This window comes from Anguilla anguilla, chromosome 16 (genome assembly GCF_013347855.1).
Source record: "Anguilla anguilla isolate fAngAng1 chromosome 16, fAngAng1.pri, whole genome shotgun sequence".
In the NCBI taxonomy this organism is placed as follows: domain Eukaryota; kingdom Metazoa; phylum Chordata; class Actinopteri; order Anguilliformes; family Anguillidae; genus Anguilla; species Anguilla anguilla.
The window spans coordinates 1,222,879-1,350,501 of NC_049216.1; the positions used below are offsets into that span (position 1 = coordinate 1,222,879).

Here is a 127,623-nt window from a genome sequence, read left to right on the forward strand (position 1 = left end):
ATGAGCATCTTCAGTGCGTCGACCAGTGAATTTCTTTGAAATTGCACCTCCATCCTCAAGATAAATGGAATTTAATGAAACCATTATGTACCGTGGCAGGAGCTGGAAATGGCCAAAATTATCAGAGTATTTTTTGACAACTATCAAATCTCTGAGTTTGTTGGAATACTGTAAACATGAAGATGCATTCTGCCACCTGGTGGCCTTGTGATACTACTGCAAGTGACTGAACTCCAAGGTTGAGTTTCAAGGCAGAAGTTGACAGGTTCTCAAGAGTTCACTGAACTGAAAAAAAAGTAGAGAATCATCAATGCTATGCCTCACCTTGTGTGCAAAATGCAGTGGGTCCATCTTGTTTTTGGAATCCTTGAGTATAAATGACAGCACTGTTCTCTCCAAAAAAACTACTGCAAGTGATGTCAGAGTGATCATGTTGGATTTTTAACATGATTGGACAGTACTATGCTTTAGAAGTATGTGGTCGCAGTGTAACATCAATCAATGAAAAAGCACCGATAGACTATGTGTAATCCCATCTATATATAAACTGTTCTTGATTGTTAAAACATCATCTGGATCATTTGTGAAACAGCAATTTACAGCCATACTGTATGTCCTGCAATGCTTAAAACATGAGAACAACTGTGTGCAACATGAGGTGTACAAATGACAGATGAACACATTAAGGACTGCAGTACTTTAAGGCACTGGCAGATCAGTTTAAATCTTAATGTTGCAAAGTTTAAAAGTCTGGTTTGGCAGGGCATTTTTTGAACATATTTCCAGGAAACATTTAAAGTAGGCACACAAGGTAGACAGGAAAATACCAGGTCAGACAACAGTTTCCCACAGTTACAGGTTTTATTACAAGCAGCACCAGAGAGGTACACATGCCACAGCTTGCAGAGGAATTCTCAGAATTCTCAGAAGTTTGCTAATGCCATACACCAGTTCTTTTATTAACAGGAGCTTGTCTGAGTAAATGTTTCCCTGTTGCAATTACATCAAACACCCATGTGATGGAGACAGAACCATGACATTTCCTTATGTTTAATCTTGATGCTTTGCTTTAAAACAAAATTCACCTTTGTTATGATAACAAGCCTACACATTAAAAGCTAATTTTAACATTTACCACATTTCAGCTTGTGCGCATATATATTTTTCATGCCGGGGAAGACCTTTCATAAGAGGCTCTGACATGCAGTCATACGAGTGCCCAAGGGGGGTCGCCAGAGAGCGATGAAACGCAGATCCCTGTTTGACTGAACCCTCCCGTACCCTGGGCAACACAAGCACCAATCGTGCATCGCCCTGTGGAGCTACCGGCCACAGTCAGCACTGGCACGGTCTGGATTCGACCCGAGGCTGTGAGGTTCATCCATGCACCTCAGGGTGGTGCTTTAACCGAATGAGCTATCCAGCAGCCCCAAGCCTAATTTCAATAAAATTACAATTTATCAGCATCCATAAGAAATGCAGATTACCATACAATGTGCCAAATAATCACTGCATTGATAGGAACCACTCAAAGCAGGTACATGAGGTAGACAGGAAATCATCAGGTCAGACAACATTTTCCCATTGTAACAGACTTTAGTACAACATGCACCAGGGAAATACCCACTACACAGAATGCAGTGGCATTCTCCAAAGACTCACTAAGTTGTCTCAGCCTTGATAGTAGTTTCCAAGCATCACACCTCATAAGGTCACATCTCACAAGCATGGAGGCTCTGTCTGTGGTCACACACGCATGTTACATCAGTAATTAGGCCTCTCAGCACGCAACACAACAGCACAGTATAGTGCCTGGGACGGGGGCGGTATATCCCCATGGTGGGTGCCAAAGCTTTTCGGGTCCTCTCAGGAGTGCTGTCGGTACGGTCCTGAGCTGCATTTCATCCTCCCCATAGCTCTCCATCGCTCCTCTCCCTCATCGTCACGGTAACTGGGAATGTGGAGACTGGGACAAGGCCACAGGCCTAGGCAGAATTGGCCAAGAGTGCATACAGAAATATAGAAACATACACTTCCCTTCACTACCTTAAGCCTCCAAGCAGCTGTACACTGCAGAACACAGTCTGAAGTGCATTAATCACTGCAGGTTTCCCACTGAATCTACAGGAACTGAGGCGGAGCAGTGAAAGAATGGGCAGTGATTCACTATGTGCAATCATATAGACATGGAAACTGTTTTTGATCAATAAAACATTGTCTGGATTATTTGTAAAACATTTTGGTTTAAAGTCACATCTACTGCAATTATTAAGACATGAGAACTCCTGTGGAGTTCTAGAAAAGACTGTTGAAAAAATAGTATTTTAGTTACTTTAAACAGCCACTAGATGGTAATGGAAGTTCAGTTTCACTCTGAGCTATTGTCTCATGGGCGCTTGCTAGTTTGAACCATAATCTCATGTTTCTGGCAAAATAAGAGAATCTGTGTAACAAGTACATTAAGCAGCAATAATAATTTTGCAGAGTTCTGAGAGATAGCCTTCTAATAGCTTGTCACTAGATGGATTACAGAAGCTTTCTCTGGTCAGCATGAAGTTTGGCTTTTTGCGCATTACTGTTGCACTATGAGTGTCATCAAATTGTTGTTGCAGAAATCATAAATGATTCCATGTTTTCACTTGTGAGCAAGAACATGGACACTGATGTTTCTTAATCTGAAGGGAAACTTTATGTTGTGTAAAATTAGAGATTCCGTGTTGGCTTTTAAACATCTGTAGACAAAATTGTGTAATTATTTCTTTATTAGGAGTATATGGACACAGTGACCCAGTACCCAGAGGAAACCAGCACAAGCACAGGAACTTGCTAGCTCCATGCAGAGAGGACGCAAACCGGGACTCTAACTCTGCTTTTTTTATCGTCACATAGATTGTTTTGCCGTGTGTGATTTCACGATTACACTTTTTGCCCAAAAACTGAATTAAAGAGCATCAGTGCTCTTATTTCTCTCTAGGGAGCTACACATAAACACTAATGTGGGTAAAACCAGACCCAAAGCCAAGCCTCACTGGGGGCTTCAGTCGTTGCAGCCGGGAGAATAGAAGCTAGATGAGAAGGGGTGTTTGGAGGAATAGGAATCTGCAGCTATGATCGCAATAACGCTTAATTTAGTGAAATAAAACAGATAATAAAATGTCGCCTGAGGAGTAGACGAGGAGTAATATGTTTTTTTTTAATTCCCCATTTGGGACCAAAAACAAACAAAAAAAAAACACCCCTTTCAAATAACTTTTAAACATTTTAACGTTTATTTTAGCATTTATTTGGTATTTCATGATAATTTCACCTATTTGGATATGACAGAAGTCACAGGCCTGTCGGCTATATTATGACATCTGCTACTGTAACAAAAACAGACCGAACATTTTAACTGTGTGGTTTGTGAAGTCCAAATGTTATTTTTGCTCTGTATTCACACAGTTTGGATTAAGACAAATTAACTTGATGTCTGCCATGTTAAAGTCGGTGGTCGGTAGTTAATTCACGTATGGAGCTTTATAGCTGGTCTTCTATCATTTGAAACGAGACATTAGCTCCTGTATACAAGAGCATGCTAAAAAGATGCTTAAAGGATATTCATTTGCATATTTGCTACCCAACTCTGACTAGTTTCAATTCATGAAGACCTAGTGGCCATGTCCTTACCAATTAATTATGTTCTATTGAATTTGCACAAGTTTCAAGGATAATAAATGCAACTACTTTAATAGTAGCAAGAACTGAAAAGAACTGTGGTTATAGTTGCATTAAGACGCCGTTTCTTGTGTGAACCACAAGGTAGCAGCATGTAGCTGTGCATGTAGGTCTACTTAAAATCACGAAAGCGTCTGATTTCAAAGCCACCATGTCAAAGCAAATTTACGTTTTGCCTGAGTTGGATTGAAGTTGAAATTGAAATACAACAACTTAGAAACGGAAAACACATGATACAATGACTTTTTTTATTTTTAGATAAAATTGGGCTACTTAAGAAAAAATAATGATCTACTTTCATGAATTATTCATTTGGGTCGTTTTTGGATGTTTTCCCAGATTTCTCACGAGCATGTTCGTGTATGTTAGAGGGGTTGTTTATGGGTAAATGTGCGGTCGAAACACTGACTGGAAGCACGGGTAGTTAACGTTGCCAAATGTTTTAAAATTTTACATGAAACGCAATAACAGGGATATCAGTCGGCTATAAATTGTCACTAGCATATCGTATACGCCTACTAGCAAAATACATGCTTCCAAGATACTGACTTTATAGGGGTCACAATGATTGGCACTCTTAAAGATTGTTAAAAATAAAATCTAACAGAGTGAAGTTTACTCCAGCATGTATATAAGACATTAAGCTGAGCTCAGGCCTAAGGAACTGTGTTGTCCTCTACCATGGCTTGCTGTTTCACTGGAGTATAAAACTGAGGCAACACGCTTATAAAATCCGTTTTTCATCAAAAGCAACAAACTCACAAATGAACAAAAAAAAAATGGTGGTTGACCTTCAAAAATAAGGAAATGGGTCAAAAACTAAACAAAGAAATATACGACTTACTACTGTGAGACCAAATATGAATAATTTCAAAACCCCTGGAGTAGTGTTAAACCTGCCCAGTAGATGGCGCTAGTGATCTTAGCCAATGCACAGTGAGGTAGATGGGTCAGGGAGCAAAGAAATATCCAGTGGCCACAGTTGGAGAATTACAGAACTTGGTTGCATCGGGGGGTCACCAAGTTTCTATTAATTGCTACATTAGATGCTCCAAAATTAGATGCTACCTCCATGCCAAAAGGCTATGTAGAATGGCTTCAGGAAAATGGTTTTACTGGGAGTAATTGACAGTTTCAAGAATCTAAATAGTCTCCTTTGTCTCATCTACTGTGGTCCTGAGAGATGACATTTGAGCTCTTTGGACAAGCATAGCTGTTCATTTGTGGCCTTTCTGTTAGCTTGAACTAGTCTGCCCATTCTCCTCTGATCTCTCATTAACAAGGTGTTTTTTGTTTATCTCACCATTCTCTGTAAACTCTAGAGGCTGTACTGCATGAAAATCCCAGGAGGGCAGCTGTTTCTGTGATGCTGGAACCACCACATCTGGCACCATCCATCTGGCACAGTCAAAGTCGCTTAGATCACACATCTTGCCCATTCTAATAGGTAAGGAGCTGGCCTTTTAACCTATAAATCACAGGTTCGAGTCCCAGGTAGGACACTGCCATACTGCATTACTTCAGTATATATCCAGCTGTATGGATGTAATGTAAAAAAATATGTGACAATAAAGTTGTGTAAGTCGCTCTGGATAGGAGAGTTTGCGAAATGCCTATAATGTAATGTAATGTCTATATTGAGTTACAGCCACATAATGTATGGTTTGGAGTAGCCTATTTGCATTAATGAGGGGGTATTCCGAATAAATGTGCCGGTAAATCACACAAAGGATATAGGTTTGGTGTTAGTTAGAGTCTTTATTGTCCCCATGGGGCAGTTTGTACTGCAGCATAGTATATAATAAATAGCAATAACGATATTTATGACAACAGATAAACATTAAAATCACTGCAAAACGTATCACTATAACTTATTAAGAAAGCCAGTGACACCTGGGATAAAAGAATGTTTAATCTTGTTTGTTTTTAACATAGGGATCCTATTTTAAAATAGGGAGCCTACACCGATCAGCCCAACATTAAACCACCTGCCTAATATTGTGTAGGTCCCTCTCGTGCCGCCAAACCATTTTACAATGTTGGCCAGTCTACTCTTGCGCTTAAGATTTAGGTTACCAAACCAGCAGATCATATTAAAGGTTAAAAGACATTCAATAAAAGACTTATTAAAGATAGTCATCAGCATCGTGTCCACCTTGAAACTTCGGAGTAATAACTAGTAAATGGGGAGAGGAGGTGCTTATGCAACATTGAACAGGTCATTGAAATAAAGGGTTATTGTTGTATGTATACATATAACAATTTTCTCTCATCCTTCTGGGACAAAGACATTCATGTTTGTCCTCTGTGGAGGATGTAACATTTCTAGTTATATCTTCAAGCCTTCATGATAGCTTAATTGTCTCTTTGTCTATAATACATAATGGTCTTTAAATGTCATAAATTTGGATGTGAGATTACATGTTCTTGGACCTGGTGGTCTTTCCAATTATTTTAGAGTTAAAATTAGTTTTTTTTTCATTTTAATTTTAGTAATATTAAGTAAAACTGCACTTAGAAAGCATTATTCCTAACTGATTGTTTTTATTTTTTTTATATTTGCATTTTTATACATTTGTATTGCTATATATATTATAACACAAAAAATATAGAAAAAATGTAATTTTTTATTGTAATTTTCGCCTGGGTCTCAGGAGGACAACGCTTAGTTGCTGATATCATTTTAAAATGATCCCAAACTGCAGACCGCTCTCTGTTCCTGGCTGGTTCCATCTCTGCACAATGTCTCGGATTCTTAAAGCAGTCACTGTGACTCACTAGTTCACGACTGACACAAACTGCTTGCTCTACCCACGAAACCTGCGCCAAAGCTTTGCTTCGGTACACACAACCAAAGAGGTCATATGGTTGTGTGTACCGAATGAAGCTTCGGACGTCATTGATCACGTGTTTATGGCAGAAACTAATCAAGCCTCGGCACACTGTTTCTAGTGCGCTCTGCTGTTTTTCTGGACACACGCTCGCAAGCTTCATATCAAGGGTAACATCACTCCTTTTGAGATGTCTGTATAGTACATGTTCAGGGCCCATTTAAATTCTGCATTACTTCCGTCAAAACCACGCTATATTGTGTGTGTGTGTGTTTCTGTGTGTCCAAGCGAGTGCTCAGTGTGTGCTCATGTTGTGTGTTTGCAGGCTAATTTGGGTTGGAAGCCACTTGTGGTCCAGTCTGGACTGATGTGTTCCTGTCTCCTTAGATAGGGGGCGCTGTTTCTAAAATGAATCTCTCAGAGGAGCCGAAGACCAAAGGAGGAACCCTCAGCAGTGAGAGGAAGAGGTATAAATGCATGAATCAGATATTTAATGTGATATGAGTTAGAGCTGCAGTAAGAGGATGAGTTTAACTGGAAGCTCTGTCTCCATGTGCTGTGAGTTAGAAGATTATTCAACTTGTAATAGCTTTGTAACACTGAGCTACTGTACACTAACATTACACTCGATAGCAGTCTCAAATTCTGGACATTACACCCAACTAAAGAAAGGCTTTGATTCCACATGTCTTAGCTTGAAAACGTTTTAATTGTCGCTAGCTAGTGGTAGGCATCCTTGCCGATCCAGCACGTTCTGCAAAAAGTTATTTTGTTCAGAGACAATGGGCAATGCAGTTATTAACTGCACTGGTTACTGTAATACTGGAGTGCCTGTGGGCTCCAGAATTAAAACCCATTTCTTGTAGGTCTCTTCATTTTTGGGAAAAGAAAAGAATGTATTGCTTTCTCCACATCAAGAGAAGGGGGCAGTGCTTAGGCATTTTCAATTTAGCTTGCCTAGCGTGCACACAGGTAGCAAGAGCATTATTTACACATTATATGTAGAACAATTTCACTGGACTTAAGGGTTTTGTTACATAACTAACACCCAATGAACCCTGCCCATTGAAAACCTGGCATTTAGCCAAGGAGGAGAGCAAGCCAATTTTGGCACAGGCTTTTATTTGTTTTTTATATTTTTGTTTTTTGCAATAATCATTTGAAAGTATTTCTGGGCCATTCGTGAGTGTAAAACAGTAATAAAATGACACATCATCAAATAATTCAGATTGTTGTGCAGATAACTAAAAGCAGTGAAATGTTGCAATGGATTTTCCAAGACATCCCAAAACCTCTCCAAATTGCACATTTTAGATAACGTTTTGAACAGGTTATCTACACTACAAAAGAAGTTTTCTGCTCTCAAAATTACATATTTTGAATAAATAACAGAGGTGAATCAGTTCTAACATGTTTTTGGGAGTTAATTTCTTACAGCAGTTAACATTATACTGAATGTTGAAATACAAATGTTACAGTAGCTGGAAAGAATTAGCAGAAATTATAACAGAAAATGAATATTAGTTTGAGTTGAACTTGCTTTGCTGCTGCTGCCATTACTCACTTTGCTAGAGATTTCATCCATTAGATGCTTTGCAAAAGAAAGAGACGGTCTGTATCTGTTGCTGCTGCTGTGGCTGATTGCAATGTCAGCTGCATGTGTGTTGTTCACATTCCGAACATTCCACTAGTGTTAATCAATGGGAAATTTTCTTGGTAAACATGAATAAAATATGAATAAAAAATGGAAAGAAAAATGGTAAATATCTCAAAAATATTTGCACTACTGTCAAGAAAAGCACAAGAAACTAGGTGAAGCTACAAGATAAAAAAAATATAGGTCTTGCTGGAAAAGTGTAGGAGTAGCATACAGGATGTTGACTTGATGTGGAATAAGAAGAAATAAGAAGGAGAACACTAAATTCACTTCAGTAAACTTACATGCCCACCAGTGGGGCTCTCACATGGTCTAGACTCTAGAGCACACTCTCCAAACCAGTCGGAACTTTCTAAATATGGAAATAACGCCTCTAATTGAGATTTGCTTTTTCGAGCTCTTCAATTACTTTTATCACAGTGCAAGAACCTTTTCTTCGATCCACCATAATTATGAATTCATTTCATAGTACAATGCTAAGCTGTTTTGAGAGCAAGCTCGCTTCAGTCTGCATGCACTCTCTGCTTGTCAGCACAATCTGCATTACGCACAGGGAGTGGAGGCAGATACACACTTAGGTTACTAGCAAATGGCTGGACCCACAGACAGCAATGAGGGCTCATTTGACAGATGACAGTCTTGTTTAATTCATTCTGTAACTTGATTGACTTTAAAGTAAACCTATCGTTGTTCAGATAACCAAATGCCTACTGAACAAAATATTATATGTAAAGACAGCATCGGGTGATCAGATATGCCGGCCAAGTTTCAGGTGGATGATTGACTGATTGAGTTGAAAATGATGCCTGAGCTGGCTAAGAGTCTTAGCTAGAATATGAGCAAGGGCATTTGGGATTACAGAAACTCTTACATTGACAAAAGAGCCATAAAGATGCAAGTATTGGATATACCAAAAGTGACTGCAGAGTAAGTACATTACATAAGGAATTTAATACGTTTTTCTGAATGATTGTTTTGGTGATCTGAGGTGCTGTTCTGACAGCTTAAATGGAATATATTTTTTATGCAAAAATAACAAAGGCAAAGTAACTATGGAAAGTATAAAAAACATGTTTTATGATGTGGGTTAGTGTGCAATAAGTGATTGGGGGATGGGGAGGCTCCTTTCATTTTACTGACATTTATCGCCATTAGCGCTGATAAGGGAACGAGTGGTGTTGTTGGCCAAAAAGGAGGCTGTTGCAGCCTTTGAGCTTGAATTTGTGACGTCTTTATAGCCCCTTTTTAATAAAATTGCAAATCTTTACTTTATCCCCATTCTGTGGGCGCTGCTGCCCATACCACTAGGGGGCAGGAGGGAAATATACCTTTCAATGTTAATGTCACCTTTCAGGTGTAGGTGGGTGTATTATATCACATTCAGGTGTATGTGATTTTATTATGCCATCGCCAGATGTGCAGTGACAGAGCTGTGGTAAGAAGATGAATTTAACTGGAATCTCTGTCTCTATGTTTTGTTCACAGGGTCCTAGTAGAAAGAGCAGGGTCACCTGTACCCAGCTGTGTGTCTCTGAAGAGTGATCGTTCAATGGAACCTCCACTCAATTTCAGAGGAGAGTTCACAGGTGATCAAAGGTAATTAAATAGACTTAAATTGACACTATTTAACCCGTTAACCCCAAGCATTTAAAAAGGCAATTTCCACCTGGTTTGCACTACTCTTAAATGTCCAGGAAACTAGAGTTTTGTTATATTCCCCAGAAGTGACGACAGATTTTCTTCTTAATGCTTCTTTCACGTTTCTAACCGAATTAGAACCATTGAATTGTAATAGACATGGTTAGATTATTGCGAGCTGTTTAGCAGACATGGGCAGGTTGGGTGTGTATCCTGCACTCATTAACATTCATACCTGTAAGACACATCATACAGTATGTAAACCGTTTCTCATCGCTAGCTAGATCAGAGCTGGTTAGAGCAGATTGTCCCATGCAGTACCCAACAAAATGAAAGAAAGCAACATAAACTAGGCGCTCCCATTGTATAATTAAACCTGAAGATTATTCAACTTGTAATAGCATTGTAACACTGAGCTACTGTACACTAACATCACATTCTATAGCAGTCTCAAACTCTGGACATTACACCCAACGAAAGAAAGGCTTTGATTCCACATGTCTTAGCTTGAAAACGTTTTAATTGTCGCTAGCTAGTGGTAGGCATCCCTGCCGATCCAGCACGTTCTGCAAAAAGTTATTTTGTTCAGAAACAATGGGCAATGCAGTTATTAACTGCACTGGTTACTGTAATACTGGAGTGCCTGTGGGCTCCAGAATTAAAACCCATTTCTTGTAGGTCTCTTCATTTTTGGGAAAAGAAAAGTGTCAGGGTTCTGTGTCTTCCCCGTGTTGTTTCTCTGTTGGGCCGCCAGATGGCGGCACCTCAGTTTTGTGTTCTGTTAATTTTTTTATTGGTTCTCGTTATACAATTATTAGTTGCGTTTTGTCTCATGTTCCCCTCCCTCTCTGTGGCTTGATTGCTCATTGTGCCCTCCTGTGTCTCGTCTGCGTCGCTCCTATTTAAGTCTCCCTCTCCCTCACTCAGGCGCTGGATCCTTTTGTTTCTGTACCCTTTGTTTCTGTACCAGTTTGTGGTTTGTTTCCGGTTTGCTACCTGCCTGCCTTGCCTGTTTGTTTCTATACGTTTTTTGCCTACCTGTTGCCTGTTGCTTGTTGCCCGCTCTGTTCTCTCTGTTTTTGGATTTTGGGATTTTTTGTTTTCCCGCAATTTTTTTGGTTTTTCCCTTTGTTTGTTATTAGCGCCCTGCGAGGCTTTCTGTTCCCTTTGTTCCCCGTGCTTTGTATTAAAGTCTTTTGGTTTTCCCCATTTCTGGACTTTTGGGTTTTCACTCTGCGTTTGGGTCCACTCCCGCACCCCCTGCCTGACAAAAAGAATGTATTGCTTTCTCCACATCAAGAGAAGGGGGCAGTGCTTAGGCATTTTCAATTTAGCTTGCCTAGCGTGCACACAGGTAGCAAGAGCATTATTTACACATTATATGTAGAACAATTTCACTGGACTTAAGGGTTTTGTTACATAACTAACACCCAATGAACCCTGCCCATTGAAAACCTGGCATTTAGCCAAGGAGGAGAGCAAGCCAATTTTGGCACAGGCTTTTATTTGTTTTTTATATTTTTGTTTTTTGCAATAATCATTTGAAAGTATTTCTGGGCCATTCGTGAGTGTAAAACAGTAATAAAATGTCACATCAGCAAATAATTCAGATTGTTGTGCAGATAACTAAAAGCAGTGAAATGTTGCAATGGATTTTCCAAGACATCCCAAAACCTCTCCAAATTGCACATTTTAGATAACGTTTTGAACAGGTTATCTACACTACAAAAGAAGTTTTCTGCTCTCAAAATTACATATTTTGAATAAATAACAGAGGTGAATCAGTTCTAACATGTTTTTGGGAGTTAATTTCTTACAGCAGTTAACATTATACTGAATGTTGAAATACAAATGTTACAGTAGCTGGAAAGAATTAGCAGAAATTATAACAGAAAATGAATATTAGTTTGAGTTGAACTTGCTTTGCTGCTGCTGCCGTTACTCACTTTGCTAGAGATTTCATCCATTAGATGCTTTGCAAAAGAAAGAGACGGTCTGTATCTGTTGCTGCTGCTGTGGCTGATTGCAATGTCAGCTGCATGTGTGTTGTTCACATTCCGAACATTCCACTAGTGTTAATTAATGGGAAAATTTCTTGGTAAACATGAATAAAATATGAATAAAAAATTGAAAGAAAAATGGTAAATATCTCAAAAATATTTGCACTACTGTCAAGAAAAGCACAAGAAACTAGGTGAAGCTACAAGATAAAAAAAATATAGGTCTTGCTGGAAAAGTGTAGGAGTAGCATACAGGATGTTGACTTGATGTGGAATAAGAAGAAATAAGAAGGAGAACACTAAATTCACTTCAGTAAACTTACATGCCCACCAGTGGGGCTCTCAGAGCACACTCTCCAAACCAGTCGGAACTTTCTAAATATGGAAATAACGCCTCTAATTGAGATTTGCTTTTTCGAGCTCTTCAATTACTTTTATCACAGTGCAAGAACCTTTTCTTCGATCCACCATAATTATGAATTCATTTCATAGTACAATGCTAAGCTGTTTTGAGAGCAAGCTCGCTTCAGTCTGCATGCACTCTCTGCTTGTCAGCACAATCTGCATTACGCACAGGGAGTGGAGGCAGATACACACTTAGGTTACTAGCAAATGGCTGGACCCACAGACAGCAATGAGGGCTCATTTGACAGATGACAGTCTTGTTTAATTCATTCTGTAACTTGATTGACTTTAAAGTAAACCTATCGTTGTTCAGATAACCAAATGCCTACTGAACAAAATATTATATGTAAAGACAGCATCGGGTGATCAGATATGCCAAAAAAATATTTATGCAAAAATAACAAAGGCAAAGTAACTATGGAAAGTATAAAAAACATGTTTTATGATGTGGGTTAGTGTGCAATAAGTGATTGGGGGATGGGGAGGCTCCTTTTATTTTACTGACATTTATCGCCATTAGCGCTGATAAGGGAACGAGTGGTGTTGTTGGCCAAAAAGGAGGCTGTTGCAGCCGTTGAGCTTGAATTTGTGACGTCTTTATAGCCCTTTTTTAATAAATTGCAAATCTTTACTTTATCCCCATTCTGTGGGCGCTGCTGCCCATACCACTAGGGGGCAGGAGGGAAATATACCTTTCAATGTCACTGTCACCTTTCAGGTGTAGGTGGGTGTATTATATCACATTCAGGTGTATGTGATTTTATTATGCCATCGCCAGATGTGCAGTGACAGAGCTGTGGTAAGAAGATGAATTTAACTGGAATCTCTGTCTCTATGTTTTGTTCACAGGGTCCTAGTAGAAAGAGCAGGGTCACCTGTACCCAGCTGTGTGTCTCTGAAGAGTGATCGTTCAATGGAACCTCCACTCAATTTCAGAGGAGAGTTCACAGGTGATCAAAGGTAATTAAATAGACTTAAATTGACACTATTTAACCCCTTAACCCCAAGCATTTAAAAAGGCAATTTCCACCTGGTCTGCAGTGCTCTTAAAGGTCCAGGAAACTAGTCTGTGTTTATATTCCCCAGAAGTGACGACAGATTTTCTTCTTAATGCTTCTTTCACGTTTCTAACCAAATTTGAACCATTGAATTGTAATAGACACGGTTCGATTATTGCGAGCTGTTTAGCAGACATGGGCAGGTTGGGTGTGTATCCTGTGCTCCTTAACATTCATACCTGTAAGACACATCATACAGTATGTAAACCGTTTCTCATCGCTAGCTAGATCATTACATTACATTACAGGCATTTAGCAGACGCTCTTATCCAGAGCGACGTACACAACTTTTACATAGCATTTTACATTGTATCCATTTATACAGCTGGATATATACTGAAGCAATTCCGGTTAAATACCTTGCTCAAGGGTACGATGGCAGTGTCCTTACCCGGGAATCGAACCTGCGACCTTTCGGTTACAAGCCCAGTTCCTTACCCACTGTGCTACGCTGCCGCCCCATAATAGCATAGTAACACTGAGCTACTGTACACTAACATTATATTCTATAGCAGTCTCAAACTCTGGACATTACACCAAACGAAAGAAAGGCTTTGATTCCACATGTCTTAGCTTGAAAACGTTTTAATTGTCGCTAGCTAATGGTAGGCATCCTTACCGATCCAGCACGTTCTGCGAAAAGTTATTTTGTTCAGACACAATGGGCAATGCAGATATTAACTGCCCTGGTTACTGTAATACTGGAGTGCCTGTGGGCTCCAGAATTAAACAGACAGATTTCATAAACAACTTCACATGTCCACACAATAAAGCCCCAAACTAAGGGGATTTTGCGTTTTCTCCTTTTTCTTCTTCTTATCTTTCTTCTTCTTCTTCTCATTCTTATTTTTCCTGCCGCCTATCCCACAAAAAAAATGTCTCCGCATTGGACATTTTACCGACACCAGCCAAATCTTCACCTACACGACCCAATCAAAAACGCGCCTACACACGCAAAATACCCATACCTTTTTACTCTGAAACATTTCCAGTTTAAATAGCTAATTTGCCTGTGGCCTAGTCGGCAAGGTTACAGTCTTGGGAACATGGGGTAGTTGGTTCAGGCCCAGCTAGGAACATGAGGCTATCTTGCCTCACCGAAATTAAATAAGATGTATTTCAAAGCAATGCTACCCAATATTTCCTCGATTCTTTCAAGGCAAGGTGAGGCAAGATAGCCTATATTGTTTGTGGTACCATAACTTGGCGTCATTTTGATATCAATACTTTTAATGGCACGCCTGGATTTTGGCAGTCTGAATGAATGAGTTATAGACGGTGTATGTCTTGTACGTGTGAGTAACTTGGCATTTTTGTACGTTGAAAACATGTTTTTTTATGAGATATGTTTTGCTCCAAAAAGGTGGTTTATTTTACTCCTGTTATTATCAGATGTTGCCAGTTTATGTAGGCTTCGTGCCTTATCTATGACACAAGAGGACTAGGAAGAATGCAGCAAACTCCACGCTCTCAGAACCACATATACACACGTATACACATACGCAGATCTGCACAACCATCACACACACACAATGGCCTTATGCCTGACATCCAATCAGCTAATCTCAAATCAGCCTTCTCGAGAACAATGCTCATCAACGTGCCACAAGACACTTGATAGCACAAAAATGCTCCTCAACGTGCCACAAGGCACTTGATAGCACAAACCCAGGAATGACACCGCTGTGTCACACTAGCTTTTCAAAACACAGTGATATTCACAACATGTCCTGTCCATGCTGTTCCTTTACAAAATGATTTAGGAGTCACCTCTAAAATTGGTTCAAGGATTATCGACTCTAGTGAGCGTGGCCAGTTTAATAAAAATTATACTCACCCTCTCGTTGATGCTCATTGAACCAGTTCAGAAGATATTTCCAAATCCCATCCTCATCCCCAAACTGTTAGGACCTAGCTTCTTCTCATGGAATCAAAGTCAGGACGATGCAACAAACACTTTACTGAAGAAAGCAAAAGTTTATTTTAATCACACTGGCCAGCGGGAATGTCACTGAAACACAACACAAGTTTGCGGTACAGCAACCCGCCCCACACTGGTCTTATGGTCTGGTTTAAATACCCTCTGGGGCCTTGACTGGCTACGCATGTCCATCCTATCTGCAAGGAATCTCTTTGTTCCCTAATGGCATCTGTTTTGTCCCTAAACAACCTATTCCCTTAATGTTGCCTGATACCATATGGCATCACTACTTGCAGAGAAGAGAAACACTACGAACCCATCACCCCTCCTATCATAAACGTATCAGAAGTATAAGACCTTTAAAATTTGGGGAGAAATTCCAATCCAAATTTTCATTTTTTCTATTAATTTGTATTGGATTACATAGAAGGTTTGTAGTGGGATTGTTCAAATATGGTACAGTGAAATTTCACGAAAATGGGTAGGACATAGAGCAGGACCCCATCTGTTATGAGCATGTGTCAAAACTTTGAGACCTTATAAATTTGGGGAGAAATGCCTATTTTAATTTTTTTCAATTAGCCACTATTGGATTACATAGTTTGGAGTGGGATTATTTGAAAACGCTTCAGGAATATTTCACCAAAATCAGGTCACTACTACTTCAGGACCTCTTCTGTCATAATTAAGTGTCAAAAGTTTGAGACCTTTAAATTTTGAGGAGAATTTGCCATGCCTTATGATCATTTTTCAATAGGATTTTATTACTGTATTTGTTTATATAGACAGTTTGGAGTTTTATTTGCGTACGGTGCAGTGATATTTCATCCACACCATTTCACATGTACATTAGTTCCTGTTCTCTCATACATACAGTACGTGATGCAATGGTGAGACCATTAGATTTTGAGGAGAAAACAAAATGCATGACACTTATCTGATCTTTCCATATTACAGCTTTAAAAAGACATGTGAGAACAGAACATAATTTAAAAAAATAATTTCACATTACCACCATTGTTCAATTTCTCTCGAGCCGTAGCTCACTTTTAGAAGCACATTATAACCTTTGCAAACATGTAAGGAAGACTGTGAAAACATTCAATCATATAACACAACCGATTTACGGTGGACTGGAATTTTCGAATCGGGAGCTAACTTCAGTGTTGTTTTCTTGTAGTTCTCTTCATTTTTGGGAAAAGAAAAAAGTATATTGCTTTCTCTGCATCCGGAGAAGGGTCAATGCTTAGGCATTTTCAATTTAGCTTGCCTCACCTGCACAAAAGTGGCAAGAGCATTATTTACATAGGTCACACGCCATGATCACCCTGTTAGGGACAGAAGAGCTGGACACAGGGAGATGCGGGAATTTCAGATAACTCCAGAGTTTTATTTTCAATAGTGAGAGAGAGCATATTCAAACACGAACATGAAAAAACCTTCGCCCGTCACCCTCACGTGATCTGGACAAAAACAATAAACTAAAATAACAAAGACAAAATAAATGAAATTATACGAGCGCTTTTCAGCCTTTTCTCTGGTCTGTACGTGCTCTCTCTCACCGTCGTGGGGGATCCCGGTCTCAGACGCCTACTGTGGAAAGAAGCACACTTCTAAATCCTGGATTGATTCGTAACATCATCCAGGTGTGTGTCTGCTTAACCAGTAGGCGTGGTCCTCTAATTGCCCTGAATTCCTCCCGCAAACTGAGCCCTGCCACATCATATTTCATGTAGAAAGACTTTCTTGTTGAAAATGGCACCTGACCTAGCTAGCAGTCTTGAATATGAGCCGAGGCATTTTGGATTACAGAAACTCTTACATACAGTTCAGGCCAAAGGTTTACATACACCTAGGCTAAAGACATTCAAACTCTATTTTTCACAGCTGCACACATTTCATGTTACCATACACTTCCCATGTTAAGTCAATTAGGGAATCTACTTTATTTCCATAAGAGGTCATTTCAGAATAATAGCTAAGAGACAGATTTATTTCAGATTTTATGTACTATATCAGATTTTCAGTGGGTCAAATATATTACATACACTTTGTTAGTATTTGGTGGCATTGCCTTTTAATTGCTTAACTTGAATCAAACGCTTGGGGTAGCCTACCACAAGCTTCTCACAATACTTTGCTGGAATTTTTGCCCATTCCTCCTGACAGAACTGGTGTAACTCAGTCAGGTTTGTGGGCCTCCTTGCTCGGACACGCTTTTTCAGTTCAGTCCACAAATTTTCTATGGGATTCAGGTCAGGACTTTGTGATGGCCACTCCAATACTTTCACTTTGTTGTCTTTAAGCCATTTTGTTACAACTTTGGAGGTATGCTTAGGATCATTGTCCTGCTGGAAGACCCAGTTGCGACCAAGTCTGAACTTTCTAGCTGATGTCTTGAGGTGTTGCTTCAGTATTTCTAGATAATCCTCCTTCCTCGTGTTGCCATCTATTTTCTGAAGTGCACCAGTCCCTTTTCCAGCAAAACAAGATGACTAGGAGGAATGGCAGTGTCATGTTGTGGGGGTGTTTTGGTATACCTGTTTTCATGCAAAGAAAAAAAAGTTTTATGATGTGGGTTATTGTGCAACAGGTGATTAGGGGATGGGGAGGTTCCTTTTATTTTACTGACATTTATTGCCGAATTTGTGACGTATTTGTAGCCCCTTTTTTAATAAATTGCTCATCTTCACTTTATCCCCATTCTGTGGGCGCTGCTGCCCATACCACTAGGGGGCAGGAGGGGATCTTACACTGCAATGTCATTGTCACCTTTCAGGTGTAGGTGGGTGTATTATATCACATTCAGGTGTATGTGGGGTTTATGTCATCATGCAGTAAGAAGATGAATTTAACTGGAAACTCTTTCTCCATGTGCTGTGAGTTAGAGCTGCAGTAAGAGCATGAATTTACCCAGAAATTCAGTTTCCATGTTTTGTTCACAGGATACGGCAGTCACAGGAGCCTAGCTCTTCAGAAGAGAACGAGTTCAGAGAAACTATCTTCCTCAAAAGAGGTGTGTGATCTGCATTTTTCTTCATTGTATTCAATTTGTTATTATGTGTTTTCTTCATACAGCAAGTTTCATTTGATGATATGAGACATATATCATGTACAATGCAGAGGTAATGCTTTTAGGTTCCAAGTATTGCACTTAGCCTGAATAACATACCGTGCCTTTTCCAAAGATTACTGTTGTCAGACATCTAATTCAAGATTTGGCCGTTTTCAGCCATTGGAAGTTCCCAAGCGCTCGGCCAGCATAGCCTGTCTATCTGTGATACAGAGCAGGGGGGCAGGGGGCAGCCATTGGAGGTGTGAATATGTGTGTGTGAGTGTAGGTCTGCATGTGTGTGTGTGTGTCTCAGAGTGGTAGTAAACAACCAAACTATAGAGGCTGCGTGAAATGCTTCCAGAGAAAATACTCTACACTACATGGCCAAAAGTATGTGGACACCTGACATCCAACATCTCATCCAAAAGTATGGCCATTAATATGGAGTTGGTCCACTCTTTGCTGCTGTAACAATCTCCACTCTTCTGGGAAGGCTTTATACTAGATGTTGGAGCATTGCTGTAGGAATTTGCTTCCATTCAGCCAGGAGGGTAGTGAGGTTGGGCACTGATTGGGCGATTAGGCCTGGCTTTCCAATTGATCCCAAAGGTGTTGGATGTGGTAGAGGTCTGGGCTCTATACAGGTCAGTCAAGTTCTTACTCACCGTTCTGGACAAAACCATTTCAGTATGGACCTCACTGTGTACCTGGGGGCATTGTCATGCTTAAACAGAAAAAGGCCTGTCAAAAACACGTGACACAAAAGGCAAGGATCCCAGCTTGTTTAGTTGAGTTTTTATTTAAATTACTATGATAGAGCACACAGTACTTCATGTGTTTGTTTCACACTGATACAGCACACCTATACATGTGTTTATTTCACAATGATACAGCACACCTCTACATGTGTTTATTTCACACTGATGCAGCACACCTCTTCATGTGTTTGTTTCAGTCTCTCCTGTGCACTCTGATGAAGCTGAAGAAGGATGAGAAGTTGAAACTGTTTCAGAGCCATCTGAGTCAGGATTGCCCAGAATGCTTAAAGAGTCTGTCTGAAGATCCTTCTGAGCTGGATAAGTTTAGGAAGATGAAGGAATTGTTCAAGAGTCATAAAATTGATGAAGAATGCACTGAGAGAGAGCAAGAGGATTCTAAGGCCCTGTACATAGTTGAGAAGATGCTGGAGACCTGTGGCAGTGAGAGGTCTCTGAAGATCACACTCCACATCCTGAGGAACATGAAGCAGAAGGATCTCGTCGACTCACTGGAGAGAGATGAGCAGCTCAGTAAGAGTTTTCTCTCATTGGTTCTGTGTCTCCATTAGAATGCTGAAATGAATTTAGCAAACAAATCTGACAGTGATTAATGTTCTGATTAATAGCATTCACACTTATGTATAGAAAACCAACATGTGCACAAAGCCATTTAAATAAAAATACAGCCTGGAGCAGTGATTATGGGGACAGGCATATGAACAAGATGAAATGTGCCTGAAGGGGATTTAACACCAGGAGCGCCAGACCATTCCACAGGATTGAAATCGCTTAAGCCTGGGTCACATGACACATGAGACTTAAAACGGGAAATGTCTGAATTGTTTGCTAGATGGCGCTTATTAGACACGAGCTGACAAAGGTTGCCAGCCCATTGTCCAAATTAAATATTTATGAAATATAAAAGCTATGCTTTAGTTATGGCTTGGCATTCTAGCCAACACATTGTTACAAACTAAATGTGTTTGGAATAAATTGATCGGCTAAACGCCAAATTTGAAGACTTTATGAAGTGAATGATTCATGAAAAGCTAACAATGAACAGATAGTAGGGAGGTCAAACCTGTTTGGCGATCTTTCTTCATGCATAATGTCATAAATGCTAAGGCATAATCAAATAACAACATATACATTGCTAATTTGCCAGAACTGTTGTTTCCTATAATACAATTTTAAAAATTAGCCGATTCCCTCTACATGTAATCACTGTGGTTGGAGGGAAACGCATCACCTGTGTGACTTTTAGGGTCGAGTTTTCTGTTTTCTAAAAATATATGTAAAAATATTGTTGTTCAAACCAGTTTTCCCGGTGACCTAGCCACCAGAAAACATGTACACTGGCGATTCAAAATCCAAAGACGGTCGCATGTCTCCTTTTCATCGTAATTACAAAAAACACCCATTTGTAAAACTAAAATACTTTATACCACACTGTAGATAAGACCTTGGCAAAGAAATACATGTAAGGATCTTGTTGTTCAAACAAGTTTTCCCGGTTACTTAGCCACCAGAAATAATAGTTACAAAAACGGGATGTATGAAAAAACAAAACCTCGCAACACTGGTGATATTTTAACACAAATGTTTTTCACGAATGTTCGGTTCATATTAGTTTGCACTTAGTGCACATTCATTCTGTCACATTTCACTCAATGAAATGCAGTACATGCAAGTAAAAAATGGGACCGTTTTGGGGGAAGGGGGCTGTGCTTCCAGTGTCTTGAGCAATATGCAAATTATATTGTGACAATCAGCAATCAGCAATCAGTAATCTAATCAGCAGTGCCAATAACAACAGCATTCTCAGTTGCAGGCTGAAGTTCATAATAAAAATCATGCACTAAAAGATGAAGACAGAAAAATATGCTTTTATGCTCCCTACGAAACAAAGTAGAAAAAGTGGGATTTCAAAACTGAATACAGTACAATATATCGCTTCAGCACACACAGAAATTAACATTGAGATAGCAACAAAGTAAAAAGACGAGACACGTGTCTTCAGTAATTTGCTTTATTATATCAAAACCACTAGCATACGGCACATTGTCAGGAAATTGAAACAATTTTGAAAATATTACGATAGCTAAATATATAGCTAGCAAGCTGAATTATTTAGAATCGCCCCTCACCCCTCCCTGTGCCCCAGAATACAGAATTGTCTTTGTTCCTCTCCATGACACCAGTGAAGGCGATTGGAGACTTCACTTCAATAGGCCTTACTGAAATTTTCAACTGCGTCAGCATTCAAAGCAGAGCTTGGGTTGCACTTTAGTACATTTGCCACAGACAAGTCATTTACACTTGTCACAGATGTCACAGGTTTTGTTCTCTCCACATCTGGATACCTGGCAGCATTTTCTTTTCAGTGACCGCTCTCGCTGCGGTGTGTTAGGGGCTTGTGGACTGCACAGTGGCGTTAGGACGGTACGCCACAGAGTTTGGAAGCCTAGAGTCGCCTTTGCTGCCATGTGACTTGCACGCAACTCCTTAGCCAACTCAAGAATACATCTTCTAAATTGTTTTGTCCATGCACTGTGTGTACAAAACATGGGCACTTATAGCAGCCAGATCTAAAATTTTGTAAAAAAAATGGCAACTGGCCAACGACAACTGCCCCCCTTGACCGAATACAGCTGTGCCATCTGGTCTAAAACATCCACTCACATTTTTGTTGCGTTATAATGGGCGATTGTTTCTGTCAGTTTTTTTGGATCACTGTCGATCGATACTGTTTTGTGCATAGTGCCCAAGATGCATACATTTTTAATTTGAATTAATACCAAAAGTAATTTGAATAGACATTATTATAACAGCCCACCCGTGCCATTATAGTTTCAGGTGTGAGGGGCGTGGTGTGGTGCGTGAAAAGCCAATTCTTTGATAGGGTGTAACATCGATAACATGTTACATGAATAATCTTTTTGATTAAAACTTTGATAATTATGTAGCCTATATTGTCTCAAATAGCCTAAATGTGAATACTCTGCATAAAATAAAATAAATCAAGTTACACATAATAGCGACATCTGCAAGGTGTAGGATATTTGTTTCCATTGTGTGGTATTTTAACATGGATGCATTTCATTTTAACCCTTATATAAATTTTTCCACTTAATAACTATGTAGGACTATGGTTTCAGAACACAAGTGAAATGCATAGGCATAAACAAATGATAACGAAACGATTGCAATATTTAAAATATTTTTAAAAGGAATATAAATAATGATAGAATTTATTCCTGGTTCTTTGACGTGGTTTTTGCTTGGGCTGTCAATCTTATGATAGTGTAAGAAAACTGCTCATCACAATGGTGGTATGCTGAACATTAGAAACATTAGTGGTAGCGACATGTTTCTCTGATTGGTAACTGTAAAAGTATTGCTGAAATTGGAATAGTAATTATGTGGACAATTCGTTTCATAAACTCCATAAACTCTATCAATGGTTGCGTGGGCATGGCAAAGCGCACAGACGCCTATATTACCACAAAACGCATCCTGATGGTTTATACATGTGTTGTTGCATCTACGTAGACAGCGTGAACAGTCTTCTACCACAGTTCCTAACGTGCAAGGCTCTTATTTTTTTTTTAATATGAAACAAGGTTCGGACCTATTATGACTAGAAATAAAACAAGTAAAATTGACTTTTTTACTACTTAGTAAAAGGCCTACTTATGATAATAGCTTCAGCAAAACTACCAGCTATTCACGCACGATCGTTCACGCTCATCCATGGAATCGGCCCTCATCCCTCCCCCCTCCCCCAGCCCCAGCCCCAGAATACAGAATTCTTCAGCTGCCTTTAGCGAAACCAGAGCTGATAGTTTTTCTCTATGGCTCTGAGCCAAACTTTCAGCAGGTGTGAATGTTCCACTTCGCAGAGGGACGTGACTTTGTTCCTATCCACGACACCAGTGAAGGCGATTGGAGACTTCACTTCAGTAGGCCTAACTTATATTTTCAAAACCTACATTTTCAACTGTGAAAATAATATTTAGAAATTTCCATTCAATCTATTCCTCAAGACGCCGTCTCATCTATACACGCATGCACGAATGTGTGCTTTCGTTTCTAAGTAAGTGAAAAATTACGCTCAGCATAAGTGAAGAATGCTCTCATGGAGCATTCACACGTGCCATGCTTCACTAAAGCAGCTGAAGTTTTCTGTGTTCTCGGGTGGGGGAGGGGTGAGCGCTGAATGTCTTACCCATACAGTTCAGTGGTCTTACCCTTAGATTGACATGTGAATGTCCCACTTGAGAATGGTGCACTTATGCCACGGCGTGTGAATGGTTGATAGTTGATATCTCTCCAGGGAGAGATAAAATGTTCTATTAGTCCAGCACATAATACTATTATTATTATTATTATTATTATTATTATAAATATTATTATCAACTGTAAGTTATCATATCATTATTATCAAGTGTAATATTACTCGTTACTCGCTTCAAAAGTAATAAAAGTACTTTATTTAGCCGTAATTCGTTACGCTACAAAGTATACCTTGTATTACTTTTTGTTACACAGCAATCTCTCTCTCTCTCTCTTGCTTATACTTTAGTTTTTTTCCATTTAGCTTATACTGTTTTATCCAGTCTCGACAGAATAATAGCATACACCGCACGAACACATCACAAGACACTTCGCATTTGAGAAATCTTTTTTGATTGTATGTAATAGTGACATTTATTTTTCTCCCAAGTAGCCTAAAGGTTAATACTATGTCAAAAATGTGTATGCTGTTTATTCTAAGCAACTGCAAAGCCTAGCATAACCGGACATCGTGTTACCACTCACGTGCGACTCACACACAGGCTGTGATGGATGTTTTTTTCCAAAACCTTTAGTCTTTGAAATGAATGTCCCCTCCTTTCTGGTCCCTCAAGAGCAAAATGTGTCACAACTTCACATGTTTACCTCACAGAAAATAGGATATAATACAGCTATAATTTTGAGTATATTTTGAAAAGTACGTTCACTATAATCTGTAATTTGGCACATGGCAAATTTACGCCAGTCTCTATACGACTGGGCGCAAGGCTCAACAATATCAATGAGCGAGGCATGAAAGTCCACTGATAACAAGTGCACTAAATAAACGTGATCCCTCTGGGAAAAATCCATAGGAAATTTGCCGAGGGAACCCATGGCGGAAGAAACGTCCGGGTTGGCCTCCAAAAAGACATCTTCACTGTAACACTCTATGAATAAACAAATTACCAGCCAAAACAATAGCTATTGCGGATTTGCTCTTGTTTTACTTATGTTTTAGATTTCGTTTTTGGGCGCACGGTGGTGCAGTGGGTAGCACCGTCGCCTCACAGCAAGAAGGTCGTGGGTTCGAATCTCGGCTTGGGGCCTTTCTTCGTGGAGTTTGCATGTTCTCCCCGTGTCCGCGTGGGTTTCCTCCGGGTACTCTGGTTTCCTCCCACAGTCCAAAGACATGCAAGTAGGCCAATTGGAGACTCTAAATTGCCCAATAGGTATAAGTGTGTGAGTGAATGGTGTGCGTGCCCTGCGATAAATTGGAAGCCTGTCTAGGGCGTATTCCTGCCTCTCGCCCAATGCACACTGGGATAGGCTCCAACCCCCCCTGCAACCCTGCTCAGGATAAGCGGGTATAGATAATGGATGGATGGAAAACCTTGCATTTGAAGGCAGATCAATTTTATTTTAACCCTTATTAAAAAATTTCCAGTTGCATAATAACTGTAAAAATAAGTAAATAAATGAAATAAAATGATTTTAGAACATAAGGGAAAGGCAGAGGCATAAACAAATGATCACAAAACGAACGCAATATAAAAATATTTTTGAAGAGAACATAAAAAATAATATAATTTATTCTTCAAAATAAACATAAACTAATATTTCTAATAACAAAATGCAATAAATAAAATATTTGTATAAACAAAAATGCAACGGTGTGTCCACTGTGATGAAAAGTGAATCCTTGCGCCTCCTGGTGTGTGGTGGAGGAGAACTGACTTGTTAGTCTGAAGATGGCCGAAATGTAACAACACTGTTATAACAGACATGGAGGTGAAATAAGGTGTTTTTAACATTTTCCAAACATTAATTTTACATTCCTGCAATGCTGGAATGTAGAGAACAAATATCTAGGAAAAGTCAGTGAATGCAGATGCTGTAGCTTGTTAGTAACTAAATGAAAAAAATCCTAAACTCGGATATATCTCAGTATCTCGGCGCTTCTAGTGTTAAAGCAGGAACCTTGTGCTCAAAAGCTGGTGATTAAACCACTGTCCCATCAGACAGACTGCCCTGAGTTTGTATCCAGGGCTAAAGAGCACTGAGGATAGCAATATTAGATTTTAAAATCACAGTGTGATATTTGAAGAAAGTATTTACCACAGCAGTACGTCCACAATGTAAATCTGAGAAATGAAATGTAAATGGGCAATTGAAATGTTTATCATATTTTAAACATAATTATTTCTCATATTTCCTCTCTTCAGATGAATCCATAAAAAGAGCCCAGCAGGCACTGAAAACTCATCTGAAGCAGAAGTTTGAGTGCATATTTGAAGGTTTAGCAAAACAGGACCACCCAACCCTCCTGAATGAGATCTATACAGAGCTCTACATCACAGAGGGGGGAAGTGGGGAGGTCAATAATGAACACGAGGTCAGACAGATTGAGACAGCATCCAAGAGACAAACCACACAGGAGACTGCAATCCTCTGCAATGACATCTTTAAGCCTTTACCTGGACAAAAGAAAACCATCAGAACTGTGCTTACAAAGGGCATCGCTGGCATTGGGAAAACCGTCTCTGTGCAGAAGTTCATTCTGGACTGGGCAGAAGGAAAAGCCAATCAGGACATCGATTTCATCTTCACTCTTCCTTTCCGAGATCTGAATTTGAAGAAGGAAAAAGCATTTAGTCTAATGCAACTTCTGCAGCACTACTTTCCACAATTGAAAGAGATCAAAAGTATTGAAGGTGATGAAGTAAAAGTGGTGTTTATCTTTGATGGTCTGGATGAGTGTCAACTTCCTCTAGATTTACAAAGCAATGAGATCTGCTGTGATATAACAGAGTCATCATCAGTGGATGTGCTGCTGACCAACCTCATTACGGGGAATCTGCTTCCCACTGCTCTCCTCTGGATCACCTCCCGACCAGCAGCAGCCAATCAGATCCCTCCTGAGTGCGTCCACCAAGTGACAGAGGTACAAGGGTTCAATGACCCACAGAAGGAGGAGTACTTCAGGAAGAGAATCAGAGATCAGAACCAGGCCAGCAGAATTATCTCACACATAAAGTCATCCAGGAGTCTCTACATCATGTGTCACATACCAGTCTTCTGCTGCATTTCTGCTACTGTTCTGGAGGAAATTTTGGGTAAAACAGAGAGTGGAGATCTTCCCAAAACACTGACTGAAATGTACACACACTTCCTTCTCATTCAGACTAATGTGAAGAATCAGAAGTATCATGGCACTGATGAGACAGACCCAAAGAAGATGTCAGCATCAGATACAGAAATCATCCTGAAACTGGGGCAGCTGGCTTTTCTACAGCTGGAAAAGGGCAATCTGATATTCTATGAAGAGGACCTGAGAGAGAGTGGCATTGATGTCAGTGAAGCTTCAGTGTACTCTGGGGTGTGCACAGAGATCTTTAAAGAGGAGTGTGGGTTTTATCAGGAGAAGATCTACTGCTTTGTGCATCTGAGCATTCAGGAGTATCTGTCTGCCTTGTTTGTGTTTCATTCATGTGTAAATGAGAACAGAAATGTACTCAGAGCAGAAGAATCAAAACCTCACAGTGACAGAGTTCAGCTGTCTGAGTTACACAGGAGTGCAGTGGATCAGGCCTTAGAGAGTAAGAATGGACACCTGGACCTTTTCCTCCGATTCCTTCTTGGCCTCTCTCTGGAGTCCATTCAGAAGCTCTCAGGGGGACTACTGACACAAACAGGAAGCAGATCTGATGGAGGAAGACACAAACCAAACTCTTTCTTTCAAAGACTATGGACATGGATAGGAACCACATCACCTGTACCAGATCCATGGACACAGACAGAAAGCAGATCACAGAGCATTAATAAAACAGCCCAGTACATTAAGGAGAGGATCAGAAATGAGTCTTCAGCAGAGAGGACCATCAATCTGTTCCACTGTCTCAATGAACTGAATGACAACTCTCTAGTGAAGGAAATCCAGAATTCCCTGAGATCAGGAAAACTTTCTGATAAAAAGCTGGAACCAGACCAGTGTTCAGCTCTGGCCTTTGTGTTACTGATGTCAGAGGAGATCCTGGATGAGTTTGACTTGAAGACCTACAACACATCAGCAGCAGGTCATCAGAGACTGCTACCAGTAATCAGGAACTGCAGGAAGGCCAAGTAAGTATTATGTCATTAATAATGTAGATGATTGACAGCATATTTTCCCACTTTCTATTTCTAGTGAGAATAAAGATTTCCGGGTAAGAGAAAATTTGGTTAAAAAAAGATTACTGAATCAGAAGTTTTAACTTGTGCCCTCATTTAATGTCTTATATCCAGAACATAAGCAGCATCAAATGCAAAACCTCAGCACTTACCATATATTTTATTTACTATTACTATTTACTGATTTAATACATTTACTAATTATTTGCAAGGATAGCAATTGTGAAATAAATAAGGAGTTCATTGATATGCAGAGTAATCTGATGGATCAACCTTTGTCAGAACATACAATTCAAGCAGATTAAAATGAAGAGATGCTATATTAAGTTACAGTATTAAGAAAAGGGGCCCTATTTTGGTCACAGCATAGGCACAAACACAGTTGGAATTGCTAGTGTCATATTTTTCACTTTCACCATGGTTGTTAGTTTTACGGGCTGTGGTTAATCTGCTTGTGTCAACATGGGTTTGTTGGTGCAATCAGGGATGTGTCAATAGAAACTTTCACTATGTGAGTTTGGTGTTGAATAATGCATTTGCAATCAAACCAACCCATACCAGGTTTTAACTTGTGCTATTTTGGCATTATAACTGTGCCACACATGTGAATCCATATACACATAACACAGATAAAATAAATATTTTGTTTATTTCAGTTTAACTGTTTGAAAGGAAAGTCATTCAGTCCAATGCTGGCTATTTAGGCAGTGGAGTTAACTGTGTAAGCTACTTGAATGAGGTAGGAGGGAGACCGGCTTTACACCCCTCAGATAGTGTTTACAATGAGCCCCGAACGCACTGGAAACTTGCTTTTAATCATGTGTTTGGCTGGGCTAGGTCAATGATAGAGTGGACCTTTGGAATGTTGAAAATGCATTTTTAGAATGTTGGATGGACTGGGTGGTACATTACTGTACAGCCCTCAGAAAGTGCATTCTTTGTGGTGTGCTGTGTTCTACACTACATAGCCATATGCCATGGATATGACATAGACCTCACAGAGGACACATTACAGGACTTTCATACAGAGAGAAGCAGAGCAGCATGTGACAATCGCTACGGAGATTTCAGAGCACAGGGTGCACGAGAGAGCAGGGACTGGTTGGCTGTGGAGCCGTTTCACTAGTGAGTGTTCATTCATCTTATCAAGTGCATGTCTGAAGTGAATGACACTTAGTTGAAGTAAATAATTTTTTTGTTTATTTTAAATAGTGATATGAAACAAAATTTGACAGCAAAGAAACAAAAAAGTAAATCCAGACAAAATGCTTCTTTCCTGTCCTCTGGTGCACAAGCGCGATGCCTGCCTAGCTGAAACAGTAGCGGCAGCAGCAGGATGGAGAGGCTGACTGGAGGCTGTCTCTGCCAGCTGCCTCCTGCTCCTGGCCAGACTGGGAATATTCTCCCTGCGGAACTGTTCATGGGAACAGAACCGTTTATTATGCCTCTTAGCACTGGCATATGAACAGAAAATACACTTTCGTTTAAATATTAACAAAATAATTAACCAAAACTATTCAGTTTCATCTTCATTGCTTTGTATAGGTCCTCATAACGGTTGTAATAGTTCATAGTGTTGGGCAGAGAAATTTTTACCCTTAGAATAACCAGCACGATGAGGTACATTCATGTAAGAAATAGGACTTTTCTGCAGAAAGAGTCTGGAACCTATACACAACAAGTCCTGCATGCATGGCATCATAGCCGGTTTCTCCCTGGCAGGATGGCAGGGGGGAGGATAAGGAGGAAGGCCAAGCCCACCAGTTTGGACTTATAGAAATCCATTAGATACAGAGAGAAAGAAAAAAAAGACATGCACATAGACACACACACACACACACACACGTACATGCAATATTTCTAAATTCTTGTCCTTGGGAGGTTCGGTGCCTGGAGACGGAGGGGCCCTGCTGCCTAAGAAGGCCTAAGAATTTAGTGTTGTACAGAATTCTAGTTATGCTAGAGAAAACTCTCCTCCCTTCAGTAGAGATGATCACAACACGCTTGCTCTTCAGCCATGGTGACATTAGCATTTGGCTGTGTTTCCTACAGGGACAGAAATGGGGTGATCTGATTGGCAATAATGAAACCAAACCCAACCACACCCACAGAACCATTTATTCTTATTGAACCTCTTTTATAACTGTGCCACAGTTGCGCTAGCGCCTGGAGTCAAGAAAGGACTGAAATACCCAAATTCACCAGCACCTTGCATTGCTGCTAGTGTTTGACAGTTGTGCCTTGACTGAGAAAATAGGGTCCAATTAAATATAAAATTGAATAACACAGGCTCAAGTACACAAACAAAAACAAAATCAGACAATCCTGGAAATTAAGTAAAAGATAATCATGAAAGAAACAAATGAAAGGCAAAACAAAACCAAGGCTTGTCTCTCCCACATTAAAACTGATCAAAGCCAAAGACACAGCTGAGAAGAAAGACAAAGCTGAGAGAAGACCAAAGGCTCATGTTTGCTTCAAAAGCAGGGCCGGCATAAACGCTCTATGCGGTTGTTTAGGGCCACAACCGCCAGGGAGGCCACACGACCACGAGGGGGGCCACACGATCCAATGTTTATCTAAGGTAACTAACACGTTATTCATCCGTTATCGCAGAACTATGGGTATAAATTTTAAATGGAATGGCAACAGAACATTTCATAGCAATGTAATTTAGGATTTTACCAAGCGACCCCCCCCCCCCCCCCACTGGACAGAATCCAACAGCACCCCCCCCCCCCCCCCCCCCCCCCAACTCGACAGCATCCAACAGCACGACCTGTCCAGGGTGTATTCCTGCCTCTCGCCTTGTGACCCTGACCAGGATAAGCGGGTATAGATAATGGATGGATGGACTTCCACAAACGAGAACAAGAGTCATGCAGCGATTGATTCCAACTTCAGACTCTTGTTCACTGACTTCAGTTCCTAGTGAATGAGTGAGTCATGCAGCAACTGATTCCAACTTCAGACTCTTGTTCACTGACTTCAGTTCCTAGTGAACGAGTGAGTCATGCAGTGACTGATTCTGACTTCAGCGGGATTGTTGATCTTACTTGCCTGGGCTATATTTGGAACTGTGTTGACTAACTGCGTTGTGTCAGTTTCCTGCATCATACACTGTTCATCAAGCTAGCTGCACCAATGTCAAAACAATGTTGACCTCTCGAATTATCCACAAAGTTGTGATGAGTTCTTATAGCCTAACATATTATGTTTGAATAAGGGAAATGACTGCAGTTTCTTTGCTTGAATTGAAACTGAACCTAGTTTACATCTCTGCCTCAGTGTTGCCTGAATCAGTTACTCCTAAAAACATTCCTCAAAATCTTCAATCAACTCCCATTCAAATTCCGCACAAATGTTCCCCCATATCTCATTTAAAATCTCCCTATCTGTCATTGACTTCCATACATCTTTACTGTGAAACTTCCCCCATGAATGTTCAAATCCCCTACATACATTTAGGGGAACGTCTGGCAACCCCACTCTGCGATGTGTGATCTTCTTTGTGAAATAATATACTGATGGCCTCTTTTGTTCATGGTTTTTTACATCATTCAAACAAGAGATTTGGCTACCCAAAGCTTATAGCGTTTCTCAGATGTAAGTGGGCTGACCAGCTAGTTTAAGGCAATTTCTTTTAATTCTGTAGGTCTATTTATTATTCAGGCTAAGTTTGTCATTGCAATACAAAGGCTTTAGGGGTAGGAGGACACGTAGAGCTGCGGTGACTAGTCTGAAACTCGTTCCAGTTCCGGACCCAGACCCGGACCCGAATCAGAATGTCCAGTTCGGTCCAGTCCTCAACGACAGGTCCAGTTCCTTCCTGGATTAGGTCCCCACCGCTTTAAATTTCAAATAATCCCTCTCTGAACTGTGTAATTCTGAGGAGAAATTTCAGTACAAAATATAACTTTTTTCAATCAGTGTTACCATATTGGGCGGCCCAATTGGGCTCCTTTTGATTACGGTGGGCGGGTAAAAATAGCGTTCGGCTGGTTGATGAAATTTGGGCTGCTTTTGTCAAAATTAGGCAGGTTTTAGAAAATATTGTGAAAACAATTTTACGAAAGTAGCAGCACAGAAAATACCAGTACTGTTTCTCTGCTGGTTGATTTAATTTGCGGTATTAGGGGAATTTGTCCGCACTCGCCAGCACCCCTTCCCCCCCCCCCCCCCCCGGTCGACCGCAGCCCACCCTAATACAGCAGCCTAAAACCAGCCGGTGTTATGATCTGGGCTGGTTTTCACTGAATTGGGCAGGTTTTACGTTGTGATTGGGCTGGAAACTGTCAATCTGATCTGGCAACACTGTTTTCAATTGGCCTCCATTGGATTACATCGAAGGTTTGAAGTGCGATTATTCAAAAATTCTGCAGTAAAATTTCACAGAAATGGGGTAGAACGTACATAAGGATCCCTTCTGTCATAAACAAGTGTTTTAATTCTAAGGAGAAGTCAAATCCAAAAATTCTATTTTTTATATTAGCCTGTATTGGGCTACTTGGAAGGTTAGAAGTGGGATTATTCAAACGAACCTATTTAAGGTGGACCAGACATTTTGAATCGGGAGTCAACTTCAGCATGGTAGGTTACCAATAGCATACCAGGCTACTTAGCTAGCGAGGTGTAGAACTCATAGAGAGCTTTTTTCCCAAGCTCTTACTATTGTAACTGATTATGACTATAGCTGAAAAAATGTATGCTCCATCAAAGTAATTATCCTCTAATTCAAAAATGCATTTCTTATGATTATGTGACTGATTGATTTGCCCATGAATCTGAGCAGGAGCACCTGAAGAATGCTCACCAAACAGGAAAATGTTGCATGGAGTACAACACACACCTGAAGCCCCAACTTTCATTCTAGAGCATTTTAATCCCTGTGAACTTTTTATCTTTGGATTCCAACAGTATGTGGAGTGTGAAATATGTGAGTAGAGGAAAGATTCAGGTCCCTCACTGTAGGCTTACCTGCTATAAACACTCATTCATGGTGATGACAATTTAGCTTCTTAGTGCTAAAAGATGATGTGTGTTGTTGGCTTTATGGGTGTTGCAATATGTCTTCACTGCTATAATTCTTTTTTTTAATGTTAATTAATTATTCATTTATTAATTATTTTTCAATTGGCCCACCAACTCCCCCAGTTGATGGAGGACAAGTTTATTTATACAGTTACATAGTGGCAACAGTTTTCGCCCCAGGAGGCTGGAATTTGGCATCTGGAGGTTGGCCATGACCAAAGATAGAGCTGAGTAACTTTTCAGGCTGATTGACCAAGAGGGGGCGTGGTGATGGGCGTGGCCTATCACAAAAAGGTGCATAGCTCCCGAATGGATTCACAGATTTGCACAAGATTTTGTGGAAAAGTTGGTCATGAGCCAAAGAAGAGCTCATCAACTGTTCATGCCAATTGGCAAAAGGGGGCATGGCAGCAGGAGTGGCCTATCACAAAAAGGTGCATAAAATCTACACGGATTCACCTAACATGGCAAAACTTGGTGGAAAATTTACGTAACACCATAAAACTTCAAGGAAAAGTTTATCATGAACTGCTGTCTAACTTGTGCATGTACCATCTGACGGTCTGCAAAGCTGTGCCCAACCTCTAGCAGCCACACATTTTGAGGCTGAAATTGGGCATGGAGGTCACGTGTTTGGGGGAGGGTGTGTGCGTGGATGCATGCACGCAGACGCGTCATACCCATTCAACCTGGGGGGGGGCACGTGCCCCCCCAGATTTTTGATATCTGGATTTTTTATATTTTTATTTAATTTCATTACTATTATTTTTTTATAATATGTAGTTATGATCATTTTATATTACGAGTCAAATGTATTCTTCTGATTATGTCATAGATCATACCTCAAAAAGTCACACACCCCCTTTCACTATGGTATTGGTTTCTCCAAAAGTTGCAGGATGAAATCGATTCGCAACAGCAGGTACGCACGCACACAGACAACACTCTGTTGCGCATCAGTGCTGGAGGAGATGTAGGCTACAGCTTAACGGTGTGTTTCTGAAGTGGTTAGTAGAGCATCAATCCCTTTTTTAAACGTGTGAAAATGAAATGCAATGAGTTATACGCACTTAATTGCATTTGAGAAATACAGGCATAGTTTGCTTTGCATGATTTGCTTGCTAGTACCAGCTAAAGTTAGTAGCCATCCCTCAATCCGGTTGTTTAGCCTTCTGGCTCGCTAGCTAGTCGTGATTTGTGATAGCATAGCATGCTATTTAGTATTGGTAAAGGAGATCTGTGTGAATCTTATCAAGATGCATAGGAAAATCTCGTCATTCTTTAAAAAAAAACGACAGAAAGCCCCAGCCCTGTCCTCAGTCAGGAGGTTGATAGTGCAAGAGGTAGTTTATCTTAGGTGAGATTTATAGTGATAGGCTATTTTTCCTTCATGGAAATGTATGCAGATTTAATTGTGTGTAGGTGTGGTTACAGGTTATATGTACTTAGGCTAGTGGTGATGATGGATCTTTCAAGGAGGCTGAGCAGTTTGGAAAATAAGTTACTACTGCTCAGTCTGAGCTTTTATTGGCAATGGAGCAGACACTGCTATGTGATGTCAGCACAGTCTCATCTGTACTCATGCTGCTTCCTATGCATTGTGTTTGAAAATACAGCTATTACCATGTTGGCAGGTTCCTTTCATCTGTGGCTTTATTATCTATGTTCTCTAAATGAATTTGCATTGTGGATATAGTCTTTTTATGTGAATTTATGCCCCTTAATTTTTGGGTGAAGCAGACCAGATTTAGCTCTTTTTCAGGAAAGGTGGCAGCAGTGTAGAAGTGAGTGAATAAGTGAGTGTCATTTTCAATAACCATAACAGCACAAATAATTGAAATCTCTAAATAAATATACAATATTTACCCTAATATAAAGTGGGAGATTACCGAGCTACAAAAACTGATTTAGTGAAGTTTTAAAATAATCCCCCCAAAGTCTTTGAATGTATATGTGAGGGCGGGGAAGGGTGAAGACCAGACGCGACCAAACAGGGGATCTATAAGTTACCAAAGGGCACTCCAGTAACCACTGAGTCTCGTGAGAGACGAAATAAGGGGGTGCTATACTCCTAGGGGACGTATCCCAAATAATGAATAATAAACCCCTAAACGGGTAACTGAGGAAGAAGGAGTATATAAGGAAAATAAAGGAATAGGGAAATGAGAAATGAAAAATAAACAACTTCGAACCGAAGCTGAGAAAAAGTGTCTTTTCAAAAACAAACCGAAGAAGTTCTGAGGCCAACTAAAACCAGGGGGGAAACCTGGTTAGTAAAGGGCAGAAAGGTTTGTGCCCCAACGGTGACACAATAACCCCTTAAAACCGCCGGCCTCAGAATCTGGACCTATACCGTCCTAATACCTTTTTCCAAAAAACAAACAAACTGAAGTCAGAATTCTTTTTTAAATCTCTTTGTTCTTAAATTCCTTATACCTTGCTCAGGAATACGACAGGGAACTGGCTAGAGCAAAACACGTTACACTCAAGCACCGTTCCACTGCCTACTGACGCTTTAAATACCCAGCCACAGGTGTGGCTGGTAATCAGCGGAAGGTGTGAGCAACCCACAGGTGAAACCGATCAGAGGTAACCCTGCAGGAATGCATGGAATGTTCAAGCAGGAACAATCCTCCCACAGGAACCAAAAATAACGATTAGCCGAGTGGCTAATCTGCAAGCTCGAACTAATCGTCCCCACACACCAAAATAACGATTAGCCGAGTGGCTAATCGGAATGCTAACCACTGAGCCGGTGCAGGCACAGAAAAATGATCTACCTGCACAGAAACCGTGACAGTACCCCCCCTCTAAGGACCGGCCCCAGACGGGCCCTCGGACCCACGAGAGCGGAAATCCCGGATCAGTTCAGGATCCAATATGTCCCTAGAGGGAACCCAACAACGCTCCTCCGGACCATAACCCTCCCAGTCAATGAGAAATTGTACCCTACGGCCCACGCGCCTCTCGGCCAGAATGCGACGCACCGTATAAACTGGTTCCCCATCCACGAGTCTAGGCGGAGGTGGGGGTTTGTCCACAGGAGCCAACGCGCTTACTAGAACTGGCTTAAGACGAGAGACATGAAAGGTAGGATGAATTCTCATGGACCGGGGCAGCTGTAGGCGAACCGTGACCGGGTTAATTCTCCGAAGGATCTTAAATGGACCAATGAAACGAGGAGCGAGTTTACGAGACTCCACTCGTAGAGGGAGATCACGAGTAGAAAGCCAGACACGCTGACCCACCCGATAGGAGGGCGCCGGTCTGCGGTGTCTATCGGCAAGCCTCTTTTGACTGGCTGACGAGCGTAGAAGTGAAGTACGAACTCTCCTCCAAGTGGACCGACACCGCTTGACAAATGTCTCTGCGGAGGGCACCTCGATGTTCTTCTCCAATTCTGGGAAGAGTGGAGGTTGATAACCACATTGGGCCTCAAACGGTGAGGTGCCCGTCGACGCGTTACGTAGCGTATTGTGCGCGTACTCTGCCCACACGAGTTGACGGCTCCAGGAGGTAGGATTGGAAGAGACCAGACAGCGGAGAGTGTTTTCCAACGTCTGATTTGTGCGTTCCGTCTGTCCATTGGTCTCCGGGTGAAACCCTGAAGAGAGACTGACCGACGCCCCCAGAAGCGAACAGAATGCTCGCCAAAAACGTGCGGTAAACTGCGGGCCACGATCCGATACTACGTCTTGAGGTAATCCGTGTAATCGGAAGACGTGGTTAATAACTAACCGGGCGGTCTCCAAAGCCGACGGAAGTTTAGGCAACGCTATAAAATGAGCCGCCTTCGAGAATCTATCCACGACGACTAAGATGGCAGTGTTGCCATCAGAGGGTGGCAGCCCAGTGATAAAGTCCAGCGCTATGTGACTCCAAGGGCGACTAGGAACGGGCAAGGGACGTAAAAGACCCGACGGTGGAATGCGAGAACCCTTGTTCCGAGCGCAAACCGAGCAGGCCGAAACATACTCCCGCACATCCCTCTCCATGCCAGGCCACCAAAATCGCCGGGATAAAAAATCCTTGAATCTGTGGACACCCGGATGACAAGTCAGATGCGTGGAATGTCCCCAACGCAACACCTGGGCGCGTACCCTAGCAGGGACAAAGAGACAGTTAGGAGGACCTCCACCCGGATCCGGCTCAGACCTTTGAGCCTTCCGGACCACTGACTCAATCCTCCACATAGCAGGAGCTACAATCAGAGTGGAGGGAACAATGGGTTCTGGGGAGCGATTGTCATCTGATTGGTCATAGATTCTAGACAGGGCGTCAGGTTTGATATTTTTTGAACCCGGACGATAAGTAAGGATAAAATTAAATCGGGCAAAAAACAGAGACCAGCGACCCTGCCGTGAATTCCGTCTCTTAGCGCTCTGAATAAACTCTAGGTTTTTATGATCTGTCCAGACCGTGAAAGGATGTTCCGCCCCCTCCAGCCAATGCCGCCACTCCTCCAGAGCCAGCTTGACTGCCAAAAGTTCACGATCCCCGACGTCATAATTCCTCTCCGCTGGGGAAAGGGACCGCGAGAAATATGCACACGGGTGCACCTTGTTATCTAAAGGGGACCGTTGAGATAAAATGGCTCCCGCGCCAAGCTCAGAGGCATCCACCTCCACCACGAAAGGAAGTGCCGGGTTAGGCGTGATGAGAATGGGCTCAGAACAGAACATAGACTTTAAAACCCGGAAAGCCGCGTCGGCTTTGGGTGTCCAAGCAAAATGAACACTGGCCTCCTTCTTGGTCAGCACAGTGATCGGTGCGGCTACTGCACTAAAATTGCGAATGAAACGCCTGTAAAAGTTGGCGAATCCCAAAAACCGCTGCACCTGTTTAACCGATGTGGGTGGGGGCCAATTCTTAACCGCAGAGATTTTATCAGGATCCATTTTAATAGTACCCTCAGAAATGATAAACCCCAAAAAAGAGACAGATTTTGCATGGAATAGGCATTTCTCTGCCTTCACGAACAGTTTAGCCTCCAAAAGGCATTTCAAAACCTGCCTGACATGACTGACATGCTCAGCAGGAGTGTTGGAAAAGATTAAAATGTCATCTAAATAGACGAACACAAATCTCTCCAACATCTCCCTAAGAACGTCATTGACTAAGGCCTGAAATACCGCCGGGGCGTTTGTGAGGCCGAATGGCATGACTAAGTATTCAAAATGCCCGTTATGCGTGTTAAATGCCGTTTTCCACTCGTCTCCCTCTCTTATTCGCACTAAATTATAGGCATTCCGAAGGTCAAGCTTGGTGAATATAGTCGCCCCCTGGAGACGTTCAAAAGCCGAATTCATAAGGGGTAAGGGGTAGCGGTTCTTGACCGTGATATTATTAAGCCCTCTGTAATCTATACAGGGTCGCAGACTCCCGTCCTTTTTCTTAACAAAAAAAAAACCTGCCCCCGCCGGCGAAGTGGAGGGTCGAATAAAACCATTGGCCAGGGACTCTTGAATATATTCCCTCATAGCCTCGCTCTCGGGAAGAGATAAAGAATATAAGGAACCCCTTGGTGGGACCGAACCAGGAAACAATTCGATAGCGCAATCATACGTTCTGTGCGGAGGTAAAATCGTGGCCTCTTGCTTACTAAACACCTGCGCAAGATCTACATAATCGTTGGGGACATTGACTGGTAATGGAATAGTGACCGTACCCACTGTAACCAGATCCTCCATACTGGCGGAATAAGGATATTCCATTTCATCAGCCGTATCTTGTTCGCTATGGCTTTTAAAAGAACACCCCTCACCCGAGAATTCCTCTGTGGCGTAATCGCAAGGAGAGAAAGAGTCAAAACACGGATCCCAGACTAGGCTCTCCTCCCTACCTGAAGAGGGTGATGCCGCAAACTGACTGATGGGAGTAACGGTCTCCTCATCACAGTAATCAAAATTGGGCTGGGAGCTAGAACCAACCCCAGGAGCCTGCGTAGTCTCCTGCTGACAGTGAGACACGCATTCCAAACCCCACTGAAGGATGGCCTCCCCAGTCCCACCCCAGTTGATGTAAGGTCTATGCCTAACCAACCAGGAATGCCCCAACACAAGGGGAAAGGTAGGCGATTCCACCAAAAAAAATCTGATACGCTCCACATGTTCCCCAAAAGGAACGCGCATCCGAATAAAAGCGGTGGTTCTTTCCACTAGGCCTGTGCCTAAGGGACGACCATCAAGCGCAGTAATCACCCGAGGTTGTGGCAATAGACGCACAGGTAATCCGCGTTTCTTTGCCCATTTTGTGTCCATAAAACAATCCACTGCGCCTGAATCTAAAAATGCGTTAGTGTTAATGATCTGTTTATTCCAGGAGAGTTCAACGGGGATACAGGTGCGAAAGACTGATAACTCACGTCTCGCCAGTGGCTTACGCTTCACCGACGAGACTGATCTTTTGCTGCTAGCACTGGACAACTCTTTATGCGGTGCCCTATCTGTTTGCAATAGTTGCATCTCTTGTTTCTTGATCGAAAATCAGCATCCCTGCGAACGTCCACACTGTCCACCTGCATAGGTTCTGACCTGATTCCTGAGTCTTGGGAACGAGTGGAGAAAATGGGCGTACCCAAGAGAGGTGCGATGTAAGGGGTCGTTCGACCTCTCCTTTCATCCTTCTCTCTCTCTCGTTCCCTAACCCGGTGATCAATGCGGATAGCTCTCGCAACCAATGCCTCGAAAGTAGCGGGTGGCTCACTCGCAGCCAGTGCATCCCTGACCGGATCTGACAGGGCGTTGGTGAATAGTGTCATAAGCGGTAGTTCGGGCCAGCCTGATTCGCCGGCTAACGATCGGAATGCTATAGAGAATTCTGCAACACTATTCCTTCCCTGCCGAAGACGGGTTAACCTAGTGGCCGCCTCGCTGCCCGTAACATCGTGGTCAAACACCCTTTCCATCTCCTCAATGAGGCGGTCTGAACTTGTCATTATGGGCGAGTTTGAATGAAAAAGTGGGTCAGCCCAGGCCAGGGCTTGGCCCTTAAGGAGACTAACAATAAACGCCACCCTTGATTCGTCCGTAGCATATCGTGAAGGGTGAGCTCGAAACTGTATAAAACATTGTGTTATGAACCCCCGGCATTTGCCGGATTCACCTTCGAACGGAGCAGGGAGCTGAAGTTTAGGTTCCTGATTACTAGAGAGTGCTGGTGTGTATGTCTGGGGAGGAAAGGATTGTGCTTGAGTACTGGGAGCGCGAGCATCGAGTCTCCGAAGAAACTCAGTTTGGAAACGCCTTGTCTCCTCGCGTTCAAGATGTCGCTCCTCCTCTACCCGGACCCGGTGTTCCTCGAAACCTCGCCTAAACTCCTCGGAAGCCACCTGCTGGCGACCCATAATCTCTAGCAGGCCGGTCAGTGTAGCTTCCTGGCGGCGTGACGCCTCCTCTTGTAGGGCCAAACGCTCGCACAGCTCTGCCTGTTGTGTAGTGGTGTTCACTTGTTGACTGTGCAACATTTGTAGCCCCTCTGTATGGGCCGTCAGGACGGCTTGTTGAGCCGTAACTGCCTGATCCAGGCCGATGGTCGCTGGTACTTCCATTTGGCTTGAGTGTTCTGTGAGGGCGGGGAAGGGTGAAGACCAGACGCGACCAAACAGGGGATCTATAAGTTACCAAAGGGCACTCCAGTAACCACTGAGTCTCGTGAGAGACGAAATAAGGGGGTGCTATACTCCTAGGGGACGTATCCCAAATAATGAATAATAAACCCCTAAACGGGTAACTGAGGAAGAAGGAGTATATAAGGAAAATAAAGGAATAGGGAAATGAGAAATGAAAAATAAACAACTTCGAACCGAAGCTGAGAAAAAGAAAATGTCTTTTCAAAAACAAACCGAAGAAGTTCTGAGGCCAACTAAAACCAGGGGGGAAACCTGGTTAGTAAAGGGCAGAAAGGTTTGTGCCCCAACGGTGACACAATAACCCCTTAAAACCGCCGGCCTCAGAATCTGGACCTATACCGTCCTAATACCTTTTTCCAAAAAACAAACAAACTGAAGTCAGAATTCTTTTTTAAATCTCTTTGTTCTTAAATTCCTTATACCTTGCTCAGGAATACGACAGGGAACTGGCTAGAGCAAAACACATTACACTCAAGCACCGTTCCACTGCCTACTGACGCTTTAAATACCCAGCCACAGGTGTGGCTGGTAATCAGCGGAAGGTGTGAGCAACCCACAGGTGAAACCGATCAGAGGTAACCCTGCAGGAATGCATGGAATGTTCAAGCAGGAACAATCCTCCCACAGGAACCAAAAATAACGATTAGCCGAGTGGCTAATCTGCAAGCTCGAACTAATCGTCCCCACACACCAAAATAACGATTAGCCGAGTGGCTAATCGGAATGCTAACCACTGAGCCGGTGCAGGCACAGAAAAATGATCTACCTGCACAGAAACCGTGACAGTATATGTCAAATTCTTTTTCTGGGGAAGGACCCCCATGCCCCCTGCTCTAATTGTGCCCCTCCAGAATTCTGCATGACGCCCCTGCATGCACGCATGGATGCATGCGCGTGTGCGGTCACAGCTATTGCGGATTCACACTTGTTACCTTAAATAAGATATGGCCCTGCATTCAAATCTGAAATTGATTTGTATTTGCCAGGAAAAAAGCTGAAATTCCCTTTTTTACATGAGGCTGCAGCCATCTTGGAACAAGATAGTTTGTGACATCATTGGCATTAGTCTCGGCTGCTCAGTTCCTATTGGTAGATGGCTGACTTTCAGTGGGCTCAGCGATGAATCAGGAGGAAAGAAACTAAACAAAAAATGCATAGAGAGTCCTTCTGTATTGGCCCAGGGTGCTCAAATGAGTATTACTACACAATACCTATCATTTTCATGAACTGCCTCTGACGAGACTGCAACCGCTGAGCTGCTGGCTGCTCAGAAATGCTCCACCTGTGGGACGGGGCGACGGGTCTGCAGTGATAATTTGTTTTTCAGACCACAAACCGACTGAAGCCAGACGCTGTGGTTGGGCGGGAGGGCAAAATTAGCAATGAATTTATCTACAGTATATCAGATATCAAGTGTTTATATTATGGCCTCAGAGAGAGAAACAGTGAACTGGATACAATATTGGCTTGAAGAATGCTGCCTACCCTCCCCCTAACCCTAACCCTAACCCTAACCCTAACCCCCTGCCTACCCTCCACGAACATTAAAGGAAACGTCCTTTACGCCACTCTGATACCCTTATCTAGGCAGGCGATCTATGGGTCCCACCTCCTGCAGATTTTGTCTCAGGAGAGACAAACCAGAAGACAGAGCTATTTACAAGGCCAGAGGCCCAGTGTGGCTACAGAATGAACAAAGATCCGGTTCTGTTTGATCTTCAGTTTAAATGCAATCTGTGACATTTTATTGAAATTGTTGACTGAAAACCTTATGTTTATGTTAGGAGCACAAATTAACTTCCATGCTTTTCATTGGTATTCAATAACTTAACGGAATTACCTCCTAATATATTCACGTTTGTTCTTGTTAGAAAGGAACTAAATTCCTGAATGTGGCAAACACGCCTGCCACAGGCCACCGAAGTGGCTTTCCTTGGGGCCCTCCAGCACAGAGACACAGGGAGATGATGTTCAAACAGTCCAGATTTATTTCACGAGGGTTTGGCAAGATGGTATAGCCAAATGAGCAGATGTTAAACCCTGTCATGACAGAGAGCTCCCTGGTGTGGGTGGGGATAGCAGATTTAACCTGTGCACAGTGATTACCTCACTACGCACAGGTGCAGCCACTCCTGTTCCTGGGTCCAATTAGCCTGGCCAATTATCTAATTCTTAACCAATTATCCAATTGGCCAGGTCTAATTAGCTTGACCCAGGGCAGGTGTGGCTGCTTAAACCAGCCATCCCCACACCACACTGAATATTTTGGTAATAGTATGGTTCTTAGCCATGCTTTCAACAACATAAGGTCACTTTAATGAATAAGTACACTGTCAGCTTTTAGATAGGGCAGTCCTCTTCATAAATGAGCACGCCCCCCTCCTACACCTGAGCGTGGCATTGCCCAAGCAGGGCAAACATGCTCAAGCCATGTTGCGTCAAGTGTTTATGATGGCCTCAGGAAAAAGTTGTGTTGTGTTGCAGTTGGTCTTTATTTTGGTGGTGGTTTCTTGGTTGTGCGTTTTAGTTCATTTCTTTTGTTCCCATGGCACTGGAAGAGGGGAATACTTTGATAAGGTCTGGCTCTTCAGTCTTTTCTGGTAATCTAAATTTAGCATCTTGTTTGATATCTTCTGTTTTGTTTTGTAACTTAGAAGTAGACCTGATACAGAGTTTGTTTTGGTTTGTCAGTTGAATCCACCAGGTTACTGTTGACTGACCTATCAATGATTGAATTCATAATAGTCATTTTCAATAATACTTGTTAAATTAAATCACGTAAAATATATTTTATATGTAGGTTAAGTGAGGGGCTTTAGCACGCAATACCACTTGTGTTCAGTATTCAGAGTGCTGAACATTTTAACAAGGGCATTGACCAAAGCACTGGATTCAGAAAATAAACATATTTTTACTTAATTGTTGCTTGCCCGACAGTGCCTCCTGGAGTTTTAAATACACTGCTGTCTGAGCTTTAATCTCAATATAAACTGCCGCTGGGTCCATACAGCCTGCTCACTACTTATTCCTGTATAATTTAATGTATAAACACAATGTGCAGATGTTCCCCTGTCATACAGTCCTGCACTGCTGCCCTACTCTCCCAGGGAGTATTGGGGCTCCCCCACTCCCTGCCCACTGACCCTTAGCAGTGTGCGGCACCAGGGGGTCCTGAGACGGCCTCAGCACAGGGGCTCAGCTCTGATCCCTTAGCCCATAGTGATGGATGACAAAGTGATTTTACATTAGTGCAACCTCATATTTGTACCCCAGTGAAACAGGAAATGGTGAAAGGCAGCAAACAGTTCTGGGGGACTGAGATCAATTTTTTAAAATCAAATTTCATTAGATGCCACTTTTTTTGGTTTTATTTTAAATATTCTTTCAGGGTGCCAATAATTTTGACCCCTATGTTTTTGAGAAAAATACTATTTTCGTAAGTTTTTTATAAGAATTATGTTTTATTAAAGTGAAAGTAAGCAGTTTCTACAAATTTTTGAGCAGAAAATTAAAATCATTTTGTTTAAATGTTTCTTTTATACAATCATTTATGCTCATTTTAATGAAGAGTGCCAATAATTCTTCATTACTTGAATGTATGAACTCTTCTTTGCAGACTGAACAGCTGTAACCTGACAGAGAAGTCCTGTGATATTGTGGCCTCTGCTCTCCAGTCATCAAACTCACCCCTGAGATATCTGGAGCTCAGCTACAATAACCTGGGAGATTCAGGAGTGGAGCTGCTCTGTGCTGGACTGATGAGTCCAAACTGTAAACTGCAGAGACTGGGGTGAGTAGTGCTGTGTACTGTGTGACATTAACTAAATAGAATTACTGATTATGGAAATCTAAGGGTTTGAATTTTGTCACAGGGAAGACTGATTTCCTGACTCCATTCATTTTCAGAGCCTGTATCCTAAATGTTTGTGTGAATGTGAGTTTGCATATAAGATTATTGACTGGGGTGTGCTATGAAATGATGGGCAGCTTGAACCTGTGTCCTGGAGAGAGAGACTAGCTACTGCTGCCAGGCATTCATCTAAGTGTTCTCTGACATTAAGATCTTCAATCCTGGGAGGTAAATGTCCTGCTTATCCAGGAATCTAAAACCAACAACTATCCCTGGGATTAACCTAATTAAGATTTACCCCATTTGGGTAGCGAGACTATATAAACATCACAAGGCATGACTTCTGTATTATTCTATTAAATAACATTTGACTAACCCTTGCAGCTATCCATGAAGAGCTGCATATCCTGCTAGTGAATCCAACAATATGCCCAGTGAGTACCTCAGTAAGGGTGTTACCCCAAAACTTTAAGTTACCATTGCTACCCAGGTTCTCCAAAACACAGAGTAGAGAGATCCACGTATGGGGAATGACATCCGGTCATCCAATTGCACCAAGTGTGGCTCTGACAGCCAGTAGCGCATTCAGTGCTACAGGAGACTACTGCCCTCCTGGAAGAACATATGGGACACTGCAGTGCTACAACTCTTCATATTCACTTCTCATGCGCGGCAAGCAGGGCAGTCTTGGTGGATCTCTCCACCGGGGTTACAACAGTAACCTAAAGTTCTCTTTCATAATCTCGTGTTTGAGATACAGCTATGGGGAGATACGGACACCCCAGGGGGGGTGTTATCCTCTTTGAATCATATGCCATAACAAGAGTTCCACAAGCCAATGGGACAGCCACTGCTTAGAGATGCTTTTCCTTTGCAGGCAGGGGCCCAGGTGACTAAGAGCTGGTCGCTCTTTCTAAAAGCCTTAGTCTTTGTCATATACGTGTGGAGAACACACACAGGACACAGCATATGCAGCCTGTGCTGCTCTTCAGAGGAGAAAGGTGGTGGGTGAAAAGCAGAAAGCTCCAACACTTCACATGTGAAAGCTGGAAAGCTTTTAGGCATAAAGGCTGGATTGGGTTTAGGAAAAACCGTATCCATCTTAGGGGAGAATATTGTGCACAAGAGTTGCACTGAGAGTGCATGGAGGTCACTGACTCACTTATCTGAGGCTAGTGCAAGCATCAACGCTGTCTGGAGAGACAACAATTTGAATCTAATTTATAAGCTCAAGCGGTCTTCCAGACCGAGCCTTCAGCACCTGTGATAAATCTCAAGCTTTTTAGCAAGAGGCAGAGAACAGTGAGCCCCCTTCATGAACCTGTGAATGAGGGGGTGCTGCCCCACTGCATAGTCTCTGAAACCAATATGACAAGCAGTGATATCTGCCAGGTAGACCTTAATGGTAGGAAGGAAGGATTTCTCTTTATCCATAAGGTTCTGTGAAAAGCACAGCACGTCAGAAACAGAGCACTGGTAAGGCACTGACTGACGAGAGGCACACCATCATTCTAACACCTGACACCTGTCATAAAGTGGCCTGGTAGAGGGCGCTCTCATGCTCTGGATGGTTGCAGCCATGCGAGGGGGAAGCCCGAATGTGTTGAGGTTATGCCTTTCACGGGCCAAGCCCATAGAGCTACTCGCTCAGGGCAGGGGTGGTGTATTTCCCCGTTCACCTGAGACAGGAGGTCCGTGCATAGCGGGAGCGCGCATGGCTGTACATAAAGGAGAGGGATAATCTCTGCCAGCCACGGTGATTTCTGACACCTGTGTGCAATTAGGATCAGTGTGAAGCTCTGCTCTCACACTGGCTGGAGTGGGAGAGATGAGAACGAGGGGGGAAAACGCCTCTGAAGTGATCTACAGCTGCACGGCCAAATCTCTGCCATAGCATTTCCTCAATCTGGAGATGGAGACACCATTCCCTGCACAGTGGGTTTCCCCTGACAGCAGATTCACACCTGTGTTCTGAATACCTGGAACGTGGGTCACGCGTAACCACAGAAAGTGACGGCTGCTCCAGACCAACAGTCTGTGGGCTAGACCATGGAGCTAGAGGGAGCGCATGCCACCTTGGTGATTGACATATGCTACCGCAATCATTATCGTTGCGTACGAGCACATGATGTCCCCTTAGACTGGGAAGAAAATATCTGAGAATTATTCATATAGTTAGTAGCTCCAGATAATTGATGTAAGCTGAGCACAGCTGGGTTGCCCCCGTCCCATTCACCATGTGACCCTCCTGAGTGCCCTTCCCCCCTCCCCCCCAGAGAGGGATGCATCTGTCCTCACGTCTTTCCACATGAGAATGATCCTGAGAGGGGTTCCCTGAGTGTACAGTAAAAGTCTGTGTTTTCCCAGTGACGCAGAGCTGCATAGCGCTTGTGTGATGCTGTGAGACTGCGATGGAGATCACGCAGGGGGCTGAGGTGGAGGGATGAAATCCACCCCATAGCGGTGAAACCACACTGTACGCGGTAACGCCAGGCAGCGACACCGCCTCCATTCATTTAAATGAGAGGTGGCGGCACATCAGCAAGGCAGTGGGAGAGATGACCTAAGTTTAACATCAAACCCCAGGTGGCACAACTACGCGTTGTGGTAACCAATCAGATTTGACCTAAAAATAAGCCAAGTAAATTGTCCCCCTTTTTCATAATTTAGTTCCATATTCTATAGTTCCACAATGGAGGTCTCCCTTTAATTGTCGTAAATTCTGCACTGCCCTCCTGCAGAGACGCTGACCAGAGGAACGCAGCGTGGAGGAAAGTCTCTGAAGTTGTCGGTGGCTCTGCTGTGTAGACAGTCATTAGTCTATGTACAGTGTAAATTTCACAGAAGATGCAATGCTGCTGACGAGCTAATGGCTAGTCGATATCAGATAAGCTAATGAAGTTTGTCTGCATGAATGCCAATGTATGTATATTCTACCAAAAACGTCTGTTTATTGGTATTTTAGTTAATAAACAAACAGTAATCACTGTATACAAATTATCTCATAAAAAACACGTTTTCAATGTACAAAAATGCCAAGTTACTCACACATACAAGACATACCCCGTCTATAAATCATTCATTCAGACTGACAAAATCCAGGCCTGCGAGTAAAAGTATTGACATCAAAATGACGCCAAGTTACGGTACTACAAACAATATCTTGCCTCACCGAAATTAAATAAGATGTATTCCAAAGCAATGCTACCCAATATTTCCTCAATTATTTCAAGTTTTTCAAGTGTGTTTTGTAATCTTACCATTTTACAATATCATGCAAACTTCGTGTCAGATCAAAGTGTCAAATAGTTCGAATTGCCTCATGGAACACATTGAAATTCATGTAGAAAACTGCTGGTGAGTAACTACAGGAAGCATATTTATCCAGAAAACATATGCTTATACTTGCTTCTGAACTGAATTTCAGTAAATGTACAAGTTATTGTATATTTGCTACATACAAGAAGTACTGCATGTAAAATGCATATTGTACATACATACATAGAGAACTTCTTTATCCCCATGGGGACATTTCCCTGGCAGCATGTTACATTCACATTTACGAACACACACTTATACCAAGAAACATACTATCATTCACGCAACAGAAAGGCTGGGCAGCGAAATACATACATACCAATACAAATTGGACATATACACGCCTATTCAGTCAATCTTGACTGTGAGAAAGCCATCCACACATGTTTGGCCTGTCCATGTACTGCATGCTTCTACACACAGGGCCAAGTGACTTGAAAGAATTGAGGAAATATTGGGAAGCATTGTTTTGGAATACATCTTATGTAATTTCGGTGAGGCAAGATAGCCTATATTGTTTGTAGTACCGTAACTTGGCGTCATTTTGATATCAATACTTTTAGTCGCAGGCCTGGATTTTGTCAGTCTGAATGAATGAGTTATAGACGGGGTATGTCTTGTATGTGTGAGTAACCTGGCATTTTTGTACGTTGAAAACTTGTTTTTGATGAGATATAACAGACGGTATAAAGTATTAGCCATAACAGACGGTATAAAGTATTAGCCATTAACGTGGAGTGTTATGTAACGTGAAATCTATTGCACTGATGTGCTTTTCTCATGTTCAGTACTGGTAGTTATAATTATGAGTGAGTCATGATTTTAAATGTAATGTTTTAATGGGGAGTTGCAGAACGTACATATGTAATAATTGTTTGTATGTGGCTAGATAGAGAACAGGGCGAGGTGACATGATTGTAGAAACGTGGCGTTTGCTGATAAGAAGGTTTTGTACGGTAGCCAAGTGAAGAAATATAGTAAGTAGAAATGGCACAGTGGTGAACTGGTGTAACTTTTTAATGAAAGGAATACATTTGCCATCATGAAATGCATATGGGTGGCCGTGAGTGTGTTTTGTTAAAGCAAATATAAGCGTAAGAAAACGTTAGTGTAAAAGAGGAAATTATCTGCCTGAGGGCGAGGCGGGATTCAGTCCTTCAACCGGAGGTTTACCAGTCTGTGACTTTGTTAGTGCAGCACCATGACATAGCTATGCAATGCGTGAAATATCGTTAGCAAACCTGTCCGTGGTTTTAAAGAAGAACACAGGCCATTAGGCACAGAAGAGCTCCCGTTGAATCCATATGGCTTTGCAATATTGTAGGCGGTTAATAACTGAACGTGCAGACGGTACGTCATAATGTAGTGTAAACGTTCGGTGAACAGCGGGTAGATACGGTGCAAAAGCAATAATTGAGAAGTAGTAGACAATTAGTAGTGAGGGTAAAAGCAGGTTAAAGAAACATGTCCCTAGCTGGACTTGAACTTTCAACCCCATGTTTCCAAGACTGTAACCTTGCCCACTAGGCCACAGCAGACTAGCTGTTTGAACTGGAAATGTTTCAGAATAAAAAGGTATGGGTATTTTGCGTGCGTATGCAAGTTTTTGATTGGGTTTTGGCTGGTGTCGGTAAAATATCCAATGGGGAGACATGTTGTTAGTGGGATTGACGACAGGAAAAATAAGAAGAAGAAGAAGAAGAATGAGAAGAAGAAGGAGAAAACGCAAAATCCCCTTAGTTTGGACATGTGAAGTTGTTTATGAATTCTGTCTGTTGAAATTGGGTGAGAATGTACAGAATGTAATGTTTTTAAGGGGTTGAGTGTCTGTGGCTGTTGTGGTTTTTTCTGTGGGAAATCCTGAAAAGTGCCAAACTCTCGGTGCTGTATAGGTATGGGGCATGCTGTAACTTGGCGGGATGGCATACCTGCCATCCCAATATAAAATATTGCAAAAAACAATGCAAAGTTTTCATACACATAGGATAGGCATAGTACACATACAGTATACAGTGTAAATATCAACCAAGGTACGAAGCTGATTTACGTGGTGATTATTGACATCGTATATTAGGTATAGCCTAGTTATTGTAGTTAAGAAATTAAGAGGGTGTTTATTGCCTGGCCTCTACATAATCAATAAAGGGTTGCCAAGTCATGGAAGTTCTCAATGGAACCTCGTAGGGTGGAATCTGAGTATTTCCAGTTTAAGGTGTTACTTTACATCTTAAACAACGCAGTGTGAGTGGGAGGCTGTGTCTGTTTCCAGTTCAGTAGAATTAATCTGCATGCCAGAAGGGTTATGAACCTTACCACAGTGGAATTGAGTCCTCTAAGAGGACTATCCTCTCCTGGCACCCCAAATACTGCCAATACTGGACCAGGTTCTATCATGTGCCCTAGGATATCAGACAGAGTTTTTAAAATAGAATTCCAAAAATTGGATAGTTTTGGGCACAGCCAGAACATGTGCCCCAACGAGGCAGGAAATACAACGCAACGGTCACACAAAGGATCTATATTAGGATACATTTTAGAAAGCTTGACCTTTGAAAGATGATGACGATGCAACACCCTGAACTGAACAAGACCATGCCTGGTACATATAGATGCTGTGTGCACATCCTCCAGTGCCTCTATCCATTGCTCCCCCATTAAGCTAATGCCTAAGTCCTCCTCCCAAGCGGATTTCAGAAAATCTAGGGGTATATCTAATTGTTCAGACATAGGGTTATAGATATAAGATATTACCCCCCCTAGATGAAGGATCAACAGAAAACAAGGATTCCATCTGGGTGTTATTAGGTGCATTAGGAAAGGTAGTTGTATTCGATCTAATATAGTTGCGAATTTGTAGAAATCGAAAGAAATGGGTTTGAGGCAGATTGAATTTACTGCGTAGTAATTCAAAAGAAGTAAACATGCCATATATATTTATATTATATATTGCAAACCATTTTATTCTACAAATAAAATAAAATAAATGATAGCAGCACAAATGTTTTACCAAAGAAACTGGTGATTTGAACAAGAACATTTAACGGATAACAATGAAGCACATCCTGATCTAGTTTTGAGAGAAACGTAGACTAAGTGAAATCAAGGTGACCATAAAACTAATAATATATTAGTTGCTTGTTGTTTGTGATCATTTCTACCAGCCACCTAGCTAGCTAACCAGATCTAAATTTGATGACATTAGCTGGCTAATCCAATTCAGATAATGATAAAAAACAATACTCCTACTTCTATTTATAAAGTGCTCTCCCTCCAAAAATTTGAAAACAAGCAGGAATAGATCCTATTTGATGTTAAATTTAAATAACAAAATGAATAAGGGAGCCTAGCCTATCATAATAATTCAAATACAATATCTTACATTTTCAGCATTACATTTTTACATTACATTTATTTGTACCTGACCGAAACTCTAGTACCTACCACCATCCCCACCAGACCAACCCCCCCCTCTACAGGGTTTGTGTGCACTGCATGGTAATTATCCTGACATTAAATAAGGGGTATTGTACTACTGGTGTGCCCTAATAATTGAAGCTATAATTCCTGTATGTGTTGCATACTCCTCCTGCAAGGGTTTACAGAGATGGTCCTTCTAAGGACTGTTTTATACTTCTGTGTAGCCTGCATTGTTTGCTTGATTTGCATTGCGTGTGACATTTGCAAATGGGCAGAGCATTTATATGGCATGTTGTACAGGTACAGGTTGTGATTTTCCACCCACTTACAGATATCTTTCATCTCCTTTAATAAACTTTTATCACATCCATACTGTATGCTACAGGAACGAGGCACAGACGAGGCAGACAGTGCTGGCAACATGCCTGTAGAGGACTTTTATTGTTCATAACAAGAGAAATCACCGCGCTCACCCGTTTTAATTTGTTTGATGCGTAGAAACCGAAGAAATATCATCAATTGAAAAGAAATTGGTTCGCACTCAAAAAAATGGCTACAAAGCTTCAAAAAAATGTAATTATTCATTTTTTATTAGTTTTCTTTAATGCAGATTCATGCACAAACGTTTTGGCGCGTTGCCTTCTTCAGTGTGCAGGTACAATGATTAAGACATTCCACCTTCTTATAAACAGGTAACAGTTGCCTTTCGTTAGGGCTGCTGGCCAATTATTATGAGACAATTATTTATTAAGGCTGCTAGACAATCATAGTGAGACAATAGATTAATTGGTAAATTGGTTAACAAGAGCAATCTTAGAATTTAAATATCTCTCTGTGAATCACCCTACCATACCTGTACTATATGCATTGCCTAAGATTCATAAATCCCTTGAAGATCCTCCTTTGAGGCCTATAGTATCAGGCACCGGCTCTCTTACTGAGAACATTTCTCGGTTTGTGGACTTTCATGTTTACCCCATAGTTAAGCTATTACCATCATACTTGAAAGACACCACAGATTTTTTAGTGAATTTACAAGCATTGTCAAACATAGATGTAGGTGACTTTTTAGTTACATTAGATGTTGGTTCTCTATACACCTCCATACCTACGAATCCTGGCCTGGAGGCTCTGAGATTCTTTCTTTCCAATCATGAAGGTAGTGTGCCTACTGAGTTTATTATCAGTCTCACTCAATTATTTTCTCTTTGATAAAGATTACTACTTGCAAACACATGGCACTGCCATGGGGACTCCATTAGGCCCCCAACTATGCTAATCTGTTCATGGGAAAATTTGAACTTGATTATATTTATGAGAACAATCCTTACATTGTTCTATTAAAGCTCTATTAAATACTGGACAAGGTATATTGATGATTGTTTTATGATATGGAATGATTCAGAAATGAAGCTGATGGAATGTATTAATTACATTAATTCAAAACTACCATCTATTTCCTTTTGAGTTGAGAAGAGCCCAAAAGCTATTCACTTCTTAGACGTCTTGGTCACTAAATAAGGCAATTCCCTTAGTACTACGGTATATAGAAAGCCCACTGACATACAATTTTGTCAGCTGACAGTTATCACCCATTACCATTAAAGAAAGGGTTACCTGTGAGTCAGTTGCATAGGCTTCGCCGGAACTGTGACACTGAAGAAGAATACGACAAACGTTCAATGTTTTTAAACGTTTTCGCTCAAGAGGATACTCTGAAGTATGGCTTAATGACACTAAACAAAAGGTCAAAGGTCTCAATAGAAATGACCTGCTAAATAAAACACAGAGTAAGCAAAAAAAAGACATTCTCTGTTAACTATGTTCTGACTTACAATGACTGTTCTAATAAAATTAGATCTATCGTAAACAAGCACTGGCATATTTTGTCCTCAGACACTTCCTTAAATCAAGCCTTTCAGAGCCCCGCTCTATTTACTTATAAAAGAGCAAGAAATTTGGCTAATATGCTAGTGAAGTCAGATGTAGTTAAAGAGAAAAAACAAGCTTTTATAACTGGTTGTTTCCCTTGCAGGAGCTGTGCATCTTGTAGTAATATGATGAAAGGACATCATTTTGTGTGTCTCCAAACATCCAGATCTTATCAAATTAAATCTTGTATCACTTGCAGTACAAAAGGTGTAATCTGCATGTTGAAGTGTCCCTGCCCCAAGGTGTATATAGGTGAAACTACACGTGCTTTAAAACAACGACTTGGGGAACATAAATCCTCTATAAGAAGATGTAATATCACCTCATCAGTGGCAAGGCACTTTATAGAACAGGAACACTCTATTAAAGACCTTCAATGTATGGGTATAGAAAAGGTAACGCCAGCCCGCAGGGGAGGTGACTTTGAGAAAAAACTACTCCAAAGAGAGGCCTTCTGGATATAATCTCAAACCGCTCAAATCTGTGTCACCAGGGGGCCTGAATGAGGAGCTGGACCTTATTCCTTTTCTTTAGATTTCTGTGTATGGCCTTTATGCCTGCTTTTTTGTTGATTTCGATTTTACAGTGTATAACCTGAATGCATTTGTGATTGAGGGGCGTGACTGGGCTCACGAGTGGCCACATGGATTTATGAACGGCTTAGCCTGATGTCTTCTATTGTGGCCACTTGTGGATACATTCACCCCTCTACTATTCTCCTTGATTGCCCCTGTTAACCAATTTACCAATTTATCTAATTGTCTCACTATGATTGTCTAGCAGCCTTAATAAATAATTGTCTCATAATAATTGGCCAGCAGCCCTAATGAAAGGCAGCTGTTACCTATTTATAAGAAGGTGGAATGTCTTAATCATTGTACCTGCACACTGAAGAAGGCAACATGCCAAAACGTTTGTGCATGAATCTGCATTAAAGAAAACTAATAAAAAATAAATAATGACGTTTTTTTGAAGCTTTGTAGCCATTTTTTTGAGTGAGGACATTCATTGTGACAGTCACAATATCACAATGAATGAAGACAGGGGAAAAGTGAAACACAAAGCAAGATCAGGCTACTCAAATGTTGGGGAAAGCAAAAGTGCTAGGGAAGTGCAGGTGGGTCCAAAATTCAGGCCACAAGGAGGGGCACGTCCGAGTCTGCCACAAAAAAAAAAAAAACGGGCATCAGGGACTCTGTTAGTCACTCAGTGAGGGGAAAGCCAGTACACCCCTGGAATGAGACCATGAGGCCTATATAGGGCCAGCAGCTACTCAGGCAAAGGGGAAAGTGGTGTGGAAAAAGTACTGGTATGCTGCCGGTGGCCTGACTGTATCTCAGGTCCAGGTCTGAGTGCGGAGTGGAGATGCTGAAACTCGGCGCTGTCCATGGGGCGGCAGGCTGGGCCGGTGAGACACAGGCGAAGTGGAGCTGAGTGGCGGCTGATGGCAGGGAGGGGCGGGGCTCCAGAGGCCCACACCACAATACATATATATGAGCATGTGCATTACTTCCTGTTTCTACAGTGAATCTGCCTTTAGCTGTGTGTTAGCTTGCAGTGCTGTGGGAAGTTTGCCACAGAAAACTAAAAGGAAATGAGCAAATTCACTGTCCACACATGAAAAATGTGTGTTGTCTTTACTTTTGGTGGTGGCCAAACATCCTACAGCGCTGAAAACTAACTCACTGTCCACTCTGAAAGGTGGCAGCTGCACGTCTAGTATGGGATGGGAGGGTTAAGCCCAGAGAAAAGATCATAGAAAAGGTAAATGAGCCCATTGCCCCAATTCAGAGAACTTACAGTAAAAGAAAAGGGGACATTTGGATCAGAATTACATCTATAGAACTGTCAGAGTTCAGTCCAGCAGGATGTTTAATTTTCAGGATTGTGGTGTTTCTGAAAGGATTGTGAATAAAATGGTATTTTATTCTGCTGGTAAAGCCGGGCATTAACTCACCGGCATGGTATGTGTGTACATCTTGGTGGGAGAGTGTCCATCTGAACAACATGTGAGCTGCTGTTTAGATGCAGTGTTACATTGTTTAGCTTAGTCACTTTTCTGTGGTTCCAGTCCCAAGTCATAGCCTGGATATTATACCTTTGTAAGCAGTCATGCTGTGTGGAATAGTCTGATTCAGAGATCAATATTCTGGCTCTAGCTCCTATCATCTAAAGAATAAGATCATTTACAGGAGTATTTCTTAGATAAGTATTGTAATAATCTTCAAATGCCCCCACTTATAACATTTTTTGTGCAGTTTATATTACTCCACAAGGGCTACCAAACATGTTCATAAGGGGTTTTAAAAGAAAAAAATGACCTAATACATCAGGCTTTTATTTTCATTATTATTATCATTGTTACAATAATAATTAAATGTAACGCAATCATTAACTTATTATATTCGCAAAAGCGTGCGAAAATAAAATGAATGGATGGATAAAGACATACAGAACATAGGTGCAATGTGTGGAAGTTTCAAAAGACACCACATTTTTAAAAATCTAGCGCCTACCAGCAATAAAAGTTAGTGGCAGTAATCAGTTGTGCTGTTCTCATACAGCCACTAGATGGTGATGCAGTGTAATTCCAGTTGATGCCGTAGTTGCATTGCTGTAAAATCGTGCCAGAAGAACTGTAGCACAGCTCGTACACGGCTCCGGCACTGCTTCAGCTGTTAGCAGGTACAATATCGCAGGTCTGACCAATAATATCATGACTGGTTAGATAAAACCTTCATGTTATTTTATATACTGGTGTATATATTTAAGTTGTCTGTGACAGTTAGCTGCTTAGTTCCTCACTGGCTCCGCTAGCTAGGTTGGGTCATGAAGTAACGTTAAGGTAGGTTGGGCTGGCTAGCTAGCTAACTCGTGCCTGTGAGTCAACGCGAAAGCTGAACTTAGAACAACGGCAACAAGTGTCAACTTGAGGGTCATGTTGTTTGATGTAAATGGTAAACAAATGATATTTGCAAAGTGTTAATAGTTATTATCAAATAATTGTGTTATGTAACTGTAGTTCTGTATTTTCAAAGAATGAACTAGCTGAGGTAACAGTAAACAGCTCAGAGCGAGCTGGCATCGCCATGGTAACCAACCGACCCTCCTAACGGCCACGTTTTTAACAGCGTTGTCATGGTTACCGTCACGTTACTTTGGCGAGAGGTAAATAAGGAAGAGCGCAATTTTGTATTGAATGCGGTTTCATTTCACCTTGCTGAATATTTTAAAATTAATGTCAAAAACCCTAACAGACTATATTTTGTTAAACTTAAATTGTTTGATAACTTGATGGTTACAAGATTAGGAAGAAAATATTGTCATGATGACAGTAATGTATTTAGCTAATGGGTTATACGAGTACATTACCAGTTATATTTATCTATTCATAGTGATGAATATTCAGCGTCTTTGAAATGTATAGATGTTTATGAACTGAAGAACATGTCAGGTGAGGTAAAGTGCACCACAAAAATGCTGTTTTTTGTGTTTGCAGATGAAATTAATATGTCTGCAAATCAGATAAGTTCATCACATGGAAAGGAATATTAGAGCCCAGTAATTGCCTTAGACTATTGTGGATTAGTCAGAATACTTAATATAAACTTAATTTACACACTCCCCTCCCTGTTTTTGTGTGTACATCTCAGGAATGCATAGGTACATATGTATCAACTGTCAAGGTGAACAATGTCACAAAGAATTTGTGCGTGTGTTTGTGTGCGTGCGTGCGTGGTCTCTCCACAGGCTGGGTTGGTGTAGTCTCACAGAGGGCTGCTGTGATGTTCTGGCCTCAGTCCTGCATTCTCCTCACTCAGAGCTGAGAGATCTGGAGCTCAGAGACAACGAGCTGCAGGATTCAGGAGTGAGAGCGCTCTCTGCTGGACTGGAGGACCCACACTGTAAACTGTATAGAATGGGGTGAGTACAAACACAAACATTACATTACAGGCATTTAGCAGACGCTCTTATCCAGAGCGACTTACACAACTTTTTTTTTTTGTTTTTTTTTTTACATAGCATTTTACATTGTATCCATTTATACAGCTGGATATATACTGAAGCAATGCAGGTTAAGTACCTTGCTCAAGGGTACAACGGCAGTGTCCTTACCCGGGAATCGAACCTGCGACCTTTCGGTTACAAGCCCAGTTCCTTACCCACTGTGCTACACTCCGTCCTATACAAACCCCTTCAATAAATTAGGGCTACAATGTGACTAAATACAACACTGATGTCAATGTTTCTAATGTGAAAACAGACACTCCACAGAACTGAAACAGCATGTTCCTGTTCTTCCTCTTGGTAGAATTCGACTACACAAATGAATGAAGAAAATGAATTAGTCCTGTTTACTGAACTGTAATGGGGTGTAAACTCAAATGTGTTTGATAATGACTCATTCCACATTCATGTTATTTTAGTTTAACACACACAGCCCTGTTAGTTTATATTATGTTACATTACATTTATTTGCCAGACGCTTTTATCAAAAGTGATGTACAATAAGTGCATACAAAAGGTAATTGGAACAACTACAAAACACAGGTCCGATAAGGTACAATACTTTGCACAGTCATTCATAGCCATGAACATGTTAAGTCCAGTTCACACAGTGAACGTTACTCTGACCTAACCTATGCTAAGTCAAACTAGGAGGCATTACAAGCAACATCTAGACAATGATACAAAGCACAATAAGTGCTGGATGGTTAATTTATATTAATTTGTGTAAGGTGAGTAACACACTGCTATGTGTCTAACACACACAGCCCTGTTAGTTTATATTAATGTGTGTTAGGTGTGTAACACACTGCTATGTGTTTGGCACACACAGGCCTGTTAGTTTATATTAATGTGCTGTAAGGTGTGTAACACACTGCTGTGTTTGACACACACAGCCCTGTTAGTTTATATTAATGTGTGTAAGGTGTGTAACACACTGCTATGTGTTTGACACACACAGCCCTGTTAGTTTATATTAATGTGTGTAAGGTGTGTAACACACTGCTATGTGTTTGACACACGCAGCCCTGTTACTTTATATTAATGTGTGTAAGGTGTGTAACACCCTGCTATGTGTCTAATACTCACAGCCCTGTTAGTTTATATTAATGTGTGTAAGGTGTGTAACACCCTGCTATGTGTCTAATACTCACAGCCCTGTTAGTTTATATTAATGTGTGTAAGGTGTGTAACACACTGCTATATGTCTAACACACCAGCTCTGTTAGTTTATATTAATGTGTGTAAGGTGTGTAACACACTGCTATGTGTTTGACACACAGCCCTGTTAATTTATATTATTTTGTGTAAGGCGAGTAACACACTGCTATGTGTCTAACACACACAACCCTGTTAGTTTATATTAATGTGTGTAAGATGTGTAAAACACTGCTATGTGTTTGACAAACGCAGCTCTGTTAGTTTATATTAAGGTGTGTAACACACTGCTATGTGTTTGACACACGCAGCACTGTTAGTTTATATTAATGTGTGTAAGATGTGTAACACACTACTATGTGTTTGACACACACAGCCCTGTTAGTTTATATTAATGTGTTTAAAGTGTGTAACACACTGCTATGTGTTTGACACACGCAGCCCTGTTAGTTTATATTAATGTGTGTAAGGTGTGTAACACACTGCTATGTGTTTGACAAACGCAGCTCTGTTAGTTTATATTAAGGTGTGTAACACACTGCTATGTGTTTGACACACGCAGCCCTGTTAGTTTATATTAATGTGTGTAAGGTGTGTAACACACTACTATGTGTTTGACACACACAGCCTTGTTAGTTTATATTAATGTGTTTAAGGTGTGTAACACACTGCTATGTGTTTGACACACACAACCCTGTTAGTTTATATTAATGTTTGTAAGGTGAGTAACGCACTGCTATGTGTTTGACGCACACAGTCCTGTTAGTTTATATTATTGTGTGTAAGGTGTGTAACACACTGCTATGTGTTTGACACACACAGCCCTGTTAGTTTATATTAATGTGTGTAAGGTGTGTAACACACTGCTATGTGTCTAACACACACATCCCTGTTAGTTTATATTAATGTGTGTAAGGTGTGTAACACACTGCTATGTGTTTGACACACACAGCCCTGTTAGTTTATATTAATGTGTGTAAGGTGTGTAACACACTGCTATGTGTTTGACACACACAGCCCTGTTAGTTTATATTAATCTCATATAAAACACGTTTTCAACGTACAAAAATGCCAAGTTACTCAAAAGTATTGATATCAAAATGACGCCAAGTTACGGTACTACAAACAATATAGGCTATCTTGCCTCACCGAAATGACATAAGATGTATTTCAAAGCAATGCTACCCGATATTTCCTCAATTCTTTCAAGTCACTTGGCCCTGTGTTTTGTAACCTTACCATTTAACAATATCATGCATTTGTGTCAGATGAAAGAGTCAAATATTTTGAATTGTCTCATGGAACACATTGAAATTAATGTACAAAATTTCTGCTGAGTAACTACAGGAAGCATATTTCTCCAGAAAACATGTTTGTACTTGCTTCTGAACTGAATTTGAGTACATGTGCAAGTTATTGTATATTTGCTACGTACAAGAAATACTGCATGTAAAATACATATTGTACATACATACATAGAGAACTTCTTTATTCCCATGGGGACATTTCCCTCGCAGCATGTTACATTCACATTTACGAATGCACACTTATACCAAGAAACATACTATCATTCACGCAACAGAAAGGCTGGGCAGCGAAATACGTACATACCAATACAAATTGGACATATACACGCCTATTCAATCAATCTTGACTGTGAGAGAGCCATCCACACATATGTTTAGCCTGTCCATGTACTGCATGCTTATACACACAGGGCCAAGTGACTTGAAATAATTGAGGAAATATTGGGTAGCATTGCTTTGAAATACATCTTATGTCATTTCGGTGAGGCAAGATAGCCTATATTGTTTGTAGTACCGTAACTTGGCGTCATTTTGATATCAATACTTTTGAGTAACTTGGCATTTTTGTACGTTGAAAACGTGTTTTTTATGAGATATAATTTCTTTTTGCAAAACGTTTTATTATGAGAGTGAGAAATGCGAAGTGACCCTGTAAGAAACAGTTGTGGATTATGGCTATCCTTGTGTGAATTTGTACAGTCTGATGAGCGTGTACTGTTTAGCAGTTTCGGTTTACTATATATGTAAAACAGTGGCTGTGACAAAGAGTGCGGTGGCGTATAAGTGTAAAACGTATCAGAAACGCATATGAAATATGGCCAGTGTATGTACTCACGGATTTGACGTCCATCCAACGAGCCTTGACTGACAAAAGAATCAGCAAGCCCGTAGAATTATAACTCCCTAGGTCGCAACTTGTGTAGCCTTCTGTCCTGCTCCGTTGTCTGTTATTTCGTGGAGATGCACTTTTAGTGTCTGTAAGGTTTGTAAGGCATTTTGATAGGCTTATCTGCAGGTAGGAATCCTCTTCGCTGTTTTGCTAAACTAGAACCGGAAAACATGATAGTGGAGAATAGGAGCAGATGCATATGTCCCAGCAGGCTTTGCATATGAGAAAATAACAACAGTGTGAGAGAAATTAGGATGAAATTATGAAATTGCGTAGTTGAAACAATATGTTTTTAGCAGAATGGGCATGTAGGTGAAGGTTGACATGATCACGGAGTATAGTGCGAAGTAAATGGAGTGACCATGAGCGAGCTTATATTCCTTATCGAACGGTATATATAACAGTCGCTATAAAGCACTAGCTGTTAAAGTGGAGGGTTAAGTAACGTGTGAAATCTATTGCACTGCTGTGTTTTTTTCATGTTCAGTACTAGGAGTCATAATTATGAGTGAATCATGTTTTTAAATGTAATGTTTTAATGGGGAGTTGCAGAATGTACATACGTAGTAATTGTTTGTATGTGGGTTGATAGAGAACAGGGCGAGGTAACATGAATGTAGAAATGTGGCGTTTGCTGATAAGAAGGTTTTGTACAGTAGCCAAGTGAAGAAATGTAGTTAGTAGAAATGGCACAGCTGTGAACTGGTGTAACTTTTTAATAAAAGGAATACATTTGCCGTCTTGAAATGCATATGGGTGGCCGTGAGTGAGTTTTGGTAAAGAAAATATGAAAGCGTAAGAAAACCTTAGTGTAAAAGAGGGAATTATCTGCCTGAGGGCGAGGCGGTATTCAATCCTTCAACCGGAGGTTTACCAGTCTGTGACTTTGTTAGTGCAGCACCATGACATAGCTATGCAATGCGTGAAATATCATTACCAACCCTGTCCGTGGTTTTAAAGAACACAGGTCAGTAAGCACAGAAGAGCTCCCGTTGAATCCATATGGCTTTGCAATATTGTAGCCGGTTAATAACTGAACGTGCAGACGGTACGTCATAATTCAGTGTATAGGCTACGTTCGGTGAACGGCGGGTAGATATGGTGCAAAAGCAATAATTGAGAAGTAGTAGACAACTATTAGTGAGGGTAAAAGCAGGTTAAAGAAACGCGTTCCTATCTGGGCTTCAACCTCGGACCCTGTGTTTCCAAAACTGTAACCTTACCCACTAGGCCACAGGCGGACTAGCTGTTTGTACTGAAAATGTTTCAGAGTAAAAAGGTATGGGTATTTTGCGTGTGTATGCGAGTTTTTCATTGGGTCGTGTAGGTGAAGATTTGGCAGGTGTTGGTAAAATGTCCAATGGGGAGACATGTTATTAGTGGGATAGGCGGCAGGAAAAATAAGAATGAGAAGAAGAATGAAAAGAAGAAGAAGAAGAAGAAGAAAGAGAAGAAGAAGGAGAAAACGCAAAATCCCCTTTGTTTGGGACTTTATTGTGTGGACATGTGAAGTTGTTTATGAAATCTGTCTGTTGAAATGGGGTCAGAATGTACAGAATTGAATGTTTTTAAGGGCTGAGTGTCTGTGGCTGTTGTGGTTATTTCTATGGGGAACCCTGAAAAGTGCCAAACTCTCGGTGCTGTATAGGTATGGGGCATACCCCCGCCAAGGCGTAACTTGGCGGGATGGCATACCTGCCATCCCAATGTGTGTAAGGTGTGTAACACACTGCTATGTGTTTGACACACACAGCTCTGTTAGTTTATATTAATGTGTGTATGGTGTGTAACACATTGCTTTGTGTTTGACACACAGAGCCCTGTTAATTTATATTATTTTGTGTAAGGTGAGTAACACACTGCTATGTGTTTGACACGCAGCCCTGTTAGTTTATATTAATGTGTGTAAGGTGTGTAACACACTGCAATGTGTCTAATACTCACAGCCCTGTTAGTTTATATTAATGTGTGTAAGGTGTGTAACACACTGCTTTGTGTTTGACACACTCAGCCCTTTTTGTTTATATTAATGTGTGTGAGGTGAGTAACACACTGCTATGTGTCTAACACACGCAACCCTGTCAGTTTATATTAATGCGTGTAAGGTGTGTAACACACAACTATGTGTTTGACACACACAGCTCTGTTAGTTTATATTAATGTGTGTAAGTTGAGTAACACACTGCTATATGTCTAACACACACAACCCTGTTAGTTTATATTAATGTGTGTAAGGTGTGTGTTTGTCCTTCAGGCTGTCAGGCTGTAGAGTCACACAGAGAGGCTGTGATTCTCTGGCTTCAGCTCTGTGTTCAAACCCCTCACACCTGAGAGAGCTGGACTTGAGATACAATCACCCAGGAGACTCAGGAGTGAGAGCGCTGTCTGCTGCTAAACTGGACACACTCACACTGCTGTAAGTACAGAGAGGTTCCGCACTGCACCTCACACAGACACACACACCCACACACACACACAAACGGAGTGGGGGGGGGGGGGGCATGGAGGGCACTGTTCACACCAGCATTACTCAAGAGGGTTTGGGATCTCCTGTGGAGGGTGCTGCAGGGGATCACTGCAGTAAATAAGATGTGGTTATTGTAGTTAGGGGTTTAATCAGGGACACAGTGATGGTGGAGTTTCAGTATTACAAAGCAATGCAGAACCTGAGTGTGTTTCAGAGTGTGTGTGTTATAAGGGTGTTTTATGTTCAGTGGAGGGAGGGGAGATATTTTTACACATGGAATAGGGTGAGGGAGTGGAATAAGTTTCCTTTGTGACAGATTTGTGTGTTTTTCATATGATTGTGGTTTTGTGTTTTATTGTGTCTTTGTTTTTATTTATGTGATGTCATTGGTGTGTTGAGAGTGGAAATAAAGGATGGTTAAAATTCTAAATTCTGTTCTGCTGTTCTTACAGTGTGGACCATGGAGGAGAGAACAGGACCAAACCAGGACCCAGGAAATGTGAGTGTGTATCGACACAGAACACTTCCCATAGATACACACTCTGCTGTGCATGTGTGTGTGTGAGTGAGAGAGATTTCTCTCTTACACACATAAACACACAAACAGAAACACACATGTACACAAACACACACACACAGGTACTATCACAGCTCTTTCTCTCTCACACACATAAAGAGGTGCATATTAATAATGATAATTAATCTCATTAATGTCTCTGGTGTGCAGACGGCTGTCAGCTCACACTGGATCCAAACACAGCAAACAGAGGGCTGTCTCTGTCTGAGGGGAACAGGAGGGTGACACACACACCGGGGAGGGAGCAGCCATATCCTGATCATCCTGAGAGATTTGAGCACTGGCGCCAGGTTGTGTGCAGAGAGAGTGTGTGTGAGCGCTGTTACTGGGAGGCTGAGTTCAGTATGTCTGAGAGGGGATGGGTTGATATAGCAGTGACAGATAAAGGAATCAGCAGGAAAGGACTGGATTCTGATTCTGGGTTTGGATGGGATAAAAACTCCTGGAGCCTGAAGTGCATTAAATACAGTTACTTTGATAAACTCATATACTCTGTCTGTCACAATAACAACCAAACAGACATACCTGCCCCCCCCTCCCCCTACCGCAGAGCAGGAGTGTGTGATGATGTTGGTAGAGGAGTGTGTGTGTACAGGGTAGGAGTGTGTGTGGACCGTCCGGCCGGCACTCTGTCCTTCTACAGCGTCTCTGACTCTGACACACTGACCCTCCTGCACAGATTCCACACACACTTCACTCCACACACACCCCTCTGTGCTGGATTTAGAGTGTGTAAATCCTCAGTGTCCCTCTGCTAACTGGAGTAGAGACACCCACACATTCACACACACACATTCACACACACACACACACACACGTGCGCACACACAAACATGCACACACACACACGCACGAGTGCGCACACAAACATGCACATGCACACACACACACGCATACACACACACACGTGCGCATACACACTCGCATGCATGCACGCACACACACACACACACTCACGTACACACACACACACACCACATTCACATACCCACTCACACACACACACACCACACACACTCAGCACACTCAGATACACATACACACAAACTCACACACACACACTCAGATACACATAGACACACACACCCACACCTACACACACACATCCACACACACATACTCTCACACACACCCTTTCTCTCTCACACTCATGTACACGCACTCACAAATACACACGCTGATGTACACTCATGCACACGCACTCACACACCTATGCACACACACACTCGGGCTCACACACTCACACACTTACACACACATACACACTTTCTCACACCAAATCACTCACACCCCCAATCACACACATGCACATACACACCTACACACGGACACACACAATCTCTCGCACACACAAACACACACATTCACCAGTGCACTCTCACTCTCACACACACATGCATGCATACGTACACACGCTCATAACCGTGTGCACACACACACACTCTATCTCTCTCTCATGCTCAGTCACTCACACACACACACTCTCTCTCTCACACACACACTCACATCCACACACATTCACACAAACGCACGCACACACACACAATCCATGCACTCACGCACACACACATACATGCGTGCAGAGACACAAACACGTGTCAACACACACACTCCTCAGTGTCCCTCTGCTAACTGGAGTAGAGACACACACACATGTGCGCATACAAATTCAGATTTCAAATTCAAAATGCTTTATTGGCATGAAATACATTTGTACTTATTGCCAAAGCGTACACACACAAACAGGAATAGGAATACAAACAACAGTGAAATACAAACAACATTGTGATACAACATTGAAATACAAACAACAGCATACACACTCGAACGCATGCACACACACACACACACACATATATATACACACACTCATATTACACATACACACACACTCAATCACACACTCACACACATATATAAACACAAACACTCATATACACCTAGACCCTCACACACCCACACCTACACACACACGCACACACACACTCACATATATACACACACACTCATATACACACACACACTTATATACACACACACTCATATACACATACACACACACACTCAATCACACACTCACATATATATATATATATATATATATATATATATATACACACACACTCATAGGCACCTAGACCCACACACACGCACTCACATACCTACACACACTCTCGCACACTCAGTCACACACACACACACCCTCTCTCTCACATACACTCCATCACACACATACATACTCTCACACACACCCTTTCTCTCTCAGTCATGCACACGTACTCACAAATACACACACTCATGTTTACTCATGCACACGCACTCACACACCTACACACGCACACTCTCTCACACCCAGTCACTCACACACACCTACACACGGACACACACTATCTCACGCACACACACACGCGGAAACATACACACGCTCATACCCATATGCACACACACACACTCTTTCTCTCACCTACACACTCACATACAATATACAGACACACACATTCGCAAACGCATGCGCACACACACACACACACACTCATGCACTCACGCACAAACACAAACATGTGTCAACACACACACATTCTCATTCCCATACGCACACACACACATGTATACACACACATTCTATTACCTATACGCACACACACACACATACTCATGCACTCACACATGCACACACATGCATACACTTACATGCGTGCACACACCATATACACGTGTACACAAACATTCTCATACCCATACATACACACACACACACATGTATAAACACACACATTCACAAAGGCACTCTCACACACAAGCACATACACATGCATACACTCATTCTCTTGTACGCGCACACACTCAAATACACAGTCTCACACACATTCACACAAACGCACGCACACACACTTTCTCTTACCCATACACACACGCACCAGTGTGCACACATACTCATGCACTCAATCATACTCTCACACATGCACACACACATACATGCGTGCACACACACACACACACACACACACACACATTCTCTTACCCATTCACACACGCAACCCGGGCATACACACACACACGCATACTCACGCACTCACACACATGTTCACATCAACAGTCACTCCCACAAACGTACGCATGCACACACACAGAAACACACTCTCACCCAATCACACACATGCACACACGTCAACACACTTGCAACCTTCCTTGACCAATGCCTTACCACTGCAATTTCAGCTGTGCCCAATATTAACCTCAGTACAGCTTAAACCCTGTACAAAAGAGTATGATCTTTTAGCAGGTTCAGGTTAAGCACTCGCTATTTAAATATAACTTTATTTTTTTACATTTTAATACATTTATATTTCAAATGTTCAAGGTGTGTTTATGTACTTTTGATTATTAAAACATTCATATAACATAAGTGTATAAATAATGGCAAAAGATGGCAGAGTAAAATGTTTTTGAAGTAATAATTCTGTCTCATGTATCTGCATCTTTGTATAAAAGAAGCCAGTGGCAAACTCCTCCACTTAAATGTGCATTTTACTAGTTTTTACAGTTGCTTTCATTCATTTTCACAAGAGTTCCAATGTGCAGATTTCTGTGGGCAAATGCAGCTGATAGGGAGAATGCAGAATGATCACTGCAGTGTACTTATTTATTTTCTGTAAACAATGATGAGTTCAGTTTCCTTATTTATTGGGTCAGGAGTGTTTTTTGTTTTTTTTTAATCTGTTGCATTAATTTTCTGTATTTTCAGAAAAAAATCTTCAATGATTAAATCTGAATTATAAAAAAATATCAGATGTGTTGGTGTTATGATTTATTATTGTGTGATGTATTGAACTCCTGTGACACAGTAGTACTTATTTCATATTCTGTATGGGGTAATGTTTGTGCTCAATATGAGCATGGGGCTAAAATCTGCACAGTTGAAGCAATGGCATTCATCTGCAGTAGTGAAATAAAATCCATTATAAGAAAAGTTAGTGTAGTGTAGTGTCTGATGAATGCTTGCTTCTGTTACTGTAGTGTAACCACAACTCAATACATTGAGGGAGAGAAGGGGGGGGAGAGAAGAAGAGTTGCGTGTTGTCTGCATATCAGTGATAGGAGAAGCCATGTGAATTAATAACTGAACTAAGAGATTTGGTGTAAATGGAGAACAGCAGAGGAGCCAGTACAGATCACTGTGGTACTCCTGTAATAAGGAGAAGCAGAGGCAGACCCCATCCAGGTGAGATAGGGTGGTCCCAGAAATGCCCATCTCAGCCAAGGTGGAGAGGAGTTGTTTTGGTTGACTGTATAAAAAGTTCTAGTAGGATCAGGACAGAAGAGAGGCCTGAGGCTCTTGCAGTAGCGAGTGCCTCCATCACAGCCAGGAGCGCAGTCTCTGTTGAGTGCCTGGATCGGAAGCCAGAATGGAGAGGGTCTAGTGGGTTGTTTTGATGGAGAAAAGAGGTTAGTTGTTTAAGCACTGCTCGCTTAAGGGGTTTGGACAAAAAATGTAGAAGTGATACAGGTCAATAGTTCATTACATCAGAGGGGTCTGAGGTGGGTTTCTTGAGGAATGGGGTAACACGAGCCATCTTAAAATTGGAGGGAACATGACCAAAGGCAAGGAAGGTATTAACAATACTGACAGTGGAAAACATGCTGTTTCATTGGCTATTTTCTTAAACTACTGGAAACCTGTTTGATAATAAATGGGCCCACAAACCATTCACTCACATACTCATACCTTCGAGTCTTCATTTAGCCTACCTGCATGTTTTTGGACTGTGGGAGGAAATCCACGTGGACACGAGGAGAACATGCAAACTCTACAGAAAAAAAAGTCCCAGGCCGGATTCAAACCCAGGACCTTCTTGTTGTGAGGTGACAGTGCTACCCACTGGACCACCGTGTTGCCCCCGGAGAGGGTTTATGACACAAGAAAATGCCATCATAAGCGGTCATGGGTAAAATGTTTTTCCAGTCTACCTGCTGGCGGCTGTGGAATGGTATTCATCACTAGCTTGAAGCCAAAACATTTCACCATGTCAGTTTGACATTGTTCAACATAATTTTACAGTTCCTAACATACAACACAGGGTTGCAGCACAGTAATTCTTTGAACATCACGTTTTATATGATTTTCTTTGAACTGGGTTTTGTTTATTTGTTTATCTTATTTCAGTGTCTTACACCCTTTTAGGGTGCCCAGCCCATGTGAGCTTACAAGACACTACTTGTTATATACATGTGATCAAATACATGGGAGTGCAGATTTATCAAAGAGCACAATTACGGTACGTGCCATTTATGAACAAACAGGTTACCAGTAGTTTAAGAAAATAGCCAATTAAACAGTGTTTTCCACCATCAGTGTAATAAATGCCATCACAAAATGCTTGGCTGATTCATTTTAAAACCATTAAAAAATGTATGCATGTCTTATAAAACACACAAAGCAATTTGTGAAAATATTACAAACAGATATAATTTGAAAACTCACCAGAGGACTAAGAAATTGTCATTGTTATCTTTTCATTGAACATCTTTGCATCTTCTCTAGACACGTTAGTTTACGAATCTGTTTATTTAATTCTGTGGGAGTTACAGTGACTCACCAAGGTCAAGGTCAAATCTAAAGTTCAGCTTTTCCATTAGCAGTGAGAAGTATGGTGTTGCTCTTTCCTCTATTGCAGCATTTCCAGTTTAGAGTACAGTAAGCAAACATAAAGGAAAGAGATTCAGCATCAGGCTATGGCTGAAGAGAGAGAGAGTCAAATTTTACTGCAATACTGATTGTTTTATTGTTACCTACCCTTAAGACTTTTGGTGAAGGGACTTGTCCTTGTCCAGTCAATATATTGCCATTTATAAAAGAACATTTCATGTTCACAATCCTTCTCATCACTGTTTAGATCTAGTGTAACAACTAGCTCTGGCTTGTCCTCAGCATTCTTTATAACATGTCTCTTATACATCCGGGCTGCTGTTTTCAGCTCCGGCCCTGTCTTCCTTTCTGAAAACATCAACAAATATTAACAATGAAAACACATTTCATCAAAGAGACTGCTTTATGCTGAAATCAGGGAGAAGATGAAACTCATGACACCACCTGTCATTGGTTTGGCTCTGAAAATGTGCAAAAGAATGCAGAGAATGGTGCTGCTGTGTGATGAGGCTCGGATGGAGACACCTTCAATGGCCGGCTCTGCTGATGGGCAGTGACTGGCTGAGGAGCCACTAGGCCCTGATGTTGAGGCCCTGTCCTGCCCTTCAGCGTGGCTCTCTGACCCTGCTGCTGCTCTTCCTTCCTGTCTTACACTGCCACTGTCATCAGACCTCACTCTGTCTCTCTCATACAACCCAATGTGCCCAATGACAGCACACTAAAGGCTCTGACATATTCACAAGACGTGGACATTTCAGGTTCACTTGTGTTAAATTTGAACACCGTTCCAAGCTATTATTCCTCCTGTGTATGTCAGAGGTATGCAGACTCTCAAAGTTAAATATATTGTATTTTGCAAATTAAAAAGGGAAACCATGTGATTAATTAATGATTATTTATTCCTTTTAAAATAGAATAGCCGTCAAAAACATTAGAGCAGTATCAAGGGCCACTTACTTTTCACATGCTTCAACCTGTATTACTTGTAATACTGCTGGTCTTGTATTTCTGACAGGCAGCATTTCTGAGTCCAGTAAAAGTGTTCTGTCAGTATTCCAGATGATATAGACACTCTCAAGACTCATCATGAAAATTAAAATAATAAGAACAATTAAAAAAAATACTTGTGCATGGAAAACCTTAGGGAGGGAGGAAGGAAAAGGAGAAGGTGATGACACACATATAGATCGAAGGATATTTTTTTTTAGGGTAACCAACAATATTAATAAGAGTATTTGGAAGAGATAGATATGATAAATATGGCAAATGTGTATTACAAAGCCTACATCACCTTAATTTTAAGTACAGTTTTTAAAAGCACCTAATAGAACAGGTATTACGGTATAAACGTTTATCAACCTTCTAATCTATATCCTTCTGGAGCGGCCTTATGTACAGAAAACTCACCAATCATGACACTTGCTTGAGAGGTACTCAGGGGAATAGCCTTCATTTGGACTTCATCTGTGAAATTTAGAAGATGATCTGAAAACTCCTGCAGAGTGCAGTATTGGTCTGAAACAAAGACAAGAGACAATATCATGAGCAATCTTAATTTTTGATTTGGAGGCGGGTAATAAAATTGACATTGAATGTATATTTTTTAATATTCCTGTTTCTATTTCATCACTCAGCTACATTAATGTATGGCAAGTTAAACAGTGTGTGTAAGGTTAAGGGAGAATTTAAAAAGCAATGATAAAAGCTGAAAATACCAGCAACGTAGATTTACAGTATTTGTGCACCCTCATTGGTGCTAAAGAAGGGCAAGTGCGTATATGGGGGGAAAATTTAAATTCTAATGTAGAATTACACAGACATTTTACATATTGCATGTTCATTTGAATTTTGCCTGCAACATGCTTCCATAGTGAGTGTGCACTATACACTAGCTTCTTCATTGGACTCAGAAAGAACAAAGAAAAAGAGGCACACTGAATCCTGCGCGAATAACAGAAGTTGCATGACTGACTGTTTCCAGAAATATTCCGGCATGTGACCCGACAACCAAGCTTATGAACATCATCTGAAGAATAGCTTGGTGGGAGGTTTATTTATCTACGAAAAACGGCCATGTCCACTTGCATTGGATAGGAAGGGGGAATGCTGGAACATCTCTGGACTAATGATTTACATGCTGAAGGGCAAGAAGCACAAAAGGGTGAAAAGAAAAGCAAGGACCTGCAAAGTACACAAATAATGTACTATCAGAGCGGGGCAAATCAGGGACAAAGAGGAAGAGGGAAAAGTCAAAATGGAGGGCAGAGACGACAGGGTACCCCAAACGCAGTGATCTGTTATGAGTGTTATGACTCACCATAACTTTCTGACCCAGCCTATGCTTACTGTGTGAACTGGACTTAACGTGTTCATGACTATGAATGACTGTTACATAATGACTATTGTACCTTATCAGAGTGCCACCGACCAGGACACATTGCGAGAAACTGCCCGAATAAACTAGAATCTGGACAATGGTCAACGCCATCACCCCAAGATGTCATGGTGACACAACCTGGGGGGCCAGAGCCATGTCACACATAGGAAAAGGCGGAGGTTGAAGAAGATCACACAGCACACATACATACTCATGTGAGCATGGGAACCGCTTCTCACATAAACCAACTAGGTTGCATTGTATGGCATTACATTCTGACACAGGCAGAGATCCAGCATTCGAGAAGGCTTGGGATAGCCCTCTTGTAAAGAAGCCACTGAGGGAGTAAGTGGTTTGCATGTGTCACTGGTATCAGCTGAAATTATTGCTGCTGCAACTGAGGCACTTAGCTTGCGTTAGCCTCGTAGCCTTTTCCCCTCTGACTGTTCATGTATCGCATGCAGTGCACTCGATTCTTCTGCAGGCACAAACTGCACATCTCACCCCCGCACGCACCTTACATTACAGCAATGTTTTGACTAATGTGCCTCAAGCCACTTTGAAACGTTGTTCTGTCCTTAACCCTGCCACTCTGCTCCCCACAGCTGACGATGGTGAACCTCATTCCTGTGAGGCTCTGATTGATGCTTACACTAAGCCCCATCTTCACCTTTCTGATGTGCCCTTGCCTAATTCTGACTTGATCCTTTTTTTTAGCTCATTGCGATCCCACCACGGGATCCCCCTTGTTTCCTATCCTGTATTTATTTATTTCTCCACAACAGAGAGCGCTCATTTATCCTCTCACCTCTCCGCACAGGCTGTGGAACTCTTTGCTCCCTCCTGAGCTTGCCTTATGGCAGAAGGAAAATCCCTCACTGTATACACTGATTCTGGCGACCCTTTAGGTGTGTGTCATTATTTTGGAGTGTCATGACTCTTAGGCAGCAGTGTAATTTTCTTACTTCCACAGGAAAACTCATCGCTCACGAGTTAGTCTGAAACCTGCTCTCAGCCCTTCTGAAACCCTCTTTGATTACAAATGTCAGGCTCACACCTCCTCCACTGATTTCGTTTCCCTAGGTAATGCTCGTGCTGATCCTAACTTCTTAATCCTCCCCTGTGTTGGTAATGTCCTTGGCGCCTGTAAATGATCTTAACCTTTTCTCAGTACAGGATATACAGGTTTTCTAGTCCTCTGCGGACCCCTGTGAAATCTGGACGTGGGCCTACCATTGCTCAAAGACTCCTTCTGGTTTATGTACTGATTCACAACAGCGCCCCGCTCTGCCAAGGTCAGCTTTTCCCTTTCTGGCGTAACTGTCACATTCCTCCCATCATGTGTCAAAAAAGGGGGATGGATTGACTACATGAACCGTTATTATTATGCTCCCAGATTTTTGACTTATGCACAAAATTTACGTGAAAAATACATTATACGTCTCACCAACAATGTTGGAAGAGGGACAGTAATCTGCTCACCTGAAGGACCAGAAGGACCCTTTGTTCATTTAATGATGGATTTTATTGAATTAACTCCATGCCAAAGTTACAAATATTATCTTGTTGTTGTAGATATGTTCTCCAAATGGGTTGAATGTTGTCCTTGTAAACAGGCTACTGTCATTGCTGAGAGACATTATTCCTAGATGGGGACTTCCATCTAAACTGTCTAGTGATAATAGGACTCACTTGTTAATATGGTAGTTCAGCATCTGTCTGCAGATCGATGTGTGGACTGGGGGGTGGGCATGGACTGGGGGACGGGCATTGGCTGGGGGGCGGGCATTGACTGGGGGCGGGCATTGACTGGGGGGTGAGTATTGACTGGGGGGCGGGCATCGGCTGGTGGGTGGGCATTGACTGGGGGGTGGGCATTGGCTGGTGGGGGGGAATTAATTGGGGGGGCGGGTATTGACTGGAGGGGTGGACATTGACTTGGGTGGCGGGCATTGGCTGGTGGGTGGGCATTGATTGGGGGGGCGGGCATTGGCTGGAGGGGTGGACATTGACTTGGGGGCGGGCATTGACTGAGGCATGAGCATTGACTGCTGGGTGGGCATTGAATGGGGGGGGGCATTTACTGGTGGGGCGGGAATTGACTGGAGGGGTGGACATTGACTGGAAGGGTGGACATTGGCTGGTGGGCGGGCATTGGCTGGGGGGCGGGCATTGACTGCTGGGTGGGCATTGAATGGGGGGGGCATTTACTGGTGGGGCGGGCATTGACTGGAGGGGTGGGAATTGACTGGAGGGGTGGGCATTGATTGGGGAGGGGGGCATTTACTGGTGGGGCGGAAATTGACTGGAGGGGTGGACATTGACTGGTGGGCGGGCATTGGCTGGGGGGCGGGCACTGGCAGAATGCAGGTAGGGTTGGCGGTTTGTGTGACGCGTGCCCGTCTGTCCATCCTGCTGGTTCACAGGTCTCTGCTCCAGCAGCTTCAGAAGCTCCAGGTTCTGGTGGCTGGGAAGGTGCCTCAGTTGTGTAAGATGGCCTCCATTCAGACTGGTACCTGTCTGATGGTAAGCAGCCATCCAGAGCTTTCTGCTGTGTGCAATGAGACAGACTTGCAAACACACATACACACACTGATGCACATCCTCTCTGTATACATGTGCAAATACCCGCATACACACACCCACACACTGATGCACATCCTCTCTCTCTCACATATACACACACATATCACACATATACATTTGCAAAAAGTCACATCTAAAACTTTTGATACAGGGCCAACTCATCAAACTCAGATGTGAAATAAAATATTAGTGGGCTCATTATTTCCATTTTACTTGGCAGTCAGCATGAGGACATGCTGTGACTGTGTACTGCGTACTGTGGCCATGGGAACAGTGCCATCTATAGGCTGTCCTGTAATATGCCTTCAGCCTGAATCTCCCTGTATATGTTCATCCCTGCCAGGTGGTGACACTGTGTTTCTTGCTGGTGCTGGGCTCCATTATGCCCTGTCTGCCCGAGTTCTCCTCTGTGACCCACACAGTGAAATCCTCCTCACTCCTGTCGGCTGAAGTCTACACCGCCACTCAAAGTGCGTCTGTGCTTCACGGCTCACAGCCCACAGGGCCTGCATTCTGTCTCCAACAGTGGGCCCATTGGCATGTGTCTGGCTGAATCAGGCCCTGCCTGTCTGGCTGAATCAGGCCCTGCATGTCTGGCTGAATCAGGCCCTGCGTGTCTGGCTGAATCAGACCCTACATGTCTGGCTGAATCAGGCCCTGCCTGTCTGTCTGAATCAGACCCTGCCTGTCTGGCTGAATCAGACCCTACATGTCTGGCTGAATCAGACCCTGCCTGTCTGGCTGAATCAGACCCTACATGTCTGGCTGAATCAGGCCCTGCGTGTCTGGCTGAATCAGGCCCTGCTTGTTTGGCTGAATCAGGTGCTGCGTGCCTGGCTGAATCAGGTGCTGCATGTCTGGCTGAATCAGGCCCTGCGTGTCTGGCTGAATCAGGCCCTGTGTGTCTGGCTGAATCAGGCCCTGGACCATTTTTCATATTCATGTGTTTGAAATATGTATTTACATATATCCATTTGGCATAATTCTCTGTGCCACCTGCAAGGCAAGATATAACTCCATCAATTTGATTACATTTATAGGTACATGGACTGTAGGGAATGGCATGGTTTGATTATAGTTATAGGTACATGGACTGAAGGGGTTGGCATGGTTTGATTATAGTTATAGGTACATGGACTGTAGGGATTGGCATGGTTTGATTATAGTTATAGGCACATGGACTGAGGGGGTTGGCATGGTTTGATTACAGTTATAGGCACATGGACTGTAGGGATTGGCATGGTTTGATTATAGTTATAGGGCACATGGACTGTAGGGATTGGCATGGGTTTGAGCACTACTATAATTTACTGCTGTGGCCATTAGCAGTCGTGTTTATCCAGAGTGAGAGTTGGGTGTAGTAGTTCCCTAGAGGGGGATGTTAATCCCAAGAAAGGCAGTAAGTGTAGGAAGTGTACAGTGGAATGCAAAGGCGTTCACCCCCAGCCATGTTGTTTAAACAATCAAATTCATTATAGAGAAGCCAATAGAGCCCTTTGCCAACAGTATATTATAGTGAAACTGTACAAAGTGGGCAGCCTCAGAGTGTATGACTGAACTAACACAGGAAGTGTTGTGATAATCAATTGAAGCTTTTGGGATATATTCCTGCTTCGTATTTCCCTAGAGGTTCCATTTGTGTCCAAGACTGTGTTGGTCATAATGGTTGAACTTTTTCAGATTAAAAAAAGGTTTTAAGGTATTAAGGTTCTCTGTCCAATAAATTCAACATTATTGATGTACATTCCCCCCAGTAGCCTAATGCAGCTATCGTCGCTAAGAATGAGAGTCCATTCCAATGTCATTCACATTTAGAGTTTTTTACATGCGGAAATGAAAATGACTGAGCTGCATTTAACTCCCCCTGTTGATGATGTTTTGTCACTGCAGGTCGCTCTCGTACCCTCCTCTTCTACAACGAGGGCTCCCGGCTTGAGGAGAGCTATGGAAAGTTCCTGAAGGTGGAGGATGACAGCAACCTCTCGGAGGGCCAGCCGGACCAGGACACCCCATCGGAACACGAAGCCGGAAAGTACCTGAGCCGGACCCATGCAGATTCCCAGGACTACAACCAGACTGGAGTGGAGCTCCCGCACGAGAAGGAACAGTATCACAAGAGGTGAGGCCAGGGCCCATATTCATGAAGCATCTGAGTGCTGATCTAGGATTAGCTTTGGCCTGTCCTTATCCTGACCCTGTGCATTATGCCTTAAAAGGCTGAACTGATCCAAGATTAGGGTCAGATTATGAGGTGCTGATCTCAGAAGAGGAGGTGCTGATCTCAGAGCAGGAGATGCGGATCTCAGAATAGGAAGTGCTGATCTCAGAGCAGGAGATGCAGATCTCAGAATAGGAGGTGCTGATCTCAGAGTAGGAAACGCTGATCTCAGAGTAGGAGGTGCAGATCTCAGAGTAGGAAACGCTGATCTCAGAGTAGGAGGTGCTGATCTGAGAGTAGGAAGTGCTGATCTCAGAGTTGGAGGTGCGGATTTCAAAGTAGGAGGTGCTTATCTCAAAGTAGGAGGTGCTGATCTCAATGGAGGAGGTGCTGATCTCAGAGTAGGAGGTGCTGATCTCAAAGTTGGAGGTGCTGATCTCAGAGTAGGAGGGGCTGATCTCAGCGTAGGAGGTACTGATCTCAGAGTTGGAGGTGCGGATTTCAAAGTAGGAGGTGCTGATCGCAGAGTAGGAGGTGCGGATTTCAGAGTAGGAGGTGCTGATCTCAAAGTAGGAGGTGCTGATCTCAAAGTAGGAGGTACTGATCTCAGAGTTGGAGGTGCGGATTTCAAAGTAGGAGGTGCTGATCGCAGAGTAGGAGGTGCGGATTTCAGAGTAGGAGGTGCTGATCTCAAAGTAGGAAGTGCAGATGTGCTGATCTCAAAGTAGGAGGTGTTGATCGTAGAGTAGGAGGTGCTGATCTCAGAGTAGGAGGTGTTGATCGTAGAGTAGGAGGTGCTGATATCAGAGTAGGAAGTGCGGATGTGCTGATCTCAAAGTAAGAGGTGTTGATCGCAGAGTAGGAGGTGCTGATCTCAGAGTAGGAGGTGCTGATATCAGAGTAGGAGGTGCTGATATAAGAGTAGGAGGTGCTGATCTCAGAGTAGGAGGTGCTGATCTCAGAAATGAGGAATGAAGAAATTGGATGCTCTGATCCATAGTAACTTTTTTTTCTTTTTAAACAGGGAAATAAGACTCTTGCTCTGACAAAGATCTTTGACTGAAAGCTCAGCAGTAGTACTTTCAATAAACAATACACATAAAATTTGCAATGGAGAAAATGTATGGATGTTGTTTTTCATTTTAAACATATTCTTTTTACTGCACTTTTCCTGAACTTCTGTGAGTGTGCAGTTTGGCCTCTGTATATTTAAATAGGGAAACTGGACTATCAAGCTGACATCCCAAAAAATACTCTTTTCATTTGCATAATTGCATCAGTTCCAAAAAGTGCTCAAGTGCAAAACAGAAGTGAAAAGAGAGGCCGGGTGCCCTACCTCAGACATGAGACGGCGTGCAGGTTCTGCTTTTCACAGCCAGTCTTACCTTTTCGAACTGACGGACCCATTGTAACCCGGTGCTTATATTAGTGCGGGTTGAAGTCCTCTTTTTCTACAGAGTTTTAAATAATTTTCCCTTGTTGTCCTCCACTGTGACCTAATCCTAACCCTCACAATCACATTGTCCGTTCAGGAGAGCGCAGACCAGCGTTTGCTTTTCTCCAAACCTCACCATGACAGGCAGATGCTTCTCATCACACTGCAGGTTACAAGCGGGGCTCTAAACAGGCATGATCCAGAGGAACATGTGCCAGGTTAAAACTTGCAGGGCCCCGGTCGACCAGCAGAGGTCAGTGGCGAACAATCAGATGCTTTAATCCCAGCCAGCTGAAGCCTCCCATCTCTGTACTGACATGATCCAGATTCGATACCAGAATGCAGGACCCATCCACACACAGGAAGAGTTCCTTAACAGATAACACACCATGGGGCCCATCTACACACTGGAACAGAGCCTTAACAGATACCAGACCATGGGGCCCATCCACACACTGGAACAAAGCCTTAACAGATACCATATAATGGGGCCCATCAACACACTGGAATAGGACGTAAATAGATACCAGACCATGGGGCCCATCCGCACACTGGAACAGAGCCTTAACAGATACCATACAATGGGGCCCATCAACACACTGGAATAGGACGTAAATAGATACCAGACCATGGGGCCCATCCGCACACTGGAACACAGCCTTAACAGATACCAGACTGTAGAGCCTATCCACACACTGGATTCATTGGGTACTGAAACGTGGTACCACTATAACACCGGTTCCAATACGCTCAGTACTTACTGGACCGAATCTCAACACAGATTTGAGTGCCTCATTTTGGTGCCGCACTCCTTCACTAGCTAACGTTACACTTGCTCTGATGACTCGGTCAGTGACTGCAGATACCGTTAGCAAGCAGGCTAAAGTTAAACTCAAAGTTTAACCCAAAGCCCAAAGTTTAGCACGAATGGGAGGTTTCATTCAGCCAGGATTATGTGCCTCGTTGTGCACTAGCGCCCTCCGCTGGTCGATCAGGAGCCCGCGGTCCGCCTGTTGAGCTGCAGTGTGATAAGAAGCGGGGGCTGGCACCACGTGCTTCAGAGGAGGGGGGGCACATGCTCGTCTGCGCTCTGCTGAATCCACTGTGGCAGTGAGCTGAGACGAATACATTTCGGCTTTCTCAACTGGGGGAAAAAGCATAAAAAACTAAAATAACAGTTTGATTTGCCAACATGTTTAACCAGTAAAGTGGCCTTTTAAACCCCACAGTATTACCCTTAGAAATACATCAGGATGGGAGATCTGAGTCAAAGCTGAGAGGCAGCTGTTGGTGCTCCAGCCCGGAGGGTGGTCTTACAGGCGTCACTGTTGGGTCGCACCCTGGCTAACGGGCCGTTTCTCCGCTCTTCCACAGAGAGGGGAGTCCTGACGGTGGCGCAGAGTTCTTCTAACTCCCTGCGGAGCGGAACCGCCGCGCTGTTCCCCCCGGGCGTCCACGGCAACTTTCACCATGGCAACCCCTTGCGTGCCCCACCTCCCCAACTCCTACCTACAAGCCCCCTAACAAGGAGATAGAGAACTGGAGATGTAATGAGACAGAGAGGTGAAGAGATGGAAAAGCAGAATGGGAGGAGGAGAAATATCCTTACATGCTACTCTAAGCAAAACCGCAAAGATGTTATTTTTTTAGTTTCTCCTTGCTGCTGAAAAGCCAGCTGAGGGCCGAGGTTGGGAGACGGGCCTGCTGAATCTGTAACAACACCAGTGCCTGTCTGAGCTCCGAGTGGGTGCACGTGGGCGGGGCTCCTCCACACTGAAGAGACGCCACTGACAGGGCCGGCCGCCACAAGCAGAGAACGCCCAAAATACGGCGGGGGAACGACGGCGATGAGGGAACTCCGGATGAAGGGGAGGAGGACTCATCCCCTTATCTCCCAGAAACGAATCTCCACCAGGTTTCTGCTTGTTCTCTGAGTGGCTGAAAAGCAGCCTGCCAGGCTTTTTCCCGCCTTCTCTGCTTTGAGCAGGCTCTGTTACATGAACTCGCTCCTGCAGAGTGCTGTGGGATCTTCAGATGCAGCCGCTTACGGGCAGTAGGTCTGCGGCTAGACATGGCATTAATGCAGTAATTATGCAGTTCAGTAATGTTGCAGAGGTCAGGGCTGGTCTTTTCTGCTTTATCCAATCATTAAATGGAAAGCTATTGGATTTAATTACCTAAAAGACTGTTCTCAGTACGATCTTAGTTGGATTTAATTGCATACAGGATTGTTCTCAGTATGGTCTTAATTGGATTTAAATACCTTTTATTATCAGTTCCACTGGTGTGGGTTCTGTTAAAAGCCTCCATGAGTATTTCAGTTCATTACAGACACCAAATATGTATATTTTGCGGGCACCAAAAATAATCATCCTGTGCAAATTTTAAAAAATAGAAGAGAAAGGTAATGCCATTCTTTTTTTGTGAACAGTCTGGATGATGTAATGTTTACATAATTTTCCTTGTCATAACTGTTAAACAGTTTTCAGACTTGCTAGTTTATGTGTTAACAAAGTTATGTATGTAGAGAAGAATAGTAAACAATGTCAATTAATGTAAACCAAACCAATACAAGCCAAATCAAATGGAAATATACCGAATGATTACCAGACTTACTGTGTTCTTCATATGCTGGAACTGGAAAGATTTCATGTACAATTTGCAATGTAGTCATTTGGCAGACACTGAGCCATCATGGGTTGCAGTTTACATGTGTTGCATTTGTAAGTAATAATGGTCCATTATGCTATGACTATAATGCAAATTTTGAACATCTGTTCCTTTGGAATGTTTCAGGTTTTCAATAGTTTGTGATTTGGCAAAAGGCAATCAAGAAATAGATTATCATTGTTTAAATAAATACCTTTTACTGACAAAATATTCACATTGAAATTAATAAAACAATAATTTACTTTTTTTCTTTCTAAACAAAGCCAGCCATCCTGTCCTTGTGCGAGTTTGAACTTTCTTATGGCGTTTTTCATGGGCAAAAATGTAAATACTAGATATCCAGATATGGCAGCAGATGGAAAAATATGTAACTTATATTCTGAAAATAAAAAAGTAAAAACAAATGCAAAAACACACACATTGTGTGCACTGCACGAACATGTTTCCCTTTTCACCTTTTGAAATGAGTTTCAAAGATGTGTGTGCTTGATGTCAGAACCATGACAGAATATCTGAGGCGGTCAGTTGTGTATCTTGAGGCCAATGCACTGGACTGCACAGAGTGAGTATTAATGGGAAGGTAGGTGTCTAATTAGGCTCTTTCCAAACAGCGAGGGGGCGAGGGGTGTAGGCCTTAATCACATGTTGGCCTTTAAAGAAATTGAAGGTTTTTCTTAAAATTGAAATATGGCACTACTTGAAAATAAATGTGCAGAGAACTTGGTTTGGAGTCTTGACTTTAATGTCTATATTCCACTAACACTGAGTAAGTAAGTTCTTCCAGTCACATTTTTTATCCAATGTATTTTTAAAAATTATGAAATTGTTCGAGATAAACAAACTGAATCGAATCATGGTAAAATGAGAGATTTCGTGATGCATTGAATCGTTTCAGAAGGAATCGTAATCCAGTCGTGTGGTGAGGTCAGAGGCTTAAACCCTGCCATGTATGCTTGGCTTCTTTAGCGACAGACTGCTGCCCGTAGCCAAAGCGAAGAAACCCCAACAAAAAACCCAACCCAAAGAGTCGAACCCAGAAGGAGAATCTCTACACAACAGTGCCTTTTGATCACATATTTTTCTATTATATTTTGACTTCATGCAATCTGTACATAGACATTCATGCATTTTAGTATCCAGCTGGTACAAGATCCAGGGATGCACAGCTTTCGTGTTATTTATGAAAAATCTCCCAAATACATTTATTTGTAAATTGCAATCAAATGTGGAAGTAGGTTGCTTTGTGGGTGACACAGACAAACTATAACAAGGTGTAAGCAATCTGTCTTACATAGAAAAAAATCCATACATATTTCATATACATGTAAAATACTGCCCCGCTTTGAGATGGCCTTGAGAAGAAATGTGGCATGTAATTGATTCTCATGAATTCTCGCTCCATTAAAGGGCATCCAAGGTAAGGTGAGACTCGGTGAGACCAGGTATGTCCAAAAGGCCGAAGTTGGTGCAGGTTTTTGCTTTAGCCTAGCTCTACAACACCTGATTCAACAAATTAGCTAATTATGATCTTTAATCAAGGCTTTGATTAGCAGAATCAGGTGTCGATTAGTGCTAGGCTAAAACAAAAACACGCACCTACACTGGGCCTTTCGGATAAGACGCGACAACCCTACTTCCTAAGTTTATGTCCTTATGCCTTTGAAGTAAGATGCTACAATCTTCCCAGAGAAGGAAGAGAGGATGTAAGGAATGCGAGAGTTGGTCATCTAGTTAGTTTCGGATAACCTCTGTTTTATCCATAAATGACAGTTTTAAGTCAAAATGGCTTACCATTCTGAATGTCAGAAGAAGAGATAATATTAGTAGAACAGATAAAGCCATGTTCTTTCGTTTATGTTCAGTATATTGCAGGAAATTACTTTGTCTCTGCTTGTCTGTCGATAAATTAACAGAGCAGGATGTTTTTGACAAGAGAGGTCACAGAAACAGCTGACACTATACTGGCCAAAAAAAATAGATGTCAAAAACATCATCCGCTTTTGTGCAGAAAATCTTACAGACACAGAAGTGGCTGTAACCTGCAGTCAATGAGGGTAATAATTTGTCAATAATTATGCTGTCAAATCTGACTTTGTGTGGTGACTGTCAAATCAAAGTATGTCATGTCATGAAGCATCAATGCACATAATTTAAGTTGCCTCTTCTCTTCTTTATGAAAATTTGAAAATATCTGAACTGTTGTTTTCCTGTGCTATTGCTAGGGCTGGCAACATGTATTTCCCTTGTAAATATGACATGTGAAAAGTTCACTAAATATGGGATGCATTTTTATTGAACAGTGTATTTTAGTATTTGGGTCATTTTGGAAGTGGTTTGTTGTTCTCCTTTTTTTCCTTAGGTTTCTAGTATGAGCGATAAGAACATTTGTACTGACTTTCTGTATTTGTCTCCAGTTGTGTAGAGGTAGTATGTAAAATATTAAAATTAAGTTCTTGTTGGTTTTTATTATGTCACAAATGTATGAAGTATATTCTTTTTATGCATGAACAATTATATTTATTACACATTTTTCTGAAAACATTTATGGATAGCTTTTATTAGTTTTTCTACAGGTAGCCTTGCACCTATCCCAGCATGCATTGGGCGAGAGGCAGGAATACACCCTGGACGAGTTGATAGCCAATCACAGGGCAATCACACACATACACACACACACACACATTCACTCACACACTCATACCTAGGGGACTGGACTCTCCTATTAGGCTAACCTGCATTTCTTTGGCCTGTGGGAGGAAACTGGAATGCCCAGAGGCACTTCACAGGGTTTACTCCTGACTCCTTATTGATATGGGCTGAGCCCCTTGCTGAAGTTCGGCAGACCCACAGAGGTCCTGCCTGAGCTCACACGGGATTACTGCTGAAACACACTCTGAATTCCAAATGCTTATTTAACTCTGGTGGCCAAAAGCCTCTTCAACCCCCTTTGATCACAGCACATATATTTTAGCCTATATGGAAAATAAATATATTGCTATATATGTCAGTTTAAACCAAATGTATTCCAAATGCATTGCAATACAGTTACACTCTTAAGTAAATGCTTTGCTATGTATTTCAGTTTAAACAGAATGCCTACAAAATGCTTGCAATACATTTGCATTCTTACACAAACATTAAGCAATGTATTCCGTTAAACGTTTGATGGTTTTTATGTACCTGTTTTTAATATTTCAAGACTGAAATTTATACCATCATTCATACAATTGTCCTTTAATATTTAAAAAAGTAACTGTGATATTTATTGTAATTGTATTTGTCTTAACATTGTTCTGTATTAAATAACACTAAAATATTTATGAATATGTCCAAAAACATTGATAATTTTTTTTTTTTTTTACATTTAAATATTTGAAATACAAATTTTAAATATGTTCCATTCTAAAAATCTTTATTTTATGAATATTATGAATATATTATATATTTTCAAATATGATTCTATTCCATTTAGATAAAATATGATATTAATAGGAAGAAACTCTCCCTAACCTTTTCATGCAGATGCCAAATCTGGCCAATTCTTACCCATTAAAGGGATGTTCTATTTCAGGCTATCTAACTCCAGATCTGAGAGACTGGCTTCAATGAAGCAAGACACTTTTTACATTTATAGGCAGAAATAAAGAGTCACAAATGCAATTATCTGGGCGATGGAAACATGATGTTGTTCTCCTTCCGTTTTTAAATACTGTGAGATCACACATGTACAGGATAGCATATCCTGAATTATAAACTCCTTGACCGCAAGTATGCAAAATCTGAGGGTGACATGCAAAACAACTAAATATCTATTAAGCAAAGAGTAAGCAGTGTACCCTGGTGTTCCTTAGTGTCTCCAAATTTATCTAAAATATCCAAACTGTGCATTGCTGTAAATCATAACCTCGTATATTTCACTGCAAATAAACTTTTTTGACTCATGAAACTCACATTTGCATTATTTTCAAATGATAATAAGAATTTCTTCAGCAGTATAGAGGTGTAAGATGTTTAGGGGTCTAAAAACATATCCAAAACCTTTGCAAAAACTTATTTTCATCCATTATGACAGTTTAAGATAAAACATTGATATGACATTGAAAAATTATGTAAAAAAAACATTGCGATGCACTGTGGTACACATACCTAAATATGTAATCATTCACTCCAGTATGTTTTTTGTACACTTCAGTATGTAATATTTTGTTGCATGGGGATGAGACAGCATTTTACAGATGTCATATCACTTCAAGGGATATTTTACATTCATCTAGCACATATCAGCACACAGTACATTTTAATGAGTATATTCTATACCATTTCCATCCCATACTAACAGCTAGGGCTGTTAGTTATCCCCTAATACAAATGTGGAGTTTGCATGTGTTCACGTGGGTTTCCTCCCACAGTCCAAAGACATGCTGGTAGGTTAATTGGGAACTCTAAATTGCCCATAAGTGTGAGTGTGAGAGTCATTGGTGAGTGAATGGTGTGTGTGCCCTGCGATGGATTGGCGGCCTGTCCAGAGTGTATTCCTGCCTCTCGCACAGTGCACGCTGGGATAGGCTCCAGCACCCCCTGCGACCCTGCTCAGGATAAGTGGATATAGATAATGGATGGACGGATTATTAGCAATGACTAACAGTTGTCTATTACTAATGTCAGTTGAATGCACAATGTTGTTGCAACCACCCATGCAGATACACGGGGCTCGCACTCTTTTTAATAAAATTAAAATGAAGCATGCTATACACCACTGGAAAGCTTTTACTGTCCTCTACACGATAAAAGATGTGTCAATCAAATCAGAACAAACTGAGAGAAGTTACAACGGTGTGAAATATACGTGTTAAACACCCACTTCCGTCTATGACACTAACTTTAGACTGCAGGGAAATACAGTCCCCTCCAAAAGTATTGGAACAGCAAGGTCAATTCCTTTGTTTTTGCTATACACTGAAGACAATTGAGTTTGAGGTCAAAAGATGTACATGAGATGTATTTCAGCTTTTATTTCCTGGTATTTTTATCTAGATTTATTAAGCAACTTAGAACATATCACCTTTTGTATCAGACAACCCAATTTTTAGGTGAGCAAAATGATTGGAACATGTGACTGACAGGTGTTTCTTGTTGCCCAGATGTGTCCTGGTAGATTGCTTGGTTAAACAATCAATAGTTCTGAATGTCTACTCTTGGTTTTAGCCTTGGGTTTTGCCTGTGAAGACTGCATTTGTGTTATAAAAGATAAACTAACATGAAGACCAGAGAGCTGTCTTTTGGAGAAAAGCAAGCCATTTCAAAACTTAGAAAAGAGGGGAAATCGACCAGAGCCATTGCACAAGCATTGGGGATAGCTTGCACAACAACTTGGAATGTCCTGAAAAAGAAAGAAACCGCTGGCGTACTGAGCAACAGACATCGAACAGGTTGACCAAGGAAAACAACAGCAGTTGATGACAGAAACATTGTGAGAGCTGTGAAGAAAAACCCCGAAACATCAGTCAGTGACATCACAAACAATCTCCACAGGACAGGGGTGAAGGTATCTCAATCAACCGTTCAAAGAAGACTTAGAGAGCAGCAATATAGAGGCTATACCACAAGATGCAAACCACTCATCAGTAGTAAGAATCGGAAGGCTAGATTACAATTTGCAAAGAAGTACAGAGATGAGCCACAAAAGTTCTGGAACAAAGTTTTATGGACTGATGAGACCAAGATTAACCTCTACCAAAGTGATGGAAAGGCCAAAGTGTGGAGAAAGAAGGGATCTGCTCATGATCCAAAACATACGAGCTCATCTGTGAAGCACGGTGGAGGAAGTGTCATGGCTTGGGCTTGCATGGCTGCTTCTGGAGTGGGCTCACTAATATTTATTGATGATGTAACTCATGATGGTAGCAGCAGGATGAATTCAGAAGTCTACAAAAACATTCTGTCTGCCAACTTACGGAGAAATGCGTCCAAACTAATTGGGAGAAACTTCATCATGCAGCAAGACAATGACCCAAAGCACACTGCCAAAACAACAAAGACTTCATTAGTGAGAAAAAGTGAAACGTTTTAGACTGGCAAAGTCAATCACCAGACCTTAACCCAATTGAGCATGCATTTCACCTCCTGAAGAGGAGATAGAGGGGAAAAAACACCCAAAACAAACAACAACTGAAAGAGGCAGTAAAAGCCTTGAAAAGCATCACAAAAGAAGAATGCAACCGTTTGGTGATGTCAATGGGTCGCAGGCTTGATGCAGTTATTGCAAGCAAGGGATATGCTACCAAATATTACGTGTTATTTACTTTCATTTACTTAAATACTCTCTGTTCCAATACTTTTGCTCACCTAAAAATTGGGTGGTCTGATACCAAATGGTGCTATGTGCTATGTTCTAAGTACTTTAACACATCTAGGTGTAAATACCAGGAAATAAAAGCTGAAATTCTGAACTCTGGTCTCATGTTCATCTTCTTATCTCAACCCCAAATGTATTGAATGTATTGCAAAAACAAAGGAATTGGCCTTGCTGTTCCAATACTTTTGGAGAGGACTGTATAAAGTGATTCACACACAAATTAATTCAAATTCATTTTAACCTGTTCTTTTTTATGATTCATTTAATATGTATATTACATCACAGGAACAGCAGCATTAACAGGGACAGAGCATAATGACTGTGACAAAAATCAACACTGACAGAATATCAGTGCATTCTTTAGTAGATGTGCTTGAATGCTTTCAGTCGTTGTCTTGTTGGAAGGCAGTTTGGTTCCTTTTTGACAGCAGAGGCTTCTTCCACGTATTCCATTTGGATTTGGTGTTCTTATTGTTTAAGCATGCACAGTTACCCGACAATGCACAAGGGAGGTCTGCAGATCTCTAGATGTTATTTCTGGGTTGGCTTTTACGTGATTTATTATTTTTCTTGTGGCTTTTGGGGATATTTTGGAATGGCGTCCACCTCTAGTCCAAGTTGCTGTCATGTTAAATGCTCTACATTTGTAAATGATTTGCCTCACAGTGGACTTGTAACAAACAGCCTGATACTCTGGCTTAGTTACAAATAAATCCAGAGAGCCACTGTGTATAAAACCATGGGGCTCTGATAAACCAAACACAGTATATAGATACCAGTGAAAACAATGTATTTTTGAAAATGTGCACCCACTATAGACAACCAAACACCATACACTACCATATAATGCATATACATATACACAATTGAAACATGAAAAGTCCTTTACAAAGTCCCACATCCACAAAAGGGTTTTTACAGGTGGTGAGGTAAGTCTCAAGGGAAAAACTGACAAAAACAATCCAACAAAAAGGGAAAATCAACAACAAAATGCAAAAATTCCTTAATGCAGCACTAAAAAGAAGATAAAGAAAAAATAAGGAAAGATCTCACCCCGCTTGCAGATTTCCCTGGTACTATTACCTTTGTAATAGTATATGTTTGGGGTCTTTTCCCTCCAACAGTGGTATTACATTACATTACAGGCATTTAGCAGACGCTCTTATCCAGAGCGACTTACACAGCTTTTACATAGCATTTTTACATTGTATCCATTTATACAGCTGGATATATACTGAAGCAATTTCGGTAAGTACCTTGCTCAAGGGTACAACGGCAGTGTCCTACCCAGGAATCGAACCTGCGACCTTTCGGTTACAAGCCCAGTTCCTTACCCACTGTGCTACACTCCGTCCCCACACAGGCATTTAGGATGCATGTAGATGCATTTATCCCAGGATCTTCACAAACTCTTCACCATGCAAAACACATTTAAAAAATCATAGCCTCTCCCCCTCCTTCTGTCCTACCTTTATTATTTTACTTCATGCACCCCACTTCTTCTCAGGGAGCCATTTTGGGACGGTGACCACCTCATTAAAGGGACCAACGCCTATTTAAAGTTTTCCTGGTGCAGCGAGAAAATGGATCCCGTCCATGGATGGACAGCAGCCATACCTTTCCATGGTTCACAAGGACTCATTTACCTGCACAAAGATTATCTTTGTTCTAAGGGCAAATCCACTTTAATAAAACATAAAATATTTAGCTGATAGCTGTGGCAGTGTCACAGAATGATGGAGCTCAAATCATTTTGAGATGATTTTATAGCCTTCCCCAGACTGAATACTCCAATTCCCTCTTTTTGATCTCCTCTGAGGTCTTTCCTCTCAGCATGGTGTGTTTTGCACTCAGATGTATGGGTTAAACCAAACTGAACAAGTTTATTACCTCTATTTATCAGAGTCCCACCCAAACTCTTTTCTAAAGATCTCTCCTTTGATTCGATCATTTATTTACCTACCTGATTCTAATTACTTGATTTAACCAATGCAACTTGGGGTTCACTTATTTTTGCACCTGCATTAATTCCTTTTAATTTAGTTTTTCTACTACACTCATGATTTCCTCTCAACCAACATATGGAACTGGTAAATATAAACCTGTTATGCCAGATAAAAAAAGACTGGTTCTGATTAAATAAAGATTTCACGGTAAAAAATAAATATAAAAATGTATAATTGCACAAGGGGTTCACATACTTTCAAGCAGCACTGTATAGTAAATAGCCGATAGATGACAGAGAAGAGAGTCTCCTTATCTCAAGGCACTAATAGACGAATGCCAGCCAATGGACAGTTTCACCATCTGGCAACCCCTAATGCCAGAATACAAAGACAATGCAGTCTCACTATCTGGCAAACCCTAATGTCACAATACAAAGCTAATGCAGTCTCATAATCTGGCAAACCTTAATGCCAGAATACCAAGCCACTGGAGTGTCACTATCTGGCAAACCCTAATGCCAAAATACCAAGCCAATTGAGTCTCAGTATCTGGCAAACCCTAATGCCACAATACAAAGCTAATGCAGTCTCACAATCTGGCAAACCCTAATGCCAGAATACCAAGCCAAAGGAGTCTCACTATCTGGTAACCTTTAATACCAGTATAACAAGCCAATAGTCTCTCACTATCTGGCAACCTGTAATACTAGAATACCAAGCCAATGGAGTCTCACTATCTGGTAACTTGTAATACCAGTATACCAAGCCAATGGAGTCTCACTATCTGGCATCCCACTAATACTAGAATTCCAGGTCACTAGAGCCTCACTAGAACAATACCATAATATCAGACCAGTCGTGTCTCCTATCTGGCAACCACAAGCTCCAGTCAAATAGATAATAATAATAATAATAATAATAATAACAATATTATTATTATTATTATTATTATTATTATTATTATTATTAATAATAATAATAGATAACTTTCAATACAAGCATTTGACACTATGAAGGCATGAAATAAATCAAATAAAATAAAGACAGGAGTGGCATCGCTGAAACATGAGTGAATCTCCACTTAGCATGCACATGCACGTACAGCTTGCAATGTGTTTTCTTTAGCCAAGAACTGATGATGAAAGAACTGGTTGCTCCAGCCTGGGTGGTGCTGTTGTGGGTTATATGCTGAAAGTATTCAGTAACTTTGAATCTCAAAGATTCTTGAAAAACTAGCCTACAACAGATTGTTGAGCTATCTTGATGAGAACAAAATATTACATAAACACCAATACGGATTCAGGAAATCCCGCTCTATTACATGGCTATTACCCATCTTATTAATGAGTTACATAAAGCACATGATAATAAAGAATACATCATAGGTATTTTTCTAGACTTGTCAAAAGCTTTTGACACAGTAGATCATCATATATTAATACAAACATTAAAATATCTGGGACTGGGTGATCAGGCATAGTTGTGGTTCACCAGTCATCTGGAACACAGAAAACAATTTGTAGCCTTCAAAGGAGTGGACTCCCCATCTCTTATTATGAAATGTGGTGTTCCCCAGGGATCAATCCTTGGGCCATTATTATTTCTTGTATATATTAATGATCGGCCCAATGCATCAGATCAACTATCCAACATCTTATTTGCTGATGATACAAGTATGTTTTACTCCCATAGGAATCCTAATGTTATCACAAAAGTTATCAATGAGGAGCTGGAAAAAAAATTCAAAATGGTTCAAAATTAAAAAAAAACTGTCACTAACATTAAGAGAACAAATTTTATTTTTTTGGGTCACAAATACAAAATATACACTGAGAACATAACAGTGCAGATAGATCATGTCCCAATAGCGAATGTCAAATCAACTTGTTTTCTTGGTGTACTTATTGATGAAAACCTATTTTGGAAACCTCACATTTCAATAATATCATCCAAAATTGCAAAAAGTATTGGTATAATTGGTAGAATTTGTTATCTCTTAAACACCAAAGTCTCCGTTAACCTTTATTATTCTATGGTTTATCCCTTCACCAGTTACTGCAACATTGCTTGGGCCAGTACTCACCAGATTAAACTGCAATCTATTCACCGGTTACAAAAACGAGCTGTGAGAATTATTGCCTCCTCAGCTCCAAGAACTCATACATTACCCCTATTTCGTAAACTTGGCATCCTCAATATTTACCAAATCAACAACCGTCAAGTTGCTCAATTTGTATATGGTTCCTTAAACAAAACACTCCCATTCTTTCAGAACTTCTTTACCCCAAACAAACAATTTCACAATTAATCTACCCGAAAAGCATTCCAGCTTCCACCCCCTCAATCACGAACTACTTCATCTCAATTTAGAATCACATACAGAGGTTCCAAGATATGGAATTCACTTCCTCCCCACTTTGTCAACCTTTCTCCTTCGTTATTTAAAAAATCAGTGAAAAATATCTTGCTATATTAATTCCCTAACATGACCTCTGTTTTAATTTTTCAATATTCAATTTATTTTTTCTTCTTTTTTGTCTTACTTTTTAACTGTTTTGATCTCCGTCTCTTAATGCCCGTGTGTGTGTGTGTGTGTGTGTGTGAGTGTGTGTGGGTTTGTGTGTGTGTGTGAGTGTGTGTGGGTTTGTGTGTGTGTGTGTGTGTGTGTGTGTGAGTGAGTGTGTATTCGTGTGCATATCTCAGAGTGATAATGACTCTTGTAATGTTAATTCAGGGAATTCCTCCTGTCAAGCCCCTTGAGGGCTTTTTGGGCTTACCTTGCATGTTTTTCTTTTTATTCAATTTTTGTATGTGTAAATTGTCTTTTTGGCTTTTAAAAATGTGCTAAATAAAAAATAAAGAAAAAAAGAACAGAAAGTGATATAGGCTAATAGGCTGTATTCATACCATTGCCATGGAATATGCGCATCGGTGAACAATTGGCCTTCTCCATCGAGGTCTTTCCCTCTGAGTTACATGCTGACGTCACTGTGGCAAACAAGCCTGCCACAGGCCACCGAAGTAGCTGTCCAAGGGGCCCTCCAGCACAGAGACACAGGGAGATGATGTTCAAATAGTCCATGTTTATTTTCGAGGGTGGCAAGATGTTACAGCCAACGGAGCAGATGTAAAAACTGTCATGACAGAGGCTCTCCTTGTGTGAGTGGGGATGGCAGATTTAACCTGTGCGCACCGATTACCTCACTACGCACAGGTGCAGCCACTCCTGTTCCCGGGTCCAATTAGCCTGGCCAATTATCTAGTTCTTAACCAATTATCCAATTGGCCAGGTCTAATTAGCTTGACCCAGGGCAGGTGTGGCCGCTTAAACCAGCCATCCCCACACCACAGTCACCTTAGCCTCCATTCCTCTTGATAAAGTTCAGCAGCCTCGATCTCTGTAGCTTTGAACGTCCCCAAACAAGCGCCCCTCTTTCAAAGTCACACCAACTTTATTTAGTATGACAATTTTGAAGGAATCCCCATTCAAATTCGACATCATGCAATAGTTTACAGGTATAGTTACAATTAACAACTATAACAATTAAAATTAGATATCAATATCTGTCCATTTATAGATGCTTGGAATTAGGAATTTAAAAAAGACAAATATTAGACCTTTGTTTTACAACTATTCTCAAATGCAAGTTCACTAAACAAATTGTATACCAAAGCAATGGTACCCAATGTTTCCTAAATTGATTCAAGTCAATTGGCCCTGTGTTTTTTAATCTTACCATCTGACAACTTAGAGTAATGCTAAACATACAACTTCGATATGAAATTCAAAACGTATATGAGCTCAATTCAATTTTGTTTGTATAACACTTTTTCCAGGGAACTGTCACAAAAACACTTTAAAGAGTATATAAGTGCTAATATGTAATGTGGATGTCTCAGATGAGTCTTTAAATATTTCACAAACAGATAAAATGAGAAACATGCAAATGACAAATAACCTTACAGATTGTCTAAAGAAAAAAAAAAAACAAACAGTCAATGACTGGAAATGGCACATACCAAACATAAAGACATCATAATACCCTACACCAAAACTTATGAACAAAGCCAGTCAGTTAAGAACTGGAATTAATACATAATGTTAGTAAGAAATTACTCAACACAAACTTTAGAATATTACATAAGGGCCATAACTGATCATAAGGAAGTGAATGGGCAAGGCATACTGAAAATGTGAGATGGTCCAAAGTCCAAAAGTACAAGTCTGAAGCTGTTTCAAACTCAAACACCATTTTAAAGATGGACAAGATAGAAAAGAAGGAATAAAGAAGGTATGAAACTGAAAAAAAGAACGGAGTAAGTAGCCTGTCGTGGAGTGGGATGGGGAGAATATAAACAAAACAAAAAGAGGTGTGGGGAGGAACAGGAATCTTCTAGTATAATCAAATTAACATGCCTGATTCAGCAAAACAGAAAATTGACAATAAAATGGCGGTTTGGGTGTAATTTGCTTTTCTTTTTTTTCTTCAAATTTTTCATTTGGGACCAAAAGTATTATTTTTAAAAAGGTTTTGTTTACTTCAGTATTTTGTAAATAGTTTATGATGATTTTACCTTGTGAGATATGACGATGATAGTACCAGGCCTAATAATTTGATTAAAAGAGTAGGCTACATTTTGACACCTGCAACTGTAACACTGAAAAACAATCCAAACTTTTTGTCAAACAGTAGCCTGTCTAACAGATATTAATTTTGGACTGAAATCAGGTAAATAGATAAAAGTAACGTGAGCAAACACACAGTGACGATTCAGCACTAACATCTGTGGATTTTATTTCAGTAAATCTATTTATTAAATGAAGTGATATATCTATTTATTAAACAATGTACCTATTAAATTTAGTCTATGGTTTTGTCAGAAGTTTTTTTTTTCCAACTAGTGTCATATTTATTAATAAACTTATTCTTAAAAAAATAATTAAGACACATTAGGAACAACTGGATGTCCCTTCATGGTAATGACAGGCCTATGGATGCCTATATCTTGAATAGTGATTTATGGATAGAATAACAGATTTGTTGGACATGATGAGCTTTGTGGACAGTCTTCACTTTGTGGAAAGGGAAGTCAGAATTTAGTTTTCTCAATAACAAAGCAGTTTGGATTTGTGCAGAATGTAGGAATGTAAAATGTAGGCAGAATGTACAGAACATGGCATGGTACTGTTACAGTTGTTGTGTTAATGCTATTTGTTTAACACAGCAGATTTAACTAAAGGACAGTGTGATACTGAGGTCAAACTGGTAATACGAAGCTACACAAGCAATGCAGCATTAGTGTCACAGATTTATAATTCTCCATAGAGAAGAAGGCTGCACGTTCAAATGTTACCTGTTGCCTAGTTAGGTCAGGTGATGGTTCCACTGACAGCACAGAGCAACTGACGCATTTTGATACTTGCAGTGACAACAGCAGACATAGTTTGTGAGCCCTAGTAGCCCCTTCACATAAGCTGCTTTCTTTCTATTTGAAATGGGGACTGTTCACTCTGTCATAGGCTATTCAGCTGACTCTATCATAGGCTATTCCGCTCACTCTATCATAGGATATTCAGCTCAATCTATCTTAGGCTATTCAGCTCACTCTGTCATAGGCTATTCAGCTCAGTTTGTTATTCAGCTCACTCTGTCATAGGCTATTCAGCTCACTCTATCACAGGCCATTCAGCTCACTGTGTCATAGGCTATTCAGCTCACTCTATCATAGGCTATTCAGCTCACTCTATCATAGGCTATTCAGCTCACTCTATCTTAGGCTATTCAGCTCACCTGTCATAGGCTATTCAGGTGACTCTGTCATAGGCTATTCAGTTCACTCTGTCATAGGCTATTCAGCTCACTGTGTCATAGGCTATTCAGCTCACTCTATCATAGGCTATTCAGCTCACTCTATCATAGGCTATTCAGCTCACTCTATCTTAGGCTATTCAGCTCACCTGTCATAGGCTATTCAGGTGACTCTGTCATAGGCTATTCAGTTCACTCTGTCATAGGCTATTCAGCTCACTCTGTCATAGGCTATTCAGCTCACTCTGTCATAGGCTATTCAGTTCACTCTATCATAGGCTATTCAGCTCACTCTGTCATAGGCTATTCAGCTCACTCTATCATAGGCTATTCAGCTCACTCTGTCATAGGCTATTCAGCTCACTCTGTCATAGGCTATTCAGCTCACTCTATAGAAACTGGCACAAGATAATGACTCCTTCATGGCATGTATATCCATTTTCTTAAGAAGTGACGATGCCAAATACACCACTCTGTTGTTTCTACTCTTCAATACTTTTGACTAGGCTACAGTGGCTATACACTTCAATGCCACATTTCTACATTTTCATGTTAGCTAACCCTATAGATCCTCTACCAACATACAAACAATTACCAGGTCTGTTGGTAAAATAGCCCATTAAAAATGCTTCCATTTAAAAATATGAAATACACTTTCATTTATTTGTCAAGGAAAAATGATTGACTTCATGCCTATGTGTTTCTTTCAGCTAGAATGTGTTTGCATGTATTTATGTGTATGTATGTCTCTCAGTGTACATTTATATGCATTACTATTATCACTAACTCATAAAAAACAGAGTACAAAAAGGATATATTGAAGGTATTGACCAGCAGTTTCATACATTGGTTTAAATGCCTTGCATGAGGCAATGTTTGTTTTTAGACACTTTGATATGACGGCATTGTCTACTAAGATTTAAAAACACAGGGCCAAGTTACTTGAAAGAATTTAGGAAACATTGCATAGCATTGCTTTGGAATACAAATTGTTTAATTTGTCTGAGCAGTATTGTTTCATGTACTGTAACTTTGATATCAATACTTTTAACGGAACGCCTAGATTTGAATGAATGATTTACAGACAGTGATTTGTATGTGTGAGTAACTTTTGTGCTTCAAAAATGACTTACTACTGTGAGACCAAACACCAAACACCAAAGAGTGGTAAACCTGCCCAGTAGAGGGCGCTAGTGTATCCTGGCCCCATGCGCAGTGAGGTAGATGGTTCGGGGAGCAAAGAACAATCCAGCTGCTGCAGTTGGAGAATTCCAGAACTTAGTTGCATCTGAGGATCACCAAGTTTCCAAATCTACAATCAACTTCATTTAGATGCTCCAAAATTAGAGGATACCTCCATGCCAAAAGACTATTTTGAATGTTTTCAGGAAAAAAATGTTTTACTAAAAACGATCAATAAATTTAAGAATCTGTAACTTAAAAAATGACACTGTCTAATCTACTGTGGTCAGATGAGATGACATCAGGGCTCTTTGGCCAGGCGCAGCTGTTATTTCAGCATTTGTGGCCTTTCTGTTGGCTTGAACAAGTCTGCTCACTCTCCTCAGACCAGTCTCATCAACAAGGAGCTTTCAGCCACAGAACTGCCCCTCATTGGATGTTTTTTGTTCATTGCACCATTCTCTGTAACCTCTAGAGACTGTATTGCATGAAAATCCCAGGAGGGCAGCTGTTTCTGTGATGCTGGAACCACTACATCTGGCACTGATGCCACAGTCAAAGTCGTTTAGATCGCACATCCTGGCCATTCTAATGTTTTCTCAAACAAACAATTGAACACACTATGTCTGCTTACGCTATATATTGAGTTTCAGCCGTATGATTAGCTATTTGGTGGAGTAGGCTATTTGGAATTAACGAGCAGGCATACCCAATAAAGTGGCCAGTATATAATACAATGGCTATATGTTTGGTGTTGATTTAGGGATGTGTATACAGAAACAGGCCTCATAGGGGCGACATAGCTCAGTGGGGAAGAGTCGTTGTCTGGCAGTCAGAGGGTTGCCGGTTCGATCCCTGCCCTGGGCGTGTCGAAGTGTCCCTGAGCAAGGCACCTAACCCCTAACTACTCTGGTGAATGAGAGGCATCAATTGTAAAGCGCTTTGGATAAAAAGCGCTATATGAATGCAGTCCATTTACCATTTACCATACCTACTGGTAAATACAGTGATGGATCTTTAATGTTATGGTGCTGTTCTGCTTCCACTGGTCCTGTTAAGGACAACAGCATCATGAACTCTACCAAGGTACCAGGACATTTTAGCCAGAAACCTGGTTGCCTCTGCCTGAAATCTGCTAGTGGATCTTCCAGCAAAACAGTGACCTTAAGCGCACATTACTATTCACAAATAAATGATTAATTAACCACAGAAGCCACATATTGCAATGGGTACAGTCACCAGACTTGAACTCCATTGAAAACCTGCAGTTTTAATTGAACAGGACAGTTCTTTAGCAAAGATCAAAATATATTTGGATCTGGATGGAGGAAGGGTCTAAGATCCCTCCCAATGTGTTCTCCAGTCTTATAAGAAGTTATTCATAAAGACTCAGTGCCATTATCCTTGCAAGGAGAGGGTGAACAAAGTTCTGAATATGGGGTGGAGGGGGCAATAATTGTGACACTTATTTTCTGGAAATAAATGTATAATCTGAGAAATGTGTAATTTTGGTTGATTCCATTGAATTGTTAATAAAAAATATTTATCAGAGTTTACCACAGACATTTATGTAATACAGTTGTTCATCATTATCAAGGGTGCCAAAAACTTTTAAGGTGGCTGTATAGAACATGTTTAGGGCCTATTTAAATTCTTGATTGCTTCCTGTCAACACCACGGCGTGTTAGTATATGCGTGTCTCTGTGTATTAGTGTGTATATATGTGTGCTCAGTGTGCTCTCATTTTGTGTCTTGACAGGTCGGCTGATATGGGATAGAACCCATATGTGGTGAAAACAGGTATGATGTGTTCCAGTCTCCTGAAATAGGGGGTGCTGTTTCTAAAATGAGTCTCTCAGGGGAGCCAGACACCACAGGAGGAGCCCTCAGCACTGACAGAAAGAGGTACAAATGCATAAATCAGAGTTAATGTGCTATGAGTTAGAGCTGCAGTAAGAGGATGAGTTTAACTGGAAGCTCTGTCTCCATGTGCTGTGAGTTAGAGCTGCAGTAAGAGGATGAGTTTAACTGGAAGCTCTGTCTCCATGTGCTGTGAGTTAGAGCTGCAGTAAGAGGATGAGTTTAACTGGAAGCTCTGTCTCCATGTGCTGTGAGTTAGAGCTGCAGTAAGAGGATGCGTTTAACTGGAAGCTCTGTCTCCATGTGCTGTGAGTTAGAGCTGCAGTAAGAGGATGAGTTTAACTGGAAGCTCTGTCTCCATGTGCTGTGAGTTTGAGCTGCAGTAAGAGGGTGAGTTTAACTGGAAGCTCTGTCTCCATGTGCTGTGAGTTTGAGCTGCAGTAAGAGGGTGAGTTTAACTGGAAGCTCTGTCTCCATGATTTGTTCACAGGGCCCAGGTAGAAAGAGCAGGGTCTCCTGTACCCAGTTGTATGTCTTTGAAGAGTGAAGAATCAATGGGGAATCCAATCAATTTCAGAGGAGAGTTACCAGGTGATTCAAGGTAAATGAACAGGTTCATGTTGACACTGTTTAATTAGACCTAAATCTGACTGGCTAATTTTTGGGGGAGGTTGGGAGCTCCATGTCTCATTCAAGTTTAAGTCGGTGTATTATGTCATATTCAGGTGTAGGTGGGTGTATGATGTCATATGCAGGTGCCAATGGATGTATTATGTCATTTTCAGGTGTAGGTGGGTGTTATGCCACATTCAGGTGTAGATAGGTGTATTATGTCATATTCAGGTGTAGATTGGTATATTATGCCACATTCACATGTACATTATTATATTATATGCAAGTGTAGGTAGGTGTTTTATGTCTAATTCAGGTGTTGGTAGGTATATTATGTCATATTCAAGTGTAGGTGGGTTTATTATGCCACATTCAGGTGTTGGTGGGTCTATTATGCCATATTCAGGTGTAGATTGCTATATTATGTTACATTCAAGTGTAGGTGGGTGTGTCATGTGACATTCAGATGTAGATAGTATGGTAAACTATATGCAGGTGTACATGCATGTAATATGTTATACTCAGAAGTAGGTGGTGTATTTTGTCATGTTCAGGTGTTGATGGTATATAATCCATGATTTGTTCACAGGGCCCAGGTAGAAAGAGCAGGGTCACCTGTACCCAGCTGTATGTCTTTGAAGAGTGAAGAATCAATGGGGAATCCAATCAACTTCAGAGGAGAGTTACCAGGTGATTCAAGGTAAATGAACAGGTTCATGTTGACACTGTTTAATTAGACCTAAATCTGACTGGCTAATTTTTGGGGGAGGTTGGGAGCTCCATGTCTCATTCAAGTTTAAGTCGGTGTATTATGTCATATTCAGGTGTAGGTGGGTGTATGATGTCATATGCAGGTGCCAATGGATGTGTTATGTCATTTTCAGGTGTAGGTGGGTGTTATGCCACATTCAGGTGTAGATAGGTGTATTATGTCATATTCAGGTGTAGATTGGTATATTATGCCACATTCACATGTACATTATTATATTATATGCAAGTGTAGGTAGGTGTTTTATGTCTAATTCAGGTGTTGGTAGGTATATTATGTCATATTCAAGTGTAGGTGGGTTTATTATGCCACATTCAGGTGTTGGTGGGTCTATTATGCCATATTCAGGTGTAGATTGCTATATTATGTTACATTCAAGTGTAGGTGGGTGTGTCATGTGACATTCAGATGTAGATAGTATGGTAAACTATATGCAGGTGTACATGCATGTAATATGTTATACTCAGAAGTAGGTGGTGTATTTTGTCATATTCAGGTGTTGATGGTATATAATCCATGATTTGTTCACAGGGCCCAGGTAGAAAGAGCAGGGTCACCTGTACCCAGCTGTATGTCTTTGAAGAGTGAAGAATCAATGGGGAATCCAATCAACTTCAGAGGAGAGTTACCAGGTGATTCAAGGTAAATGAACAGGTTCATGTTGACACTACTGTTTAATTAGACCTAAATCTGACTGGCTAATTTCAGGAGTAGATTGAGAGCTCCATGTCTCATTCAAGTGTAAGTGTGTGTATTATGTCATATTCAGGTGTAGGTGGGTGTATGATGTCATATGCAGGTGCTAATGGATGTATTATGTCATTTTCAGGTGTAGGTGGGTGTTATGCCACATTCAGGTGTAGATTGGTGTATTATGTCATATTCAGGTGTAGATTGGTATATTATGCCACATTCACATGTACATTATTATATTATATGCAAGTGTAGGTAGGTGTTTTATGTCTAATTCAGGTGTTGGTAGGTATATTATGCCATATTCAAGTGTAGGTGGGTTTATTATGCCACATTCAGGTGTTGGTGGGTCTATTATGCCATATTCAGGTGTAGATTGCTATATTATGTTACATTCAAGTGTAGGTGGGTGTGTCATGTCACATTCAGTTGTAGATAGTATGGTAAACTATATGCAGGTGTACATGCATGTAATATATTATACTCAGAAGTAGGTGGTGTATTTTGTCATATTCAGGTGTTGATGGTATATTGTCCGTGATTTGTTCACAGGGCCCAGGTAGAAAGAGCAGGGTCACCTGTACCCAGCTGTATGTCTTTGAAGAGTGAAGAATCAATGGGGAATCCAATCAACTTCAGAGGAGAGTTACCAGGTGATTCAAGGTAAATGAACAGGTTCATGTTGACACTACTTTTTAATTAGACCTAAATCTGACTGGCTAATTTCTGGTGTAGGTTGGGAGCTCCATGTCTCATTCAAGTGTAAGTGGGTGTATGATGTCGTATTCAGGTGTAGGTGGGTGTTATGCCACATTCAGTGTAGGTGGGTGTATTATGTCATATTCAGGTGTAGATTGGTATATTATGTCACATTCACATGTAGATTATTATATTATATGCAGGTGTAGGTAGGTGTGTTATGTCATACTCAGGTGTAGGTGGGTGTATTATGTCACATTCAGATGTAGGCGCTATATTATAATATAGGCAGGTGTTTAGTGTGTACTATGTCACATTCATGTGTGGGAGGGTGTATTATGTCACATACAGACATAGATTATTATATTATATGCAGGTGTAGGTGGGTGTTTTATGTTATTTTCAGGTGTAGAATGGCATATTATGTCACATTGAGGTGTAGGTGGGTGTATCATGTAACATTCAGGTTTTGATGGTATATTATCCATGATTTGTTCACAGTGCCCAGGTAGAAAGAGCAGGGTCACCTGTACCCAGCTGTATGTCTATGAAGAGTGAACATTCAATGGGGAAGCTGGTTGACTTCAGAGAACAGCATCCAATTGATTCAAGGTAAATGAACAGGTTCATGTTGACACTACTGTATAATTAAACCTAAATCTGACTGGCTAATTTCTGGTGTAGGCTGGGAGCTCCATGTCCCATTCAAGTGTAAGTGAGTGTATGATGCCACATTCAGGTGTAGGTGTGTATATTATGCCACATTGAGGTGTAGGTGGGTGTATTGTGTCACATTCAAGTGTAAGTAGGTGTATTATGTCTAATTCAGGTGCCAATGGGCGTATTATGTCTTTTCTGGGTGTAGATTGGTATGTTATGTCACATTCACATGTAAATTATTATACTATATGCAGGTGTAGGTAGGTGTATTATGTCGAATTCAGGTGTAGGTATGTATATTATGCCGTATTCAAGTGTAGGTTAGTGTATTATGCCAAATTCAGGTGTAGGTGTGTGTATTATGTCATATTCAGGTGTTGATGGTATATTGTCCATGATTTGTTCACAGGGCCCAGGTAGAAAGAACAGGGTCTCCTGTACCCAGCTGTATGTCTTTGAAGAATGAAGAATCAATGGGGAATCCAATCAACTTCAGAGGAGAGTTACCAGGTGATTCAAGGTAAATGAACAGGTTCATGTTGACACTACTTTTTAATTAGACCTAAATCTGACTGGCTAATTTCTGGAGTAGGTTGGGAGCTCCATGTCTCATTCAAGTGTAAGTGGGTGTATTATGTCATATTCAGGTGCCAATGGGTGTATTATGTCATTTTCAGGTGTAGATTGGTATATTATGTCACATTCGCAAGTAGATTATTTTATTATATCCAGGTGTAGGTAGGTGTATTGTGTCATAGTCAAGTGTAGGTGGGTGTATTATGTCATATTCAGGTGTCCATGGGTGTATTGTGTCACATATAGATGTAGATTATTATATTATATTCAAGTGTAGGTGGGTATATTACGTCATTTTCAGGTGTAGATGGGTTTTTTATGTCACATTCAGGTCTAGGTGGGTGTATTGTGTCACATTCACATTCAATATATTATTTTACTATATGCAGGTGTATGTAGGTGTATTATGTTATATTCAGATGTAGACATTTATGCATACATTTATTTTGGCAAGTAAACTAGGGCATCTACTTTCTTCACATCAGAGGGAATTTTAAAACAATGGATTAGAGACAGATTTATTTCAGCTTTAATTCACTTTGTCCAAATTCCAGTGGGTCAAAAGTTTGCAAAAGTTTAAAGTTGATTGTCTCTTTAAACAGTCTGGAAGATTCCAGAAATTGATTTCATGTCTTTGTAGAAACCTCTGATTAGCCAATTGTCATAATTAGGAGTTAACTGGGAGTTATTTGGTACCTGTGGCTGTATTTAAGGGCCTGCCTTTAGAGCCTTTGCCTTTTTGCCCTTGATACCATGGGCAAATCCAAGCAACTCAGCCAAGAACTCAGAAGAAAAATTGTGGACCTCCACAAGTCTGGTTCTTCCTTAGGAGCAATTTCCAAAAAACAGAAGGTATAAAAATCATAAAAATCATGGGACCCCACAGACACTGCATTATTCAGGGAGGAGGCACAAATTAAATGCCAGGACTGACTGAACTGAAACATTAAACTGAACCACAAGACAACAACAAAGGAACTGGTGAAGGAGTTGGAGGGAGCAGGTACCAAAGTATCTACATCCACCATTAAGAGAATCTTACATCGCCATAACTTGAAAGGCTGTCACACAAGGAAGAAGCCCCTACTCCAAGACCGGCATAAAAAAGCCAGAATGAAGTTTGCAGGTGATCACCAGGATGAAGACCTAACCTTTTGGATGAGTGTTCTCTCGTCAGATGAAACAAAAATTTGTGTACTGAACTGAAACAGCGTGTCTGAGGAAGGAGGCCCACAAACATAATGGAGTTACACCAGTTCTGTCGGGAGGAATGGGCGAAAAGTTTGGCAAAGTATTGAGAAGCTTGTGGATGACTAGCCCGAGCGTTTGATTCAAGTTAAGCAATTAAAAGGCAATTAAAAAGTAACGTATTGTTTCTCCTGAATATTTTTTTCCATTGAGTTCAACAGGAAAATTAATGAGGAGAAACAATTCTTGTAGTATATACTGCAGCAGCATGATGGTTTGAGGCACATTTGATACCTTGGACCCTTGATGACTTAAAGCCATTTAGCCAACAAATGTGCTCCATACTGTATCAGCATAATTTACAGCTGAATCTAGACCCACTCCCCAATTCCTATAGATCCATTCAAATGTAAAGAGTTTTTGTATCGCTTGTAGGACAACCTGAAAATAAGATATCCAGACTGATGATGTTGATAGGTTACAGACATCAGGAAGTCATGGCATGCAAAGAATATGCAACCAAATACAACACATGACTCTTTTATTTGACATTATGTTAATTTGTCTAAAACAATTAAATGGGGGACTATGTATAAAAAGTGCTGTAATTACTACATGGTGAAACCAAAATGTATAAGAATACCCTAAAAAGCTCTGAGTCTGCACTTTGGCCACATGTGAATTGTTTGATTACAAACTGAGAAAATAAAATATTAAATCAGACAAAAGCAGAAAAATGCAGGTGGTTTTAATGTTGTGGCTGATTTTTGCGAGGGAACGCAATAATATTTTAAAAACAAATATTCTCACCCACGTCCCTTTAGGGGCTCCGTATGTATTAAACTATTTACATGGATATGTAAATACATATTTTTGGTTTGGCGGTGAATGGATCTGCTTTAGGTACCCTATCTAACAGGGAGTACTATACATCTCCCCTACTAAACAGGAAGAATACCTGAAAACCCCCCAGTGTCTAGAAGAAGATCCAAACAATTGGTGGTGCTGGGGTGGTGGAGGGTGGGCCTAATTCTGAGCAGCAGCAGTGAAGCAGGCAAAAGCAGCGCAGGCAAGCAGCAGCACTGAGAGGTCTAGCTGTTGGCTTAAAAAGGCGCTCCATTGGTGATGTGTGCCTGTGATTGCATGGGTAATAGGAGAGTGTTGTGTGTATGCAATTGGATGATTGTGAAACGCGTTGTCTTGGTCCGCTGTGATTTCTGAGTTTCCTGACAGAACTTGCTTTGTGCATTCTGTGCCCACCGGTCATTCGTTTCTAACTCTGATGTGCGTACAAGAGAGAAACTACGCAAATGGTTCAGTACACAGTCTGAAAAACAGATTCTTCTGGATAGAGCTGCTGTAAGAGGATGAGTTTAACTGGAAGCTCTGTCTCCATGTGCTGTGAGTTACAGCTGCAGTAAGAGGATGAGTTTAACTGGAAGCTCTGTCTCCATGTGCTGTGAGTTTGAGCTGCAGTAAGAGGATGAGTTTAACTGGAAGCTCTGTCTCCATGTGCTGTGAGTTAGAGCTGCAGTAAGAGGATGAGTTTAACTGAAAGCTCTGTCTCCATGTGCTGTGAGTTAAAGCTGCAGTAGGGGGTGAGTTTAACTGGAAGCTCAGTCTCCATGTTTTGTTCACAGGATCCAGCAGTCACTGAAGTCCAGCTCTTTTGAAGAGAAGAGTTCAGATAAATTATCTTCCGCAAAAAAGGTATGAGATCTTTTTCTAGTTTTTAATGGGTTATGTGTTTTCTTTGTGCAGTAAATTCATTTGAGTATATATAATGCCTATATAATATAGTATAAGGATAATGTTTAAACGTGCCTAACATTGCCCTTAACATTAATAACATTTCACCTTTTTTATATTATTCATGACCATCCAAAGCTGAATATCACATGAACACAATAAACCAGCTTTTTACTTAAACGTTTAAAAAATGTAATAAAATATGCTCGATTTTAATTATTTTAGTGCATAGTGTAAAGCATGCGGCACATGTATATTTAGGTTTCGTCCAAACCCACTTATACTCGTTTAACAGTGGATTATTTGAGCGCAATGTAAGGCACAAGGTTCCAATGGGCTGAACTTACTGTCTTAATTTATAGGTGTGTCCTGGGCATAACCATGTGATAAACCAATCAGCATATCATCTCACATCTCACATTCCTTCTAAAAGCCACCTGCACTTGCACCTTGGTGGATTGATGATATAATAGTGGATTTAAAAAGACTTAGGGCTCTATTTTCATAAACCAAATGTGATGGGAAACGCAAGAGTAAGCGTTGGTGGTATCGCTCTGAGGGCGTGTCGGCGAGAAATTTGGTAATTTCACAAAGCCAATCTTGGCGCACCTGATGACGGTATCGCTAAAAGGCGGGTTTAAATGTCCAAGGTGTGTTTCTATGGGAGCCAATCAAATTGTCGTTCTCATGCTTTAAAAAAAATCCAGTTGGAACGCAATTGCTCCATGCAATTTCATAATGAGCAACCCAAACACACTGGACCGTCAACGACAAGAGCGCTTTTCCGCACAGGAATCAGCAATACTTACGACCGAAGTATGGCTGGACCTCTCCGGCTGACCAATGGTGTAACTTCATAACTCGGCCGACCAATGGTGTAACTTCATCACTCACAGACATTTGCTTTGCAGGGCTGGCCCCACTGTTGCGGTCCAGCCAAAAACAGATTTACCTGTCATAAAGACCTGTTCCTGTGCGAGTCCATTAAAGTTGGGAGATCTAAATAAAAAAAAACCATCATGCACAGTGAATCCCGCAGACCGTATTTGAAAATAAATCATAAAAAGATCATTTAAAATGTCAAAATAAATTCAGTATTTGCTGGGCAATGTTGTAGATTTTTTCACTCAAATAAACCATTCCGTTTGCTTGGCTGGCTGTAGATGAAGCAGCTCTTCTGCCAGCTGATTCCTCCTCGCCCGTGCTGCTGGGGTATCTCGGTTCATTAATATGCATCAGCACATGCAGTTCAGCATCCCGCCTTCTAAAGTCCTATAATGTGTCCTCATTTATGTCTGAGACATCCATGACTTTGGCAACGTTATGCAACGCACAACACACCACAAAGGATATTCAGGCCTTCTGAGGGCTGTATTGTAAAATTCCACCAGACTTATGCAAACATCTGAAGTGTGTTTTCAGCATTCCATATGTCCTCTCTATTGGGCTACAGTGCATGTTTTTGTGAGTTTTTAATTGAATGACTATTCACACACTCTTATATTATCGTCAGCCATGTCTTTAAAGAATAGAATTGTCCCCTAACAGCCACCCCTCCAGGAGGGGGATTCCCCCAGAAGACTGCAGGAATGACAGTTGGTCAATATAAAGTAGTCATGTTTTAATCCAGGATAATCTGCAAATACATGTGTAACCATACATTTATCGCAAAACTTCAGGGTTACTGTTCACATGTATTATGGCCCATTTTATTTGTCATGTTCATTCATTATTGTGATATAGCACACCTCTTCAAGTGTATATTTCACACTCTGATACAGCACACCTCTTAATATGTTTGTCTCACCCTGAAACAGCACACTTCTTCCTTGTTTATTTCTCACTGATACAGCACACCTCTTCATGTGTTTATTTCACACTGATACAGCACACCTCTTCACTTGTTTATTTCACACTGATACAGCACACCTCTTCATGCGTTTATTTCACACTGATACAGCACACCTCTGTGTTTATTTCACACACTGATACAACACATCTCTTCATGTGTTTATTTCACACTGATACAGCACACCTCTTCATGTGTTTATTTCACTCTGATACAGCACACCTATTCATGTGTTTATTTCACACTGATACAGCACACCTCTTCATGTGTTTATTTCAGTCTCTAATACAGCACACCTCTTCATGTGTTTATTTCACTCTGATATAGCACACCTCTTCATGTGTTTATTTAATACTGATACAGCACACATCTTCATGTGTTTATATCACACTGATACAGCACACCTCTTCATGTGTTTATTTCAGTCTCTCCTGCACACTCTAATGAAGCTGAAGAAGGATGAAAAGCTGAAACTGTTCCAGAGCCATCTGAGTCAGGATTTCCCTGAATGCTGTCTTGAAGATCAGAGTCTGCCTGAAGATCCTACTTGGCTGGATATGTTTATGAATTTTATTAAGGAATTGTTTGACAGTCATGAAGTTGATGATTACCCAGAATGCACTGAGAGAGAGCAGGAGGATCCTGAGGCCCTGTACATGGTTGAGAAGATGCTGGAGACCTGTGGCAGTGAGAGGTCTCTGAAGATCACACTCCACATCCTGAGGAACATGAAGCAGGAGGATCTCGCTGATTCACTGGAAAGACATGAGCACAGTAAGATCTTTTTCGTTGCTACTGTGTGTCAATTAGAATTTTGAAAGCAAATCTAACAGTGCAAATCTAACAGTGATCAATGTTCTGATTTACAGCATCTATACTTTCATAATACTGTTTTACATTGACAATATTATGTACTGCATATAAAAGGCCAAAAATAACATTTATTTATTTTACATTTAAATGTATTAAAATATTGTCTCAAGCTGTGATTACAATGACAAGCAAATGAACAAGATTAAATGTCCCTGAGGGGGGGGGGGGGGGGTCACTTCACATTTCTCTCTCTCATAAAAAAAAACGCTTTGCAAAAAGAAATGATCTCATAAAAAACACGTTTTCAACGTACAAAAATGCCAAGTTACTCAAAAGTATTGATATCAAAATGACGCCAAGTTACGGTACAAAATGACTTGAAAGAATTGAGGAAATATTGGGTAGCATTGCTTTGGAATACATTTTATTTAATTTCGGCGAGGCAAGATAGCCTATATTGTTTGTAGTACCGTAACTTGGCGTCATTTTGATATCAATACTTTTAATGGCAGGCCTGGATTTTGGCAGTCTGAATGAATGAGTTATAGATGGTGTATGTCTTTTATGTGTGAGTAACTTGGCATTTTTGTACGTTGAAAATGTGTTTTTTATGAGATCATTTCTTTTTGCAAAGCGTTTTTTTTATGAGAGTGAGAAATGTGAAGTGACCCTGTAAGAAACGGTTGTGGATTATGGCTATCCTTGTGTGAATTTGTACAGTCTGATGAGCGTGTACCGTTTAGCAGTTTCGGTTTGCTATATATGTAAAACAGTGGCTGTGACAAAGGGTGCGGTGGCGTAAGTATAAACGCATCAGAAGCGCAGGTGAAATATGGCTGGTGTATGTACTCACGGATTTGACTGCCATCCAACGAGCCTTGATTGACAAAAGAATCAGCAAGCCTGTAGAATTAGAGCTCCCTAGGTCGCAACTTGTATTCCCTTCTGTCCTGCTCCGTTGTCTGTTATTTTGTGGAGATGCACTTTTAGTGTTTGTAAGGTTTATAAGGCATTTTGATAGGCTTATCTGTAGGTAGGAATCCTCTTCGCTGTTTTGCTAAGCTAGAACCGGAAAACTTGATAGTGGAGAATAGGAGCAGATGCATATGTCCCAGCAGGCTTTGCATATGAGAAAATAACAACAGTGTGAGAGAAATTAGGATGAAATGATGAAATTGCATAGTTGAAACAATATGTTTTTAGCAGAATGGGCATGTAGGTGAAGGTTGACATGATCACAGACTATAGTGCGGAGTAAATAAAGTGACCATGAGCGAGCTTAGTTTCCTTATGGAATGGTATATATAACTGCCGCTACAAAATAGTAGCTGTTAAAGTGGAGGGTTAAGTAACGTGTGAAATCTATTGCACTGATGTGCTTTTCTCATATTCATTATTAGTAGTTATGCTTATGAGTGAGTCATGATTTTAAATGTAATGTTTTAATGGGGAGTTGCAGAACGTACATACGTAGTAATTGTTTGTATGTGGCTAGATAGAGAACAGGGCGAGGTAACATGAATGTAGAAACGTGGCGTTTGCTGATAAGAAGGTTTTGTACAGTAGCCAAGTGAAGAAATATAGTTAGTAGAAATGGCACAGTGGTGAACTGGTGTAACTTTTAAATAAAAGGAATACATTTGCCGTCATGAAATGCATATGGGTGGCCGTGAGTGAGTTTTGATAAAGCAAATATAAAAGCGTAAGAAAACATTAGTGTAAAAGAGGAAATTATCTGCCTGAGGGCGAGTCGGGATTCAGTCCTCAACCGGAGGTTTACCAGTCTGTGGTTTTACCATGACATAGCTATGCAATGTGTGAAATATCATTAGCAAACCTGAGGTAGCTCAGGAGGTAAGAGCAGTTGTTTCTTCTTAAAATCTGTTATTGAAAGGGAAATTATTATCTTATTTTAAACAATTATTTATCATATTTCCTCTTTTCAGATGAATCCATAAAGAAAGCCCAGCAGGCACTGAAAATTCATCTGAAGCAGAAGTTTGAGTGCATAGCTGAAGGTTTAGCAAAGCAGGGTCACCCAACCCTCCTCAATGAGATCTATACAGAGTTGTACATCACAGAGGGGGGAAGTGGGGGGGTCAATAATGAGCACGAGGTCAGACAGATTGAGACACCATCCAAGAGACAAACCACACAGGAGACTGCAATCCTCTGCAATGACATCTTCAAGCCTTTACCTGGACAAAAGAAACCCATCAGAACTGTGCTTACAAAGGGCATCGCTGGCATTGGGAAAACCGTCTCTGTGCAGAAGTTCATTCTGGACTGGGCAGAAGGAGAAGCCAATCAGGATGTTGATTTCATCTTCACTCTCCCTTTCCGAGATCTGAATGTGAAGAAGGAAAGAGCATTCAGTCTGATGCAACTTCTGCAGCACTACTTTCCACAGCTGAAAGAGATCAAAAGTGTTGAAGGTGATGAAGTCAAAGTTTTATTTATTTTTGATGGTCTGGATGAGTGTCGACTTCCTCTAAATTTCCAAAGCAATGAGAACTGCTGTGATGTAACAGAGTCATCATCAGTGGATGTGCTGCTGACCAACCTCATTAAGGGGAATCTGCTTCCCTCTGCTCTCCTCTGGATCACCTCCCGACCAGCAGCAGCCAATCAGATCCCTCCTGAGTGCGTCCACCAGGTGACAGAGGTACGAGGGTTCAATGACCCACAGAAGGAGGAGTACTTCAGGAAGAGAATCAGAGATCAGAACCAGACCAGCAGATTTATCTCACACATAAAGTCATCCAGGAGTCTCTACATCATGTGTCACATACCAGTCTTCTGCTGGATTTCTGCTACTGTTCTGGAGACAATGTTGGGTAAAGCAGAGAGTGGAGATCTACCCAAAACTCTGACTGAAATGTACACACACTTCCTGCTAATTCAGACAAATGTAAAGAATCAGAAGTATCATAACACCAATGTGACAAACTCAAAGAAGATGTCAGCATCAGATACAGAAATCATCCTGAAACTGGGGAAGCTGGCTTTTCGACAGCTGGAAAAGGGCAATCTGATATTCTATAAACAGGACCTGAGAGAGAGTGGCATTGATGTCAGTGAAGCTTCAGTGTACTCTGGGGTGTGCACAGAGATCTTTAAAGAGGAGTTTGGAGTGTATCAGGAGAAGACTTACTGCTTTGTTCATCTGAGCATTCAGGAGTATCTGGCTGCCTTCTTTGTGTTTCATTCATGTGTAAATGAGAACAGAAATGTACTCAGAGCAGAAGAATCTAAACCTCACAGTGACAGAGTGCAGCTGTCTGAGTTACACAGGAGTGCAGTGGATCAGGCCTTAGAGAGTAAGAATGGACACCTGGACCTTTTCCTCCGATTCCTTCTTGGCCTCTCTCTGGACTCCATTCAGACACTTTTAGGAGGTCTTCTGGCACAGACAGGAAGCAGATCACCTGTACCAGACCCACAGACACAGACAGAAAGCAGATCACAAAGCATTGAGAAAACAGTCCAGTACATTACGATGAAGATCAGAAAGGAGTCTTCAGCAGAGAGGACCATCAATATGTTCCACTGTCTCAATGAACTGAATGTCAACTCTCTAGAGGAGGAAATCCAGAATTCCCTCAGATCAGGAAAACTTTCTGATACAGAGCTGGAACCAGACCAGTGTTCAGCTCTGGCCTTTGTGTTACTGATGTCAGAGGAGATCCTGGATGAGTTTGACTTGAAGACCTACAACACATCAACAGCAGGTCATCAGAGACTTCTACCAGTAATCAGGAACTGCAGGAAGGCCATGTGAGTATTATGTCATTAATAATGTAGATGATTGACCACATCTTTTCACACGTTCTTTTCCTTGTCAGAATTAAGCCTTACAATTTACAATTAGGTCACATTAATTGGCATTAGATAATGTAGTTGCTAACATGAATTCATAATGAATACATTCATGAAGTTCAATAAAATTGTCAGACAAGTGAGCTAGTGCTCTCATTTAATGTTCTGAATCCAGAACATAAGCAGCATCAAATCCCAAAACTTCTCACTTTTCATTTATTTTATTTGACCTAATTTACGAATTATTTGCGAAGACACCAGTTTACTAATAAATGGTGAATTTGTTGAAAGTGAAAGGCCGTGACACACCCCTTTTGTGGACAGAAGAGTTGGACACAGGGAGTTGTGGGAAAAGGATTTCACCGGCGTTTACTGTGGGCTTAGCGAGAGAGAGACTATTCACAGAAAATAATTAAACCAAACAAAGTTCTTCTCCTTTCCCCCTCACAGGTTCCAGGTAACAAAATAATCTAGTAAAATAAAATTTGCATGAGGGTGCAGCCATCTTGGAACATGTTGTGATGTCACTGGCATGATTAGTCTCGTCTGCTCAGTTCCTATTGCTAGATGGTTGACTTTCAGTGAGCTCAGCAATGAATCATGAGAAAAGAAACTAAAGAAAAAACACACGGAGGGTCCCTTTGTATTTCCCCAGGGTGCTCAAATGACTATTGCTACACAAAACTATCATTCATTTTTACAAACTGCCTCTGATGAGACCACAACCACTGTGCTACTGGCTGCTCTAAAATGGCAGAGTCCATCTGTGGGACGGGGCGATGGGTCTGCTTGTTCTTCAGACCAGAAAACCGACTGAAGCCAGACGCTGTGGTTGGATGGGAGGACAAAATTAGTAACTAACTTACCTATGATAGAATAATCTAGCTGGCTGGCTGGTAGCTGCCGGCTATGTAGCATGAGGAACCGACAGCGCACAAACCAGATTTGTGTTGATAAACAACCATCTCTCTCTTCTGGGTTGAAAGCTCTTTGGTTTTCCCTATGGTGATAGATGACAAAGGGATTTGACATTTGTGCAACCTCATATTTATACCCCAGTGATTCAGGAAATGATGAAAGGCAGTTCCTGCAACACATTTTTAAAAATAGAATAGCATCACAAATGCCACTTTGTTTGGTTTTATTTTAAATATATTTATTTAGGGGTGAGAATAATAACCCCTATCATTTTTTGATAAAAATACTATTAGTAAAAAAAAGTTTCTTATACTAGAAATGAAGTAGTTTTTCCAAACGTTTCAGCAGAACATTTTAATCATTAGGTGTATTGTTTCTCCTATACAATCATTTTTGCTTATTTTCATGAAGAGAGCCAATTACCTGAGTTGAATGTGTAAACTCTTCTTTGCAGAATGAACAAGTGTGACCTCATAGAGGAGACCTGTGATATTGTGGCCTCAGCTCTCCAGTCATCAAACTCACCCCTGAGAGATCTGGACCTCAGCTACAATAACCTGGGAGATTCAGGAGTGGAGCTGCTTTGTGCTGGACTGATGAGTCCAAATTGTAAACTACAGAGACTGGGGTGAGTTGGGTTGTGTACTGCGTAACCTTAAGTAAACAGAATGAGTGATCATGTGTGTGTAAGGGTTTGGATTTTGTCATTAGGGGGAAGACAATTTCACTGACTCAATTTCTAAACCTAAAACCTCCATGTTTATGTGTGAATATGGGTTTGCATCATAGACTGTACAAAAATATTGTGACATCACCCATTGACTCTCCATGGGCTTGGTCAGAAGCGTATTGAAGCCCGGGAAGGGTAGTTTGTGAGCATCGCCATGTTGTACAAATTAGAGGGACATGAAGTCCACTAAGCACATGAGATACAGTGACTGAATGCCGATTTGTAGAGTTATTGTGCTATTTGAACAAGATGGTAATATTTTGTGGACCAATCAGGGACATATTGTGTCACATGTCCCTGATTGGTCCACAAAATATTACCATCTTGTTCAAATAGCACAATAACTCTACAAATCGGCATATGGGGAGACATTAGATGAAGAATAAACGCCTATTGCGGCTACTTTTTCTTGTGGAAAAAAATTATTGACTTTGACAGAGAGACTATCTACTGCTGCCAGTCATTCATATAAGTGCTCTCTGACATTAAGAACTTCAGTCATAGGAGGTAATTGTACTGCTTCTCCAGGAATCTTGCGATTCATAGACTTATGCACCAAATTTAGCAACTTAACCTGTAAAATATGCAGATCTTGCCCCCGAAACTAACAACTATCTCTAGGATCAACCTAATTAACGCTTACCCCATCTGGGTCATGAGACTAGATGTCTAATCCCGGGGCATGACCTCTAGATTATTTTATTCAAAAACATTTGGATCCCTCTGGACATTGACTCTAACAGCTATCCCAGAGGAGCTGCACATCCTGTTAGTGAAACTAACAATATGCCCAGTGAGTAACGCTTGGGCCACACTGCTTACCTCACGTGTGCGTGGCGGCTACCTCGCTGAACTGCTGCGGCCCGCAGGCATGCGTGTGTCCACACCGCCAGCGTTGCTGCTGCGGCACTGCTACTGCCAGCCCTATCTTTCTACATTGAGTTTGCCTTTGATAATAGCCATCAATAATAGAACGTTTGATTTCATTTCATTATAAATTTAATTTATATTTAGTTTACACAGAAAAAGGTTAGAAGTGTGTGCTCAATTGTAAAAATAATAATAAAAGAAATAAATAAAAAAATATACAGCAATCCCTCTTCACATTTTTTTCATGTCTGTGACATATTCAGATATAGCCTAGACATTGAAACTATAGTGAAAGGAGTCAGTTATGTCATTTTGCTGGTATGATGTCAATATGACTATCAACAGCTCTATTCACTGTCTATTTTTGCTGAGAACTGCACGCCTCACTCGTGAAAAATAGGCTCCATGCCGAAACTCTAGATGACGCGCCGCAGCAGCGAGGCTCAAGTCGCGCCTCAGACGCGCGTCTCACGCTGGCTGTGTAGCTGCTCTAAGTTGTTAACATGGGCGCCGAAATGAGAAGCAAGAGGTTCCGCGACCGTCACACACACGCGATGTAAGCGGTGTGGCCCGGACCTAAGATGCACATGGTAGGGGTGTTACCACAAAACTATATGTTTCTGTTGTAAGCTCAGTTCTCTGAAACATCGAGTGGGGAATGACATTTGGCCATAATCTCCACAGTAGCATCCAATTGCCCCAAGTCTGGCTCTGACAGACAATAGAATGTCCAATGCTAAAGGAGGTTACTACCCTTCGGGAAGAGCACACTACTACTCTTCAGTGAACATATTCGCTTCTCGTGAGGGCAGTCTTTCCACTCAATGTTTCAGGGGTTATGGCAGCAACCTAAAGTTCTCTTTCATCATCTTGAGTTTGAGATCCACTTATGGGGAGATATGGACAACTCCCAGATTGCCCTATGCTCACAGCTCTTGCTCGATTGCTTGTGCCTGACATGCACTTCCTGTTTGTGGTAGAAAGAGAGATAAGATAGTGTCTGGTGGAGTTTGGAAAAGTTTGTTACAGGATTGTATTGTGCTTTCAAGTGTGTATTTGATATTTAGTTTCAGATTTTAAAAGTAAAGTAAGATTGTTTTGCTCTCAGGGTGAAAATCTTTGTTACCATCAGGCGACAGGGAGAGAATGTTCCACTTTTTTCCTCCATTAAGCATTTGGCTAGCAAACTAGCCGGTTAGCTAATTTGGCCATCGTCTTGCTGAAGGGAGGTTTTTTGTGGTTGTTCACATTCCCAGGAGCAAATTTTAGCTTTCGGTAGATAGTTTTTTGTTTATTGTTACGTGCTAACATCAGCCATAGCATATTATAATCCAATTCCAGATAAATGTTTATTGTATTTTGACCTGTAAATCAAATATGATCTAGTACAAGGGTTATTTCAGTTATTACTATTCAGTAATGGCTATTTAATAAAGGTTTAGTTAGTTTATTATTATTGGATTGATTAATGTTCATAGATTTTTTTTCAAGTTACTAATTAAACAATTAACATTAGTTCATTAAAAGTGCCTTATTTTTCCAGTATGGTTTCTGCTACTACTTGTCCAGAGCAACCTTCTGCATTCTTAAGTTGGGGTCTTAGTGTCTCCGTCTTGGCAGTATCTTACTCTAGATTTAGGGAGGGATAAGGCAATAATTAGGGGGTAAAATGTGGCCAAAGCTGTGTGAGGGTTGCAGGATGATCGCACTTCTGGAAAGTGATTTCCAGGGGGAGTTTGTCTCCCACCAGCTTTTACAAGCCAGTGGGACAGCTGCTGCTTAGAGATACTTTCCCTTTGCAGGCAGGGGCCCAGGTGACTAAGAGCTGGTCGGTCTTTCTAAAAGCCTTAGTCTTTGTCATATATGTGTGGAGAACAGAAAAACCGTGTCCATATTAGGGGAGCATTGTGCATGAGAGATGCACTGAGAGCAAATGGAGGTCACTGACTCACTTAGCTGAGGCTAGTGTGAGCAGCAATGCTGTCTGGAGAGACAGCAATTTTATTTATAGACTCAAACGGCCTTCAGCTCCAGTGATAAATCCCATGGGGAAATGAGCTTTTTAGCAACAGGCAGAGAACAGTGAGCCCCCTTCATGAACCTGTGAATGAGGGGGTGCTGCCCCACTGCATAGTCTCTGAAACCAAAATGACAAGCAGTGATATCTGCCCGGTAGACCTTAATGGTAGAAAATTATTTTTCTTTATCAAAAAGGTTCTGTAAAAAGCACAGCACATCAGTAACAGAGCACTGGTAAGGCACTGACTGACGAGAGGCACATCATCTTTCTAACACCAGACACTTATTGTCATAAAGTGACCTGGTAGAGGGCGCTCTCGTGCTCTGGATGGTTGCAGTCACGCAACTACTGTGTTGAGGTTATGCCTCTCACAGGCCAAGCCCATAGAGTTATTCGCTCAGGGCCGGGGTGGTGTATTTCCCCGTTCACCTGAGACAGGAGGTCCGTGCGTAGTGGGAGCGTGCATGGCTGTACATAAAGGAGGGGGATAATCACTGCAGTAACATTTCCTCAATCTGGAGATGGAGACACCATTCCCCGTACAGTGGGTTTCTCCTGACAGCAGATTCACGCCTGTCCTTTTTCTCCGTATGAAAACGATCCTGAGAGGGGTTCCCTGAGTGTAAAAGTCTGTGTTTTCCCAGTGACACAGAGTTGCTGAGTGCTTGTGTGTCACTGTGAGACAGCGATGGGGATCGCACACAGGGCTGAGGTGGAGGGATGAAATCCACCCCATAAAGCCCCTCATTCTTAACAGCCCCAGTGGCATAACCTGAGAGGCTGGCACCATCAGCCCCTGTAGTCTGAGGCATGTGTGATACTGTACTCTCGAGCTCAGTTTGACATGAGAGAGACATACTCTGAGAGGTAAAATTCAGTCCGCTGATAGGCAAGCTCACATGGATACAGAGTATAAATCCACTCCCAAGAAGGTTACACTCCAGGATGGGGAGAGATTGCCCTGAAACCAAGAGACAGCAGATGCGTCAGAACTCGCTGAGTGTCCTTCACAACTCTGGGTTTTGAATTGCCAATGATCAGCCAATAGTTTGGAGCCAGACCCGCCTCTACACAAAGACAGAACACCTGTGGGCTTAGGGAAAGACCAAAGGGTAGAACTGTGTATTTGTAGCTAACACCGCGATGGGAGAAGTGGAGAAATTTCATGTGAGGGGGAAAAATGCCGACATGGAAGACAACACTCAATCGAACTGTTCATTCTTAATAAGGATGTTGATTGACTATATTTCTATAGATTAAACTGTTAAATTTCTATAAACCATTTCAATGAATAACCTAATGTTGGTGATTCAATTTTAAATTAAAGAGATGCGTCTAAATTCTTGAATTAGTGAGTCACTGTTCCCTCGTCAGGCAGCATTAGTGAAACATTATTGGTCCATTCCTGGAACATCAGTGCCATCTGAGCACGTCTTCTCAGCTGCTGGTCTTACCTTCAGTAGACTGCACACCAGACTGGCCCCACATCACACAGACATGCTCATCTTAATGTAATTAATAACTAATGTTATTATACTATAATTTATGAACTATTATTTGCAGACTGAACAGCTGTGGCCTCGCAGAGAAGTCCTGTGATATTGTGGCCTCTACTCTTCAGTCATCAAACTCACCCCTGAGAGATCTGGACCTCAGCTACAATAACCTGGGAGATTCAGGAATGAAGCTGCTCTGTGCTGGACTAATGAGTCCAAACTGTAAACTACAGAGACTGGACCTCAGCTACAACAACATGGGAGATTCAGGAGTGGAGCTGCTCTGTGCTGGACTGATGAGTCCAAACTGTAAACTACAGAGACTGGGGTGAGTAATGCTGTGTACAGTATCTCATAAAAAACACGTTTTCAACGTACAAAAATGACAAGTTGCTCACACATACAAGACATACAACGTCTATAACTCATTCATTCAGACTGCCAAAATCCAGGCCTGCCATTAAAAGTATTGATATCAAAATGATGCCAAGTTATTGTACTACAAACAATATAGGCTATCTTGCCTCACCGAAATTAAATAAGATGTATTCCAAAGCAATGCCTTGAAAGAATTGAGGAAATATTGGGTAGCATTGCTTTGGAATACATCTTATTTAATTTCGGTGAGGCAAGAGAGCCTATATTGTTTGTAGTACCGTAACTTGGCGTCATTTTGATATCAATACTTTTAATGGCAGGCCTGGATTTTGGCAGTCTGAATGAATGAGTTATAGACGGTGTATGTCTTGTATGTGTGAGCAACTTGGCATTTTTGTACGTTGAAAACGTGTTTTTTATGAGATATCATTTCTTTTTGCAAAGTGTTTTATTATGAGAGTGAGAAATGCGAAGTGACCCTGTAAGAAACGGTTGTGGATTATGGCTATCCTTGGGTGAATTTGTACAGTCTGATGAGCGTGTACTGTTTAGCAGTTTCGGTTTGCTATATGTAAAACAGTGGTTGTGACAAAGGGTGCGGTGGCGTAAGTGTAAACGCAACAGAAACGCAGGTGAAATATGGCCAGTGTATGTACTCACGGATTTGACGGCCATACAACGAGCCTTAATTGAGAAAAGAATCAGCAAGCCCGTAGAATTAGAGCTGCCTAGGTCGCAACTTGTGTACCCTGCTGTCCTGCTCCGTTGTCTGTTATTTCGTGGAGATGCACTTTTAGTGTTTGTAAGGTTTATAAGGCATTTTGATAGGCTTATCTGCAGGTGGGAATCCTGTTCGCTGTTTTGCTGAGTTAGAACCAGAAAACTTGATAGTGGAGAATAGGAGCAGACGCGTATGTCCCAGCAGGCTTTACATATGAGAAAATAACAACAGTGTGAGAGAAATTAGGACGAAATGATGAAATTGCGTAGTTGAAACAATATGTTTTTAGCAGAATGGGCATGTAGGTGAAGGTTGACATGATCACAGACTATAGTGCGGAGTAAATAAAGTGTCCATGAGCGAGCTTAGTTTCCTTATGGAATGGTATATATAACAGCCGCTATAAAATATTAACTGTTAAAGTGGAGGGTTAAGTAATGTGTGTAATCTATTGCACTGATGTGCTCTTCTCATGTTCAGTACTAGTAGTTATACTTGTGAGTCATGATTTGAAATGTAATGTTTTAATGGGGAGTTGCAGAACGTACATACGTAGTAATTGTTTGTATGTGGCTAGATAGAGAACAGGGCGAGGTAACATGAATGTAGAAACGTGGCGTTTGCTGATAAGAAGGTTTCGTACGGTAGCCAAGTGAAGAAATATAGTTAGTAGAAATGGCACAGTGGTGAACTGGTGTAAGTTTTTAATAAAAGGAATACATTTGGCGTCATGAAATGCATATGGGTGGCCGTGAGTGAGTTTTGGTAAAGAAAATATAAAAGCGTAAGAAAACGTTAGTGTAAAAGAGGGAATTATCTGTCCGAGGGCGAGGCGGGATTCAATCCTTCAACCGGAGGTTTACCAGTCTGTGACTTTGTTAGTGCAGCACCATGACATAGCTATGCAATGTGTGAAATATCATTAGCAAACCTGTCCATGGTTTTAAAGAAGAACACAGGCCAGTAAGCACAGAAGAGCTCCCGTTGAATCCATATGGCTTTGCAATATTGTAGCCAGTTAATAACAGAACGTGCAGACGGTACGTCATAATGCAGTGTATACGTTCGGTGAACGGCGGGTAGGTATGGTGCAAAAGCAATAATTGAGAAGTAGCAGACAATTATTAGTGAGGGTAACAGCAGGTTAAAAAAAAAAAAACATGTCCCTAGCTGGGCTTGAACCTACAACCCCATGTTCGCAAGATTGTAACCTTACCCACTAGGCCACAGGCAGATTAGCTGTTTAAACTGGTAATGTTTCAGAGTAAGAAGGTATGGGTATTTTGCGTGTGTATGCAAGTTTTTGATTGGGTCGTGAGGGTGAGGATTTGGCTGATGTCCGTAAAATGTCCAATGGGGAGACATGTTGTCAGTGGGATAGGCGGCAGGAAAAATAAGAATGAGAAGAAGAAGAATGAGAAGAAGAATGAGAAGAAGAAGAAGAAGAAGAAGAAAGAGAAGAAGAAGGAGAAAACGCAAAATCCCCTTAGTTTGGGGCTTTATTGTGTGGACATGTGAAGTTGTTTATGAAATCTGTCTGTTGAAATGGGGTCAGAATGTACAGAATTTAATGTTTTTAAGGGCTGAGTGTCTGTGGCTGTTGTGGTTATTTCTGTGGGGAACCCTGAAAAGTGCCAAACTCTCGGTGCTGTATAGGTATGGGGCATACCCCCGCCAAGGCGTAACTTGGCGGGATGGCATACCTGCCATCCCAAAAGCAGGAACATAAGGAGAGTCCTCACTGCCATATAGAGCACAGGGTCATTAGTTGTACCTTTCTCTGTGGAATGAAGGTGTTAAAAATAATAACCTAAGCTACGACGTAGCGGGTCGTCTGTGTGAAAGGGGTATAAGATAAAGGGGGTAGCTAGCTACAGTGGGTTGAATAAATGTTAAAACAGCATGTCAGTCATGATGCTTAAATCAAAGCTACTAGTTATCTAACTGTTAGTGCTATTAGTTCAAAACTTCTATTTGTTCAAAACATGGGATGCTGTGGCCGTGGGAATAAAAACCTAATTGAGAGATGATTAGCTAGCCCAAATGAACAAGTATGCTAAATGCACATTGTGGTGTTGTTACACACTAGCACACTGTTTAGTGGTTATCATTTAATATTGGGGGGGGGGGGGCTACAAAAGACATGTGCCCAGGGCCTCATGGGACCATGATCCGTGCCCTGCATAAAATAATAATACTGCATTGCTTTTTAGCTATTAGGAGGCCAAATCCACTTTATTTTTCTATGTTGCTAGTCTGTCCAATGTGACATTACTGTAAACTAATTACATCGCTAACATGCTTAGCAGGGGCTTAGCAAGCTAACTAGCACCCTGCAATTATAAGGTAGGCTATAACGTAGACAGTAATAATTCCATCAACAAAGCAGGGGAAAAGAAAGCTTGCTGCAGGCAGTGCTAGCGAGCTAGCTGTTAGCTAACTTAACCGTTTTGTTACAGGCTAACATTAAATTGGGATTTCCTTGGCTTTTCAGTATATTCTATGTACTGCCCTTTCAATGCAGCATTCACTACCTTGACTTTTAACATTATAACTGTTGACTTTAATATCATTTACTAGCCTGTGATGAAGTGTTTGCCACAGGTGTACACGTATTGACTGGCCGGGTCCCACAGTTTTCCATTTTCATCCTCTCTGTGGATGACCTGAAGCCACAGATCTCTTCTTTTACTGTCCTTCGCTCTTTGGGGAAGCAAAGAATATCGTAAACTGGGTTTTTTTTTTATTGTTTGAAGTGCAAAATACGACGCAGCAGCTTTTAGGCATGGTGCCACTAGTTTTTCCAATTTGCCACCGGCACTTTTGCAGTGCTTGTTTTCACCCAAAAGGGGCCGTGATCGTTCTGACGACAGGTAAATGACGTATGCTTGCTCTCATTTATGGTCACGTCACGTTACTTTGGCGAGAGGTAAATAAGGAAGAGCAAAATTTTGTATTGAATGCGGTTTCATTTCACCTTAAAGAATATTTTTCAATATTTTTAAATGGCAAAAATACAGTCTGGATAATTTGTTAAACTTAAATTGTTTGATAACTTGATGGTTACAAGTTTAGGAAGAAAGTATTATCATGATAACAGTAATGTATTTAGCTAATGGGTTATACTTGTACATTAACAGTTATTTTTTTCTATTAATAGTGATGAATATTGAGCGTCTTTGAAATGTATAGATGTTTATGAACTGAAGTGCACCACAAAAAATGCTTGCAGTAGATTCCTGACAACTCCTAAGGTTTAATATTTTTATTGGTTAATAGAGCCCAGTAATTGCCTTAGACTTTAGTGGATTAGTCAGAATACTTTATGAACTTAATTTACGCACCCCCCTCCCTGTTTTTGTGTGTACATCTCAGGAATGTGTAGGAATGTATCAACTGCCAAGGTGCAGTGTCACAGATAATTTGTGTGTGTGTGTGTGTGTGTGTGCGCGCACTTGTATGCGTGTGTATTTGTGTGTGTGTGTGTGTGTGTGGTTTCTCCACAGGCTGGGTTGGTGTAATCTCACAGGGGGCTGCTGTGATGATCTGGCCTCAGTCCTGCGTTCTCCTCACTCAGAGCTGAGAGATCTGGAGCTCAGAGACAACGAGCTGCAGGATTCAGGAGTGAAAGCGCTCTCTGCTGGACTGGAGGACCCACACTGTAAACTGCAGAGACTGGGGTGAGTACAAACACACACCCCTTCAATAAATAAGGGCTACAATGTGACTAAATACAACACTGATGTCAATGTTTCTAATGTGAAAACAGACACTCCACAGAACTGAAACAGCATGTTCCTGTTCTCCTCTTGGTAGAATTTGACTCTACACAGATGAATGAAGAAAATGAATTAGTCCTGTTTACTGAACTGTAGTGGAGTGTAAACTCAAATGCGTTTGATAATTGCTCAATCCACATCCATATTATTTTAGTTTGACACACAGCCCTGTTAGTTTATATTACATTACATTTATTTGGCAGACGCTTTTATCCAAAGCGACGTACAATAAGTGCATACAAAAGGTAATTGGAACAACTACAAAACACAGGTCCGATAAGGTACGATACTCATTTGTACTGTTATTTATAGCCATGAACGCATTGGGCTCTATTTTCGTACCAGCACAAGTCTGGTCCAAGCAGTGTATTTGCAATTTGGTAGGGCACAACGTGATTTTTTCCCGCTTGCGCCCATTTGCTAATTTTGTGGTTCGACATGAACCCATCTGCGCATAGATGGGTGGGATGCCGTAGCTGGGGGTGTGATGATACGGATACGCCGGCACAGTACAATTTTGGCGTAAAATCATGCCTGCGTCTCCGCCCGCTCAAACCACGTCTAAGTGCAGAAAGACCTTTCATATCCAGGTTTGACTGCAATCTTGGGCCACCCAATCGACCAGCAGGGGTCGCTAGATGGCAAAGCGTGCAGAATCTTTTCCGATTGAGCCCTCCCGTTCCCTGGGCGACAAAATCGCAAATTGCGTGTCGCCCTGTGGAGCTCCCGGCCACAGTTGGCACCGGCAGGGTCTGGAGTCCATCCGAGGCCGTGAGGCTCATACATGCACCACAGCGTGGTGCCTTACCTGTACGAGCCACCCAGCAGCCCCAGACCATTCGTATTCCAGGATTTTAAAATTTTAATTAATTTTTTTAATTCAGAGACGCTCTCCCATTGCTGCAGCAATCGCAGTGCTCCTCCATCACTGTCCCGTTCCCCGCCTGTCTGCGTGCCAGCCCTGCAGGTCAGGCGCGTGGCACGCTGCTGCAGCTGACCCACGCAGGCGCTGCATCAGGGGGCCTAAACCTGATGCAGGGAGAGACGACGGGGGCCCGATCAATCAAGCGCTCCCATGTGGGGAACAGCCCCGCAGATTGCATCTCTCTCTCTCTAGGCGAGGGCCTCGGTCCGCGCTGGTGCAGTCTGGATCTGACAGAGCCGGTGCTTCAGCAGGGACCCCCACCTGGCATCTCCACACTGTTCTATTTATTACACACAGTTAAAGTACTGCTATTTGTAAAGCTATTTAAAGCCAGCGGAGAGAGGGGCGGGGGGGGGGGGGGGGGGGGTTCGAGAGAAAAAGAGGGAGAGCAAGAGAGAGGGAATGAGAGCGATAGAGAGGGAGAGACAGATTGAGAGAGAGTGAGAGAGAGAGGGGGAGAGACAGAGACAGAGATGGAGAGAGTGGGAGAGAGAGATAGGGGAGAGACTGAGAGAGGGAGAGAGGGAGAGAAGCTCTGTGGGTTGGGACGAGAGAGAACCCTTTACCCAGATGGCAGGGAGTGCAAGGTGCCCTGTTGCAGCAGAGTGGAGAGGTCAAGCCCTGTGTTTGACACACAGCTCTGTTGGTTTATATTAATGTGTGTAAGGTGTGTAACACACTGCTATGTGTTTGACACACACTGCCCTGTTAGTTTATATTAATGTGTGTAAGGTATGTAACACACTGCTATGTGTTTGACACACACAGCCCTGTTAGTTTATATTAATGTGTGTAAGGTGTGTAACACACTGCTATGTGTTTGACACACACAGCCCTGTTAGTTTATATTAATGTGTGTAAGGTGTGTAACACACTGCTATGTGTTTGACACACACAGCCCTGTTAGTTTATATTAATGTTTGTAAGGTGTGTAACACACTGCTATGTGTTTGAAACACACAGCAGCCATGTTCATTTATATTAATATTCTGTAAGGTGTGTTTGTCCTTCTCTCTGCAGGCTGTCAGGTTGTAGAGTCACACAGAGAGGCTTTGATTCTCTGGCTTCAGCTCTGTGTTCAAACCCCTCACATCTGAGAGAGCTGGACCTGAGATACAATCACCCAGGAGACTCAGGAGTGAGAGCGCTTTCTGCTGCTAAACTGGACACACTCACACTGCTGTGAGTACAGAGAGTTTTCACACTGCACCTCACACACACACACACACACACACAAAATAGTTTGGGGTGGGGTCATGGAGGGCACTTTTCACACCGGCGTTACTCAAGAGGGTTGGGGATCTCCTCTGGAGGGTGCTGCATGGGATCACTGCGGTAAATAAGATGTGGTTGTTGTAGTTAGGGGTTTGATCAGGGACACAGTGATGGTGGAGTTTCAGTATTACAAAGCAATGGAGAACCTGAGTGTGTTTCAGAGTGTGTGTGTTATAAGGAGTTTTTATGTTCAGTGGAGGGAGGGGATCTATTTTTGCACATGAAATAGGGTGAGGGAATGGAATAAGTTTCCTTTGTGACAGATGTGTTTTTTTCATATGATCTTGGTTCTGTGTTTTATTGTGTCTTTGTTTTAATTTATGTGATGTCATTGGTGTGTTGAGAGTGGAAATAAAGGATGGTTAAAATTCTAATTTATGCTCTGCTGTTCTTACAGTGTGGACCATGGAGGAGAGAACAGGACCAAACCAGGACCCAGGAAATGTGAGTGTGTATCGACACAGGACAATTTCCATAGATACACACTCTGCTCTGTGTGTGCGTGTGTGTGTGTGTGTGTGTGAGAGAGACTTCTCTCTTACACACATAAACACACAAACAGAAGCACACATGTACACAAACACACACACAGAGGTACTATCACAGCTCTTTTTTCACACACACATAATGAGGTGAATATGAATAATGATAATTAATCTCATTAATGTCTCTGGTGTGCAGACGGCTGTCAGCTCACACTGGATCCAAACACAGCCCACAGAGGGCTGTCTCTGTCTGAGGGGAACAGGAAGGTGACACACACACTATGGAGAAAGGAGCCATATCCTGGTCATCCAGAGAGATTTGAGAACTATCCCCAGGTTGTGTGCAGAGAGAGTGTGTGTGAGCGCTGTTACTGGGAGGCTGAGTTCAGTGTGTCTGAGGGGGGAAGGGTAGATATAGCAGTAACTGATAAAGGAATCAGCAGGAAAGGAATGGGTTCTGACTGTAGGTTTGGATTCAATAAAACCTCCTGGAGTCTGAGGTGCTTTAAATCCAGTTACTCTGATAAACCCAGTTACTCTGTCTGGCACAATAACAACAAAACAGACATACCTGCCCCCCCATCCCCCTACCGCAGAGCAGGAGTGTGTGATGATGATGATGATGGTGGTGCTGGTAGAGGAGTGTGTATGTACAGGGTTGGAGTGTGTGTGGACCGTCCGGCCAGCACTCTGTCCTTCTACAGTGTCTCTGACTCTGACACACTGACCCTCCTGCACAGACTTCACACACACTTCACTCAACACACACCCCTCTGTGCTGGATTTAGAGTGTATTACTCCTCAGTGTCCATCTGCTCATTAGAGTAGAGACACACATACACACACACATATGCACATACACACGCATGCACACACACACATGCGCATACACACGCATGCATGCACACACACAAACACACTCATATACACATACACACACTCATATAAACACTCACACACACACACACACACACACACTTCACTCAACACACACCGCTCTGTGCTGGATTTAGAGTGTAAACACACACACAATCACACACTCACACACACATATATATATACACATGCACACACTCGTGCACACACACTCACACACTTACACACACATACATACTCTCTCACGCCCAATCACTCACACCCTCACACACACACACACACACACACATGCTCTCATACTTCATCACTCACACACACACCCTCTCTCTCTCACTCATACACATTCACACAAACACATGCAGACACACATACTCATGCACTCACGCACACAAACACGTGTCAACACACACACACTCTCATTCCCATATGCATGCACACACGTATAAACACACACACATTCTCTTACCCATACACACACACGCGCACACACACATACTCATGCACTCACACATGCACACATACAGACACACACACACCACACTCATATACCCACTCACACACCACACACACTCATATACACACACACACACTCAATCACACACTCACACTCATGCACACACATAGACACACATACATGTGTGCACACACCATATACACATGTATACACAAACATTATCATACCGATACACACACACACACACATTCACAAAGGCACTCTCACGCACCCACCCACCCACACACCATGCTCATATACCCACTCACACACACACACACATCACACACACCCTTTCTCTCTCACACTCACACACATGCACACACACTCACAAATACACACACTGATGTACACTCATGCACACGCAATCACACACCTACGCACACACACACTCGTGCACGCACACTCACACTCCTACACACACATACACACTCTCTCACACCCAATCACTCACACACCCAATCACACACATGCACACACACACCTACACATGGACACACACAATCTCTCGCACACACAAACACACACATTCATCAGTGCACTCTCATGCTCGCACACACATGCATGCATACGTACACACGCTCATAACTGTATGCACACACACACACTCTCTCTCATACTCAGTCACTCACACACACATCCTCTCTCTCACACACAAACACTCACATTCACACACATTCACACAAACGCACGCACACACACACACAAACTCACGCACTCAAGCACACACACATACATGCGTGCAGAGACACAAACACGTGTCAACACACATTCACATTCCCATACGCATGCACACACATGTATAAACACACACACATTCTCTTACCCATACACACACACGCGCACACACACATACTCATGCACTCACACATACGCACTTGCACACACACAGACACACCACATGCGTGCACACACCATATACACATGTATACACAAACATTATCATACCCATACACACACACACGCGCACACACACACACACACACACACACATTAACAAAGGCACTCTCACGTACCCACCCACCCACACACACACACGTATACACATATACATTCATTCTCAATCACACACAATCACACACAAAGTTTGATTCAGAGTGGTTCAGCGGCGTTGTGTGGAGTGATGAATCACGATTTGAGTTGCATGATGATGCTCCAGAGAGTCTTCGAAGATCTGGTGAAAAATACAATAGTGAATGCATCTCTATCACAGTTAAGCATGGAGGAAGAGGTGTCATGGTGTGGGGAGCCTTTTCAGCTGCTGGTACTGGTGAGCTACTTCACTGTGAAAAGTCAATTAATGCTTTGGAACACAGGAGAATATTGCAGAAAGGCTTGCTTCCCACAATTGAAAAGTTATTTTCTAAAGAGGGACGATCAGATGTTATTTTTCAACAAGACAATGCTCCTGCCCACACTGCAAAGACCAACAAAAAGTGGCTTGAGAACAAGTCAATCAGGCTCATGTTTTGGCCTGGTCAGAGTCCAGATTTGAACCCCATAGAGAATATTTGGTCTCACATTAAACACAAACTAACCGAGAAACATTTTTCAACTACTCATCAACTGTTTGAAGCCATCGACATTGAATGGAGCAACATTGACTCTTCTTTCTGTAAAAAGCTGTCCGCAAGTTTACCCACAAGGCTTAAACATTTAAAGAAATCAAAGGGAAAAGCTATCCCTTACTAAGTTACTTCATCTATTTGTTTGATTCTTGCTAATTTCCTGACCAATGATTTGTTGTTAAGACCATTAAAAGCTTAATATTTTGCCATTTTGGGCTTGACCCATTTTTTTCCCAGGAGTGTAGACTATTCATTGCCTATGATAGCAGCGAACCTAAAGCAGGAAGACATTAAAACAGTATACTTCAATATTTGTTTATTTATCGCAAGTCATATCATCATTGCAATATTCAACAACGTTATCGCATATCGCATATTTTCCTCATATCGCGCAGCCCTAACACACATACTCACGCACTCACACACATGCACACACATATACACATAAACACACATACTCACATCCACAGTCACTCACCCAATCACACACACGCACATCGACACATACAATTTTCCTTGACCAATGCCTTACCAGTGCAATTTCAGTTGTGCCCAATATTACCCTCAGTA

At 41.5% G+C, this 127,623-nt stretch overlaps 2 protein-coding genes and 1 long non-coding RNA gene across 3 annotated transcripts in view; all 3 read left to right on the forward strand.

Annotated features, from left to right (window-relative positions):
* LOC118215125 overlaps positions 1-7,035 on the forward strand; it is a 13,684-nt gene extending 6,649 nt beyond the window's left edge. The window contains exons 2-3 of the long non-coding RNA XR_004762764.1: positions 5,037-5,161; positions 6,933-7,035. This is a non-coding gene — a long non-coding RNA (uncharacterized LOC118215125). The remainder of the gene's footprint in view (positions 1-5,036; positions 5,162-6,932) is intronic.
* Positions 7,036-19,238: 12,203 nt separating this feature from the next.
* LOC118215101 (NACHT, LRR and PYD domains-containing protein 3-like) lies at positions 19,239-121,511 on the forward strand. The gene is made up of 6 exons (XM_035395538.1): positions 19,239-19,568; positions 25,538-27,019; positions 27,125-27,434; positions 43,760-43,933; positions 62,277-62,394; positions 121,268-121,511. Exons 1-6 carry the CDS (start codon positions 19,253-19,255, stop codon positions 121,334-121,336), a joined length of 2,469 nt encoding a protein of 822 aa, XP_035251429.1. The 5' UTR covers positions 19,239-19,252; the 3' UTR covers positions 121,337-121,511.
* On the forward strand, positions 106,306-116,885 carry LOC118215100 (NACHT, LRR and PYD domains-containing protein 12-like). The gene is made up of 5 exons (XM_035395537.1): positions 106,306-106,633; positions 108,661-110,106; positions 110,146-110,477; positions 111,892-112,065; positions 116,621-116,885. The coding sequence occupies exons 1-5, from the start codon at positions 106,331-106,333 to the stop codon at positions 116,883-116,885; spliced, it is 2,520 nt and encodes an 839-aa protein (XP_035251428.1). The 5' UTR covers positions 106,306-106,330.
* Positions 121,512-127,623: the final 6,112 nt, after the last annotated feature.

Excerpts from the sequence above, each read along its gene's own strand:
- LOC118215101 (XM_035395538.1), top strand. The coding sequence starts at position 19,253 with ATGAAGCTGAAGAAGGATGAGAAGTTGAAACTGTTTCAGAGCCATCTG. Across the intron at positions 19,569-25,537 it reads GGAGAGAGATGAGCAGCTCA|ATGAATCCATAAAAAGAGCC; the intron begins GTAAGAGTTTTC and ends TCCTCTCTTCAG. Across the intron at positions 27,020-27,124 it reads ACAAACAGGAAGCAGATCTG|AGAGCATTAATAAAACAGCC; the intron begins ATGGAGGAAGAC and ends AAAGCAGATCAC.
- LOC118215100 (XM_035395537.1), top strand. The coding sequence starts at position 106,331 with ATGAAGCTGAAGAAGGATGAAAAGCTGAAACTGTTCCAGAGCCATCTG. Across the intron at positions 110,478-111,891 it reads AGGAACTGCAGGAAGGCCAT|AATGAACAAGTGTGACCTCA; the intron begins GTGAGTATTATG and ends TCTTCTTTGCAG. Across the intron at positions 112,066-116,620 it reads TGTAAACTACAGAGACTGGG|ACTGAACAGCTGTGGCCTCG; the intron begins GTGAGTTGGGTT and ends TATTATTTGCAG.